Consider the following 136,703-nt stretch of genomic DNA (forward strand, 5'->3'; position numbering starts at 1 on the left):
TTTTAAAAAATTTTCTTTCTTGTGAATACCTGCATCCTAAATTTCCAAAATAGACATATACTGCTTCTGTAATGAGAAAAAGGTAAAATAAATACTATATGTGTGTGTTTGTATGACTTTTGTTTCGTGCTGCTTCTGTTAGAGTGCTTTCTGTTGTAATAGAAATGTCAGACTAGAGATTACGTGTTTTCATTTCATGTTACAGGAAGTCCAGAAGAAAGCATGCAGAGTTGGTTAGCTCAGAGCTTTGAATCATTTTCTCTACTTCCTCTAGGCTTTACTTTACTGATTAGAAGTTAGTTGTCACCTACTAGGAGTCTTAAAGGCATAAAGAAAGGGTGGCCTCTCACTGTTCTTCTCTCCTGGCCAGAACCCTCAGCACTCCCTCTTAAACTGGCTAGAATTGGAGCACATGACCACCCCTAAACTAATCACTAGCAAAGGAGAAAAGGACCACCCCAACACCTTAAGGATATGTTTTATCTTACAGAGAGCAGCACTCAGTTTCCCTGAACACTTAGTCACCTGATAATTTTTTTTTTAATTAGTTCTTTTTTTCCCTCTCTCTGTCTCTCTCTTTTTCTTTTTTCTTGTTTTGTGAGAACAAGAGGGGACTGTTTTGGGGATCAGAGGTCAGAAGCGCCAGCTATAATCACCAATTACCTTCTCAAAATCAGAACTAAGTATATCACAAAGTTTAAATAGCACACAATTTAAACAAAAAGAATAAAGGCTAAATATAGTAATTACATGATAGCAATTAAACAATAAATGTAGCCCTAAGTGAAAAGAACAGATTTTATTATTTTTCAAAATCAAAATCCAAGGGTGGTTCGAAGATGGCAGAGGAATAGGATGGGGAGACTACTTTCTCCCCCACAAATTCATCAAAAGATCGTTTGAATGCTGAGCAAATTCCACAAAACAATTTCTGAATGCCGGGGGAGGACACCAGGCACCCAGAAAGGCTTCTCTTCGGAAGGAGGTAGGGCAAAATATAAAAGATAAAAAGAGCGACAAAGGAGTTAGGGACAGAGACCCATCCTGGGGAGGGAGTCGTGAAGGAGAAGTTTCCAAATACTAGGAAACCCTCTCACTGGTAGGTCTGTGGAAGTTTTGGAATCTCGGAGGGCAACATAACTGAGAGGAAAAAAAAAAAAGAACCCACAGATTACGGGCCTAGCCATGACTCCCAGCAGAGAGGTAGCCCAGACCCTTGTCCACCAGCAGCAAGCCGGAGCTGAACAGGGAGGTGCGGGCTGCAGGCATAGGGTGGGGACCAGGCCTGAATGCCCTGAGGACAATCTGAGGGAGCTAACATGAGATAGCAATCTGAACTGCAGGATAAAAAATAAAAAAAGAAGTGAAGTCGCCCAGTCGTATCTGACTCTTTGTGACCTCATGGTGTATAGCCCTCAGGGTTCCTCTGTCCACAGGATTTCCCAGGCAAGAATACTAGAGTGGGTTGGCATTTCCTTCTCCAGGAGATCTTCCCCAACCCAGGGATTGAACCCAGGTCTCCTGCATTGTAGGCAGACACTTTACTGTCTGAGCCACCAGGGAACTGCAGGATAGCCAGAAGGAAAAAAAAGAGAGAGAGAGAACTTTCCCATGAAAAGCTCGGAGGCACAGCCTGGCCTGCTCACAAAACAAAGGATTGAGCAAATAGTAGAGGAGAGCTAGCCAGTCCCGGACCGGCCCCTCCCCCCACTGGAGCAGAGAGGCAGGAGGGAGATAGTCACAGCTGGAAGGCAAGGGGCAATGTTGGCCCCAGAGACCGCATCCTCTACCAACCTGTGAGCAAGCTCCCAGTTACTAACGAAGTCTTGCTGGGATCTTGGACGGTTGACATCTGCCATGAGGGTCGCAGTCAGAGATCAGCTCCCCAGAGGAGACACACGGCACACCCGAGGCAGCGCTCTCGCGGAGCACCCAGGAAGCCGAGGGGCTGGGACCGGGGAGGTGATAAGACACACCGCCCAGCTGGGAGAGTGCACTTGCCAAGCACCTGGTCGCCTGAGCTGTTCGGACCTGGGAAGGGCACAAAACGCAGGCCCAACTGAATCTGTGCCTTTGTGGAGTACCTGAGAACCTGAATCTGAGCGGCTTAGACCTGGGAAGTGCACGCAACCCAAAGATCGCTTTAGGCAGTTACCTTGCAGAGCAACCTGGAGCCTGAGCAGTGTAGACTGGGAAAGTACACACGCCGTGAGCGGCGGCAAACCCAGTGTGGCCCAGATACTGTGAGCACTCCCCACGCACGCCAGTGAGATTTGTTTGCAGAGTTCCTCCCTCCCTGCAGCACAACTGAACAAGTGAGACGAAATAAGTGACCACCTTCGCCCCCTTGTGTCAGGGCAGAAATTAGACACTGAAGAGACTTGCAAACAGAGGAAGCCAGAATAAACAAAGAGGGAACTGCTCTGGAAGTGACAGGTGCAACAGATTAAATCCCTATAGTTAGCATTGACTACATTGGAAGGGGACTATAGACTTTGAGAAGAAGTATAAGCTGGACCAAGGAATCATCTGAAATTGAACTGACCCAACACTGCCCTCAACAACTCCAGAGAAATTCCTAGATATTTTTCACTATTATCATTTTTAAAATTTTTTTAATTTTTTTAAATTTTAAGTTCTTTATTACTCCTTTAATTTTAATTTTTATAACCTACTAATACCTTGCCACCAAAAAATTGATGCTTTTGAACTGTGGTGTTGTACAAGATTCTTGAGAGTCCCTTGGACTGCAAGGAGATCCAACCAGTCCATCCTAAAGGAGATCAGTCCTGGGTGTTCATTGGAAGGACTGATGCTGAAGCTGAAACTCCAGTACTTTGGCCACCTCATGTGAAGAGTTGACTCATTGGAAAAGATCCTGATGCTGGGAGGGATTGGGGGCAGGAGGAGAAGAGAACAACAGAGGATGAGATGGTTGGATGGCATCACCAACTCGATGAACATGAGTTTGCATAAACTCCGGGAGTTTGTGATGGACAGGGAGGCATGGCATGCTGTGATTCACAGGGTCACAAAGAGTTGGATACAACTGAGCGACTGAACTGAACTGAACTGAATACCTTGCCAAAAAAAAAAAGACTCTCTTTTTAAAGCAAATTTCATATATATTTTTTATAATTTTTGTGATTTTGTTTAATTTTTTAAATATTGTATTTTCAAGAGTTTAACCTCTACTCCAGATTTTTAATCTTTGCTTCTTGGTTTTTGTTATCAATTTTGTACCTTTAAGAATCCAATCTTCAGTACCCATTTTTACTTAGGAGTGTGACTACTGGCTTGATTGCTCTCTCCCCTTTTTTACTTTCCTTTTTCTCCCCCAGGTCAACTCTATCTCCTCTCTTCCCCATCTCTTCTCTACCCAAATCTGTTAATCTTTTTGGGTGCTCTGGACTGTGGAGAACATTTAGGGAACTGATCACTGGCTAGATCTGTCTCTCGCCTTTTGATTCCCCCTCTTCTCCTCCAGGTCACCTCTATCTCCTTCCCCTTCTCTTCTCTATATAACTTCATGAACCTCTCTGAGTGTTCAAGACAGTGAAGAGCAAATAGGGAATTGATTACTGGCTAGATTTCTCTCTCCCCTTTTGATTCCCCCTCTTCTCCTCCTGGCCACCTCTATCTGCCTCCTCCCTCTTCTCTTCTCCATGTAACTCTGTGACCCTCTCTGGGTGTCCCTTACTGTGGACAATCTTTTCACCATTAACCTAGATGTTTTATCATTGGTGCTATATGGATGGAGAAGTCCTGAGGCTACTGTAAGAAGAAGACTGAAAGCCAGAGGCAAGAAGCTTAAATCCAAAACTTGAGAACACCAGAAAACTCCTGACTCCAGGGAACATTAATCGACAGGAGCTCATCCAAAAGCCTCCATACCGACACTGAAACCAAGCTCCACCCAAGAGCCAACAAGTTTCAGAGCAAGACATACCAAGCTAATTCTCCAACAATGCAGGAACATAACTCTGAGCATTAAAATACAGGCGGCCAAAAGTCACAGCAAACCCATGGACACCTCAAAACTCACTACTGGACACTTCATTGCACTCCAGAGAGAGGACACCCAGCTCTACCCACCAGAACACCAATGCAAGCTTCCCTGAACAGGAAACCTTGACAAGTCACTCGTCCAACTCCACCCACAGAGAGCAGGCTCCACAATAAAGAGGAGCCACAAACTTCCAGCATACAGAAAGGCCACCCCTAACACAGCAATCAAAACAAGATGAAAAGGCAGAGAAATATTTAGCAGGTAAAGGAACATGATAAATGCCCACCAAATCAAACAAAAGAGGAGGAGATAGAGTCTACCTGAAAAAGAATTCAGAATAATGATAGTAAAGATGATCTAAAATCTTGAAAACAAAATGGAGTTACAGATAAATAGTCTGGAGACAAGGATTGAGAAGATGCAAGAAATGTTTAACAAGGACCTAAAAGAAACAAAAAAAGAGTCAATCAATAATGAATAATGTAATAACTGAGATCAAAAACACTCTGGAGGGAACCAACAGTAGAATAATGGAGGCAGAAGATAGGATGAGTGAGATGGAAGATAGAATGGTGGAAATAAAATGAAGCAGAGAGGAAAAAAGAAAAAAGAATTAAAAGAAATGAAGACAACATCAGAGACCTCTGGAACAATGTCAAATGCCCCAATATTCGAATCACAGGAGTTGCAGAAGAAGACCAAAAGAAAGGCCAAGAGAACATACTTGAAGAGATAATAGTTGAAAACTTCCCTAAAATGGGGAAGGAAATAGCCATCCAAGTCCAAGAAACCCAAGGTGAAACACCCCAAGACACATATTAATCAAATTAACAAAGATCAAACACAAAGAACAAATATTAAAAGCAGCAAGGGAGAAACAACAAATAACACACAAGGGGATTCCCATAAGGATAACAGTTGATCTTTCAGTAGAAACTCTTCAGGCCAGAAGGGAATGACAGGACATACTTAAAGTGATGAAAGAGAAAAACCTACAACCCAGATTACTGTACCCAGCATGGATCTCATTCCAATATGAAGGAGAAATCAAAAGCTTTACAGACAAGCAAAAACTCAGAAAATTCAGCACCATCAAACCAGCTCTTCAACAAATACTAAAGGATCTTCTCTAGACAGGAAACACAGAAAGTTTGTATAAACATGAACCCAAAACAACAAAGTAAATGGCAAAGGGACCATACTTATCAATAATTACCTTAAATGTAAATGGGTTGAATGCCCCAACCAAAAGACAAAAACTGGCTGAATGGATACAAAAACAAGACCCCTATATAGGCTGCCTACAAGAGACCCACCTCAAAACAAGGGACACATACAGACAGTAAGTGAAGGGCTGGAAAAAAACATTTCACACAAATGGAGACCAAATAAAGCAGGAGTAGCAATACTCATATCAGATAAAATAGACTTTGAAATAAAGGCTGTGAAAAGAGACAAAGAAGGACACTACATCAAAGGATCAATCTAAGAAGAAGATTTAACAATTATAAATATATATGCACCCAACGTAGGCACACCACAATATGTAAAGCAAATGCTAACAAGTATGAGGGGAAATTAACAGTAACACAGTAATAGTGGGAGACTTTAATAACCCACTCACGCCTATGGTTAGATCAACTAAACAGAAAATTAGCAAGGAAACACAAACTTTAAATGATACAATGGACCAGTTAGACCTAATTGATATCTATAGGACATTTCACCCCAAAACAATCAATTTCACCTTTTTCTCAAGTGCACACGGAACCTTCTCCAGAATAGATCACATTCTGGGCCATAAATCTAGCCTTGGTAAATTCAAAAAAACTGAAATCATTCCAAGCCTCTTTTCTGATCACTCTGTGGTAAAATTAGATGTCAACTACAGGGAAAAAAAACTATTAAAAATACAAACGTATGGAGGCTAAACAATACGCTTCTGAATAACCACCAAATCACAGAAGAAATCAATAATGAAATCAAAATATGCATAGAAACGAATGAAAATGAAAACACAACAACCCAAAACCTATGGGATTCAGTAAAAGCAGTGGTAAGGGGAAGGTTCATAGCAATATAAGCTTACCTCAAGAAACAAGAGAAAAATCAAGTAAATAACCTAACTCTACACTTAAAGCAACTAGAAAAAGAAGAAATGAAGCACCCCAGGGTTAGTAGATGGAAAAAAATCATAAAAATTAGAGCAGAAATGAATGAAAAGAAACAAAGGAGACCATAGCAACAATCAACAAAGCTAAAAGCTGGTTCTTTGAGAAGATAAATAAAATAGACAAGCCATTAGCCAGACTCATCAAGGGAAAAACAGAGAAAAATCAAATCAACAAAATTAGAAATGAAAATGGAAAGATCACAACAGACAACACAGAAATACAAAGGATCATGAGAGACTACCATCAGCAACTATACGCCAATAAAATGGACAACTTGGAAGAAATGGACAAATTCTTAGAAAAGTATAACTAACTGAACCAAGAAGAAATAGAAGATCTTAACAGACCCATCACAAGCACGGAAATCTAAACTGCAATCAGAAATGTTCCAGCAAACAAAAACCCAGGACCAGATGCCTCCACAGCTGAATTCTACCAAAAATTTAGAGAAGAGCTAACACCGATCATACTCAAACTCTTCCAGAAAACTGTAGAGGAAGATAAACTTCCAAACTCATTCTATGAGGTCACCATCACCCTAATACCAAAACCAGACAAAGATGCCACAAAAAGAGAAAACTACAGGCCAATATCACTGATGAACATAGATGCAAAAATCCTTACCAAAATTCTAACAAACAGAATCCAACAACATATTAAAAAGATCATACATCACGATGAAGTGGGCTTTATCTCAGGGATGCAAGGATTCTTTAACAATCGCAAATCAATGTGATACATCACATTAACCATTGAAAGATAAAAACCATATGATTATCTCAATAGATGCAGAAAAAGCCTTTGACAAAATTCAAAATCCATTTATCATAAAAACCCTCCAGAAAGCAGGCATAGAAGGAACATATCTCAAAATAATAAAAGCCACATATGACAAACCCATAGCAAACATTACCCTCAATGGTGAAAAGTTGAAAGCATTTCCCGTAAAGTCAGGAACAAGATAAGGGTGCCCACTCTCATCACTACTACCCAACATAGTTTTGGAAGTTTTAGCCACAGCAATCAGAGAAGAAAAAGAAATAAAAGGAATCCAGATTGGAAAAGAAGTAAAACTCTCACTGTTTGCAGATGACATGATCCTCTGCATAGAAAACCCTAAATATTCCACCAGAAAATTACGAGAGCTAATCAATGAATATAGTAAAGTTTCAGGATATAAAATTAACACACAGAAATCCCTAGACACTAACAATGAGAGAACAGAAAGAGAAATTAAGGAAACAATTTCATTCACCTTTGCAATGAAAAGAATAAAATACTTAGGAATAAATCTCCCTAAAGGAACAAAAGACCTATACATAGAAAACTATAAAACACTGATGAAAGAAATCAAAGAGGACACAAATAGAGGGAGAAATATACCACGTTCATGGCTCAGAAGAATCAATACAGTGAAAATGAGTATACTACCCAAAGCAATCTATAGATTCAATGCAATCCCTATCAAGCTACCAATGGTATTTTCCAGAGAACTAGAACAAATAGTTTCACAATTTGTATGGAAATCAAAAAAAAAAAAAAAAAAAAACCTTGAATAGTCAAAGCAATCTTGAGAAAGAAGAATGGAACTGGAGGAATCAACCCGCCTGACTTCAGAATATACTACAAAGCTACAGTCATCAAGACAGTATGTATGGTACTTGCACAAAGACAGAAATATACATCAATGGAACAAAATAGAAAGCCTAGAGATAAATCCACACACCTATGGACACCTTATCTTTGACAAAGGAGGCAAGAATATACAATAGAGAAAAGACAATCTCTTTAATACTTGGTGCTGGGAAAACTGGTCAACCACTTGTGAAAGAATGAAACTAGAACACTTTCTAACACCATACATAAAAATAAACTCAAAATGAATTAAAGATCTAAATGTAAGGCCAGAAACTATAAAACTCCTAGAGGAAAACATGGGCAAAACACTCTCTGACATAAATCACAGCAGGATTCTCTATGACACACCTCCCAGAGTAATGGAAATAAAAGCAAAAATAAACAAATGGGACCTAATGAAACTTAAAAGCTTTTGCACAACGAAGAAAACTATAAGCAAGGTAAAAAGACAGCCTTCAGAATGGGAGAAAATAATAGCAAATGAAACAACTGACAAAGAATTAATCTCAAAAATGTACAAGCAGCTACTGCAGCTCAATTCCAGAAAAATAAATGACCCAATCAAAAAATGGGCCAAAGAACTAAACAGACATTTCTCCAGAGAAGACATACAGATGACTAACAAACACATGAAAAGGTGCATAACATCACTCATTATCAGAGAAATGCAAATCAAAACCACAATGAGGTACCATCTCACGCCAGTCTGAATGGCTGCTATCAAAAAGTCTATAAACAATAAACGCTGGAGAGGGTGTGGAGAAAAGGGAACCCTCTTACACTGTTGGTGGGAAAGCAAACTAGTACAAACACTATGGAGAACAGTGTGGAGATTCCTTAAAAAACTGGAAATAGAACTGCCATATGACCCAGCAATCCCACTGCTGGGCATACACACTGAGGAAACCAGAATTGAAGACACGTGTACCCCAATGTTCATCACAGCACTGTTTACAACAGCCAGGACATGGAAGCAACCTAGATGCCCATCAGTAGATGAACGGATAAGGAAGCTGTGGTGATACATGTACATAATGGAATATTACTCAGCTATTAAAAAGAATGCATTTGAATCAGTTCTAATGAGGTGGATGAAACTGGAGCCTATTATACAGAGTGAAGCAAGTCAGAAAGAAAAACACCAATATAGTATACTAACGCATATATATGGAATTTAGAGAGATGGTAACAATGACCCTATATGCGAGACAGCAAAAGAGACACAGATGTAAAGAACAGACTTTTGGACTCTGTGGGAGAAGGTGAGGGTGGGATGATTTGAGAGAAGCATTGAAACATGTATATTATCATATGTGAAACAGATCCCCAGTCCAGGTTCGATGCATGAGACAGGGTGCTCAGGACTCATGCACTGGGATGACCCTGAGGGATGAGATGGGGAGGGAGGTGGGAGGGTGGTTCAGGATGGGGAACACATGTACACCCATGGCCGATTCATGTCAGTGTATGGCAAAAACCACTACAATATTGTAAAGTAATTAGCCTCCAATTAAATAAAAACAAACAAACAAAATAAACACCAAAAAACAAAACAAAACATGAAAAAAAAATCCAAATCCAAATATCTAAACTCCAGTGGCTGGAATCTTCATCTGAAGCATAGAAGGTAGCTTCTACCTAATTATTGACTTTCTCTCATAACTAGTCCATTGAGTAAGAAATTCACATGAGTTTTTAAAATTCTAACAATCATTTCAGATTAAGAGAATAATTGCCAGGTAAATTGATAATTTAAAATGTGGCAACCTGAAGTGAATTTCCTAGGAAACTAATAAAACTTTACTTCAAATCTCCTCATTCAGCCCCCTCATGAGCCCTGGAAAAGAAGTCTTCCTATGGTTATATGCTTTTATAGAATCACAAAAATAAGGTATTATAATTGTATTGGTTAAGATCACCTCTTTTCACTTTTACTTCTCCTCTGTCACATTCCTTTATCAGATGACGTGGTGTTGGAATGACCATGGATAGCTTTGGGATCCAGCGAAGGGGAACCTGTTGTTCATTGCTAATTCTTGTCCCACTCTTATGCCAGGCTCCTCTGTCCTCCACTATCAAGGGGAGCTTGGTGGTAGGCAAAGCTATTTCTTGCTATCCCCTTCATCCAGAATTGCCCAACATTTGGAACTAAATATGAAATCTCACCAGCAGAGGGGTGAGGATTCATAGGAGTAATTTGTCATTGTTGTTGTTGCTACTTAATATTATCTTAATTGGTAATAAAGAATCTTTAGAGTATGTTTATCCTAAAATTGTCAAATTTCACTAATTATTAAAGATAGATATCTCTCTTGCTGTCTTATTGGAGATGATAACCTAGATTCAGTATGTATTGCCACACCTTTGCTTCCTATCTCTATCATTAAAGCATTAAATCATCTAGCATTAAAACATCCTTAACTGCACTGGTGAGGGTTATTGTACAGATTAGAAAGAGCTGCTGGGAGCTCTACTTGCTGGAATATAAAATCCAGCCTCCCATACAAAGCCCAGAGAAAAGAGGACTGTGAGAGATGACTCCTTCAATACCTTCTTCAGTTAGATTAGTGTTGTTAAGTATGTCCCCACATGAATGTTTCTAGACCTACAATGGATTGTAAATCATGAAGGTCTCTCTAGAATACCACCATGGGCAAAGAAGATGCTGCAAATACTTATGCCTCTAGGCACTACACCACTGAAAAGAAAATCAATGAGCCAGTGTTAGACAGGGTTCAGAAGCTAGCTGACCAAAGTGTAGGTTCAGGCTTTCTTGGACTTCCGCTGACTGTTTGTAAAGCCAGTTTCTATTCACATTTCTGCTGATAGTTGATTATAGGAACAGAGTTCATTTACCCAACTCAGTTTTTCTCAGCTGTCGCTAAAGTCATCAACTTCATCTACTATATAGCTTTATGACTGCACTTTTATATGAGCTAATGGAACTATTTACATTTGTGTTGAAACCCTGATTACAAGCAATCAATATGCAATAAGCTTTAACCATATTTCAACAGGATTCTATTCTCCATCAACATTTCCCTCAGATTTTATTATGCCATGCATATCTATATGACAGACTTCCAACCAACTTCTTCTCTGTTTCCATACCTACTTCCTCTGTCCACATATATTCCAGTTATCTTTGCTTTAAAAAAAGCCCAATCACAAACATTTTCTGTACGAGTCCTTGTTAGGAGTTAACCAACCCTGTGACCTTTATAATGGTAAACATAAGGCATGTCTAAGGAAAGGTAGGATCCAGAGTACAAAATGGCATCAGACCCAAGAGCAATGGAACTACAAATAAACCAAGCAATAGAAAGAAAAACAAAAGACTATTGCAGAGATAAGTACAGCCCAGAACTCAATAAGGAAAGCTGTACTGAAAAGAGGTTCAGAGGTACCCACAGAATGAGTTAGAGGAAGCGACTGAGAGCGATGCAAGGCACTTTCAAAACAAAGGCCTAGGTCTAGCAGAACAGATGGAGAAGGCAGCAACCCGCTCCGGTACTCTTGCCTGGAAAAATCCTGTGGATGGAGGAGCCTGGTAGGCTGCACTCCACCAGGTCTGGAAGAGTCGGACACGACTGAGTGACTTCACTTTCACTTTTCACTTTCATGCATTGGAGAGGGAAATGGCAACCCACTCCAGTGTTCTTGCCTGGAGAATCCCAGGGATGGGGGAGCCTGGTGTGCTGCCGTCTATGGAGTTGCACAGAGCTGGACACGAAGAGACTTAGTGACTTAGCGGCAGCAGCAGAAGCAGAACAGAGATCACCAGGGAACTTTTTAGAAATGCAAATGCTCAGCCCCCCAACCAAGCATAGTGAAGCAGAAATGCTACTGTGGGGTCCAACAATTTGCTTTAACCTGCTGGCCAGGAGATCCTGCTGTGTGCTGAAGGTTGACGCCCCCAGGCTACAGGTTTTGTTGTTGCTCAGTCACTAAGTCTGTCAGACTCTTTACAGCCTCATGGACTGCATCATGTCAGCCTCCTTTGTCCTTCACTATCTCCCGACCTTTGTTCAAATTAATGTTCACTGAGTTGGTGATGCTGTCTAACCACCTCATCCTCTGCCATACTTTTCCCCTCCTGCCCTCAATCTTTTCCAGCATTAGAGCCTTTTCCAATGAGTCTGCCACAGTATTGGAGCTTCAGTTTCAGCATCAGTCCTTCCAATGAATCCAGGGTTGATTTCCTTTAGGATTGACTGGTTTGATCTCATTGCAGTCCAAGGGACTCTCAAGAGTCCTCCCCAGAATCTCAATTTGAAGGCATCAGTTCTTCGCTGCTCACTCTTCTGAGCAACAGCACACATCTGTACAAAAGCTACTGGAAAAAAAACCATAGCTTTGGCTATACAGACCAGCTAGAGGTGCTGGTTGTCAAACTAAAGACTAGAAAACAAGCCATCCATGCAAAGGGAGATGATCTGAATATTGTTTCAGTCAAGACAAAGAGGTGAAATTCAGTAGTTTGTGTCTATGGTGAACAGTGACTGTGGCTGAATTTGGATCTCTGCAATAGGGCACTGAACAGCCTCCTTCATAAAGGGGTTGAAGTGCCTCTATCACAAATTAGGGCATAGTCTAATACATTTACATCATATTGCCTAGAAAGCCACAAAAATACTAAGTCCCACTTAGGGATTTTCAGATTTGTCATCTGTTTTCCACCAATATTAGAAGAAGGTTAAACTTTGGAGTATGATTTATTATATTTTACTTCTAGTCACTGAAAAAGTTGGTTTAAAACTCAACATCAGAAAATTAAGATTATGGCATCCGGGCTCATCACTTCATGGCAAGTAGATGGGGAATCAATGGAAACAGCAACAGACTTTATTTTGGGGGGCTCTAAAATCACTGCGGATGGTGACTGCAGCCATGAAAAGACTTAAAAGACGCTTGCTCCTTGGAAGAAAAGCTATGATCAACCTAGACAGCATATTAAAAAGCAGAGACATTACTTTGCCATCATAGGTCTGTCTAGTCAAAGCTATGGTTTTTCCAGTGGTCATGTATGGATATAAGAAGTGGACTATAAAGAAAGTTGAGTGCCGAAGAATTGATGCATTTGAACTGTGGCATTGGAGAAGACTCTTGAGATTCCCTTTGACTACAAGGAGATCCAATTAGATGATCCTTAAGGAAATCAGTCCTGAATATCCATTGGAAGGACTGATGCTGAAGCTGAAACGCCAATACTTTGGCCACCTGATGGGAAGAGCTGACTCACTGGAAAAGACCCTGATGGGTGGAAAAGATTGAAGTCAGGAGGAGAAGGGGACAACAAAGGATGAGATGGCTGAAGGGCATCACTGACTCAATGGACATGAGTTTGAGTAAGCTCCTGGAGTTGGTGGACAGGGAAGTCTAGGGTGCTGCAGTCCATAGGGTTGCAGAGTCAGACATGACTGAGCAACTGAACTGATCTCTAGTCATTGATGCATAAGTCGATAAATGAAATAATAAAGTATCTTGGAAAATTTTATTTCAATTGTTAATCTACAATGATTTGTCTTTGTACTGTTGTATGGGCAATTTTTAAAAAAATATTTCAGGAAAATGTGATATGCATATATCCCAATCCATAGACCACTTAAGAGGATAATTATTCACATTTTGCAAAGGTTTATTTCCTTCACAAAAGAATTCCGTCGAGTTCTCTCAAATGGCCAGCATGAAGACAGTTCAAATGTTACTGCAGCAGCTTTGGACAGTGAAGTCTGCTTCCAAACTCAGGAGGTAGGCTGCTTTCCAACCATGTTCATGAAGGCCTGACCTCAGAACTCAGTACTTCCTAGTCTTTATGACAGTCATGGAACAGGTGTTCCAATTTGGGGCATCTGGGTATAATATGTTAGAGAAATACACAACAAAGGATGAAACTAGTCATGGCTCTGTATCTACAATGATGTGAATTTATCCAAAACATTTAAGCTCTTCATCTTTTTGAGTCATCCGCTGTAAAGCAATGGCATTGTACATTTAGGTGACTGCTCAGTATTGTTTCCAAGCTAATAGTCAATAATTTAGGAGTATGAAGTGGAAAATACATGTAAATAGCCTCTATAATTATAAAAACACAATATAGATATTATATTTATAATTTGATATAAAATATTTTAGAAATCCAATTTGCACATAAAATTTCAAGAAGATATTCATTAAAATGCACACTTACATGATGATCAAGACAGGGAAATTCTAAATGTACTGTATCCTGGATTGGATGCATACCAAAAAAAGGACATTAGTGAAAAACTGGTGAAATCCAAATAAAGTATGTAGCTAGTTAATAGTATTTGTACCAATATCAATTTCTCAGTCTTAACAAATGGACCACAGTTATGTCAGATGTTGTCATTAGAAGAAATTGAGTGAAGTATATTCAGAAATTGTTTTACCTTTGCAAATTTTCTGTAAATCTAAAAATATCCCAAATAAAAGATTTTAAAACAAAATTATTGTTCTATGCCCTGAGGATGTAACTATTCAAACATACATACATAATACATATAAACACATGTGCAACACAGGCACAACAGAAGCAAAGGAAATTATAGAAATGAAGCCACCATACTTTTCAGCACTACACTAAAAAAAGAAAGGAGGAGCGTTCTAGTGTTAGAAAAGTTTTCCTGAAATCTGAGAAGAAAGAAACATGAGCCTGAACTAAGAAAAGTAAACATCTGCTTTGCCATTCATCAGGCATTAAGACAGATAAAGCCAGCTGTAAAGTTAACAGAAAATACTATTTCTCCTAAGAACATGCTGTAAAGCATCACCAAAAGAATCCACTTCCAGTAACTGCTACTTTTTTTACACACAAAGAACTCTTTTCTCTAAAATCATAGATTGTAAAAAAAAAATTGCTCTTTGAATTTTTCATTAAAATGGAAATATCCGATTGTTGGCTAGATGACCTAAGTTATGTGAAACAGCCTCTACTTCCAGAACTTCAGAAAAGGAGTTTGTGGACATATTCCCCGTCTACTTTTACTCTGTAGCTTCCAAAAAAAAATATTGGTTGAGAGGTTCTTAGACGTATATTTGGCAAGTACTTAGTTTGGCAAGTCACTTACATTGATTGTCAATTTGTCCCTCACTCACAAACTATAGGCAACCTGGATGATATACGTCATTCATCGTTCAAGAAAATCACATGATTCTACCAAATTTGTGATAGTGCTTGACATGTAATAGACGTCCAAAATTAGAAGTTACACGTATAACGTCTTAAAATGGAATTCCTGACTGGAAGTCCGGACCTACTTATTACTAGCCTTTCGGATTTTTCTATTTTTAATAAAATGAAGCGTTTCTTCTTGCCATAAGACTCTTAAGGATTTTGCTATGCAATCCCATTACTTCGCTGGCCACTGGAATCCTGTGTTTGCCTTGCTAAGAGTTTTGGTTCAGCTTAAGTCCGCCAGAACCAAGTCGCTAGCCACTTCAGGCTTCCCTGATGGGTCAGACGGTAAAGACTCTGACAGACACAGACACAGACACACACACTCCCCGTTTCCCACCCCCCCCCCCACCAACACACACACATACATGCACACACACGCACGCACGCACACACACGCACGCACACACACCCGCCGCCCCCAAACCGGCACGCTTCAACTACCTGCGGCAAAGCCCTCCCCCCGACCACACCCAAACCGGAAGCCAGGACGCCCCTGGGGTTGACGGGAAGGCGCTGCCTGGCTGCTCGCTTCTAAGGCCTGCCCCCTCGTGTGACGTCATTGACCGCCCCTTGACCTCGCGGTCCCGCCCTCTTCCCTGCTTCCCAGTAGCCAGCTGCGGCTACGTCTCTGGAGGCGATGGAGGGATCCCAGCCGGTGGCTGAGCGTCCGGGGGAAGAGGCATCTTGCTCCTCCTGGAGGACCAGCGGGTGAGAGAACAAGTGTGGGCGCGAAGTGGGGCGTGGCGGGCAGGACCAGGTGTCCGACTTTCTGCGTCTCCCACTCGGGCGGGCAGGGAGCGCGCGAGAGGCCGCGGGGCAGGGCAGAGCCGGCCTTGGGCGGCGAGGGGAGCGCGCGGGGTAGGTGTGGCGGCGTGGACTTCGGCCTCAGCGACTCCGGGCTTTGTTGAGGCGGAAATCCTCCACTTGTCGCTCCTTTCATCGCTTTCTCAGTTCTGGTTGGGGTCTGCCATCCTTCTTCCTTCCAGTCACCGGACGTAGGAGGGAGGGAGGGGCTCTCGGTGCAAGCTTCCGTGCCCCGGTGCCGGACACCTTCCCTCCTTTCGATAAAGTGAAAGCTGAGCTCCATGGTGCACGATCCTCCGCTGAGATTCTGCTTTGAAAACTGTTACCAGAGGGAACTCGGTAATAATGAATCATTGGTAGTCAGAACACCCTGAGGCCTGTTGATTGCCCTTTAAAACAAGAGAGAGAAAAAAGAAAGAAAGAAAAAGAAACGCAGGGGAAAAAACCACGAGTTACCCATTCTTATTTCGCAGTTGGTGTTGAGGTTCACGTCTTTTCCATTCCTGCAGAAATAGAGGGGAAATGTTCGTGTAGTTCCTGTTTGTCATTTCATAATTAATAAAGCGGATAGTTACGTTCTGCCCACCACCAGAATACAATGTGCCGAAGATAGAAGTGGTGGATATTTGATTTTGAGCTAATATGAATGTTCACAAGTCTATAGCTTTTTCACCAGCCTTAGACTGAAAGGATGCTTTGATACCATGGTATTGCCTGCTATTGCCACCACTGCCAGACTTAGGTGGGGGATATTATGTAATACAAATAAAACCTCCTCTTATTTAAAGCATTTTCATTTGCCATTTAAGACCTTATCAGAAGAATGATATTTGAAAGATTCCAGTAAGGCAGAACTTCTGAAAAGTGGGTGTCAGTCATAATCATTACGTGACAGAACTAGTTAGAATGTAGCTCTTCTCATTTTTACTTAAGAGCTTTACCATCTTAGACTGTTGCTCTCCATGCAAGGAAGACAGATATAGAAAGTGTACTAACAGTAAGACAGTTGTAACAAGACTTTTTCTTGAGTTTTGTATTTTGTTAGAGTGCCAGGGTATATTGTGTATGTGTTTTTATTAGTTAGCTGGAAGGTGATATCACTTGATTATCTACTCAATGATAAGAGAAATAATAACATTTTTGATCATATGTTTTCAAATTCTTTGCCTATATATCAATATACCAGGCCTAGAAAATTGGATTCTGAAACTGAATTTTGTGTTATCACGTTGTTTTTAGAATCCTGTAACTGATATATAGAGCTTCCCAAAACCTAGAATGAATTACACTTTTGCCAAGATGGTATTGATTTTAGCTCAGGCTCAAATTGTCCTGGTGGTTCCCTCTGCCCATGAACCATCTATGTTTCCCAATTATCATTTTTCTTTCTATGCCACACTGTGAAAAAATTGAAATGAGCTGCAGTAATTGATATATCACTCTGTATCTTGTCACACCACTATGTTTCAGTTCAGGTCAGTTGCTCAGTCGTGTTTGACTCTTTGCGACCGTATGGACTGCAGCATGCCAGGCTTTCCTGTCCATCACCAACTCCTGGAGCTTGCTCAAACTCATGTCCATCCAGTTGGTGATGCCATCCAACCATCTCATCCTCTTGTCCCTTTCTCCTCCTGCCTTCAATCTTTCCCAGCGTCAGGGTCTTTTCTAATGAGTTGGCTCTTCACATCAGGTGGCCAAAGTATTGGAACTTTAGCTTCAGCATCAGTCCTTCCAGTGAATATTCAGGGTTGATTTCCTTTTGGATTGACTGGTTTGATCTCTTTGCAGTCCAGGAGACTCACAAGAGACTTTTCCAACATCAGTTTTTTTAATTTTTAAAATTCCTTTAACAGGTATTTTTTTTTAGTGCTTTCTTCATGCCTACTGTGAGAGGTGTGTGTGTGTTCAATCTCCAACTGAACCCATGGACTATAGCCTGCCAGTCCGTGGGATTGTCCAGGCAAGAATACTGGAGCAGGTTGCCATTTCCTACTCCCAAGAAATCTTCCAGACCCAGGGATGGAACCTGTGTCTCCTTCATTGGCAGGTGGATTCTTTACCACTGAGCCGCCTTGGAAACTGTGAGAGGTAGTATACAGTATAGTGTGGTTGTAAGGAACTAGACTGATTAGTTTCAGGGCTTTCCATTTACCTGCTCCGTGACCTTGGGCAGGTTATTTGAATTATGTCAGTCTCAGGTTTTTTCCTTTGTTTAGTGGGTATAGTAATAGTGTCTATCTCATTAAGTTGTTGAAAGGGTTAACTGAGTTAGTAAACACTTAAAACATTGTGACACAATGTTTGTTCTTGTTATTAAATGCCAGGTACTATTTTAGGGATTTGAAAAATAGTAGTAAATTCCTAATGGAGCATACATTCTATAGGGGAAGGCAGATGATAAATAGTTAAGGATGTGTGATTTGAAAAAAATAACAGCAGGGAGCCACCTGAGCAGAAGGAGACCATTTAGTTGATTGTGTTACCAAACTTGGGTCCACTCACTGAATGTGCAGCAAAGCCAATCTACTGACACCAAGTTGTAGTGAAGAAAAGTACAGTTTATTGCAGGATTTAGGAAAGAAAACCGGCAGCTCATGCTCCAAAGACAAAAACTCCCCCATTGGCGTTCAGGGAAGGGTTTTTAAAGACAGTCTGAGGGAGAGGGTCATGGGGTATGTGATCCATGCTCAGTTCTCTGATTGCTTGATGGTGAGATAACAGGGTAATGTTTTGGAACCTCGGTCATCAATCTTCTGGTTCCAGCTGATCTGAGGTCTACCTGCTGCTGGTCAGTTAACTTCTTCGGCTTGGTGGGGATGTTAGCATCTGCAAGACAACTAAAGTCCTTGACTTTGTTTTATGGCTAAACTGTTATTAGTTTGCCTTGCTTGACTGCTCGAGTGGGTAGCTGTTCCCTTTTCCAGAGTATCTTCCCAACCAGGGATGGAACCCAGGTCTCCCTCATTGCAGGCAGATTCTTTACCGTCTGAGCCACTGGAGAAACCCAAGAATACTGGAGTGGGTAGCCTATCCCTTCCCCAGGGGGTGTTCCTGACCCAGGAATCAAGCTGGGGTCTCCTGCATTGCAGGTAGATTCTTTATCAGCTGAGCTACCAGGGAAGCCCTAGATATCATCATTATATGGTAAATTCTGGGTATGTATATTATAGAAGGTTTATGGGCCACTCAGTATTGCTAAAATATAAATCCATCAGAATATATATTATAGTAATGATATTTATAGCAATTACAGCAATGATAAAGTAATACCTGAGAATAAAACAACCGTGGGCTCTAATTTACACACAGAGCAAGCAGTGAGTGAATTTAATTTTGACCGATTTTTAAAATCTAAATAAAGTGGTAAATAATAAAACCTATGTCTGGTTTGTAAAATCTATTTTAGTAACTGGTGAATCTGATACCATGTATAGTTGAATTTTACATTATAAAATATGAATATTGAATACCTATACTTGACCTTATGTTTTCTTTTTTCAGTGCAAATACAAATTTCTCCATCATGCCAACAGAATCTGTGGAGATTGATGATGCATTATACAGGTAAGAACCTTATGGAAGCAAATGTTTTTCCCATTCGTTGTTCTCCAGTAATGGAGTATAGTCTATTCGAAGACACCATTAGGCCTTTGCAGAATTTTGTAAAATGTATTTTAAGAGTTCTGCTCAAGTAAAAATTAGGGTTTCTTTCTTTCTTTTACTGTAGGCTGAAAGCTTGTATAATATTTAAATCTTGGTTGCTTTAGGTTTAGTTGATGTGACTAAGAATGATTTTGCTATCCACTACCAAATATACCTCTTGTTTCTGGACAGGAATACATACTTAATTTCCTGACACTGCAGGAGTGAGTCTCATGAGAGATAATTCATTTCACTTTAGTTAGTGATACAGTAGCATCTAGAGAATGTGTTTACTTCAGTGTAAGCTCATTAACAGCATTGCATGTTTGCACTGCATAGACAGTGGAGAAGTGATTGAAGAACTGTGGTTTGAATGGAATTTAGTGGGACTTTTTTTACCATATTTTTTCATGAAATAAGGATACCTTTTTCAAAATTAAAGAGAACTTAAAAACACATAGGGCTTCCCTGGTGGCTCAGACAGTAAAGCATCTTGCCTGCAATGTGGGAGACCTGGGTTCGATACCTGAGCTGGGAAAATCCCCTGGAGAGGGAAATGGCAACCCACTCCAGTACTCTTGCCTGGAAAATTCCATGTATGGAGGAGCCTGGTAGGCTACAGTCCATGGGTTCACAAAGAGTTGGACACGACACAACTGAGCAACTTCACTTCACATAAATTGCTTCACATAAATTTAAAAACACATAAATTGCTGTCATTAGTAAATTTCTTAAATACTTTGAGATGTTTGCATGGAAGATAGTATAATCTCCATTTAAAAGTTTTTAGATTTTTCTCTATATGTAATCATGAAAAAATAGATTTTATGTAGGTAGAATTTGGAACAATAGGCTTCTTATGTATTTGGATTTCTTTTTATATTTTCTTATGTGGGATGCAGAGTCAATTTTGAGCAGCTTGGGAGGAGCTGATATGTTGATTTCAAGTCCTATTTAGTCCTATACCCTTGGAAGAAGAGATAAAGACTAATTTGATTTTACTTATGTGAAAACTGTTTTACCATATGATCTCCTGGCTATAATTATATTGGGTTGGCCAAAAGGTTTGTTTTTTTTTTTTTTTTTGGTAAGGTGGCTCTAGTAGTGCTTAGTTGTCTTTAAGTTCATTCAGAACAGTTTTATTAGGTGGTATTATGACAGCTGTCGTGACAGTGTGTGTTTTCAACATATTAAAAAAATCATACACCACGACCAAGTGGGCTTTATCCCAGGAATGCAAGAATTCTTCAATATCCGCAAATCAAAACTTGTCAAAATTGTTAAATTTTTGTATAGCCATTTCAATATTGAACCTGGAAGAAAGCATTTTTGGTGTATTATGCTTTATTAGTTCAAGAAAGGTAAAAATGCAACTGAAATGCAAAAAAAAAAAAAAAGATTTGGTACAGTGTATGCAGAAGGTGCTGTGACTGATTGAACATGTCAGAAGTGATTTGGGAAGCTTCATGCTGGAGATTTCTTGTTGGATGATGTTCCACAGTCTGGTAGACCGGATGAAGTTGCTGGCAATCAAATCAAGACATTAATTGAGAACAATCAACATTATATCACACAGGAGATAGGTGACATACTCAAAATATCCAAATCAAGTGTTAAAAATCATTTGTACCAGCTTAGTTATGTTAATTGCATTGATGTTTGGGTTCCACATGAGTTAAGCGGGAAAAAAAACCTTCTTGATTACATTTCTGCATGCAAATCTGTAATGAAAACTTTCTGTTTTTAAAACAAATTGTGGTGAGTGATGAAAAGTAGATACTGTACAGTAATGTGGGATGAAAGAGATTATGAGCCAAGTGAAATGAACTACCACCAACCACACCAAAGGCCATTCTTCATCCAGAGAAGGTGATGGTGTGTATGTGATAGTGTTGGAAAGTGAAAGTGCTAGTCACTCAGTTGTGTCTGATTCTGTGACCCCATGGACTGTAGCCCACCAGGCTCCTCTGTCCATGGGATTTCCCTGGCAAGAATACTGGAGTGGGTAGCCATGCCCTTCTCCAGGTGATCTTCCCAACACAGGGATCGAACCTGGGTCTCCTGCATTGTGGGCAGATTCTTCACTGTCTGAGCCACCAGGGAAGCCCTGGGGTTGGAAGGGAGTCCTCTATTATAAGGTCCTTCTGGAAAATGAAACAGCTCCAACAAGTACTGTTTGTTCAGTTCCCTGGAGACTGTAAAAGGCACCTGGAACAGTTCTTTGCTCAAAAAGATAAAAAGTTTTGGGAACATAGAATTATGAAGTTGCCTGAAAAATGGCAGAAGGTAGTGGAATAAAACGGTGAATACATTGTTCAATAAAGTTCCTTCAGTCTTTTAAGTGAAAATGAAAAGTGTATCTTTTATTTTTACTTAAAAATAGAAGGGGGAGGTGGGAGGGGGTTCAGGATGGGGAACATATGTAAATCCATGGCTGATTCATGTCAATGTATGGCAAAAACTACTACAATATTGTAAAGTAATTAGCCTCCAACTAATAAAAATAATTGGGGAAAAAAAATAATAAAAATTAACTGAAAGCAAAAATATAAGAATAAATTAAAAAAAAATAAAAGCCCATTTGCAATCACAGGAAAAAAAAAAATAGAAGGAACCTTTTGCCCAACCCAATATATATATTTAAGTAGAAAATATTTTTAGGGCAGTTTCAATACCTACTTTAACAAAGTGTCTTGCTAAATATATTTCACTTTTTTCTTATTACTCAATCTTAAATCACCTCATAGTTTCTCATCGACTAAACCTGCAATTATTCTCAGAATCTAAAGGTTTTTGGCGGGCTGGAGGAGCACTTCTGACAGCATTCTGAGCCACATCTCTATTTAGTTTTGTATCTTTATTACCAACACATTCTCAGATAAGTTAGACAGACTTGAGCCAGTTCTATAGATTTGCCCATTTCTTTTTCTCTGAAGATATGCCTGAGCCTGCTAATCCAGTGATTTATCTAAAGATAATGAATCCCAATTTAGTACTCAAACCTTGGTTTTCTAACTTTGCTTTTACCAAAGGATGCTCCATTGGAGGTATGTATGTTATTCACTCAGTAATTTCCTCCTCTGTGACACCATGGACTGTAGCCTGCCAGGCTCCTCTGTCTATGTTCTCCAGGCAAGAACACTGGATTAGGTTGCCATTCCCTTTTTCAGGGTGTCTTCCTGACCCAGGGCCAGGTCTTCCACATCGCAGGCAGATTCTTTACCATCCGAGACACCAGAGAACACCATTGGAGGAAATTAAAACTAATTCAGATCATGATAAAATTATTACTTTGCTGTACTTTGCCATCTCTCTCTCTCTTTTTTTAATGTTTCTTGCATATAGGTTCCTATCAAGAGATCACTATACGAAGAAGGGGTGAATATCAGAGCAGCATCAGGGCATTCTTAGGTTCTGGATTAGTACAATCATAGTAGTATCAATACTGTGCATATTCTAGTGGAATACTAGAGGAAGTTCCTCTGGCTTTCGAGATAACGGTCTTCTTGGATTTACTTGTATTCCTCAGATTTCTCAGACTACTCTTAGTCTGCTCTTGCTTTTATGTAAACCCAGGTTCCAACTTTAGGATTTTTCTCTCAGTTCATTCTTTGATTCTTGTCCATTTCCACGATTTTAGCTATTTCTCTAAGCTAGTGATGCTTGAGTCTCTTTCTTCAGCTTTCTTTTTCCAAGTTCAGTACCTTCTTTTTAAAATGCATACAAGATGCTTTAGATGTAAACCAGGCAGATGTTCAACAGATAGCTCCTTTAAAAAAAAAAAAAAATAGGACATATATTTGATTTACAGTGTTGTGTTAGAATATCTGCTTTTTGAGAAACACTGTGTAGAGAGACATGAACAAGGTCTTTGACTTTAGAAGAGAATGTTCACATCCAATCCTGACATTTATATGAACAAAAACTAGTTATTTAATCTTTCTACTTCTCATACTTCTCATGTGTAAATGAGAAGAATGATACCTCTTAAAAATAATATCTTAGCCTTAAAGATTTCATGAAGAAACTATTAATATAAAATAATTTTCAGTGTGAAATATCTCTTAACACTACTGTAACACTTTTCCTTCTCTCTTCCCATTCCCAAGCTTAGTTAAATGGTGTGTCAGACCTATTCAGTAACCTAAGCTAGAAACACTGGTGTCATCCTAGATCTTTCCTTATTTATCATCTTTCAAATTCAATTCTTTAAATCCTTTCAGTTCCTTTTAAGCAACTCTTAATTCCAATTTTTTTCATTTTCTCTCCCTGCTTTGGAATTTCTCAATTGAACTATTATAATTTTCTCATATGCAATCTCTTTAGAACTATTCTTGTTTCTAATCCATCTTTCATAAGTTGTTCAAAGTTGTATTTTTGGCACTTATCTCACAGTCCGCCTGCAATGTGGGAGACCTGGGTTCGATCCCTGGGTTGGGAAGATCCCCTGGAGAAGGGAATGGCTACTCACTCCAGTATTCTGGCCTGGAGAATTCCATAGACTGTATAGTCCATGGGGTCACAAAGAGTCAGACTTGGCTTAGCAACTTTCACTTTCACAATTTATTTAATCACTTAATAATTGTAACGGGCCTTTGAGTTGTTTCCAGGTTTTGGCTATTACAAATGAGGCTGTCAGAATTTATATACAATTTTGGGAATATTGATGTTTTAACTATTGAACTTTAAGAACCTTTAATATGGTATATCTGTCAATATTGCAATACCTTCTGTAGTAATGTTATATAGTTGTGTCAGACACAGTTCAGACTGAACAACAGCAGTCAGTCAGATTAGCAAGATTGTAAGATAAGAAGTAAATATGCAAAAATCAGTTGTGCTCCAATTTAAGAGTAATGAATACCTGGAAACTGAAACTTAAAAATTACCATTTACAATAATGTAAAAAATACAAAGAATTGACAAAAGTTATGCAAGATCTTTGCACTGGTAACCATATAACATTACTAAACAGAGTACAGCAATATTGCCAGATATACCATATTAAAGTGGTGTCCGACTCATTTGAACCCATGGACTGTAGCACAGCAGGCTCCCTTGTCCTTCACTATCTCCCAGAGTTTGCCCAAATTCATATCCATTGAGTCAGTGATGATATCTGTCTCATCCTCTGCCATCCCTTTCTCCTTTTGCCTTCAATCTTCCCAGCATCAGGGTCTTTCCCAAGGAGTCAGTTCTTCGCATCAGGTGGCCAGGTATTGGAACTTCAGCAACAGCCCTTCCAATGACTATTCAGGTCCTTTAAGATTGGCTACTTTAATCTCCTTGCAGTCCAAGGGACTCTCAAGAGTCTTCTCCAGCACCACAATTCTAAAACATCAATTCTTTGGTGCTCAGCCATCTTTATGGTCCAGCTCTCACATCCATGCATGACTCTTGGAAAAACCATGACTCTGTGGATCTTTCACTTATTAGTTCTAGTACAATTTTTTGTAAATTCCATAGAATTTTCTAGATAGTCATGTTGTTTGAAAATAAAGACATTTTCTTTCCTCCTTTTCAATCTGAGTGCCTTTTGTTTTTTTGTCTTACTTTATTACTGTGGCCAGAACCTCCAATACAGTATAGAGTTGAAGAGATACAGACAGGCAACCTCTCTTTCTTCCTGACAATCTTTGATGGAAAACATTCATCTCTCCATAGTGGAGTATGACGTTAGCTGTAGGTTTTTCATAGTTACCCTTTATTAGGTTGAGGAAGTGCCCTCTGTCACTAGTTTGCTTAGAGTTTTGTTGTTTTTTTAAATCAGAAATGGGATATTGTAATTGTCAAACACTTTTTCTGTATTCATGGAAGTGATTACTTTTCCACTGTAGTCTTAATGTTATGAGTTACAGTGCTGTCTTTTAGAGTATTATACCACCCTTGCATTCTGTTTCTGGGATTAAACTCACATGATGTATTTTTACAGAAATTTCTGTTAAGAATTTTTGCATCTATGTTACATGAGGGATATTGGTTTGAGTATTTTTTTAACTGAATGATTTTGCCGGTTTTGGTATCAGACTGATGCTGACCTCACAGAATAAGCGGAGAGTTGTTTTTTCTTCAGATTTCTAGAAAGTTTGTGTAGAGTCAATATTATTTATTCTCAGATTTTTGGTAGAATTCACAAGGAAGCTGTATTTGGAGTTTTCTTTGTGGGAAAGTTTTAAACTATTAATACATATTAAATAGCTAATAGATACTGGGATATTCAGATGATATGTTTCTTCTTGAGTGAGCTTTAATAGTTTGTGTCTTTCAAAGAGTATGTTCATTTGTCTCATTGGTTAAATTTAGTGGCATGAAGTTGTTTGTAATATTCCCTGAATATCCTTTTTTACTGTCTACAGAATCTGAACAATATTCCTTGCTCATCAGGATAATTATCAGATAATGGTAAGAGAAGATAATTCTGTCTTCTCTTTTAGTCCTGATCATTCTGACTAGAGATTTGTCAATTTTATTTTCTTCTCAAAGAGCCAGCAGTTAAATTGATTTTTTAAATATTTTTTATTTTGTATTTCAGTAGTTTCTGTGCTTTAAAGGGTTTTTTTTCCTGCTTATTTTTAATTTAATTTGATCTTTTTCTTATTTCTTAAAGTGGGAGTTGAGATCATTGATTTTTGAGACCTTAAGTGTCTTATTTAGTTTCCAGATATTAAGGAATTTGTTTTCAGAGATCTTTCTGTTGTCGATCTCTAATCATTCCAGTGTTATCAGGAAACATACTTTGTGTGACTTAAATTTCTTAAAGTTTTTTTAGTGGAGAATTTGGTCTATCTTGGTCAATGTTCTGTGTACATTTGGAAAGAATGTGTATTCTGTTATTTACTGGATTGTCCTATCAATGTCAATTAGATCAAATTGATTAATAGTGTTGTTCAACTGTTCTGAAACATTACTGATTTTCTGTGTATTCTTTATACCAATTGTTAGGAGATGGATGATGTCCATGATTTCCTGTTTGTGTATTTCATACTTCAGTTCTGCCAGTTTTTGCATCACATAGTTTGCAGCTGTGTTACTAGTGCATACACATTTAGAATTGTTACGTCCTCTTGATGTATTGACCCTTTTATCATTATGAAGTGGCCTCTTTATCCTGGTAGTTTTGTTTGCTCTGAAATCTATTTGTCTGATATTGAAATAGTCTGCTTTTCCCTTGATATTGGTATCATGATATCTTTTCCCACCCTTTTACTTTCCATTTTTGTGTATATTTAAGTGGGCCTCCTTGTAGATAGAATATAGTTGGGTTTTTCTCTTTATTCAGTGTGACACTCTTTTAGAGGCATGTTTGCGCCATGTATATTTAACATGTGACATGCGAGATCTTAGTTCCCCAACTCTTCCCCCACAGCAGAAGTGCAGAGTCTTAACCACTGGACCACCAAGGAAGTTCTGTTGTTACTATTTCTGCTATTTGTTTTCTAATTGCCTAATCTGTTACTGGTATTCCTTTTCTCTCTCTCTCTTTTTGTTGAATAATTGAGTATTAGTCCATGGGATCACAAAGAGTTGGACAACTGAGCGACTTTCACTAATATCCATGTCCTTGGATGTAAATATGGAGGGCTGACTATATATTTTTTGGAAAAAAGAAATCCATATATAAGTGGACCCACATAGTTCAAACCTATGTTTGAGAGTCAGCTGTACTTTCTTTTGCTTTGTTTGGTGATTCAGTTCAGTCTCTCAGCTGTGCCCGACTCTGTGACCCCATGGACTGCAGCACGCCAGGCCTCCCTGTCCATCAGCAATTCCCAGAGCCTGCTGAAACTCATGTACATTGAGTCAGTGATGCCGTCCAACCATCTCCTCCTCCCTTCAATCTTTCCCAGCATCAGGGTCTTTTCCAATGAGTCAACTGTTTGCATGAGGTGGCCAAAGTATTGGAGTTTCAGCTTCAGCATCAGTCCTTCCAGTGAATATTCAGGACTGATTTTCTTCAGGATTGACTGGTTTGATCTCCTTGCAGTTCAAGGGACTCTGAAGAGTCTTCTCCAACACCACAGTTCAAAAGCATCAATTCTTCGGTGCTCTAGCTTTCTTTATAGTCCATCCATACATGACTACTGGAAAAACCATAGCTTTGACTAGATGGAAAGTGATTACTTTATGGTTTATAGTGTAAATCTTTACAGTGTGTATTCAGATATAGCATCACTTCCTGTATGGTATAAGAAAGTTACAACAGTGTTCTTCTGTTTCTCTTTTTCCAGGATTTGAGTTATCAATGTCTTAAAATTTTACTTTTATATAATGTTATAAACTCACAATACATTATTGTTTTTGACTTAACCAGTCAATTATCTTTAAAAGAGATTTTAAAAATAAAGAAAAAAGGGTTTTGTCATTTCTGATGTTCTCTATTCCTTTGTGTAAATTAAGATTTCCATCTAATATCGTTTATTTCTGCCTGAGGATTTACTTTGACATTTCTTACAGTGAAAGTGCCACAATGAGTTCTTTCAGCTGTTATATGTCTGATGAAGTCTTTACTTCCTTTTTTTGAAATTGAGTATAGAAATTTAGGTTGACAGTGTCTTCCTTTCAATGTTTTAAAAATGTGCCATTGTCATCCAGTTTGTACTGCTTCCTGGGAGAAAGTCAGTTGTCATTCTTAACCTTTCCTCTGTAAATTGCATGATCTGTTTTCTCTGATTATTTTTAATATTTTCTCTTCATCCCTGGTTTTAAACAATTACGATATCCCTTAGTGTAGTTTTCTTTTTACGTTTTGTTCTTTATTTGCATCATGGTCTGTGAGTTTATTGTGCTCTTAGAAAATTTTTAACTGCTTAGTTCTTCAGGTATATTTTTCTCTCCCCTTTTCTCCAGTCTCTTTCAGGGACCTCAATTTCACATGGACCAAGTGAAGTTGTCCCACAACTCACTTAAGCTTTTTTGATTTGGGGGGATTTTTATACCCCAGTTTTTTTTTTTTCCCTGTTTTTCATTTTGTAAAGTCTGTTGCTGTGTCTTCAGGTTCGCTTCTGCAGTGTTGAATCTGTTGTTAATTCCACTCAAAGTGTTTTTCACCTTACTTTTTACAGTTTTCATCTCTGGAAGTTTTTGTGCTTCTTGAGCATATGAATTATATTTTTAACTGTTTTAGTCTTTGTCCACACATTCTATCATATGTCATTTCTAAGTCTCTTCTATTGATTTTTCTATCTAGAGTTGTATTTCTTGCTTTTTTGCATATTTAGTATTTTTTTTTTGCATATCTAGTTTTTTGTTTTTTTTTTTTTTTTAGTGTATGTTAGACATTATGAATTTTACCTTTTTTGGGTGCTGAATTATCTTGAATTCCTTTAAATATTCTTGAGCTTTTTCAGGGACACAGTTAAATTACTTGAAAACAAGTTTTTTTTTTCAAGGCTTACTTTTAAGCTCTGCTAGGTAAGACCAGAGGAGACTCAATTTTGAGGCTACTTCCCCCCCAGTACTGATGTAATACTCTTTTCTATTTTATCCAGCGCTGTCCGTGTTAAAAGATTTTCCATTTGGCTGAAGAGGAACACAGACTGTCTGGCCCTGTTTAAACAGCGATTGTTTCACTGGGACTTTTCTTCTGGTTCTTCCCCTTGAGGTGGTTTCCTCCCCCAACTTGGCTGAAGAAGTGAAAACAGCCTGTCTGGTGTCCTGTCTGTGCATCTGCTCACAAACTCTAGCCTTGAGTTCACACCCTGTTCTCTTCAGTCTGAGAAGACCACCAAGCTCTTTTCGAGTTTCCCTTCCTGCTCTACCATCTGAAAACTCTGGGCAGTGGCTATGACAGCGTAAAGCTCAACTCAGTTGTTTTTCTTCTCTGAGATTATTGTCCTGAGCTGCCTATTGTCCAGTGTCCCAATTGTTTCATTTATATTGTCCATTTTTCAGTTCTTTAAGACTCAATGGACATGGGTTTGGGTGGACTCTGGGAGTTGGTGATGGACAGGGAGGCCTGACGTGCTGCGGTTCATGGGGTCGCAAAGAGTCGGACACAACTGAGCGACTGAACTGAACTGAACTGAAGGCAGGAAGAGGATAAATCTGTTCCCCCTTATTTAACTAAGGCCAGAAGTGGAAGTTTTATGTATATACCATGTATCTCTTGTCTGTCATTCTTTTTCATGCTTTTCTTTTTCCTAGCATAGAATGCCTTTCCTTCTTAGATTAATTTTTAACTCAAGTCTTCATATTTCAACTTGGATAAACCTCATTTGTGAAACTTTCCATGGCCTCCACTGATAGAGATAATCACTTCCGATTCTTTCAGGTTCCCTTAGTTTCTGGTACTTGTGTATGTAGTACTTAATAGTGGATTATTTGATTATTCCTCTCTCCCAATAACATCACAGGCATCCTGCTAGGTATTTTATTTATCTTATTTAATTTAATCCTCACATTACCTCATGATGTTGTTGCTATTGTGTTACTGATATATGCATGTCCACTTAATACAGTCAACTCTAGTATAACAGTGGTGGACTTGAAGTTACACTTTCAGCTTTTTAAAACCCACCTCACAGGATTTAAGTGTCAACTGCAGAGTGAAGTGAAGTGAAAGTGAAGTCGCTCAGTCGTGTCCGACTCTTTGCGACCCCGTGGACTGTAGACCACCAGGCTTCTCCATCCATGAGATTCTCCAGGCAAGAATACTGGAGTGGGTTGCCAGTTTTAACTAACACACAGTAGGCATTTACTTAGTATCTTTCCCCTTGGTAGCCAAACATTGAGAAGGCAGGTAATTTAGTTACCTGTTGAGAATTTGAGATTTTATGATCCTTTGGACAACCTTAGCTCATATATTTTAATTCTTTTCCTTTGTCTGGATGTTCTGTGTCATTTGTAACCATGTTTATGTCTTGGCTTCATTATTTGCCTAAGTAATCTTAAAAATAATTGATGAAGACAAGTGTGAAAAACATATTTTTTTAATTCAGTTCTTGTGACTGTGAACACAAAAAAGGAATTCATGCCCTCTGCTTAGTAGAGCATAAAAGTGTTGTTCTTGCTGCCAGTTCATTTCTTTCATTAATTTAGCAAACAGGTTTTGTGTGTCTGTTATGTGCCAGGCCCTGTTAGTCACTGGGGATACAGTAGCAAATAAGGCAGGCTCTGTCTTAAGGAATCTACAATCTCCTAAGAAAAATAGGCAAATAAACAGTGAAAATACACGTGATAATTGTTATAATAAATTGAATGTGTAGTGTTATGATGCACAGAAAGATGATCCAACACTGTCTTAAGAAACTTAGGGGCATCAGGGGAAGCATCATGGGGAAAGTAACATGCAATTTGAGACCTGAGGACAAGGAGTTATTCAGGCATAAAATATTGGGGAAGAGGAATATTCCAGAAAAGTGTCTTAACAGCTGAAGAGAGTGTACCGTGTTTGGAGAACTGAAAGCCTTTAGTACACCTGGAACATGGAGTGTGATGGTAGAGTGACAAAAAATGAGACTGGAGAGCTGAGCAGAGACTAGATTATGAACAGCTTTGTGATTAGTGGAGTCTTGACTTTATCATAAGGGAAATAAAAAACAACCAGAGTTTTTAAAGCAGGAAAATGATTTGACTGGATTTTATTCAAAAATTGAAATGCATGCCATCTTTTTTAGTTGGAAGTAGATAGATAATACTTAAAACTGAAAAATCAAGAAATAAATCACAAACATGTTTGTTGAGAAATATAGCGGGTGAGTATTAGAAGAAATAACTGAAAGAATTGAGGATGGCTGTTCTTAGGGCTTGGGAATTGGGTTATGGAAGAGTTAGGCCAGGAACTGATTTTTTTTCCCTCCCTGTAAGACTTGTAGAATGATTTGCCTTTCTTAATCTACATTCAGTGTAGCATAGTGGTTAAGAATATGGATGCTAAGGCCAGACTGCCTGGGCTGAATCTTGCTTCCACTATTTATCAATTGCTTAATTTCTCTGTGCTTAGGTTTTCCGCTCTGTAAAAATGGGAATAGTAATAGAATTTTTGTAGTTTTGTGAGGATTAATGAGTTAATACAAATAAAACCGTGGTTCGTAATAATCGCTGAGTGTTAGCTGTTACTCTCACATGTTAGCGTGTTCAGGTACTGATCGTAAGGAAAACAGACAAATCTGCAATCAGATTGGGGCATTTTTTAAAAGTTACTTTTAGTAATCAAGAAAACAGGCAAACAAAGTCTGAACAAGTGTAGATTTCATCCACATGACTATTAAGATTACTTTAACGCACAAGTAAGGAATGTTGTATGTTAGCAACTGTAGGGTACACATTCCTTTCAAGAATGGAACGTTTGTAAAATTGACTAAAGAAATCCTCAGATATTAAAGTGTGAAATTATGTAGATTGTGATGTCTATTCACAAGGCATTTAAGCTAGAAGCCAACACAAAAAATAATTGTAAAATTCCTCATAAAATTAGAAATTTAAAAATACACTTCAGGTGAATCCATAAGTCAAAAAAGAATCATATGGATCAAAATTTGGGATGCTTTTTAAAATCATTTAAAGTTTTGCATGTGTATTTTAGAAAAGAATATCTAAAAGCTAACGGAGTTTTTATTTCAAGAAACTCAAGGGAAAAGAGACGTAGAATTATTAATATAGGAAACATTTCAAAAGCCAAGTTCACAGGCAGCAGCCAGGGGCTAGCCCCAAAAGCAAGCTAAAGATCAGGCCTGCTGTGTTAACTTTTTTCAACACACTCAGTTCAGTTCAGTAGCTCAGTAGTGTCCGACTCGTGACCCCATGGACTGCAGCATGCCAGGCTTCCCTGTCCATCACCAACTTCCGGAGCTTGCTGAGACTCATATACATCGAGTCAGTGATGCCATCCAGCCATCGCATCCTCTGTCCTCCTCTTTTCTTTGCCTCCTGCCCTCAGTCTTTCCCAGCATCAGGGTCTTTTCAAATGAGTCAGTTCTTTGCATCAGGTGGCCAAAGTATTGGAGTTTCTTTCAGCTTCAGCATCAGTCCTTCCAATGAATATTCAGGACTGATTTCCTTTAGGATGGACTGCTTGGATCTCCTTGCTATCCAAGAGACTCTTAAGAGTTTTCTCCAGCACCACAGTTCAAAAGCATCAATTCTTTGGCACTCAGCTTTCTTTATAGTCCAGCTCTCACATCCCTGCATGACTACTGGAAAAACCATAGCTTTGACTAGACGGACCTTTGTCGGCAAAGTAATGTCTCTGCTTTTCAATTTGCTGTCTGTGTTGGTCATAGTTTTCTCCCATGAAACTAACATCTTTTAATTTCATGGCTGCAATCACCATCTGCGGTGATTTTGCAGCCCAAAAAAGTAGTCTGTCATTGTTTCCATTGTTTTCTCATCTATTTGCCATGAAGTGATGGAACCAGATGCCATGATCTTAGTTTTCTGAATGTTGAGTTTTAAGCCAACTTTTCCACTCTCCTCTTTCACTTTCATCAAGAGGATCTAGTTCTTTGCTTTCTGCCATAAGGGTGGTGTCATCTGCATATCTGAGGTTACTGATATTTCTCCTGGCAATCTTTATTCCAGCTTGTGCTTCCTCCAGCCCAGCATTTCTTATGATGCACTCTGTATATAAGTTAAATAAGCAGGGTGACAACATACAGCCTTGATGTACTCCTTTCCCTATTTGGAACCAGTCTGTTCCTTGGCCAGTTCTAACTGTTGTTTCTTGACCTGCATACCGATTTCTCAGGAGGCAGGTCAGGTGGTTTGGTATTCCCATCTCTTGAAGAATTTTCCACAGTTTGTTGTAATCCTCATAGTCAAAGACTTTGACATAGTCAATAAAGCAGAAACAGATGTTTTTCTGGAACTCTCTTGCTTTTTTTATGATCCAGTGGATGTTGGCAATTTGATCTCTGGTTCCTCTGCCTTTTTTAATCTAGTTTGAACATCTGGAAGTCCACGGTTCTCGTACTGTTGAAGCCTGGCTTGGAGAATTTTGAGCATTACTTTGCTAGCGTGTGAGATGAGTGCAATTGTGCAGTAGTTTGAGCATTCTTTGGCATTGCCTGTTTTGGGATTGGAATGAAAACTGACCTCTTCCAGTCCTGTGGCCACTGCTGAGTTTTCCAAATTTGCTGGCATATTGAGTGCAGCACTTTCACATTGAGTTTCACAATGAATTTTCATATTGAGTTTCAGCACATTAAGGATGTGAAAATTTGGGGACTTTGATACACTGCCAAGCAGAATGTCAACTGATACATCCACTTTGGAAATTATGTTGGTATCATCTAATAGTTAACTTCGCATTTTCTTGGTCAATATATGCTATAGAAACTCCTACCTGTGTATCATGAGGCATATATAAGTGTACTTATAGTCTTACTGGTAACTGTCCAGAACTGTAGAATTGCTAAATTATGGTATATCACAATAGAATAGTGTAATACAATAGAATACAATATGAAGTGAAAACAAACAGCTACCTTGATATGAATAACTCTTATAAATATTCAAAATGACCCAGTTTATATAAAGTTCCAAAACAGACAAACCTTAAATATATTGTTTCAGTTCAGTTCAGTTCAGTCGCTCAGTTGCGTCTGACTCTTTGAAACCCCATGAATTGCAGCACACCAGGCCTCCCAGAGTTTACCCAAACTCATCTCCATTGAGTCGGTGATGCCATCCAGCCATCTCATCCTCTGTTGTCCCCTTCTCCTCCTGCTCCCAATCCCTCCCAGCATCAGGGTCTTTTCCAATGAGTCAACTCTTCGCATGAGGTGGCCAAAGTATTGGGAGTTTCAGCTTCATCATCAGTCCTTCCAATGAACACCCAGGACTGATCTCCTTTAGGTTGGACTGGTTGGGTTTCCTTGCAGTCCAAGGGACACTCGTTCTCTAAGACCACAGTTGAGAAGCATCAATTCTTCGGTGCTCAGCTTTCTTCACAGTCCAACAACTCTCACATCCATACATGACTGCTGGAAAAACCATAGAGTAGACGGACCTTTGTTAGCAAAGTAATGTCTCTGCTTTTTAATATGCTGTCTAGGTTTGTCATAACTTTCCTTCCAAGGAGTAAGCGTCTTTTCATTTCATGGCTGCAGTCACCTCTGCAGTGATTTGGAGCCCCCCAAAATAAAGTTTTACACTGTTGCCACTATTTCCCCATCTATTTCCCATTAAGTAATGCGACCAGATACCATGATCTTAGTTTTCTAAATGTTGAGCTTTAAGCCAACTTTTTCACTCTCTTCTTTCACTTTCATCAAGAGGCTTTTTAGTTCCTCTTGACTTTCTGCCATAAGGGTGGTGTCATCTGCATATCTGAAGTTATTGATATTTCTCCTGGCAATCTTGATTCCAGCTTGTGCTTCCTCCAGCCCAGCATTTCTCATGATGTACTCTGCATATAAGTTAAATAAGCAGGGTGACAATATACAGCCTTGACGTACTCCTTTTCGTATTTGGAACCAGTCTGTTGTCCCATGTCCAGTTCTAACTGTTGCTTCCTGACTGGGGTACAGAAATAAGGGTTGTAAGGCTTTATAATATACTTTTCCATATATACTATGTAGATGCTCAATAAATATTTCATAAATAAATAAATCAGTTTTATCTCTGAAGCAAAAATGGTGAATACCTTTTTAAAAAGTCTAATAGAGAACAGACTATGATTATCGTGGTGAAGGGATGGATTGGAAGTTTGGGATCAGCAGATGCAAACTATTGTATACAGAACGGTTAAACCACAGGTTCTTACTGTGGAGCACAGGGAACTATGTTCAGTGTCCTGTAATAAAGCATAATGGAAAAGAATATATAACTGAGTCACTTTGCTGTAGAGCAGAAACTAACATTGTAAATTAACTATACTTCAATAAAATCAATTTTTAAAAAGAAAAGTCTAGTAGATTTTATTATTTATTGTAGGGTTAAGGATAGAAATAATGATAATAGCTTGTGTTTATAAAGTTTCTTCTTAACTAGACAAGTGACCCCTTTTCAGGCATTTATATTGAATATCAATAGCTGAATATAGATAGTAAATGAACATACCTTAAGCCAACATGTGTGTATATGTGTGTGTGTGAATTCCAAAAGACATACTTCTAACCCAAGGGGTTCTGGAATTATTTATTTATACTGAACTCATCTTTCAGAATGATTCTGGTAAGAATCCATTGGCATGCTCCTATCTTCAGAAACTAGTATAACATAGTTTATCAATGTTCTTTGAAATAAACTCTTACTATTGACTTTATTACTATATCTGACTTTTTTTTAATTGCCAACGTGTATTTTTTGAAATTCCCATTTTGATACTAGGGGCTTCCCAGGTGGCTCAGTGGTATAAAGAATCTGCTTACTAATGCCAGAGAGATGGGTTCAGTTCCTGGGTCAGGAAGATCCCCTGGGAAAGGAAATGGCAACCCACTCCAGTATTCTTGCCAGAAAAATACCATGGACAGAGGAGCCTGGAGGGCTACAGTCCAAAGGGTCACAAAGAGTCAAACACAACTTAGTGACTAAATAGCAGCAACAGTAGCATTCTGTTATTAGCTTGTGACTATTAGGATGGCTGACTTAATAAAGTCCTTAATATAGTTTGTCAGCTTTTATATTTAAAATAATGTTTGAAAACTGCTCAACTTTATGTCATCTAAATTCCAAGAAGGGAAACAATTTTTTACCTGATAAATCCTTTTTGTGTGAAAGGCTTCAAGTGGAAGTGACAAACTCAAATGCTTGTAGTGGCCACAGAGGTGATAAATGAGAGAAGAAGGATGGGAACTTCGACAAGTCTAGAGCACATAGTCCTCCGTCACTGAACAGGGCAGCTGCTACTCAACTCTGTAGCCATGAGGGAATATGGATTATGGTGCCAAATCTAATTTTTCAAAATACGTCATGTATTTGGCAGTTAATTGAGGAATTTTAAGTACTGTGCAAGTGATCCAAAAGAAGTCTGTGGGCAGAATCTAGCCACCAGGGTATTAGTTTGCAAATAACTGTAATTACAGGATACACAATTTTGGTGAAATAATTTGTTTTTGTTATGTTTTACATGTAGTCGACAGAGGTATGTTCTTGGAGACACAGCAATGCAGAAGATGGCCAAGTCCCATGTTTTCTTAAGTGGTATGGGCGGTCTTGGTTTGGAAATTGGTAAGCAGTATTTTTATTCATAATTTTATATGATGCTTTTGAGCAACATAATTTAAAGAACTTAATTCCTTTCCTTTGTATTATTTTCTATAAAGGAAGTTAGATCCAAAATCTTGATCAGATTCAATTTTGATATTTATTTTTTTGGCAAGGTTATTTCACGTTCTTCCATGAGAAACCAGTTATGACTCTCTTGCTTCTCTTTTGGTGGTATTAATACCTGTTAATGATCTTGCTCTGTACCCATTAATTCATTATGGTAGAGAGCACACACACATTCATAACAGCATGTCTGGAAGTATACACTGAAATTTTAAGAGTGATTATATATCTCAGTGTGGTTTGATTATGGAAATCAAATTTTATTTTTATTCCTTTTTGTTCATCTGTATTTTCTAAGGAGCTGTAGTCAAGAAAAGTAGTCAAACAGTTAAAATTACTCAGAAATATGAACAGACTCCATGAAGACATATCTAATATACAATTCCTAATAAGCTATTCCTTTTTTCCTCCCTTTATAGCAAAGAATCTTGTCCTTGCAGGGATTAAGGTAAGTGGGTAAATGTCTTTCATAAGAAGAATTGCGTCTTATGAACTCTTCTTTTTTTTCCCTCATTGATAGTGATAATATTATTTACACTTTGGCTTAATTATTGCTTCTTCATTTAGTAGAAAAATTGTCTTAATTCTCTATTTTCCTTTTTTAATAATACTTTTTATTATAGAAAATTTCAAAATTATACTAAAAAAAAGAATAGTTTTAGCAAACCTCATGTACACATCATGTACGTGCAGTTATCAGCTCATAGAGAAATTTTGTTTCATGTATCTCATTCCCCACTGCCCCCTAACTGCCCAGTTATTTTGATATAAATCTCAGAAATCCTGTTATGTTGTTCTTAAATTATTTTAGTATATAGCTGTAAAATATAAGGGTGTTTTTTGAAAACAACCACAGTATAACTTTCACACTTAAAAATGTTAACAGTTTTTTAAATAGCATTATTATCTTCAAACAAAACTTAGCAATTTGAACTACAGCATTTATATCACTTTCTTTGGGTCAGAAATTGGATGTAACTTTGCTAATTCCTCTGGTTGAGCATCTCTCACAAAGCTCCAGTCAACATATTGGCAGGGCCTGCAGTCATCTTGAGGCTGGGGAAAGGGTCTGCTTCCCAAGCTCGCTCATGTAGTTATTGGCAGGATTCAGTGGCAAGGATGTGCCAGTTCACATTCCCACGTCAGTTCCTTGCTGGCTATTGATTGGAGGTCACCCACAGTTCCTTGCCATGTGGCCCTCGCCATAGGGCAGCTCACAGTATGGCAGCTTATTTCATCAGAGTAAGCAGGCAAAAGATAAGAAGGGAAATGTGCAGGGTCTTTTGTAACCTAATCTCAGAAGTGACATTCCATCACCTATGCTGTAGTCATTAAAAGCAAGTCACTTAGGAGACGGGATAGCACAAAGGCCTGAATATCAAGAGGTATGAATCATTGGGACTGTCACAGAAGACTGCCTACCATAACCATCAAGTATCTAGTTAAAGTTCATATTTTCCTTTCGTTTACTTGGTTTGTTCTGATCCAAATCCAGGTAAAGCCAATATACTGAACTTGGTTTCTTTTAATCAGTAGATCTCCCTTCCCTGATTTTGTTTTCTTCCTTGCAATTTACTGGTTAAAAAATCGGGTCATTTATCACATGCACCTCCATATTTTTATATTTGTGTCTCTTCTCTTATTATAACGATTTGAGTCTTAATGACATGAACCTGATTACTTATTTGCTTTACCCTATATTATATTCTGGGCTTCACTTGTGGCTCAGCTGGTAAAGAATCCTCCTGCAATGTGGCAGACCTGGGTTTGATCCCAGGGTTGGGAAAATCCCCTGGAGAAGGGAAAGGCTATCCACTCCAGTATTCTGGCCTAGAGAATTCCACGGATTGCATAGTCCATGGGGTTGCAAAGAGTCAGACACGACTGAGAGACTTTCACTTTCATATTACAGTCTACTTGTCTATGACATAGTTCTAGAAAAACAATTCCAGCATTATTAATATCCATGTGATTATTGAAAACAGTTTAAGGTGTTTTTTTTTTTTTTTTAATCCCTGATATCCCATCTGGATTTGACAGACAAATTAATTGCTTTCTTAAGTCATGTTAAATTTGTGTAGTTGTGCAGCAAATTCAAATAGATAGTTTTGCCCATTTATTCATCTTTCTTGGGATTTTTAGGAATTGCTTTTTTAGTTTGATTTAGTTTACTATTATATGAGAAATAATGCAAAGTCAAATTTATAAAGCAAAGTATGTTCAGGTAAGTCTATCTTCTCTCTACCCTAGTTTGTCTTTTGTGTATTAGGTCACCTTCTTCTTTTAATCTTTTTAAATATAAGCAAATGCATGCACATAAACATGCAAGTCTGTACATGTGTGTTTGTACATTTATCCTCACCTGCCTTTCTTAGATAAAGTGCCATACTTACTTCTACCTTGCTTTTTTACCACATATCAGCATATCCTGGTTTTACTCCATAGTGATTTAAAAAAATTTTTTTTAATAACTGTATAGATATACATTGTGTAGATGTATTATACATAATTATACACAGTTCTTCACTGGTAGACATTTTGATTATTTCCAGTCTTTTGCTATTACAAATAGTGCTACAGCTACTGCTCTTGTGTGTGTGTGTGTGTGTGTGTATACACACAGACACACTATATATATTGTGTATATATATATGTATCTTTGTATTTTTTTCCCGTGTGTCTTTGTGATAGATTCTTAAAAGTGGGATTGCTATATCAAAGGAGAAATGCTCTTGTCATTATGCTAAAGATTGCCAGATTTTTTTTCATTGAGGTTTTGTGCTACTTCACTTTCCCACCAATAATACCTGATTCACTTCACTCCCACCAATAGAGCATATTGTCAAATTTTTGGATTTATGTCATGCTGATGAATGAGAAAAGGTATTTCATTCTTGAGCAAGGTTGAACATGCTTAAATATTTTGAAGGCCCCTACATATTTCTATTTTAGTATATACCCTGTGTCCATATTTGTGACTTGTAGTATAAGTTAAAAATATATTTTTTCCAGTTAGTATCTTTCTTTCTTTAAACATGACCATTTGGAAAAGTTTGTTTATGTGAATTTTAAAAATTTTGTATGTATGTTGATTTATATGACATGCTACTTTCCTAAACTTAAATTCTCTTACTGTTTTTCAAAGTAGCTTTTCTCATAATATAAAGGTGCCATAATAATGTAAGTGTATGGTAATGTGCCTAATGTATTCATTTTTTAAAGTCAACTAGGGTTCAGTACTATCTGTAAAATACATACATACACACACACCCACAGCAAACATATAGTAAGTTTATATGGAATTACAATATGACCATCATGTTAATTATTATTGACTTAATTAATTGAGAATTGTTATTGATAAATGTCATAAGTGGAAAGTATTGTTAATTCTTACTGTCATTAGTATATAGCTGTTAATGGCTAGAGAATTTTGTTATATAAATGTCTTTGTAACTTGCAGTTACAATTTTACTATTTTAAGTAATCAAAACCCTGCTTTTAAGATTTATCTTAGCTCATTTCACAGTTGAATAATGAAGGTATATTCAAGTTAATATAGCATTGATCTCTGCCTAAAAATAATATACTGGCATTAAAAAACTATGTTGTATTTATAAAAGAAATAATAAAATAGTTTTTCCATGATCTTTTCTGGATTTACAGATGTCTATAGTCATATTATCTGCGAATGGATCTAACTGGATTTTAATTACTGTCTGTTGTCTAATTACACAGGCTAATAGTTCCAACCCATTGTAAATAGTATTGGAGATAGTGAGCATCCTTGATTTACTCCTGACTTTAACAGATATTTTTCTCCTTTTTGAAGGCACTTACAATTCATGATACAGAAAAATGCCAAGCATGGGATCTAGGAACCAACTTCTTTCTCTGTGAAGATGATGTTATTAATTTAAGAAACAGGTGAAGATAGATATTTTGATGTGTTATAATAGGATTTTTTTTAAATGTTGCAGTTACTTAGAACATTTTCTGAATCTAGAATACCAATTCAGTCTTAGCTATTTAACTCATCACCATAAATTCACTCTACCATAGACAAATAAGTACTGACGTGTAAATATTTATGTTTCACAAAATTTTAATATTGTCACATTGCCACTTAGGAATGAATTTCTTTGAGATTGTTAAAGTAGGTCTTTATTATTGCTCAATCATTAAGAGACTGAAGGAGTGTTGGCCTATAAGGGTATATACATTTTGGGATTGACTTATTCTGGAATATGACAGTGTGCTACATCTTAAGATTGTATAGTAAAAATAAGTCTTAGTTTCTTTTCTTCCTCTCTAGTTTAAAATTCCCATTGAAATTTTGTAACATTTAGGTTTCTCTAATGTCTTCAGAGTGTCCAAATTTGAAAAATTGAAAGTGTTTATTGAACACAAGAGTAGTAATAAAGTCTTTTTTCTCTTTTGTGTGTATATGTTTTGTATTTTTAGGGCTGAAGCTGTACTTCAACATATTGCAGAATTAAATCCGTATGTTCATGTCACATCATCATCTATTCCTTTAAATGAAACCACAGATCTCTCCTTCTTAAATACATACCAGGTTAGTACTCCATTTTATATTAGATATGATTGACAGATTCTAAGCTTAAAAGTTGGCTTAAAGCTCAACATTCAGAAAACTAAGATCATGGCATCCAGTCCCATCACTTCATGGCAAATAGATGGTGAACCAGTGGAAACAGAGATTTTAATTTTGGGGGCTCCAAAATCACTGCCGATGGTGACTGCAGCCATGAAATTAAAAGACACTTACTCCTTGGAAGGAAAGTTATGACCAACCTAGACAGCATATTAAAAAGCAGAGACATTACTTTGCCAACAAAGGTCCATCTAGTCAAGGCTTTGGTTTTTCCAGTAGTCAGGTATGCATGTGAGAACTGGACTGTAAAGAAACCTGAGGGCCAAAGAATTAATGCTTTTGAACTGTGGTGTTGGAGAAGACTCTTGAGAGTTCCTTGGACTGCAAGGAGATCCAACCAGTCCATCCTGAAGGAGATCACTCCTGGGTGTTCATTGGAAGGACTGATGTTGGAGCTGAAACTCCAATACTTTGGCCACCTAATGTTAAAAACTGACTCATTTGAAAAGACCCTGATGCTGGGAAAGATTGAAGTCAGGAGGAGAAGCGGATGACACAGGATGAGATGATTGGATGGCATCACCGACTCAATGGACATGAGTTTGGGTAAACTCTGGGAGTTGGTGATGGACAGGGAGGCCTGGCGTGCTGCAGTACATGGGGTCGCAAAGAGTCGGACACGACTGAGTGACTGAACTGGACTGAAGGAAAATCATTAAGTATTAATAAAGTACTGATGGAACTAATTTAATATAGTCTATTAAGTAGACCAAAAAACTCAGGTTAAAAGACTTAGAATAATACCTTTAAAGTGCTTTGTTTTAGGGCAAGGACCTAAGAATTACAAAGCAATTCTATCAGTCAGCTATTTTCACAGTAACCTGCATGAGAAACCGCAGATTCAGTGGTTTATAGCAACATGCATTTCTTTCTCATGCATCTGGATGTCAGTTGGAATTCACCTGTTCTAGCTAAACTTAAACTCCACAGTCTGAGTCTTGGTCCATGAACCTCTCTTCTGGGACCAGGAGGCTACCTGAGACGTGGTCTCTTACCAGTAGCAGAAATACAAAGGAGTAAGTGCCACGTTCCAAGCACATTTCAAACCTGTTTGTGTTACTTCCATTAATATTTCGTTGACCAGAGCAGGTCACATGGTCAAGTCCAAAGTAAAAGAGCAGGAAAACACACTCTGCTCTTCCTAAGGCCTTAGGCAAAGAGTGATATGTAACCCAGGTACATATAAGTAAACAATATGGACCAACAGTTCAGTCTACGTTAGGTAGCAAATAAAAACAAAAAGTCTCAGCACCTGGGATGTTCTGAAAGTGACTGCATTTCTTCCCTGTGATTATATTATGATACCCATTGTCTAGGAAAAAGCACTCCTGTGTTTCTTAAGATCTCAATACTTCTGACACTTATGTGACTATATGTTTATGCGTTTTCCCCACACACCAGGCAATTCTCCAACTCTGGACACCTAGCTTGGTGTCCTTCAGTTCAGTTCAGTTCAGTCCTGACACTCTGCCTGGAGAAGATAGTGTCAGATCCCACAGGTTAAGGACTCAGTCATATAAGAACCCACATCCTCCAGCCCTTTTCTGATGCCAGTTGCAAGTTCAGGTTGTTAACATGTGCTTCTCAGAGCTGGCTATGAATCAGGTTTGCACAACCCCCTCCTTAGGTTCAGTTAGTTTACTAGAGCGGCACACAAACTCAGAAAAACAGTTTACTTACTAGATTACGAGGTTATTGTATTATAATAGACTATGACTCAGGAATAGCCAGGTAGAAGAGATGCATAGGTCAGGGGATGGGGGATGGGTGCCAGGGTTACCATGTTTCCACAGCCTCTCCAGTATGCCACCTTCCCAGTACCTTCACAAGTTGAAGCCCCTGGTTCAGGGATTTTTATGGGAGCTTTATTATGTGAGCAAAAATGATTAATAGTATACATTGGCCATTAGTGATTAAGTCAGTTTCCAGCACAAGAGGTCTGGGAGAAGGACTGAAGGTCCTTACAGCCTAAGGTTGGTTCCCCTGACAACCAGCCCCCATCCTTAGGGGCTTTTCAAAAGTCATCTCATTAACATAAACTCAGGTGGGTCTGAAAGGGTTTGTTATGAAAAGCAAGACATTTACTTCACCTTTTTCACTGTGAAGATATTTCCCAAAGGACAAAACTAAATATTATGATGAAAGATGCCCCTGAGCTCTTATATAGGAAATCACGAGAGTAGTAGCAGCTATGTGCTAGGAACCTTGAATGAAGACAAAATATGTATTTCTTATTATAAGGACAGTATCACACCCACTTAAAGATCATTGTAGATGTCCATTCTTGACTGGATAACTTGAAATCCATCCTGCTACAGAAATATTTAATAGACTGTCTACAGTAGAATTACTTAATAGACTTCTTTTTCAGTGATTGCATGAGGTCAAAATAGTATAAGGGAAATGCTCTGAAACCAAAATTGAATAGGTAATTAAAAGGAAGCCAGTTAACTGTGGCTGTGTTCACTTTCTGGACACAGTTTGCTTGTCTCAGTTACCGCATTTCTTAGGAATTGGGAATGGTCACACAGAAACTGGATAAAAACTTGTCTGTATGAGATACAATATATAATTGAGGCCTACCACCTCTGTGTAACTCTCTGGAACCTCAGAAAGCTACATCCTTAATGAAAAGATGTATGAGAACAATCTTTGACCATCAAAATAGGAAATTTGTCTATTTTCTCTTGTTGATGTGGTTTAGTCATTAGGTCATGTCCAACCCTTTACAACCTCATGGACTGCAGCACGCTAGGTTCCTCTTGTCTTTCACTATGTCCCAGGGTTTGCTCAAATTCATGTTCATTAAGTCAGTGATGGTATCTAATCATCTCATCCTCTGCTGCCCCCTTCTTTTGCTTTCAATCTTTCGCAGCATCAGTGTCTTTCCCATTGAGTTGGCTCTTCGTGTAGCTTTCAGCTTCAGCATCATTCCTTCCAATGAATATTCAAGTTTGATTTCCTTTAGGATTGACTGGTTTGATCTTCTTGCCGTCCAAGGGACTCTCAAGACTCCTCTCCAGCACCACAGTTCGAAAGCAGAAGTTCTTTGGCACTCAGCCTTCTTTATGGTCCAGCTCTCACATCCATACATGACTACTAGAAAAACCATAGCTTTTGATTATAAGGATCTTTGTGATGTCTCTGCTTTTTAATATGCTGTCTGGGCTTGTCATAGCTTTCCTTCCAAGGAGTAAGTGTCTTAATTTCATGGCTGCAGTCACCATCTGCAGTGATTTTGGAGCCCAAGAAGAGAAAATCTGTCACTGCTTCTACTTTTTCCCCTTCTGTTTACCATGAAATGATGGGACCAGATGCCATGATCTTAGTTTTTTGAATGTTGAATTTCATGCCAGCTTTTTCACTCTGCTCTTTCACCCTTGTCGAGAAGCTTTTTAGTTACTGTACATTTCTGCCATTAGGACAGTATCATCTGCATATATGAGGTTGTTGATATTTCTCCTGGCAGTATTAATTCCGGCTTGTGATTCATCCAGCCCAGCATTTCACTTGATATACTCTACATATGGGTTTCCCAAGTGGTGTAGTGGTAAGGAATTCTCCTAGCAATGCAGAGGACACCAGAGATGCAGATTTGATCACTGGGTCAGGAAGATCCCCTTGGAGTAGGAAATGACAACCCACTCTAGTATTTTTGCCTGGAAAATTGCATGGACAGAGGAGCCTGACAGGCTACAGTCCATAAGGTCTTACTTAAAGAGTCAGACACAACTCGGCACATGAGCACAGCGCATACTCTGCATGTAAGTTAAATAAGTAAGGTGACAGCATACAGCCTTGTCATACACCTTTCACGGTTTGGAACCAGTCAGTTGTTCCATGTCCAATTCAAACTTGCTTCTTGACCCACATACAGGTTTCTCAGAAGACAGGGAAGGTGGTCTAAAGCTCCCATCTCTTTAAGAATTTCCATGGTTTGTTGTAATTCACACAGAGCTCTCTGGAGCTCTGGATTAAAAAAAAAAAAAAGATCTTCTTTGGGAGTTCTTACCCATAGGCATGCCCTCATATAAGTTTGATATGAACTTAAATTTCCCAAGCTGAGAACTTAACGTTAAAATCTACGTTAAAACCTACACTGGAATGCCACAAAGAAACAAAACTCAAAGATCTAGTGTCATATACCCTCAACCAGGCCACACTTTATTCTAATATGTAAAGCCCCTATGAGGCTATGTTCATAATACAAAATAATAAGACAGGAAGAAGTTCAGCATGATCAAGAGTCAGTGGATATAACAAACAATAGAGCTGAACCTCCAAGAATTTCAGGTAATAGAATTATTGGATGGGGACCATAAAATGTTCAAACTAAATCTTATAAGAAGGGATTAAAAATACAATATGAAAATAACATACCAGTGAATGCAGTTAGGCAGATATAACCAAATAGAACTTTTTGAAATGGAAAAAATAGTCCTAAAAGTTAAAACTTAATGAGTAGATTAAACAGTGCATATAAGAATTAATGGACTGAAAAAAAAAAAAGAATTAATGGACTGAAGGATAGAGCTGAGGATATTTTTGAGACTACAGCACACAGAAAGAATATATGAAAGAGAAATTTTAAAAAATGATAGCTTGAGTAAAAAGCTCTAATTCATGGGGTTGGACTTCTAGAAAAAGGGTTATTCAAATAAATGATGCTTAGGAATTTTCCAGCATTGGTGGAACACAGACCAGGCTCAGTACTGTTAGACTCAGTATGTACTGAGTCTAATAAGATTTGCTTTTACCTTATTTGCAAGCTAATAAGTTAGCCTGTTACAGTTTCATGGATGCTAGCAGAAAACATGAAGATTCCTGGGTCAGAAACTAAGGACTTAATTACTCCCGAGCTGGTAAGCGTGAGCATGGCACTTGCCTAGTTTCTTCCTGCCTTCCTCCAGGTCTCCCCTGTGCCGTGCAGAGGGCTCAGTGGATGCCTGCACATGTGGAGGGCTCCTGTAGAAGAAAGGAACATTGAGCTCGGGGAACCTGCCTTTTTATAGCAAGCAGTGAATAAGCTTGCTCTTTGTCCCAGAGGGAGACATTATCTCATTTCTCAAGTTTGCACCAGGCAAATGCAATCCTGAGAAACAACCCACGTAAAGAATGGTCAGAGCCTTGAATTCATGGCAATACTCGGTGGGAGAGCTATGGAAAATTACCTTTCTGTAGGAAGCTCATCGTGTTCTAAGCTAGATAAAACTAAATCCACACCCAGATAGATAGTGGTAGTGAAAGTGAGTTATTCATTTCCTGGAACCAGCATCAAGGAAAGCTCCAGACTGCGAGATTTGACCTGCTTTTGCCTTTTTTGATTGATGGTGGGCTGTAATAAAATACTTTGGCCTTTCATGAGTTTTTCAGTTATGATAAAATCTGATTATAAAACTTTCTTTGCTTATCTCACTGGATGATGATAAAAAAGTAAGCATTGAAAATGATAATTTGGTATCTTAAATAACAGAACTTTGTTGTTTCACTAGTAACACTGTCGTAAAACAAAAGTTGTGTTGTAAATCTGTTGAATCTCTGAATAAAAGAAAGCTAAGCCAACTAATACATCTTTTTAAAAATGTAGTTGTTATCCTTTTAAACTAGCATTTAATTTATACTCTGATGAGTAGCTTAGCAGCTCCATGGCAGTAACAGGTAAAGCAAAATCTACCATCATTTGGGATGCACATATACCATAGAGAATGTTAAGGTTTGCTTCTAACTGTGAAGTCTGTACTGGTAATTGAATTCAGCGTGGGCAGGTTTTTCCCTGTATGTACTATGCCATTTTATGTAAAGGACTTGAATGTCCACAGGTTTTGGTTCTGGAACCAATCCCCCTGCGGATACCTAAAGATGGCGGTGTGTATTACTTTCTCTTTTGCTGTTCTGTATCTCTGAAGGTGTTAACATTAAAATGGAATACAGTAGGTTAGTATTTTTTACAAAGAAAACAATGTATTTTTAGCGAAGTGCAAACTGGGATGCTTCTGAGTTAGAAGTTGTACACTACCAAAATAATTGTTTATTTTCTAATCTTTAATTTCTTGTATCCTTCTCAACAGTGTGTAGTATTGACGGAGATGAAACTTTCATTGCAGAAGAAGATCAATGACTTCTGCCGTTCTCAGAGCCCTCCAATTAAGGTGATAATATCACTTAATAATGACACGTAGTTTAGCAAAGGAAATGCACTTTCACTATTAGAATTTGTAGCTTTTCAGTGAATTGCATAAGAAACCTTTTACATGAGTAATATTTTTAATTTTGATTTTCAAAGTGTGGTCCAAGGACACTGAAGGTCTCTGAAACCCTTTCTCAGGGTCTGCAAAGTCAAACCATTTTTAAAATATTGAAATGTTATTTGTCTTTTTCACTTTGATTCTCTTATGGGTTATATTATATAGATAATATAATATCTATATTATAGATAGATAGATATTTTCTATCTAGCTATCATTTTAATGAGTAGAGTTTCCAGAGTCTACTTGATGGTGATATCATTGCTCTGACAGCTGGTGGAATGTGTGTTTATGTTGGCTTTTCTTTCTAACACAGTGATATCAGTAGATATAACCCACATAAACAAAAACTCATTGGGTTGTCAATAATTTTTAAGAACATGAAGGGATCATGAGACCAAAAAAAAAGAGAACTGTTGAATTGTAAAAGTAGAATATAGGTGGCCAGGCCTGTTAGGGGCTAATGCAGTAAGTAGTCCAGGTGAGAGATGCTGGTGCCTTTTTCAAAAGAGATGAAAATAGAGATTGTGAGAAGTTGTTGAATTTGAAGTATCTTTTGTAAAAAAGACTAATGGATTGAGCATGGATGAATGAGAGTTGTGAAGGAAAGAATGACCAAGAATGACTCTGAGATTTTTGTCCAAAATAATTAGATAAGTAGTGATGACACTCAGAAAACTGGAAAGAGGTCTAGATGGGACAAATCATAATTCATCCCCTGCAGTTGAATACATATTACTAACTGCACTTCCTTTGTTGGGGTCCTTTATTCCTTTGGAAAAAGGAAAATGCTATTTGTTCCTTTGAGATAGGCTCTGAACTATCATCATACTGTATCAGATAGATGTGCTGAAAATTTTTGGACTGGTATTTACATAGCATATTTATACCTTATAGAACATGTGTGCCATAGTTCATAAATTATTAAGATGAATAAGATATACAGTGGTCAGTAAACTTTGAACAGGACAGAGAAATTTTATAAAGTAATTATACTAATTTATAAACTAAAATCTTTGTGTGATTGATACATTTATTCATACTTTAAAGTTGTTTTGCAAAGAAGGAAATTGTTCTTGAGTTTGCAAACTTAAAAAAAAAAGTTTCTAACTTTCTTCTGTTTTATGTCTCATTAAGAATGCTGTAAATACCTATTTCAATAGTAAAGGCAGTGCATGATCAAGTAGAAGGTAATCTGTTAACCATTTTATGACTTCATTTGATAGGGAGTATAAAGTCATTTTAATGAGCTAGATTTTTAGATAGATAGATAGATACAGAGAATAAAAATCACTTTCAAGAACACATTTATGACTGTGTTTATGAATTTGATCTTTACCTTTCCTGACTTCGATGTGCTCTGTTCCTCAGTCCCTTTTCTGCTGACTCAGTCTTAGCTTTTAGCTCTCTTTTGTTTTCCTCTAACTCTACCACTTTTGGTGAATGGACACTCCATTCTGCTTTTCTAAAATGAAAAACAAGAATTCACTGCTAGACCATTAAACCAAGGTATCTCCTTCTTATATTCTGTGCTTGGTTTTTAGGATAAAGCAGGAGTTTTTGTTATTTAAAAATTACAGAATGTCCAATGCTGTGCTGATGTTGCTTCTAGTTTTGTGACACCAATATCCAGTCCTAAATACCTGACCTCTTGATTCTGAAACCAGTTTACAAATAATTTATCATATTTGTGGTCACTTTATATCTCAAAGAATATGCTTAATTATAAATAAAATTGTCACCAGGGGGTCCAAAGATAGTTGAGTTTTTTTTTTTCTTTATATAAATGTATTAATCTTGAACTTGTTTTTTCATTTCAGTTTATCAGTGCAGATGTACATGGCATTTGGTCACGGTTGTTTTGCGATTTTGGTGATGAATTTGAAGTTTTAGATACAACAGGAGAAGAACCAAAAGAAATTTTCATTTCAAATATAACGCAAGTATGATTATATATGTGTATTATTGTTTATGATTGATTTTTAAGTTGATGTTTTAAAAAGGTAATATTAGCAAAATATTGTAGTACACAGTCTTTTTTATTTGATTAAAATTGAAGTTGGGATATTAAGAAAGTATTCTGGTTTCCATCTAACATTTAATAATTGGTACATCAGCATTTGCTGATGTCATTAATTTTAATTTTGTTCTATGTCATGTTCCTATGGGACATTAATTGTAAGTCAGTGTTTACTGAACAGTTTATTATGTCAGGTCATAGATGAATTACGAGTGCCATAATTCTCTTGGCCCAACACTCTTGACTCCAGGAAGATGGACACTTAAGTCATCACAGACAAAAGCTTTTCTGATTTGACATATTTCTAAAACAGTATTTGGAGGAGGAAGAAACCTTAAGAGTTAACTAACCATCAAATCAAAAGGTCTGACTTTTTTTTCTAACTGTGTTCTCTTAATGTCATGCAAGCTTAATTTTTTTATTACCTAAAAGAATTGGAGAAAATGTTATGATCCACTTTTACTACTGTTTCCTTTTAGCCTAAATCACTAACTTTATTTGCACTCTTTATAAAATCAATTTACATTAAAGCTCAAAAGAAGCCAAGTACAAAGGAATGAAAATATACTTTGAATAGTATTTGTGCTTCTGTCTTTATACTTTATTTTTAAACCCAGTGTTAATGTTGGCGTTCTTACCACTTTTTAAGGCAAATTCATTAAAAAGTTATTTTTTGTATCCGTTTGTTTACAGAATGGTTTGTTGTTCAGCCTTTTACCTTCTCTAGTTATTGTTAGTTTGTCCCTGAGAATATTATAGAGTTAGAATAAGCTGCAAGGAATCTTGTATTGCACTGATATTTTCTTTTATTAAACAGTGCAGGAAATATGGAAGTTAGCCATAAAAAATCAGAAAAATATACCATAGTCCTCATTTAAATTATCTGCAAGTCATTTCTCCTTCTTAAGGTCCTTATGAATGCTATTATTCTTGAGATGTTATTAATAGTACACCCACATTACATTAATTTTTTCTGCATGTTTGTGGTCTTTTTTAGTTTTTATTTTTTAATGTTTGTGGTCTCAATTGTATTTCTCAAATCATTAAACAGTGAGAGAATTTTTAGAGTCTACACAATTATGAAAGAGACAATAATAATTCCATTAGGTTTTATGTAAATTAAATCATTATCACCTTATTTAAGCAATGGTTGGATTATATGCAGTTAGGAAATTTACAGTTGTCTGCTGTATCTCAGGCACCCTCTTAGATGAGATAAGCTAATTTCTTCTATTTTTACCTGATATGCAGGGCTATATACTATTTCTTTGATTTACAGTGTTGCAGCTTTATACTGTTAATACCACTTTCCTAGCGTTAAATTTCCATCCTTCATTCTTAATATTTCTTTGATTTTCAAAGTTAGACTCATCTTTTATGTTCACAGTCTTTCATGTTGTTGTTATTTTTGTTCAGTAAGTAAGTCATGTCTGACTCTTCATGACCCCATGGACTGCAGCACACCAGGCCTCCCTGTCCTTCAGTATTACCCAGAGTTTGCTGAAGTTCACATCCTTTGAAACAGTTATACTGTCCAACCATCTCATCCTCTGCTGCCCTCAATCTTTCCTAGCCTCAGGATCTTTTCCATTGAGTTGGCTTTTTGTATCAAGTAGCCAAAGTACCGGAGCTTCAGCTTCAGCATCAGTCCTTCTGATGAGTATTCAGGGTTGATTTCCTTTATGACTGACTGGTTTGATCTCCTCAGTGTCCAAGGAACTCTCAAGAGTCTTCTGTAGCACCACAATTTGAAAATATCAATTCTTTGGTGCTCAGCTTTCTCTGTGGTTCAGCTCTCACATCTGCACATGTGAGACCATAGTTTTGACTGTACAGCCCTTTGTTAGCAAAGTGATGTCTTTGATTTTGAATATACTGTCTAGGTTTGTCACTGCTTTCCTTCTAAGAAATCCGTGTCTTCTAATTTCATGGCTGCAGTCACCATTCACAGTGATTTTGGAGCCCAAGAAGAATCTGTCACTGCTTCTACTTTTCCCCCTTCTATTTGCCATGAAGTGATGAGTCTTTCATAAATGACTTTAGAACTTGAATTCAGTTACTTTGAGTATGTTTTGTAAATCACAGAAATCCTTGAGTTTGTGAGATATTTGAACTGCTTGAGATACCTATTTCTGCTCAACATAGAAATCGTAAACATTCATAATAAAATGATATGGTTGTCACTGTCTTGTGACAGTTCTTTAAATATTTGTGTTTACAATGGAAGGAGAAGAATGGCTTGCAATTTTGGTTGTTTTGAGAATTTTATGATAACTTGGTCCTTTTTATGTGAGATTTGGAATTTGTATAAAAAAGGACTTTGTGAACTTGTTTTTACTCTTATTTCTAGGCTAATCCTGGCATTGTCACTTGCCTTGAAAATCATCCTCACAAACTTGAAACGGGACAGTTCGTAACATTTCGAGAAATTAATGGAATGACAGGCTTAAATGGATCCACACAACAAATAACTGGTAAGTTTATGTTTATTAATTTGTTTATACTTATTCATTATTCATTGCATTTATAGTCCAGACACTGTACTTTTTGAGACTACACCATCAACTCAAAAGGGGTGATCCAGTTCTTCACCTCAAGACATTCAATCCAACTTGTTGTCAGTCGCTCAGTCGTGTCTGACTCTTTGCAACCCCGTGAACTGCAGCATGCTAGGCTTTCCTGTCCTTCATCATCTCCTTGAGCTTGCTTAAACTTATGTCCATTGAGTCGGTGATGCCATCCAACCATCTGGTCCTCTGTCGACCCCTTCTCCTCCTGCCTTCAATCTGTCCCAGCATCAGGGTCTTTTCTAAGGAGTCAGTGCTTCACATCAGGTGGCCAAGTACTGGAGCTTCAGCTTCAGCGTCAGTTCTTCCAATGAATATTCAAGGTTGATTTCCTTTTGGATTGACTGGTTTGATCTCCTTGCAGTCCAAGGGACTCTTCAGAGTCTTGTGCGACATGACAGTTCAGAAGCCTCAATTCTTTGGCATTCAGCTTTCTTTATAGTCCAGCTCTCACATGCACACATGACTATTGAAAAAAACCTAGCTTTGACTATATGGACCTTTGTCACAAAGTAATGTCTCTGCTTTTTAGCATGCTGTCTAGGTCTGTCATAACTTTTCTTCCAAGGAGCAAGCGTCTTTTAATTTCATGGCTGCAGTCACCATCTGCAGTGATTTTGGAGCCCCCCAAAATAAAGTCTCTCACTGTTTCCATTGTTTCACCATCTGTTTGCCATGAAGTAATGGGACTGGATGCCATGATCTTAGTTTTTTGAGTGTTGAGTTATTTTTCTTAAATTATTTGTTTTAATTGGAAGATAATTAGTTTACAATATTCTGATGATTTTGCCATACATCGACATGAATCAGCCACGGGTAGACATCCACAGGTGCACATGTATCCCCTCATCCCAAACCCCCCACCCCATCCCTCTGGGTTGTCCCAGAGCACCAGCTTAAAGTGCCCTGCTTCATGCATCAAACTTGCACTGGTCATCTATTTTACATATGGTAATATACATGTTCTCTCAAATCTTCCCACCCTGGCCTTCTCCCACAGAGTCCAAAAGTCTGTTCTTTATATTTGTGTCTCGTTTGCTGCCTTGTATATAGGATTGTTATTACTGTCTTTCTAAATTCCATGTATATGCATTAACATACAGTATTCGTGTTTCTCTTCCTGACTTACTTCACTCTGTATAATAGGCTCCAGTTTCATCCACCTCATTAGAACTGACTCAGATGCATTCCTTTTTATGGCTGTGTAGTATTTCATTGTGTATGTATACCACAACTTCGTTATCCATTCGTCTGCCGGTGGACATTTAGAGAATGTTGAGTTTTAAGCCAGCTTTTCTCCTTCCTCTTTCACCTTCATCAAGAGGCTCTTGAATTCCTCTTCGCTCTCTGCCATAAGGGTGGTGTCATCTGCATATCTGAGGTTATTGATATTTCTCCTGGCAATCTTGATTCCAGCTTGTGCTTCATCCAACCCAGCATTTCACACGATGTAGTCTGCATATAAGTTAAGTAAGCAGGGTGATGACATACAGCCTTGACGTACTCCTTTCCCAATTTGTAACCAGTCTGTTGTTCCATGTCCGGTTCTAACTATTGCTTCTTGACCTGCATACAGATTTCTCAGGAGGCAGGTTAGGTGGTCTTGTATTCCCATCTCTTTAAGAATTTTCCACAGTTTGTTGTGATCCACACAAAGTAAGGAGATAGCACCATTAGGCAGTGGCGTTACAGAGAAGAGGCATTCTGGGGACTCTAACCTTAGCAAGGATCCCTGCTCAGTTTTGGTGTAGCAGCAGTAGGGTTGGGGTGTCTGGGTTATAACTGGCTGCATTGGCTTGGGAAGATGGTGATAAGAGTATTCTGTGCAGAAGCAAACAATAAGAAACAAGACAGAATTCAAGGAACTTAAAGATAGAGCAGCTCTACAGTGGGAGTTGAGATAGCAACAGACATACTGTTATCTCATGGTAGATAAGTGAAGATTCTGACACCTTATTTATTCACACATTAGGGAGTACAAAAAGCAAATTCTGGAGGGAAGATGAGTACAGTCTAGGCTCTTTAGGTGAAGTGACAGTGAAGTATTCACATGAAGATACTTTTTTGTTCAGTGACTTGGAAAAAAGGGATGAATGAATGTTAACTGCAGGCAGATTTGTGGACTTATTGGCAGGAAACTGAAGGAGTCTGTTTTGTTAGTAGACTGAGGTGAAATCATGACCCAAAGGAGAGATAAGGTGCCAAGGCCAGAGATCTGAAGAGAGTAAACAGTTTTAAAAATTGAAAAGTTACCAGGTTTCATTTAAGGCCATTTGAAATGAAGAGAATACATTTATGGCATCATTAGTCTTCATAGTTTATGATTTTCCTCCAGCCATGTGTAAAAGAGTTAAAGACATTGCTTTACAATGTGTAACTCACAGGCAGCATGTTTACACCTATTCAGCTGAGAGTGACTCAGTTTTATCTTTAGGGCATCTGAACATGTAATTATGTGATTAGTATATAGACTAGTGGTAAACTGATTACCTTTTTTTTCTTTTAATGACTACAAAAATAGATCCTTAGGAGAGAAAAAAAATTAGTGCCTGTTAAGAGCTCTTTATAGCAAAACAATTTTGGATCTATTTTTAAGAAGCTTTGGTAATAAATCTGTTGTAATTTGTTTCCCAGACTGTATCTAAATATGTAAAATACAGATTCAGATCATTGATATTACAAACTTTGTGTCTATTTTTGCATAAATTGACTCATTTACTTAAGAGTATCCTTTTTTGTCTTGGGGTCCATTCAGTGGTGGACTCTGGTGATGAATCCAAATCTTGGGGCTATATTTATGAAAGGAGAAGCCACTGGATATCAAGAAATGAAAATAAAGAAAACCCACATTTTGCATGAACAATTCTTTGAGCAGAGAAAGAATATTTAAGTAGAGTAGCAATTGATAAGTCTTTTTGTCCCCTGATATTTATTAATTGATACTTTACTGCTTTAAAGTAATTTTCCTGTTACTTGAAAACCATTTTTAAATGACTAAAATAGTATATGCTTATTCTTGATATAAATTGCCAACATCTGCTGGATCGTCGAAAAAGCAAGAGAGTTACAGAAAAACAGCTACTTCTGCTTTATTGACTATGCCAAAGCCTTCGACTGTGTGGATCACAATAAACTGTGGAAAATTCTTCAAGAGATGGGAATGCCAGACCACCTGACCTGCCTCGTGAGAAACCTGTATGCAGGTCAGGAAGCAACAGTTAGAACTGGATGCGGAATAACAGACTGGTTCCAAATAGGAAAAGGAGTACATCAAGGCTGTATATTGTCACCCTGCATATATAACTTATATGCAATTATATGCATCATGCGAAACGCTGGGCTAGAGGAAGCACAAGCTGGAATCAAGACGGCAGGGAGAAATATCCATAACCTCAGATATGCAGATGATACCACCCTTATGGCAGAAAGTGAAGAACTAAAGAGCCTCTTGATGAAAGTGAAAGAAGAGAGTGGAAAAGTTGGCTTAAAGCTCAACATTCAGAAAACTAAGATCATGGAATTTGATCCCATCACTTCATGGCAAATAAATGAGAAAACAATGGAAACAGTGGCTGACTTATATTTTTATGGGCTCCAAAATCACTGCAGATGGTGACTGCAGCCATGAAATTAAAAGACGCTTACTCCTTGGAAGGAAAGTTATGACCAACCTAGACAGTATATTAAAAAACAGAGACATTGCTTTGCCAACAATGGTCTGTCTAGTCAAGGCTATGGTTTTTCCAGTAGTTGTGGATGGATGTGACAGTTGGACTATAAAGAAAGCTGAGCGTTGAAGAATTGATGCTTTTGAACTGTGATGTTGGAGAAGACTCTTGAGAGTCCTTTGGACTGCAAGCAGATCCAACCAGTCCGTCCTGAAGGAGATCAGTCCCGGGTGTTCACTGGAAGGACTGATGTTGAAGCTGAAACTCCAATACTTTGACCACCTGATGCAAAGAACTGACTCATTTGAAAAGACCCTGATGCTGGGAAAGATTGAGGGCAGGAGGAGAAGGGGACGACAGAGAATGAGATGGCTGGATGCTATCACTGACTCAGTGGACATGGATTTGGGTAAACTCTGGGAGATGGTGATGGACAGGGAGGCCTGGCGTGCTGCGGTTCATGGGGTCGCAAAGAGTTGGACACGACTGAGCGACTGAACTGAATTGATTCTTGATATATATGTATATATGTTTAAATAGAGTTAAAAATGAGTACTGTTTCAGACCTCTCCCCTCTACTCCAGAATTAATGGCAACTAAGTTGAGTGTTTACTCTTCTGGTCTTTTCTGTCTAGTTGATATATAAGGCTTGTTTATTTAATTGAATTTTTTGAATAAGCAAATCATTCAAAAAAAATAGAAGGCAAATGTTTACAATGAAAACTTTACTGCCCACCTTTGGCTACCTCTCATTCTTACCTGTTCATTCTACTTAGTTTATTGGATGTCCCTCCAGGCTTTTCTTAAGCGTTTTTACATGCAAGGTAGCATCTTATGAATAGAAACCCTTTGCGTTTCCATTAAACTAAACATCTCGATGGTCTTTTCACATCATTAATGTAGAATAGTCTCCTCCTCTCCCCTTGATGTCTCGTAGCATTTCATGGTCTCTTGAATATGGTATAGTATAATTCTGATTTGCATTTTATATATTATGAATGAGATTAAGTATCTTTTCTTAAGTTTTAGAGCTGTTTCATTTTCCTTTAATGTGAGTCATCTATCCTTTACCCGTTTTCTTAATGAGTATTATTGATCATTTTCCCCCAAACTCCTCATATATGGGGCATATTTGCTAAGGGTTTTTTTTTTTTTTAAATGAATCACAAAAATTTTTTTGTAATGTGGCATTTGACTTTGTTTGTGATGGCTTTTACTGTATATGATGTCAAAGTTTTCCATTTTTTCTTGGATGCTTTTGAGTCATAATTAGAAATGCCTTCCTTACTGCAAAGTTTTAAAGAAATTTTTATTCCATACTCATATCTAATAATTTTTTTGATATTTAAAACTTCTATCCATTTGGAGTACTTCCCCACCTGACTTTTTTCCTAAAAAAATTTTCGAGTGATCTTTTCTTTACTGATTTGTGATACCACCTTAATTGTGTCTTTTGCGAGTCTGTTACTGAATAATAAATCTGTCTGCCTTTCTACTCATGAGCCAGTATCACAATTGTATTATTATCAACTATGTATATAACACATACCAGTATATTAATTATTGAAGCTTCATGAAGTATTTTAATATCTAATAATAAGCACCTCTGATTCCCTTTTTTCCTTCCTTCCAAGTTTTCTTGGGTGTTTTTGTGTTTAAGTCCTTATGTTCGTATTGGAAAGATAATCTGTCTAGCTCCCCAACTTCCACCTACCCACCCACCCCCCAAAATAGAAAAAATTTACACTGAAATTTTCTTAATTTTGTAAATTAGAAAAAATTAACATCTTTTTTATCATAAACTTTCAAATTAAATAATCATATCAGTAGATAATGGTTTTCTTTTTTCCCTTCTTTTAGTGGTATCACCATTTTCTTTTAGCATTGGTGATACTACAGAACTGGAACCTTATTTACATGGAGGCATAGCTATTCAAGTTAAGACTACTAAAACATTCTCCTTTGTAAGTATTTTTTTTTTCTTAAATATATTTCTTTACAGAAGAGTGGCAGGAGAGAAAAAAACAATAAAATTACTCATTGAAGAGATTTTGTTTTTTAATTTGTACGCACACTGAGGAAAATGAAATCAATGGAAATAAACTGACTTTAACAAAAAAAATTTAGAGAGTTGATCATACTTCTTATAATTACTTCCTAAGACAGAAGATGTAACTAATATGTATTTGAAAAATTTAACAAGCATTGATTCAGTATGTGTTTTATTTTATTATTCAGTTACATTTTTAAAGCAAAAGGAATATTTCTTTATCATATTTGTTATTTCAGGGTTTTTTAGATTTTAAGTTTTTTGGATTTCAAGAAGTTGTATGTTAGATATGTTAAATAATTCCCATAAACTGGCATTGAAAGGAAATGTATGTATCTGTAGAGGCTACTTTTATCAGGGAATTAAGGAGCCTCTTGCTGCTTAAACCCTTAGACCATTTCTTATAAGTAGTCTAATATATCTTTTTTCTTGAAAGTTCTCAAGGTTTTGACTTGACTAACTTCTTTTCCAGAACAATTATTAACTGAAGTCCTCAACAAGGTTGTTTAGCCCAGAGTTAAAGCAAAACAACAGATTAAAATATTGCGTCTTGTCAAATCTGCTCCAGCATTGCTTCCTCTTGCTGTTGTCCCTAGTTTTTAATTATGCTTCAACTTATGCCTCAATAAATTTAAGATTGGGTTTGGTGGATTTTTTTTCAGAGGGGGTGATTTATTGTCTTGTTTGTTGAGTTTTTTGGCCTCCGTGTGTTCTTTGCTCCACACAAAAAATTTTAGCTGGGTATTTATTCAATTCTTGTCAGGTATAACAAGTCCTAAAACTTGGTATCAGAAAAAATACGGTAGCTCTTCGATTAAGATAATAGATTTTTTTGAGTACACACACACATGTTTAAGTTTCCCCAAATTTATTATGTGGAGCAGGTTGTCCAGTTGCATTTAACATTAAAAATATAAAGTGACATAATAAGAAAAGGAGTAACCAGGGAATGGTAGCTACTTTACATTTCAGTTAAAACGTGTTAGCCCAACCTTACTTATCTCAGATCTTTTAGAAGGAGTCATTGCTTTTAGTGCTCTGTGTCATTTATCAAGTAGTCACATGCTTGCTCTGAAGTAACAGTGGATTTTTTTCTATTGTTTGTTTTGTTTTTTCTATTAGGAATCATTAGAGATGCAACTAAAACATCCCAAGTACCTTATTGCGGATTTCAGCAAACCTGAGGTAAACAAACACTGTTTGTTTGAGAGAGGCAATGCAGTGGGGGTTGGGAATGATAAGCAATTATAAATTTAAAACAGACCAACTATATATATGTATATATAAATATATATAGTGCAACTATATAGTGTGAATGTATGTAGAGAGAGCAACTATATATATATTTGTAGTATCTGTGTGTATATGTCAGACCATTAGATTCTTTAAAAATAAAGGTTGTATTCATGTAGCAAGCTGACTCCTGGATTAAAAATGGGATTTTATGTAATGGAAATGTTTGAATAATAGGGAAAAGATTTTCTTTTATGATATGCCAGGTTTGATAGTTAAAAGGTGGTTTCATTAATTTATGTAAAGGTAATCATATTAAGAGATTTTCTGAACAATGTAGAGTTTTATGTAATACATATTTCTTCTCTAAAAATCTTGGAAGCATTTATTCTGCTTTTTGAAATCATTGGATCAATTTTGTACCAGTGAATGTATTTCTGATAAGTAAAGAATTATAATAACAGTTTCTGAATTTATAAATATTGGTAAGGAAAGAAAAAAGAATTCTCGTACCAACATTTTCTTTCCTTTGTTTAGTTGATTCTACTTTGTTTCATACGGATAACCTAATGAAAACTAGTCCTATAGCCTGGGATTAAAACTTGAATCTGTTACTTAAATATAGCTTGAAGTCAAGTCCTTTAATTTCTCAAGCCTCAGCTTCCTCATCTGTTAAATAAAGATAACAGTAATAAGCTAATTTGTTTATTGATTAAGTAATGTCTTAAAAGTGTTAGCACAGTGCCTGACACATATTATACACTCAATTTTAAATACTGACCAATTTTTAATGTTATCAATAGGCACCTTTAGAGATTCACTCAGCCATGCTTGCCTTGGACCAGTTTCAGGAGACCTATAGTCGCAAGCCAAATATTGGGTAATGTTTTTTCTTTGAAACAACGTTTTTTCTTATTGTAATACTACTAGATACACCAAATTGTGTAAACACTTCTGAACCAACCTGTTTTTCTCGTAGAAGTGGAAAGTTCAATTTATAAAAATGGAGTTATACTAAATAAAATTTTTCCTATTTTGAAGTCTTCAAAAGCTACAACTTAAAAATATCTGAGAACTATTAGATTACAAATCCATTACATAATTTTTTACCTTCTACGTATTGTTGCAAAAAGTTTTTGCTTTGTACATTTAAAACTAAATTCTTACTTATAAACTGTTCTTAAGTGAGCATGATTTTGAAGGAATGTATTTATAAACCAGCTGTCTTTAAAGTCAGTAAACACTTCGTGTTACATGGTTGGCAAAATTCCAGTTTTTTAACATATTTCTTAAATTTCAATTAGCTATTGAGAAAATTGACATTTTATTTTGAATTCTAGATGCCAACAAGATTCAGAAGAGTTGTTGAAACTAGCAACATCTATAAGTGAAACCTTGGAAGAGAAGGTGAATACTCAGTTTGGGTGTCAAAAATTGTATAACATAAAAATTTTCTATAAATGTTCTCTTAGCCTTCAAATTCCAGTTTTGCTGCTTATTGACTCTGTGACAGTAGGCAAGTTACTTGACATTATTCAACTTGAGTTTTTCAAACCTTTGCCTCTTTTTTAATTAGATTGTTTTCTTCTTACTGATTAAGTGAGTTCTTTATATATAGAAATCAGTTTTTTATCAGATACATGTTTTATAGATATTCTCTTTCAGTCTGTGGGTTGTCTTTTCATGTTATTACAGTGTCTTTCAGAGAGCAGAAGTTTTTTATTTTGATAAAGTTTAATTCATCAGTTTTTTCTTTTTTATGGTTTGTGCCTTTTTTAAGCCAAAATCACAAAGCTTTTCTCCTTTATTTTCTTCTAGATGATTTATTGTGTTGTGAGTTTATATTTATATACCTTGCACAGTGTAGATTATATACATCATTATACATTTTGAATTCATTGTGTACAGTTTTGTACATTTATGAATTAATCTTTTTCTACCTTGTCAAGCATAGAACTAAGTTAATTTTTTTGTATCAGAATATCCAGTAATTCTAGCCTATTTATTGAAAAGACAGTTTTCTTCTTCATTGTTTTTTTGGCTTCTTTGTCAGAAATTCATAGACCACATATGTGTATGGCTCTTTCTGAACTCAATATTGTCTTCCGTTGCTTATTTCTGTCTTTCTACTAGTACCATCCTTTCTTGATTGCGGTAGCTTTAAAATAAGACCTAAATCACATGTGCTCTCTGGTGCATTTCTCAGAAAGCAAGTGAAAGTGTTAGTCACTCTGTCATGTCCAGCTCTGCAACCCCGTGGAATGTAGCCTGTCTGATTTCTCTGTCCATGGATTCTCCAGGCAAGAATAATGGAGTGGGTAACCATTCACTTCTCCAGGGGATCTTCCCGACTCAGGGATCGAACCCAGGTCTCCTGCATCTGCAGATCTGAACCACCAGGGAAGCATTTCTCAGAAGGAGCTTAGAACTAACAGTTCAACTGTTCAGTTCAGTCGCTCAGGCGTGTCCAACTCTTTGTGACCCCATGAATCGCAGCACGCCAGGCCATCACCAACTCCCGGAGTTTACTCAAACTCATATCCATAGAGTTGGTGATGCCATCCAACCATCTCATCCTCTGTCGTCCTCTTCTCCTCCTGCCCCCTATCCCTCCCAGCATCAGGGTCTTTTCCAATGAGTCAACTCTTCGCATCAGGTGGCCAAAGTATTGGAGTTTCAGCTTCAGTGTCAGTCCTTCCAATGAACACTCAGGACTTCTCTCCTTTAGGATGGACTGGTTGGATCTCCTTGCAGTCCAAGGGACTCTCAAGAGTCTTCTCCAACACCACAGTTCAAAAGCATCAATTTTTTGGCACTCAGCTTTCTTCACAGTCCAACTGTCACATCCATACATGACCACTGGAAAAACCATAGCCTTGACCAGACGGACCTTTGTTGGCAAAGGAATGTCTCTGCTTTTTAATATGCTATCTAGGTTGGTCATAACTTTCCTTCCAAGGAGTAAGCGTCTTTTAATTTCATGGCTGCAGTCACCATCTGCAGTGATTTTGGAGTATTCCCCCCTAAATACACAAATACTGTTATTTCACATAGAATTTCAAGAGATTAATTGATAAGATTACAGTTACTGATATTGAAAAAGCAGGAAGAGAAAGAGTAGCCAGAGCTCATGAAGAGATCTTTGTGACAAATAAGAAATTGTGCTAAAATAATAGCTCCAAAATCCAGTTCTCCCTTTTTTCCTTAAAAATAATAATAAATTATATTTTAAAAAACATCATCTTTCAATATGATAATGAGAACTTTGTGGTGAGTGGCCCTTATATTAGTATGTAAAAGTGTTATTACTCTCTTGATGTTTTTTCTAAACTGCCTTTTCTTTTAAGATTTTTTTTTTTTTAGAATTCTCTTTATTTATTCATTTTTGACTGTGCTGGGTCTTCTTTGCTGTGTGGGTTTTTCTCTAGTTACAGCAAGCGGGGGCTACTGTGTGGTTGCAGTATGCAGGCTTCTCATCTTTGTGGCTTCGCTGGTTGCAGAGAAGACTGTCTAGGGCACACAGGCTTTAGTAGCTGTAACACGTGGGTTCAATAGTTGCAGCTCCCAGGCTCTCTAGAGTACAGGCTCAATAGTTGTGATACACGGGCTTAGTTGCTTATGTAAACCGCCTTTTCTAACAATACATTGCCTCATTTTTTTACTGTTTTACTTTTTATTTACCACTTAACACAAAATGATAGCTTCTTATCCTTGGATCATTTTATTTTTATTTATCTGGTTCAAGGTTTTACCATGATTTTCATTAAAATGTGTCTTTAAAAATTCTGGCTGATTAACATCACAGAACTGTTCTCTAACAAGAATTATAAATGGTTGATAATCTAGTTAATTCTACGTTGTTCCCTAGTGTAACAGGGAGAGTCAAAAAGCAAAAATGCATGGGTACTGGTCAAGAAAAATACCGCTTAAATTAACTGATATGCAGTTGGATCTTTTGTTATGAGATTGGGACTTTTTTTAGGATTTAAAAATTATTTGGGGAATTGAGTAGCTCTTTGAAGAGTTAAACTGTAGTTATTCTCACATCAAGTCATTGCAGTTTTGAGTACCGTACAAATTATAAAGATTATTTTCTTCTGTGGCTTGTGTTTCAGCCTGAAGTAAATTATGACATCGTGCATTGGCTTTCTTGGACTGCCCAAGGCTTTTTACCCCCACTTGCTGCAGCTGTAGGAGGTGTTGCCAGCCAAGAAGTACTGAAAGCTGTAACAGGAAAGTTTTCTCCTCTGTGCCAGTGGGTTAGTTCTCTGTTTTAATATCTTTCATACTTAAGGCTGAATTAGTTCCCCATATAATGAATGTCTAAGTTATAACATAGTATTGATCAATGTAAAAGCAAAAATGTATTTTTCACACATGAATTGGGTGTGATGTGCCACCAAAATTTAATTCTGTAATAGAAACTGACAAGATCATTTGTTGAAGATACTGGGATTTAACCCAGAGTTGCATTCTAGGATGTATTTCTCTCATTTGTGAGAGTGAGGAAATGAATTTTCTATCCTTATGTTTGGTTTCCACTACTGTTAGCTTAGCAGTCATGCACTTTCAGGACTCTTGAACTGTTCCATGGAGTTACATTGGCATCATGAATCTTCAGATTCCCTAGCATCTAAGTATAAATTTCTGAAGGTAGAAAGCATAGGAATGATAAAAGTTTGAGAACTGTATAGGGTAAAAACATCACAAGATGGAAAACCCTTGGTTTCTGTTACCAGAAAGAATAATTGGCAACAGTATATCAATGGAGATTCTTCAGGCCCTTTAGTTTTTTAAAAACTTTGAACATATTGTTTTTAAAAGTTTTAAATTTAGTTTTAATAATTAAAATTTGTAAATTTATAATTTAAATTTGACAAATGCTATTAAGTAATGCTATTTTGCTGGTGAATTATTTGGTTTAACACAGTACAAATTCAGTGGTAAGAGTGGTTTAGGTATAATTTTGTTAACAGCATAGGGAATGTAAATTGTGTTATTAATGTAGTCAATCTTTAAATAAATAATCATTTATTTGTGTTCATGATCACTTTCAAATTTAGCCATATAAGTTACTTAAAATGAAAATTGGAGTGAGGTTGAGTGATTTTTTTCATTAACTTAAACTAATTCTGTTTGATGTTATTTTAGATGCTGAGATTGTGGCTCCATAGACCACTTCCTCTTAGTATGTGTAGTAATTAAAAGCGAATACAATATACCCGAGTTCGAAAATAATACAGGATAGGTACTTTCCTATCAAAGTAATCAAATTATTTATTCAAATGTAGTTGAAACTGAATGATGCTTCCTGAGTTTTTAGGTAGTTATAGAAAATAGATTTGGAGGTGAAATTTCCTTTTGTTTAAGATTAAGATATATCATCTGTAAGATGGCTAAAATGACCTGAATCAAATATTATCTTTTTATAATTCCTCCAGATTTAACCATACTACAGAAGAGAATTACTTTTTCTAGCAGTTTAGTTTTCTACATAGTAAGCTGTGTTTTTATATTCTACTTTAAGTTATACATTGAAGCAGCAGATCTTGTCGAATCCCTCAGCAAACCTGAACGAGAAGAATTTCTCCCACGGTAATACTGACATTTTTTTGCTTTTTCCTTAGTTGTATATTTATAAGCAGCACCAAAATTAAAGAATTTTTGTATAAACATGGATTTGTTTTAGGTGTATTTTCTCCTAATTCACTCACTTCTGCAGTCTTTTCTCCTCTGCATGTATAAATTGTGTCATAATAATGCAGTATCTCTTAGACATTTTATTAATATTGAATATGAAGTTTTAAATTGTGTATCATGAGAGTGGTTAAGTTTCAAAACACCATTCTGATTTTAGATGAAAACAGTTGATACCTGCATCTTTTATTTATGTCAGTCAGTCTTCACTTATTTGGGTCACAGATCTCTTTGAGAATCTGATCAAAGCTTATAAATTCTTTCTCCAAAAAATACATGTATCTGAAAGTTCTGCTTTCAATTTAAGTGGGTTAACAACTTCAAAGCCCATTCATAGTCTTCTCTATGAACCTTTGTAAAATCCCTGCCTTAAAAATGTTTTTCTAGATAAACTAAAGTCACCTTCATTCAAGTCATTTGGATTTATGTTAGTCAAATGGAAAAAAGAAAAACCTGTTTCTTTATGAGGTTTTTTCCTTTTTCAAATAAAATTAATTATCTGTTAGTTTGGAAGAAGAGTATTCTACTTAAAGTAAAACATTAAATTGGTACCAGCAGTAATGAAACTAATCTTAATTTTTTTATGCCTTTCTATTTTCTTGGTTTGTGTTGTTTTCTCCAGAGGAGATAGATATGATGCCTTACGAGCCTGCATTGGAGACACTTTATGTCAGAAGCTACAAAATTTGAATATCTTTTTAGTAAGTGGGAATAATGATGAAAATAAATAGTACAGTCAAACTGCTATAGTGCTTCAAATTAATTTGTTAAAGGAGTACCATTTCTAAATAATACAGAAGATATTCAGGAAATGTTTAAAACAGGAATTTATAAACTGTGGCTTACAGGCCAAATCCATCCTACTGCCTGTTTTTATAAAGTCTCATGAGAACACAGCTAAGTCCATGTATTCATATGTTGCCTATGGCTTCTTTATAGTTTAATAGTGGCAGTTCTGTCATTGTAACAAAGACCATATGGCCTACAAAGCTGAAAACACTCACCGTCTGGCCCTTTATAGAAAGAGTTTGCCAACCCATCACCGAAAGAATTAATACATGTAAAATTAAAGTATAATAGTTTTGAACATGAAATGATTTTCTAGAAATACATTACAAATTGTGGGGGGTTGGAGGTTCTCTGTTTTTTCTTGTCAAATATAAAAGTATGTAGGTAGATCTTTCTTAAGTGTCTTAGTGCATTGGGCAGGGAAGCTCTTCAGTAGCATAAAACTTCTCCTGCCGTAACTATTATAATCGGTCCTGAAAATACTGCTGATTTTTAATATTCCTTTTTTAAGTAACATTTTGAAAATCAGTTATTGCTGAGCTTTTACTTACATGTAGAACTATTGTTAGTTTTTATTTAAAAGTCTTAGAATAGTTATATTCATCAAATGAATTTAGAAAATTCTCTGCAAACAAGTAATCTTTTTAATTAGAATGTTACACTCTTTCATGCTGGCTATTTCCATCTTATATAAAAAAATGAGTTCAATCTTTGGCTTTTGTTTGGAATATTAAAATGTCTTCTGTTTAAAAGAATTATAAATACTATGCTTTTCCTTCTATGATTTATACATTTTTTTCCTTAGCTGAGACATTCATGATACCATGAACCATTAAATAGTTTAAAATAAAATAATTTAAAAATTATTTTTAATATTCACATTATTTTTAAAAGTATGTTATCATAACAGCATTTGAGGAAAATTAAGATGAAATTGCTCTTTAGTAAGTAGAAGTTTTAATATTATTTAATCTGATAAATTTTTTCTTCTCCACAGGTAGGATGTGGAGCCATAGGCTGTGAAATGTTAAAAAATTTTGCTTTGCTTGGTGTTGGCACAGGCAAAGAGAAGGGAATGGTAAGATATAAATCCTTGAGACTTAAAAGGTTATATTTCTCTGGCTGCCCATTTTTGAATCATATTTGACTGCCTGGATCCAAAGCATTGATTTTTGAGGGTAGGGCATTAGGCTACAAATTGGATGAGTCTACCCTGACCATTTTTCACAATTCATGTAACTTTGTGGCAAATTACTTGAGTTTTCTGCTCCTCACTTTCTTTCTTGATTTACTGTGAAACTGTTATTGTACTACTTGCCTCATAATTATGAAGATCAAATATGAATGGGCTTTTCAAATAAAAAAGCACATTAATATTGTTATTTCATTAGATACTACTTCTTATTAAATAAATATTTAAGATGAGACAAGTTAACATTAGAAAGTGGCAGAGTACTCAGATATTGTTTCAATTGGTGATCAAAAGAAGAATGAGTAATATAAACATTGGTATACAACATAAATTAAGATGATAAATGTGAGTTAATTGGAAAACCATGTCATATATTTAAAAAAAAATATATTTCATTGATACTGCTTGCCTTTAAGATGTAGTAGTACTTGCAGTAGTGATGTCATAGATTTACCATGATGCTTAATAGTAATTAAATGACTAAAATTTGTGGAATAGTTCATGTTTTATAGTTTACTAAGCTTGCTATTACACTCATAGGCAGATCTCCTACAGTTATATTTTCTTGCTAGTTCAGTTCAGTCGCTCAGTCATGTCCGAATCTTTGCAACCCCATGGACTACAGCCTGCCAGGCTTCTCTGTCCATCACCAACTCCCAGAGCTGACTCAAACTCATGCCCATCAAGTCGGTGATGCCATCCAAGCATCTCATCCTCTGTCATCCCTTTCTCCTCCCACCTTCAAACTTTCCCAGCATCAGGGTCTTTACAAATGAGTCAGTTCTTTGCATCAGGTGGCCAAAGTATTGGGAGTTTCAGCTCCAGCATCAGTCATTCCAGTGAATATTCCAATGAATAATGATTTCCTTTAGAATAGACTGGTTGGATCTCCTTGCAGTCCAAAGGAGTCTCAAGAGTCTTCCTCAGCTCCATAGTTCAAAAGCATCAATTCTTCTGCACTCAGCTTTCCTTATAGTCCATCCATACATGACTACAGGAAAAACCATAGCCTTGAATAGACGGACCTTTGTTGACAAAGAATGTCTCTGTTTTTTAATATGCTGTCTAGGTTGGTCATAATTTTCCTTCCAAGGAGCAAGCGTCTTTTAATTTCATGGCTGTAGTCACCATCTGCAGTGATTTTGGAACCCAAAACAATTAAGTCTGTCACTGTTTCCATTGTTTCCCCGTCTATTTGCCATGAAGTGATGGAACCGGATCCCATGATCTTAGTTTTCTGAATGTTGAGCTTTAAGCCAACTTTTTCACTCTCCTCTTTCACTTTCATCAAGAGGCTGTTTAGTTTTTCCCTTTCTGCCATGAGGGTGGTGTCATCTGCGTATCTGAGGTTACTGATATTTCTCCCGGCAATCTTGATTCCAGCTTATATCTCATCCAGCCCAGCATTTCTCATGATATACTCTGCATATAAGTTAAACAAGCAGGTGACAGTATACAGTCTTGACATACTACTTTCTTGATTTGTAACCAGCCTGTTGTTCCATGTCCAGTTCTAACTGTTGCTTCTTGACCTGCATACAAATTTCTCAGGAGGCAGGTCAGGTGGTCTGGTATTCCCATCTCTTTAAGATTTTTCCACAGTTGGTTGTGATCCACACAGCATTCTTGCTGAACATTTCCTAAATTGCTTTCCACAAACCACTATTAGTTCTGCTGACTTTTAAAATATTTCTAAAAAACAAAAAAAAATTCTTTGTTTGCATAAGTTTGAATAACACCTACTTTACTCCTTAGAGATTCATAACACATATCAGCATTTAAGTCAGGAAAAGAGCTGTAGTAAATAAACCAACTTACTTCAAGTAACAAAACAAGTTTTAAAGGGGCAGTCTTGAACCTACTGCAAATACTATATAAATTATTCTTACTATATAAATTATTCTTTTACAAAATATTTACATGTGTATCCAAACTTAACTAGGAGGAAGTAAAGAGAAATCCTGTGGTTCCAGGAACCAAGAGGGAAATTAGTCACTGAACTAAAAGCTGTGGTAATTCAAAAGTGTTCTAGTACATTAACTATTAATAGAAAGGGAAGTCATTTGTGAGAAATTGCAACTCAGCATGCACCATGCTGGTGTATGGGTCCAAAATTTTATCATATAAAAATTTCAAGCAGATAAAAGAATATAACAAATTTGGGGCTGTTGAAACCTCTAGATTAAACAAGGGCAAAACTGCATTATGGTGATAGACACGCTGAGCGTACATAGGACTATACAGCAAAATCAACATCCATTCAAGACAATCCACAATGGAAAATGACAAATCTGTAGATTCTGAAAAGTGAAAGTCACTCAGTCATGTCCTCCTCTGTGACCCGTGGAGTATGTAGTCCATGGAATTCTCCAGGGCAGAATACTGAGTGGGTGGCCTTCCCTTCTCCAGGGGATCTTCCCAACCCAGGGATCAAAGTCAGGTCTCCTGCATTGCAGGCGGATTCTTTACCAGCTGAGCCACTAGGGAAGCCCTCCACCTGAAAGAATCAGCCAGTGAAAATGGAAGAATTTGCTCTCCAAGAAATACAGATAATAGAAGTGCTACAGATAGTATAACAGACAGACTGTAAAGTTAAAAATGACCAAAGACATAGAAGGAGTAATGAAAACATGAGGGCGGGGAAGGCAGTTTTTACCAAAAGCCAAGGAAGAATTTCTGTATAGTCAGTGAACTTAAAATTCAAATGTAGCTGAAGTGAGAACTGATGACTAAGAGATAAATACCTAGAATGTAGTGTAGAGAGAGTCTTCTTCCTTTTTAATGAAAGAGGATACATTTGCATAGTCTAACATAAATGTAAAATTTCCAGAGAGAGTAAAGATAAGGAAAAAGTAAGGATAATGACAGAAGTTTCCAGAATTGAAGAGACAAGTGTGTTCTGATTAAAAAGCTAAATTAATCCCAAACAAATCAAATGCAGAAATGGAAAAGATTACAAAAAATGATTACTTGGTAGACTTCTTAACCAGCAATGAGTACACACCTGAAGATAGGGAAGCATATCTTCATAGTACAAGTGATTATCAACCTGGATTTCTATACCCAACTAAATTATCTTTTGATAGAAATAAAGTTAACTGACAAGTAAAATGATGAAAGATTATTGCTAGCTAGTTCTCAGTGAATGAGCTAACTATGGGATTAATTCAGGCAGTGTGTGAAGCAAGGGTAAGTAGAGGCATTTGACAACAGTCTTAGGTTTAGATAAGCATTGATTTTTTAAAACCTTTAATTAAAATGTTGACATTTTGGAATGAGATGATTAAAAATAAGTAAAATGTTCCTTGATATCACAGAAAATAGAGGGGAGAGTTCAGATATCCTCCATTGTTCTAGAGGAAATGGAGAGTTTCATTTTAGATCTTAAGTTACATGTACACGTTAAAATTTTTAATATCATTGCATAAAAACAGAGATTTAACTTCCATACCAGTTTGTGAGGGGTTAAAGTAGGGTTCAGGTCAAGAATACTTGATCAATTCAGTAGAAAACAAACAAACAGAAAAACTGAGGGTGGATTAAAAAGTGGGGTTGGGGGAAATGGCAGAAAAAGCCTTTTAATCAGTAATCACAATAATTAGAATTATTATATATATAATTATTAATTATGGTTAAGCTTTCTGTTAAAAGACATTTTCTGTGCTTTTTTTCCTCCTATTTCAAGGAAACACCTAACACATAATAACATAGAACTATTGAAAGCAAAAATCTGTGTATATCAGGGAAATAGCAGCTAAAAGAAAATGTGTTTGTGAATACCAGTAAACATCTAACAGCTGGAACACACTCTGAGAAGTACTGCCTCTAGTGAAATCTACAAATACTAGCTTAAGTGACAAATGCATTATGACTACTTTTTAAATTGTCTTCGCTCTGTTTACTTTCATCTTGCATCCTTTCAAATGGAGGTATGCAAATTTTTTCTTAACCAGACTGTAACTGTTCCAGGTTTGTGGATGTTAAGTCTGTCATAGCTACTGAGCTCTGCCACTGCAGTATAAATACAGCCATAACCAATACTTAAACAAATGGTGTGACAGTGTTCCAGTAAAAATTACTTACAAAAACAGCCGCCTGCACTGTAGTTTGGATACCTCTGCTTTAGCAAGAGTTCCTTTCAAATTGAAACATGTAAGTGTTCTTTTCAATCAAGATTGAGAATAAACATGTATAGAAAAAAGAGCTGACTCTTCTATAACTAACCCATTACGTATTTCTAAAATGTGATAGTGATATTTAGCCTCTATTTTGTTATGAAGGAAAAAGTAGTTTTGATCCGGATCTGTGATTGGTTTCAGCTATTTTGTTTGACATATTCTTATGCTAAATATCATCTTTAAATGTAAGTATAAAAACAGTAGTATTGGTAACCAGTTTTGAGTATTTTTTATTATAACTTTCACCAGCCAAAATGATTTATAACTTGTGGGTGTTAGTCATTCACAGGAAAGCGAAGTCAATTTAAACTTATCTCTTATGTAATTTCAGGCATTTTTTTTCTTTGATATTAGGTTACAGTAACAGATCCTGACTTGATAGAAAAATCCAACTTGAATAGACAGTTCCTATTTCGTCCTCATCACATACAGGTGTGTTGTTATACTGATTCAAATTTAAATCCTCTATTGTGTTAAATAGAAAAATAGAAAATGGTGCTTGAACAAGCATAGTATCTTTATTTTATTAGAATCTCTCAAATTATCAAATAATGGGAATGACATAGGGAAAATACATAATTTTATTTTAATATAAAAATTATTTTTGTGTTGATTCTGGTTGTTAAAATCTGAGTTGTGAATCATGGGCAATATTTTTGTCATTTTATAATCAAGATGTATCATGTATTTAACTTTAGAAACATCTAAAGATATAAAAACAGGTTGCCTAATTTGAAGTTTTTTATAGGTGACAGATTTGACACTGTCTTTTTTTTTTTTAATTTTATCATAAAACAGATAAACTTTGAGAATTTTTTGCTCTTTTGATCTTGTTTGATTATTTAACAATCCATTTTGATTATAAACCAATGCTTATTTTCTGTCTTTTTTATAGAGGTCAAAATATTTGTTAGGAAAAGAAACAGTCAAGTAACTTTGCTCTGACTTTAGAAATGTTTTTTCACTTTATTGTTTTACAACTCCTTGAGAATCTTAGTAAATAAGCTTAGAAATATCATAAACAAAAAGGTAAAGCATACTTTCATATAGTTGTATAAGTGGCATAGTTAACTAAATGGCGCACCTATCCAAATATAAAGAACTAAGTAACAGGGTCTTTAATGAACTAAAATTTATGTCATGATATTCACTCACTGAACTTTGTGCATTTTACTTATAGAAGAACTATTAAGGCCTCTTTGCTTTAAGCTTCTAATGTTTACAGTTTGTATGTAACACTTGAAATGACACCAGAGATTTTAAAAATGATCATTAAATCTTTAAGAAAAGAATGTGTAATCTTTTTATAAAACTGAAACAAATAATTTCTTAAATATATCCATCCAGAAATGGTAAATTTTTTTGAAAGATTTTAGTACCAAAATGTTGAATTACCATACCTCTGAGCTCATTTTCTGCAGAACTTACGTTTCTGATATTTTGCTGAATGTGTTCTCAACTTTTTGTAGGCTCTTAACCAATTCATACCTCATTAATGGAGAAAAATGTTCGTTTAATTGGACTTGTAACTAATATTTTAAGAATTCTAAAGCACATAACTATAAAATATAGGTTGTTTATATTTTTTATAATAATGTGTGAATTATTAATTCTAATATGCAATATTAAATGTAGCATGACCACAACAAATATAATTTTCACAAACTAAAAATGACAGTCAATCTCATTACATTATTCTTCATATGTAAATTGTATATGTTCAGTCATGGTCTATTTTTCCTGTTAACATTTATTTCCTCTGTTTTTATATGTTGTTTAGAAGCCTAAAAGCTATACTGCTGCTGATGCAACCCTGAAAATAAATCCTCAGTTAAAGATAGATGCACATTTGAACAAAGTATGTTCAGCCACTGAGGCAATTTACAATGATGAGTTCTATACTAAGCAGGATATAATTATTACAGCATTAGATAATGTGGAAGCCAGGAGATATGTAGACAGGTATGTTCTTAAAATTCAGGTTCATAGAAATTGTCTTTGTTTTGTTTTTACTTCATTTTTTATACCTATTTATTGAACAATTACTGAATTTTCTGATTATTCTTTACATTCCTATTATAGTTCTTGAACCCAAAACTGATGATGATTTCCACTATAGATAGGGTAAAATTTTAAGTCTTTAAAATAACCTAAATTTTTTTCATAGAGTATCTGCCACCTGCCCATGACTCCAGCTTAATTTGCTATTTTTCCCTGACTTTCCTTATTCTAGCTACACTTTCTTTCTTTCAATTCTTACAGGGGAACATCTAACACATTTCACCTCAGGGGCTTGCAGACACTGTCCTTCAGTCTCAAGAAATTGTGTTTATATTCTAAAACTCAACCCCAAATCTACCTACTTGCTCTTCACTTCCTTTAGTTTTTTTCCCCTCATCCTTTTAGTTTCAGCCTGAGTGTCTTTATTGAAACAGACTTTCTTTAACTCCTAAATTCTAAATTAGATCCTTCTCTGATAATCTTTCACAGTACTGTTTTCTTCCTTCATAGCACTTATTTTTATTGATGTGCATATTTATTTAATGTTTGTTTCCTCACTAAATCATTTATTCAGTTATTTATTTTCCCATCACACTATCTTCAGTGCCCAATACATGATGTCATTCAGTAAATATTTATTAAATAAGTAGATGAATAAATGACTGTGATATACACACCTTATATAATCTTTTCTTACATGCTTATATGATTCTTTAATGTTAGAGTGCTAGAGCAGATTTATTAGCAGGAATATTTACCAGTTGAGAGTATAGTGGAAAGTTTGTAATCTTGACCAGCAAAAAACAAAAAGAAACTTTAAGAAATGCACGTATACAGAATATAGGTATTGTAACTCTTTAGAAAGAAGGTTTGGGATAAAGAAAATGTTGAAAAGATATAGTAAGGTGCCTTTGTGCTCAGTCGCTTCACTTGTGTCCCAACTCTTTGCAACGCTACGGACTGTAGCCTGCCAGGCTCCTCTGTCTGGGATTTTCCAGGCAAGAGTACTGGAGTGGGTTACCATGCCCTTCTCTAGGGGATCTTCCTGACCCAGGAATAGAACCTTTGGCTCCTGCATTGCAGGCAGATTCTTTACCACTGAGCCACCAGGGAAGCCCATAGTAAGGTAGATATATAGAGAGAGTTTTATATATATATATATAGTTATAGAGAGAGAGTCAAAAAATACAGAAAGTAACCAAAGAAGAAATAGAAAGCAAGAGAAGAAAGAGTAATACATTAATTAAGAGTTAACCCAGAAGAAAAAAAATAAGAGCACAATTTTGTAGGCATTTTAGAACAAGATAAATACAATATATCTTCTTCTTAAACTACTAAATTTTGGTAATAGAAGGTAGAGGCAAAAATTGCTACACTGAGCAACAAAGTTTATGGGAGGAAGTGGATGGAAATAATAAATGGGTTTTTGGTGGTAATGTATCTGTTTGCTAAAATATTATATCCGAGAAGTGATCCGCATGTATAATGGTCAGTAAACATTGGTAGAATGTCCACTGCTTAACTAACTTCTGTGTTTGTTACCTACCTTCTTTTCATGTAGCCGATGCTTAGCGAATCTGCGGCCCCTCTTAGATTCTGGGACGATGGGCACCAAGGGACACACTGAAGTCATTGTACCTCATTTAACCGAATCCTACAATAGTCATGTAAGCGAACCAGTTTTTCTAAGTAAATGTCTCTTTATGTCTCATCACTTTTCTATCTCATAATTTCTCTTTATCAGTCAGCACATTTGGTTAAGCATCCCTAATCTAGTCTGATTTTGATCTGCCAATGATGTTTGTGCATATATGCGTAGACATTTTAAAAAATGTAGTTAAACTTACTTTCTTGTTGTTATTTTATTTGCTAAGTCATGTCTGACTCTATTACTTACCCCATAGACTGTAGCCCACCAGGCTCCTCTGTCCATGGGATTTCCCAGGCAAGAATACTGGAGTGAGTTGCCATTTCCTACTGCAGGTGATCTTCCTGGCCCAAGGATTGAACCTGTGTCTCCTGCATTGGGAGGCGGGTTCTTTACCACTGAGCCACCTGGAAGCCCTAAATGTATTTTTTTTAATAATCAGAATTTTGTTTCTGGTCTTTCTGGAATATTATTATTATGAGTTTACTGTTTCTTTTTGCTGCTTGATTAGTTTCTAACAACCTTAGTGACCCACCCAGAATCTTACTGAAGACTCAGTTTCTCCATATGAGGAACCAAGTCATTATGCTGTATATTTTATATAAATGATATAGATGTAACTTTTTTTTTAACCTCTACAAGTGATATTGAGATACTACTAAATTTAAAAATCACTAGTCTAGGAAATAATTGTGGGCTTTAAAAAGAATTTTAAAAAGGTCAGCCCTATTTGTAAAATTGAAAGAATATTATTTTATAAGCATCAACATTCCCTTTATTTAATGGATACAATATGGTTTATTAAAATTTTTAAATGTTAATAAAATTTGTTTTCCCCTCTCATAAAATCAGAAGTTTATATGGTAAAGACATGAATAGAGACAAAGTTGATAAGTTTGATTTGAAGTAAATTAGATGGAGAAAATCATGATATGCCAGGGTCATTCTGGAAGAGTTTCAAAATAGGGGATGTTGCAAATTTCTGAAAGTCCTGATTCTCTCATACTACCACATCTTTCCCAAACCTTCTCCTATATTTATAGACTGTGCCTTCATATTCAGGAAAACTAGAATTAAATGTTCCTTCTGACTTTCCTCTTGACTTATAAAATATTTCGTGGTATTTTATAGATCAACAAAGTAAAATACAAATCTCTAAGTAAGGACTTCCCTGGTGGTCCAGTGGTTAACAGCCCATCTGCCAGGGCAGGGAACATGGGTTTGATCTCTGGTCTGGGAAGATTCCACATGCCATGGGGCATTAGAGCCTGTGTGCCACAACTACTGAGCCCGTTCTCTAGAGCCCACGAGCCCGCTACTGAACCTGTACTCCACTACTGCTGAAGCCCGTGTGCCCTAGAGCCTGTGCTGCGCAACAAGAGAGGCCTCCTCAGTGAGAAGCCTGCACAGAGCAACTAGAGAGGGGCCCCCTCCTGCTACAAGTAGAAAAAGCCTGCATGCTGGACCCAGCACAGCCATGAAATAAAAAATTAAAGAAAAAATAATCAGCACAGATCTTTACAATTAAAAAAAAATTCTCTAAGTAAAAAGAGACAAAGTGAGTTGTTTTAGATTGAGTAAGCCAATAAGACTAAACATACAAAAGTACCCTGTAATAAATGTGGATTTCTTCATTTTCACAAGACACAACAAAGACATCTGTCATTTATTTAATACATGCTTTCTGTAAGAGACCATGCCAAGCATCAAGAGTACATGATTCCTGTTTGAAAATATTGGTTCTCCTTGGAGAAAGAAACTCATGGTATGCTGAGCACTGTATTAGGAATTCTCTAATTACTTTTCAAAATAAATAATGTTATAAATTTTTAAATGTCACCTCGATGCTTTGAGAAAAATAAAATAATTATATTTGGTAGTCTGTTATGGTACTACATGATACCAGAGGAGTTTATTGTTACCTTGCCATATAAACAAGTCTGTTGAGTGTCAGAAGAATCAGCATTTCCCCTTAATGCCTAGGAAAAAGATTTTTTAAACGTTGGATTTATTTCATTTTTGAATTTTATTTCTTAATGGTCTTAAAACACTGAAGTAAATTTAATCCATTAAAAATTGTCATTGCTGCTAACTGTTGTCTTATTTTATAAATTAGCGGGATCCCCCAGAAGAAGAAATACCATTTTGTACCCTAAAATCCTTTCCAGCTGCTATTGAACACACTATACAATGGGCAAGAGATAAGGTAATAAAGATACTGTATAAGAAATTTTTCTCTGAAATAGAAAAGATGGTATTTCTAACTTTTAAACAGACTCCTATTTATAATATTTTTTTCCTCTTTTCTGTTATAGTTTGAAAGTTCCTTTTCCTACAAGCCTTCATTGTTTAACAAATTTTGGCAAACGTATCCATCTGCAGAAGAAGTCTTACAGGTAAAAATCAATACACTTTATTTTGAAGTATAGTTAATTTACAGTATAGTGTTAATTTCTGCAGTATAGTAAGATGCTTCAATTTTATATATATACAAATAAACACACACACACATTCCTTTTCATATTCTTTTCCATTATGGTTTATCACAGGGTATTGAATGTAGTTCCCTGTTTTGTACAGTAGGACCTTGTTGTTTATACATTCTGTATATAATAGTTTGTATCTGCTAACCCCCACATTTTGTCATTGTAATCTTTCTCTTTTTTTTGTAATCTTACTTTCAAGTTGCCTATAAATAATTTATTTTACATTCTTAAACAGAGATTATGCATTATTATTTACATAGTAAGGAAGTATTTGAGGAATCCTGAAGTTAGCAGGTCACAAATAACCCTTCTTTTTTTAGTTTGGTCAAACTATATGGAATTGCCAATATTTTACCATGTTTGACTCACAGAACAGGAGTTCATATGGTTCAGCCTAACAGGGTGTGATGATAATGATGAGACAGCTACAAATAATAAAACAAGATTGTTAAGCTCTTTGGAAAAAACTGAGGTAAGTTCTAGTGAAAATTTCAGAAATAGGCTGAGGTTTCAGATTTTATTAGTCTCATGGTGAGGACAGCTTCAAAACTGCTTTCTTACTTTCCTTCAATTCTGCACTAAAAAGACCAACTTTTTAGTGTAAAATATTATTCATAGCCCTTCTTATAATAAGTACATTTATAATATTGACTTACAGCTAACAAGACATGAGGATGACTTGTGAGATAAGAAACAATTAGAGAGTTAAAATTTTACATGCGGTCTTTTCCCATTCCCCATCCAAAAAAGAAAAGAAAGAGGGAAAGGAGAAAGACAGAGACAGGGAGCTTAATATGAAAATAATGAATTAAGGCACATGAGCTAGCACTTCAAAAGTTGGCTAACAATTCCTGGGAAATGCATGTGTATATTTGTGTGATTAATTGGACATGTGTTTGTTTTGTTTTTTCCTCATTCTAGAAGATACAAACTGGACACAGTTTAGAAGGCTGTTTTCAAGTGATTAAGTTACTTAGCAGAAGACCTAGAAATTGGTCCCAGTGTGTAGAATTAGCAAGATTAAAGTTTGAAAAATATTTTAACCATAAGGTATGTGTATACTGTAAAACATTTAGAAAAAGTCTAAACTTGGCTCATTTAATTGCTATGACATTCATTTAATTGACCTGAAACGTCTACTCTTTGTTTTGGGAACCTTTTCAGAAATGAATAAGGTTTTCTTTTTTCCCCAATTATTTTTATTAGTTGGAGTCTAATTCCTTTACAATATTGTAGTGGTTTTTGCCATACATTGACATGAGTCAGCCATGGATTTACATGTGTTCCCCATCCTGAACCCCCCTCCCACCTCCCAGAAATGAATAGGTTAACTGAGAACAAATGATGGACACACAACCGATTTCTTGCTGAATGTCACTGATTCAAGTGTGAGAGTGTTAATCGCTAAGTCGTTCCAGCTCTTTGTAATTCCATGGACTGTAGCTACCAGACTCCTCTGTCCATGGAATTCTCCAGGCAGGAATGCTGGAGTGGGTACCATTCCCTTCTCCAGGAGACCTTCCCAGCCCAAGGACCAAACCCTGGTCTCCTGCATTGCAGGCAGATTGTTTACCATCTGAGTCACTAGGTAGAATGTGTTTAAACTCTCCTCGTTGGCTTGTCAGTTGTGCATTTAAGTAATTCTTGGCTTTCTGTGTACAAAATGGGTTTTAAAATACAGATTTCCTTCTAGAGAAGGAATACATTTAATCAGTCTTAAAAGAAGTTTTTTGTTCAAATTAAAACAAGAGACCAAGAGAATAAAGATTACATCAGAAATTTTGCCTTCTCCATCTAAATCTAATAATCACATTTTATCTGTTTCCTCATTGCAAAATGGGGGTAATAAATTGGTACCTGACTCATAGTGTAGTGGTGAGGATTAAGTGAGTTAATACATGCAAAGTATTTAGCATAGAACCTGGCCCATAAATAAATGCCCATAAATATTTAGTGAAATGTTAGATGTTATTCTTTCTCCAGTTACATACAGTTCCTGAAATGTGTCCATCACTGTCTTTCATCTCTCCCTCTTTTTAGGCTCTTACCTGTTGAAATGTAAAATAAGTTCATCTGTTTTAAAACTTTTTAAATTATACTTAACCCTGCTTTCACTTCCTTTTTTTGCTCTGCTTATTGGAAAAGTGGTCTATACTCACTTGCCATACCTCTATCCAATATGTGTCTTCTTTCCCCACATCCATTGAAATTACTCTTACCATGACTGTCAGTGACCTCATGTTTCAGAATCTAAAGAACTCTTTTTTTTTTTCATCCTTATCGTCTGTAGGTTTTTTTAAGTTTTTCTATTATGGAAAAATTCAGCCACAGAAATAATAGAGAAAGTAGCTTGTAATGAATCTCCCATGTACTCCTCATATATTTGTCATCCAGGTTTAACAATTACCAACTCATAGAACCCCAGGTGGCTCAGTGGTAGAGAATCTGCCTACCAATGCAGGAGACTCAGGAGATGTGAGTTCTATCCCTGGGTTGGGAAGATCCCCTGGAGGAAGAAATGGCAACCCACTCTAGTATTCTCGCCTGGAAAATCCCATGAACAAAGGAGCTTGGCAGGCTACAGTCCATGGGGTCATAAAGAGTCAGACATGACTGGGCATGCATGCACAGAATCACAGAACTCATAGAAATCCTGTTTCATGTATATCCCACCTAGTATACCCTCTCCCTGGATGGTTTTGAAGCAAATCTCAAACATATCATTTCAAAATAAAAAATGCAATGTATTTTTACTGGATTTTTTTGTTTGTTTGTTTAAGAATTAGCTCTTCAAAAGGAGCAGTTTGCTGTTTAGGTGCTCAGTCATGTCTGACTCCTATGGACTGTAGCCCAGCAGGCTCCTCTGTCCATGGGATTCTTCAGGCAAGAATACTGGAGTGGATTCGCATTTCCTTCTCCAAAAGGGACAGAATGAGATCTAAAGTATGCCACCATCTGTTTAAAAGGGATAAAATAATCTTTATTCATGTTTGCCATAGATACAAAAAAAATATATGTAAGTGATGATAAAAAAAAATAGAGGTTATTCCAAGTGATGGTCGGGGTCAGTGACAGGAGAATGGACAGATAATGTACAGGGTGATTGGGAGACTTTCGCTGTATATCTTTTTATGTTTTTTGTTTGTTTTTTTTTTTTACTTCAGTTAATAATGAGTAGTGATTGTTTTTAATTCAGTTTTTTTCTTTAGGCTCTTCAGCTGCTTCACTGTTTCCCTCTGGACACACAATTAAAAGATGGCAGTAAGTATTGAGAAGAAATTTAATGCAGTTTATTATTGACTGCTGAAATTGAAAATAATGTATTCTTTTATTTTGTTAGGTTTGTTTTGGCAGTCACCAAAGAGACCCCCCTCTCCATTAAAATTTGATCTAAATGAACCTTTGTAAGTATATATATCCAGTTTTATATACATCCTTCATTGTAAACTTCTTAACTGTTTAGGTTTACATTGCAGGGTAAAAACTTCAAACATTTTAAAAATGTGTTAAAATATTGCATCCATCTTAATCTAAGAATTAACATAGCATTTTGACCAAGAAAGCCAGCCACAGTTCTTCTCTCCCCATATAGATGAATCTGTTTGTTTACATGGTAAATAACCTCATTAGTTTTATCTATCCTAAAGTGCAACCAAAGTGTCATCTCTTTGACTTTATTCATAAAAAATGTAAAATGAAAACAAATGTTCTCCTATTTAATGAACTCAGTATATAAGAAACTTTGGTTATATGGGGGAGAATGATTACTACTAAATAACTCCCTAAATATTCTCAGATTAATTTTCAAAGGAGTTGATCTTTGAGTAAATACCTGTATATCCTATCTGTATTATAAACACACACATTCACTTATGTGCACGTTTTAATCGAGCACTTAGCTTAATTAAGCACTTTCAACAAGGAACTCTGTGCTTTGTTTTTATCCTCTGGTGCTTATTCTAGTCACCTTACCCTGACTGCTGCTTCTGTAAAACTTGCCTTTTTTGTTTTTAAACACACTCATTTGCTTAGTTTGTTCTTATTATACACCTTTTAAAGCCAAATTTGCAATATTTTCTTATGAATTAAAATGAATTTTCTTTCAATACTTTAATTTTCTACTTCTGGCCACTTCTCTCCCCAGAGTAGTCTTGATCACTACCTGAATAATAGTGCTTATGAAAAGAAACATCTGATGTTTTCTTTTTTATAGCTTTGGCAATGCCTTGGTCTAGACCAGAATTTCATTGCTTAATTAAAAAAAAAAAACATAATCCTGAACATTACATATCTTCAACATTTTAAAGGTTATAGTTTCTGATGAATTAAACATCTTTGAAATTGTACACTCACACTTTATTTTTTTAATTTCAAAAGGCACTTCAGTTTTCTTCTAAATGCTGCAAAATTATATGCTGCAATCTATTGCATTCCATTTACAGAAGAGGTAAGATATTCTTCAAACCCTAATAAGTGATAGAAATAATTAGAATTAGAAGACCTAGCTTAATTGCATCATCAGAACGTGTTTTATAAGAATCATTCTTTAATATAAACTTTTAATTTTGTTGTAGTGTTGCCCTTTCTAATATAGCAGAAGCTAAACACCTCATTGCAGCATTACTAAGTGGGAGAAAGTTTAATTTTTCTTTTTGAATTTAAGTAGTGAAACAAATATTTGTGAAAGAATTCTTTACTATTTTTAAAATGTTTGTGACTGACAAACTATTATAATTACTTTGAAAACCCAAAGTGGCCTATATCATAACAAATTTTAAATATTCCTTAGTGGTTCTTTTTATTAACATTTGTTTGGCTTATTTTGTGAAATTAACCTATGTGCATCTCAGGAGATCTGAAAATGCTCTCCCATATCTCCCATAACATTTCTTAACTTTTATCATTTATACATTTTTTCTTAGACATTGACTAATATATAAAGGATCTAATGCAGTTTTATTTGAAAGGGAGGCCTGCATTAGTGAATCTTCATCCTCAAATGCGTAATAGAGCTAAATAAATTGTTATACTTTTAGGTATTAGGCTGAATGGGAGAACATCAGCCAGTTTCATAACTAGCACTGGCTCTTTTGAATCTACATAAAAATGTAGATTAATCCCTTTTGGGGTTAAAACACAGTAAAATATACCATAAATGTCTGGTAAAGATAATGGTATCCAGTTAGTTATTCTTCTTGTGAAAAAAGTGAATTTGTGATAAGAGTTGTAGGTGACCTCAAAAGCACTATGTCTCAGTTATTCCTAAGCAGATTCTTAATAATGAAAACATATATAGCTTTAAATTCATCTAAGTTTATCTTGAACCATGTAAATATTTTCCAGCTTCTGAAGATATGAATTCCATTTATTTATTTATTCATTTACTATTGAGTCAGTGTATATTGAGTAAAACTTTCTGCAGGGAACTTTTTAAAACATTGAAGAGATAGTTCCTGATCTCAGGGCACTCTGTGTGATACTCAAAAGCAGTCCTAAAACTAACTTCTTAAGAATTTGTGGAAAGACTTAAGATTTCGGTCAACTAATATGTTGACTATTAAGTACTTTTTCACATGCACCACCCCACCTCCCAGCCTTTATGGATGATATTTCTATAGAAATAAAAGTAAATGTCACAAGCAAACAGATGTGGTCTAAACAGTTATAAATTACTCAAATATTTTAGCATGTTAAAGTACCATTTTTGGTTGTTTTTAGCTTTAGAATTCAGAATTTTAAGAATATGCTGATAAAAATTACTGTTTTAAAATCAGGACTTATCAGCAGATACCCTGTTGAATATTCTTTCTGAAGTAAAGATTCAGGAATTCAAACCGTCCGACAAGGTATGTGTACAAGTTCATTCATTCAGCAAATAATCATTGAACTACTTCTTGCGTCAAGTTTCATTCTAAACCTGGAAAAGCCCATAATGAACAAAATTCTTGTTCTTGTAGGAGTTATATTCTAAGGGACCAAAGACAGACTATTTTTTTTTAAAGTGCCAATAATTATGTAATATTGCATTATGGGCAGAAGAGGTAGTAAGAAAAGGCAAAGCAGGGAAACAAAGGTGATGGAGCTGGTGTCATTTTATGTGAGCTAAAAGAAGACAGCTTCTCTGATATGGTTATGTCTGAACAGAAGCCTGAAGGAAATGAGGAGTGAGCCGTGCTATTATCTGGTGGAAAAGCAGTGCAAACAGCAGAGCAAGAAAAGGAGAGAAAGGCCTTCAAAGACTTTGAAGGCTGGAATTTTTCTCGAGGAGACTATGCAAGAGAAGAGTGGTAGACAGTGAGATTGGAGAGATAGTGAGGGTTATGATAAGTACTTTATGTTTTATTATGCAATAAGCCAATTGAACATTTAAAACACAGAGTACAATCTGACATATTTAAAAGGAGGACCTTGGCAGTTGTGTTAAGAAGGATTATATGGGACATGAGAGAGGAAGCAAAATAAGCTATTAGGATATTATAGGCAAGAGATGACAGTGATTTGAATGAAGTAAGGGAAGTTTTAAGAGGTTGAATTCTGTGTATATTTTGCTGTAGCCCTGATAGGATTTATAAGGAATTGCTTTGAGTATGAGAGGGGGGAAAAAAAGATTGTTGTTTTCTTAGTTGAAGAAAAGAAACAAGATTAATAGCTCTGAGTGATGGGGAAAAGATAGAGGATGTTTGAGCAGAGCAAAAAAAGAAAGATATGAATAATTGCCATGGGCTAAGTGAGAAATTAGAAAATGTATAATTTTGAGACAATGCTTAGGATCCACTTAATGTTAATTCCAATAATGTATTCCACCAAATGAGTCTGGAGAAAAGGCAGTTTAGCTGCTTGGATGCTCTTGTAAAATACCTGGGAATAGGATTTTAACAAGGGTTGGAATTTTGCCAGGCAAATATGTTGGAAGGAGAGAGAGATAGGGAGTATTAATAAAGGTGGAACATGAAATTTATGCAGGGTAAATAGGAAAGTTTCAAATACTAAATGTTTTTTTCAGTTCATCATATCCCTTTTTGTATGCACTCTAAAAATAAATAAATAAACCACAAAACCCTCAACAGTAACAATAAACAGTAAACCCTTAACAATAAACAGAACCCTTGTGTTCCCCTTATCCTTTAACTATACTGGAAAGTGTGGAGTAATGATGCCTCCATGCAGAATTCAAGTAGGAAATGGTTTTGCAGTCTTCCACTCTGCATTTTTATTTTAGAGAAAAGGAAACTTGTAGGTAGTTCATTTTGTACAAGTAAATGGACTTTCTGAATGAAATATTCGTGACTTGTAGTCACAAAGTACAGAAAGGATAAACAAAATTCCTTTATAAAAATTCCTAGCCCATGTTTCTAATGGACAAAACTGCTAGACAGCCGCCAAGGAAATAGGCATCAATAACTTTGCAGGTCTTTACTGCTCTCTTCAGTGTTTTCTAGCTTGAATTGCTTCTTTCTGTATTGAAGTTTAGGGGTAATATATCATCCTGAGCAATGAAGTCACAATTTTAACAGGACTTACTAGCTTAAAACTCCTTGAAGCAGCTTCCCCAAAGCTTCAGGGTCTGGCACTCCTAGTTAACAGATGCCACAGCCAAAAATATCAACTGCACATTCTAGCAAATAAAAATTACTGCTTCCTTGACTCCTTAATATTTCTCAAATACTTATAATATTTAATATGGAAAATGTGGGATGTGTCTTTTTAAAAAAGAAGTAGTATTTCAGTAATGATGTAGCTAGTTTCTTGGTTTGAGAATATCAAATTACCAATATCTGCTAGATCATCAAAAAAGCAAGAGAGTTCCAGAAAAACATCTACTTTTGTTTTATTGACTACGCCAAAGCCTTTGACTGTGTGGATCACAACAAACTGTGGAAAAATCTTAGAGAGATGGGAATACCAGACCACCTGACCTGCCTCCTGAGAAATCTGTATGCAGGTCAAGAAGCAACAGTTAGAACTAGACATGGAACAACAGACTGGTTCCAAATCGGGAAAGGAGTACATCAAGGCTGTATATTGTCACCCTGCTTATTTAACTTATATGCAGAGTACATCATGGGAAATACTGGGCTGGAAAAGCACAAGCTGGAATCAAGATTGCCGGGAGAAATATCATAACCTCAGACATGCAGATGATACCACCCTTATGGCAGAAAGTGAAGAACTAAAGAGCCACTTGATGAAAGAGAAGAGTGAAAAAAGTTGGTTTAAAGCTCAATATTCAGAAATCTGAGATCATGGCACCTGGTCCCATCACTTCATGGCAAGTAGATGGGGAAACAATGGAAATAGTGACAGACTTTATTTTGGGGGGCTCCAAAATCACTCCAGATGGTGACTACAGCCATGAAATTAAAAGACACTTGCTTCTTGGAAGAAAAGTTATGGCCAACCTAGACAGCATATTAAAAAGCAGAGACATTACTTTGCCAGCAGAGGTCTGTCTAATCAAGCTATGGTTTTTCCAGTGCTCATGTATGAATGTGAGAGTTGGACTGTAAAGAAAGCTGAGTGCCAAAGACTTGAAGCTTTTGAACTTCGGTGTTGGAGAAAACTATTGAGAGCCCTTTGGACTGCAGGGAGATCCAACCAGTCAATCCTAAAGGAAATCAGTCCCAAATATTCATTGGAAGGACTGATGCTGAGGCTGAAACTCCAATACTTCGGCCACCTGATGCGGAGAACTGACTCATTAGAAAAGACCCTGCTGCTGGGAAAGATTGAAGGCAGGAGGAGAAGGGGACGACAGAGGATGAGATGGTTGGGTGGCATCATGAACTTGATGGACATGGGTTTAAGTAGGCTCTGGGAGCTGGTGATGGACAGGGAGGCCTGGTGTGCTGCAGTCTGTGGGATCATAAAGAGTCGGACATGACTGAGCGACTGAACTGAACTGATCTAAACTTCTCTGACCTTGTTTTTAATAAGTAATTTCTTAAAGATAGATTACTTTTATGTGCTGTCCTAAGCATGCAGCTAGAAGGAACACATATTCTTTGGGATAGAACTTCTTGTCAGCATTCAATAAATATTTTTTGTGCCCATATTATATGGTTTGTGGATTTCTTCAATTTCTTTGAGACACAAAAGAACTTTGCACTCGTTAGAGATACATAATTTGGTTTGAAGTTGATTTTTCAGAATTGCAAGCTATTGATTAATATTAACTTTATTTTAGTGTAGAATTTTAAAAGAAATTTGTATGAACTCAGATCTTATAAAGTATTCAGTAAGAATCTTTAACTTAGGCAGGTTTATTTTAGATATATTGAGATTCTCTCAGATAAAAACTCCTGTTCTCATAGAGTTTATGTGTCAGTGTGAGGCAGTAGATAATAAATATGTAAATAATATAATATTATTTACCAATATAAGGTATAAAATACTTTGGACCATAGTGGTTAATCATCTAATTAAACTAGATAGAATGTTTCCTCTTTATGACTTCTTTGATAAAAGCAGATATGTTAATTAAGCTTCTGTGTAAGAGGTGCTATCATTAATGAATACATATACATATATTCAAAGGTTGTTCAAACAGATGAAACTGCGAGGAAACCAGACCATGTTCCTGTGAGCAGTGAAGATGAGAGGAATGCTGTTTTCCAACTAGAAAAGGCTATTTCATCTAATGAAGCTACCACAAGTAAGGGGAAATCCTTATAAAAATATTTTGAGCTAAAAATATTTTATTTTCACTAAACTCTACACTCAGAAGGTTGTGAAATTAAATAATAACAGTAATAATAATGATATTACTTGATTTCATGATCATATGAAAGTCACTATTCATCTTGAACTAGAACTGAATTCGCCAGTTTTCTCCACCATTTCCTTACCTTTCAAGGCTGATATGTAAGTCTGCTTTGTTTTTATTGTTCTGATTCTTTTAATCCTTGAGATTCTGTTACGTCCTTGCTTTATAACTTAGCGCTAGCAGAATGAATGAAAAATGGAGTCCTTGTGGAGACTAACCCTGCGTGTGTGCGTGCATGCTTAGTTGCTCAGTCATGTCCAACTCTTTGCATCTCCATGGACTGCAGCCCGCTATGCTCCTCTGTCCATGGGGATTCTCCAGGCAAGAATACTGGAGTGGGTTGCCATGCCCTCCTGCAGGGGATGTCCTAACCCAGGTATCGGACCCAGCTCTCCTGCATTGCAGGCAGATGCTTTACCAGCTGAGATACCAGAGAAGCCAGACTAAACCTGAGACCCAGTTAAATCACTTTAGGATAAAAAGATTATAGACAGATTTCTTCTTGGCCTCCATAATTATACACAGATAGTATAAATCTGACCTTTGTACACCCTTGCTAAATGATCTTAAATATAGGAAACTGAACTTTTAATTACTGAAAAACAGATCTGTACTAGGTTATGTTTTGAGACCTCCTCAGCATCCTTTAACTACATAAATCAGCAGTTTCCAAACTTTGGGGATTTTACATAAAGACCAGTAAAATTCAAGAAAAAAGCCTAGATTAGCCAACTATTTAGGGCATCCCTGGTGGGCTCAGACAGTAAAAGAATCTCCCTGCAATGCGGGAGACCCAGGTTCAATCCCTGTGTTGGGAAATTACCCTGGAGAAGAGAATGGCAACCCACTCCAGTGTTCTTGCCTGAAGAATCCCATGGACAGAGTCTGCGAGCTACAGTTCATGGGGTTGCAAAGAGTCGGACACAACTGTGTGATTTATAGCCAACTATTTATTTTGCAAGTAAACAGTTGATATGCTAAGTTAATAGAATTCTAGAAAAAACTTATTACCATTTCTTACTTTTTCATTTCATCACAGATCAAGCTACACCTGTCTGCAGAATGACTTGGGGAACCACAAATTAATCTAAAAAACTTCCTCCAAAATACTTATTTTTATTTGACCGGTTGACTCTATTCTTAGTTATCAGAGGTAAAATATTTCAGAGTAGTACTTAGGGAATTAATTTTTGAACAGTACCCAGTGTTGACTTTTTTATTGTAAACTGTTTAATAGTAAATGTACATGACTTTGTTTTTATATTTTTAGAAAAGTTTTTTAATATCAAAATTTCTCTAATTTAGTGGTTATTAAAGCCATCATTTTCATGTCCTTCAATAACTTCAGTTCTCTGACTTTTCTTTCTTTCTTTTTTTTTTTATTTTGGTATTTTTCAGTTACTTCCAAAGCTAAACAAAACACAGAAAGGATTCTTCAACAGTAGTGAGCCCATATGGCTTTTACTTAGTAAAGCCTTTATTACTTACTAGCAAACTTTGTTTTTTTGGTTGTTATCATCAGGTGACCTTCAGATGGCAGTGCTTTCATTTGAAAAAGATGATGATCATAATGGACACGTAGATTTCATCACAGCTGCATCAAATCTTCGTGCCAAAATGTATAGTATTGAACCCGCTGACCGTTTGAAAACAAAGCGCATAGCAGGTAGAATTATACCTGCTATAGCAACATCTACTGCTGCAGTTTCTGGCTTGGTGAGATTATTATTCTGTGAAAATGTTGCTATATCATTGTTTCTTTCCTGTCTTCCCTATTATACCACCCCTAAACCATTCACTCAGAGATCTTAGAGAAGGAAGGATACTTATTGACCTTATAATTTAAAATTGTAAGGTATTTCTGAAAATACAGTAGTCCTGTATTTTGAACTTTTACAGATAATGCAAACATTTTTAAATAAGCTCCATTGAGTTAGAGTATAATTTTTCTTACAAGCAATAATCCTCTTAATCACCTTTATATCTGCCATATAATCCATGTGCTTTATTTTTCTTGAATAAAATGAACTAGCCTAGACTTTGCACTTTGATAATATTAGATTTTAGTTCTTTGCCTTAAAAAAGTGCTATTCTCAATAGTGATTTGGATTTCTTTCGATTTAGTGTTTCCTTAACAACTCCTGAACAATTTAGAGTCTTTAGGGCCGCGCTAATTGTTACACCATCCTGTACTGTTACTCGTGGAAGCTGTGTAGTTACTGTTCTGTTATTAAATGATTTCAGACAGCTGGATTTCTTGAGTGTTGGTGTCTGCTTTTGAAGTAGGAAGATTACATGGTCAGATTAATTAGACTTACAGAAATCTTTATTACTCTAGTCTAATAACTACTTTTATTCTCTACACAGAAATGCTTGAGAAAAATTCAGGAAAATTATATAAGTGCAATTAAAGTTATAGTTAGTTTTAGGCTATTTATATAATCAGATCACCTTCTTTTACCTAGGTTGCATTGGAGATGATCAAAGTAGCTGGCGACTATCCATTTGAAGCTTACAAAAATTGTTTTCTTAACTTAGCCATTCCAATCATAGTGTTTTCAGAGACATCTGAAGTAAGAAAAACTGAGATCAGGTATGCATGAAGGTCTGCTTCTCTTGTATAATGAGAATGAAATAGTTTTTTTTGCTTTTTAAAAGGGAAAAACAATAGCTTTATCTCTCCTTTTCCTCTCTACACATACATATCTTTTCTATCACTTCAAGACAAGGTCATAACCCCATCTTCATGTAGCATTTTTTTCCTTTTTCTTTTTAATTATATAATTGACATGCAATATTAATTTAGCTTCAGGTGTACAACATAAAGATTCGACACCTGTGTATGTTGTGAAATGATTACCACAATAAGTTCAGTCACCATCCGTTATCAAACATAGTTACAGAATTTTTTTTCTGATGAGAACATTCAGGATTTACTCACTCAGCAGTTTTCAGATATGCAGTGCAGTATTATTTACTGACTGTCGTCACTGTGCTGCACGTTTTGTACCCATGGCTTAGCTCACGACCAGGAGTTTGTACCTCTTGATTCCCTTTAACCATTTCGTTCACCCTCACCGCCTGCTTCTGTTTCTGTCAGCTTGTGGATTTTTTGGTTTTTGTCTAGTTAGTTGATTGAGTTTTCTGGGGAAGAGAGATGGTTTGTTTGTTTTAAATTCCACATATACATAAGGTGATAAGGTATCTGTCTTTCTCTGTCAGACTTATTTAGTATAATGTCTTCAAGGTCCATCTCTGTTGTTGCAAATGGCAGGATTTCATTGTTTTTATGGCTGAATAATACTTCATTGTATATGGCACCACACTTTTTTTTTCCATTCCTCCAAAATGGACACTTAGATTGATTCCATGTCTTGCCTATTATATAAACAATGCTTCGGTGAACATGGGAGTACAGATACCTTTTCAAGTTAGTGTTGGCATCTTCTTTGGATAAATACCCAGAAGTGAATTTCCTAGATCACATGGTAGTTCTGTTTTTATTTTATTTGAAGAACCTAAATCTGCATTCCATAGTGGCTGTATCATTTTACATTCCCACTAGAAATGTACAAGAGGTTGAATTGCTTCACATCCTTGCCAGCATTTGTTACCTTTTTTTTTTTTTTTTTTTGATGATAACCATCCTAACAGGTGTCTGATGATACCTCAGCATGGCTTTGATTTGTATTTCTCTGATAGTAATAATGAGCATCCTTTTATCTACCTATTGGTCATCTGTATGTTTGCTCTGGAAAATTGTTCAGGTCATTTGCCCATTTTGTTATTGGATTGTATGCATTTTTTGCTGTTGAGTTGTCTGAGTTTGTTATATATTTTGTGTATTAAATCCTTATCAGATATATGATTTGCAAATATCTTCTCCCATTTAGTAGGTTGCATTTTCATTTTGTTGATTTTTTCCCCCTGTGCGGATTTTGAGTTTGATACAGTCCCACTTGTTTATTTTTTATTTTATTGCCTTTACTTTTGCTGTCAAATCTAAAAAATCATCACCAAAACCTAGTGTCAAGGAGCTTACCACCTAAGGTTTCTTCTAGGAATTTTATGGTTTTAGGTCTTAATTCAGGTGTTCAATTCATTCTGATAATCGAGATAATTTTTGTGTATGGTGAAGATAGGAGTCCAGTTTCATTCTTATGCATCTGGCGTGAAGCACTGCCGACTAAACTAGCCATAGTGTAGTCAGCACACTGTTAATCTGCCACACTGTTCAGCATTCTACTTTCTTACCGTTTCCTCTATGTCTGTCTAACTCAGATGAATTAGAAGCCACCCCTAGTGTCTGACTAATGGATAATAAGAATAAGCATCTAGTTCCGAAAGCTGTATGACAAAGCAGAACAATTCCCTGGGACTTTCATTTTTTACAGTTTAAACTGGTAACAGCAAAAAATTTGAAAATTGCCATCTTGGCAAGAGTGTGAGAAAGCTTTACTCTCGTACATTATTGGTGAGAATATAAAATAATATATTGGTGAGAATATAAAATAATATAACCCATATTAAAACATATACAGCACTATGGTTCAAACTTGCATAAACGGTTTCACTCATCTCAAATGATATATGTATAGGATGTTCATTCTGGCATTGTTTATCATAGCCAAAGATTAGAACAACCCAAGTGTCCGATGATAGGAGACTGAAACATCCACACAGTGAAATGAAACTCATGCAGCTATTGAGAAACCAAACTCTCTTGCTAAGACATACTGGTTTATAATGAGACATTGGAAAGATAATAAGGTTCTGATAAAAATGGTTACCTGTGTAGTGTACTGGGGAAGTAAAATTTTGGAATATTTTAAGTTATATTTTCCTTTTTTATACTCCCACATTAATATCTAGTTAAATTACAAATAGTGGATTTCTGGGGGGTTTTTATTATTACTCAAGGGAAGAAAATGTAAATGTTTTTGTTCTAAATATTTTTCTACAACAGAAATGGAATATCATTTACAATTTGGGACAGATGGACTATACATGGAAAAGAAGATTTCACCCTCTTGGATTTCATAAATGCAGTTAAAGTGAGACAATTATTCATTAGTTGCTTTGAGTCTGTTAGTTTTTATACATGATCTCATTAATGTTCAGTCATGTCTCTTAGAGCTTTTTGTAAATATTATTTATCAGAAATTTGCTCTCTCTCTTTTTATTTATTTATTTATTTATTTTTTTAATTTGCCCTCTTACTACTGGTTGTAAAACATTGTCACATACCATTTCTATTTCGATGGAGCTTTGATTGTACTCTTTTCGGTATTCATTTTTAGGAGAAGTATGGAATTGAGCCAACAATGGTGGTACAAGGAGTCAAAATGCTCTATGTTCCTATAGTGCCTGGTCATGCAAAAAGATTGAAGTTAACGTAAGTATAAAACATTGTATGCAAGAGATTCTCAGAAATTGAAATGTAAGTTGGATGTACACTAGAAAATTAAGTATAGAGATTATTGTAGTTCAGATTAAAATATATGATTTATTCTTATCTAATGACAGAAATAAAGACAGTGAATATACTAAGTTCCATAGGCTACCTTCCAAGTAAGATTTATAGGATTACAATATTCTTGTGAGTTTATTGTAGTTCTGAGTCAGCTTTGAAACTAATGAGCTTAGAAACCTGATTTGATCAATATACTAAGTAAAAGCAGATCCACCTCTTATATGCAAGCAGTGAGGATTAGGCTGGTGAGACTGAAGTATTAAAAAAAAATGCCAATTGTTATTGTCATTCATTTATTCAACACATTTTTTCAAAGAGTACCTGCTATATCCCAGGTACTTTTGTGAGCATTAGGGATACAGCCAGTGAAGCAAAGTCCCTACCCTTCTTGAGGAATTTGCATAACTATTAGACATGAATATCAGATGGTGGTAAGTGCTATGGAAAAATAAAGCAGAATAAAGGTGTGTTAAATTGATACAGTATATTGGTATGTTGGATAATCTTGGTAATCTCTCTGCCTGTCATATTTTGATTTGATAAGCTGACATTTAAGCAGAGACAAAAAGGAAGAGAGGGAGCAAAATCAGCCAGTCTTTTCAGTGGTCTGCACGGCCCTAAAGTATCTGGTTCCCACTTACTCCTCTGAGTTCCTTTCATACTTCTCTGTCCTTGCTCACAATATTCCAGTTACAGTTAACTCCTTACTTTTCCTTGAACATTCCATTCTCCAGCATGGGACCTTTGCTCTGGTATTTCCCTTTGCTTACAACTCTTTCTGAGATGGCCATTTGACTAACTCTCACCTCTGGTCTTTGCACTTCCTAAAGAGGCCCCTCTGAACCCCATCTAATACTATATCCTGTCCACTCTCCCAGCCTAGCACTCCTAATCCCCTTTATTCTGCTCGACTTGTTCCCTTTCTCATAACATTTGTCACTAATAGTCACTATATTATCATCTCCCCCCACTAATAATATAAGCTTCATTCACAAGAACAGGAATCTATACTTCCCATCTATATATTCATTTTTTAAAAGCATTGCTTACATTGTGGGGTTTTTTGGTATGAGGTTTTTTGGGGGGGGGTATTTTTTAATATATGGTCTGTATTCTTTATCATTACCAACAGAGGTAAAAATTGTTAGGTAAATCATTCATTTCCTTAATTATACGAAAGGAGATGAATTGCTACATTTAAAAGTAAATTTAAACAAGATCAGATTCTTTGGACAACATAATCTTTGAATCGCTCTTTCATTTTACAGACTTTACCAAATTATTTCTTCTTGCTTATTTTCCTTAGAATGCATAAACTTGTGAAGCCTTCTGCTGAAAAGAAATATGTGGATCTTACTGTGTCATTTGCTCCAGATACTGATGGAGACGAAGATTTACCTGGACCTCCAGTAAGATACTACTTTAGCCATGACACTGATGAGCAGAAGTTGTCTTAAATTTAAGACTACTTGATTTTGGAAAGAATGCACTCAATTCAGAAACTAAAAAAGTCAGCTCAAAATGCTATGGATTTCTCTTTGATAAAGCCTTAATTTAAGGGAACCATCAGTAAAAAAAGAAAGTACAGTGAAGAATTGTAAAGCATTTTGAAGCACAGTATATACACTCGTGTAGTGCTTCATATGTGGATGTGATCACAAGCAACTTTGAACTGGAATGCCATTTTATAATGCTTACCAAAAAACTGTGTATTAACTTCTTTGGATGAAACGAAGGAAAAATTACATATCCAAGACTAGAAGAGATAAAACATCAAGAAATTGAAAGTTACAAATGTAATTATCCAAAACATTTAATCTCATTTTATGAATTGTTGTGGTTGTTTAGTATTTGAGGCCCATTTTTCTTTCAAATAGTATTTGGCTCCCTGCCCCTCTCAAGATGAGGCTTTGAATTTAACATCAGTGGAGTGGGGGATAGTAGCAGTGGATAAAGAGTAGACATTTAGAACTGTACAAATGTTACCTCGCTCATTTTACCAGAGTTTGCTATATCACTGTCTCTCCAAAATCAGGATCTTTGTTGACGACATCAGTGTCGCAAGTCATGATGACAGGTGTTAACCGGAACTAACTGTTAACAATACTGTGTGAACTCTTGACAGCCCTCTTAGAGAATCCACGAATGTGAGCAGATAAATACGGTTGGTCATTTGATTCATCAATATGCCTTCTAATGTGGCTATTTTATTTATTTGGAACTCTAAACCTAACTGTCATAGTATATAAGACTAAAAGGTTTTGTAAATGGAGTGTCCTTAGAAGTAGGTGAAGAGTAGAAATTAAAAAATTATCACTAGTTGAGTCTTGATTTTTTTTTTTCTTCCAGCGAACAAATGGACAGAAAAAAATTTTTTTATTTTAAAGGGAAATGTATTATTTAATTACACACTCCCAGAAAGGGAGTTGACAAAGATAAAAATTTATTTTTTTAGATCTTTATTGATAGAAACTTTCTGTTTTCTGCTAGGAGCTATTGCAGGTATTCATAGAAATGCTTTCATTAAAATAACAAAGTATACTCAACACTGTAAACTCAGTGAAAACAGCAAGTGTTTCTTTTACTTCCAATGCTATCATGCGTCCTAAAGCAATTGGCATTTCATAACCACAGAATGTCATTTCTTTCTAGCTGCTTTTCCTCTGTTTTTCTGTTCAGACCATTAATAAGTACTTTGATAAATTAAAAACTAGATTCACATCAGTATTAATCCAATTTGATATCTTTTTCTATTCCCTCCTTAACTTTCCTTTTATTCCACCTGTATATAGTTTAGTCAACCAGGTGTATTGTTTCATTCTTTTGTAAAAGCATCATCCAATTGGGAAAATATATTTGGGAATGGAGGTTGAGTTTGTATGATTAAAGGGTAATCTGCATTGGAGGCAAAGATAAGTGGACAGGATGAGTCTAAAGGAACTGACTACCTTTGAAATAAGCAATTAATTTTGGTTCATCATATCCTTCCCTCTCACTTCATGTATATTGCAAACACAGTGCTTAAAATTAATATTATTTAAAATTGAATTCAGGAATATCAAAGCTCTGTGGCTTGGAACATTAGAGGCTAGCAGTAATAAAAGAACTTTCCTATAAGAAGTCTGTTCCACTTTTTTGTTTTGTACTCTATGACAGCAACTGATACTTTCTTGGTAGCCATTCAATAATTCTCAACTATGATCTTATATCTTACTTATATTCTATATAAATCTCTACATCTCTTCAGAAGTAAATTTAGAACAGAACCAGGCTATCAATTCTTATTTCTGGAGATCAGTGCTTTAGCAGATATAAACAGAATCAACAAAGATTAAGTTCATTTTATGATTAAATGTGAAACCATGTTGTCATTGCTTTTTTTTTTCCCCTATGGGTAAAAGGATTGCCATTTATTTCTTCTATTTAGTTCTGCTAAACTGGAAAGCCAGCATGAATTTTATTTCTGTTTTATTTCTGTACCATGAGATCACTGTGCTGGTGATTGAAATACCAGGTGCAAAAATTAATGATTTGATTTTGTACAGTACCACTGAGTGATTTTTTACTTATTAAAAATAAATCAAGAAATTTGACATTATCTTTGTAAATCCTGTTCTGAAGTTGACTCTGGAGATTCCAGTTTTACTATTCATTTTGTGAGTAGTATTGCTTTGGTGTTTCCTAGTTTTCAAGGTGTGCAGTCATGGAGATATAGCACTCACTGGATGTGGATGGACATTACTTCCAAGTGCTTTTGGCTCCTGGAAATTCTCTTAAAACAATTGAGGGGGAAGATCTGGTAAATCCCAGACTGTTGGTTGGGGATTTCTAAAGCCCATTCATTACTTTTTAGAGTTCAGAGCAGTAGGTTACTAATTTATAGTGAAAGTGAAGTCGCTCAGTCGTGTCCAACTCTTTGCGACCCGGTGAACTGTAGCCTACCATAGCTTGATTAGACGGACCTTTGTTGGCAAAGTAATGTCTCTGCTTTTTAATATGCTGTCTAGGTTGATCATAACTTTCCTCCCAAGGAGTAAGCGTCTTTTAATTTCAAGGCTGCAGTCACCATATGCAGTGATTTTGGAGCCCAGAAAAATAAAGTCAGCCACTGTTTCCACTGTTTCCCATCTATTTGCCATGAAGTGATGGCAGATAGATACAGTCATTAGGTAGTGCTTTAACTATTTTACTTCTAACAAATTCAAAACATAAATCAGGAAGTTGCAGTCTTGGGTGTCCCCGTAAGAAACCAGTCAATAATTTGTTTCTCTTGCCATGTCTTAGCTTTCTTTATTTAAGAAATATATATGTATTCGTGTATATACACATTTATGTGTATATACATATTCAAAAGAGTACATAAAATACAAAAACACAATTTTGGGAATAATTTTAAAGTAACTAGTTGTATAACAAGCTCTCAAATCAATACAACATGGACAGCAGCCCAGAAACTCCCCTGATAGTCCCTTCCCAGTCACAGCCAGCTTCCCCACACAGTACCCTCTAGCAATTAGCACTGTTCCACCTTTTGTGATAACTGTGTCTTTGTTTTTATTTGCAATGTTAACTCCTATGTTTGTACCTAAACAATACTGTTTACTTTTGATGGTTTTTAAATTTTATGTAAATAGAATTATACTATATTTTCCTTCAAGATGGGATTCTTCTTTCATCCAACATAGGATTCATCCATTTTGTTGCTTGTAACAACTTTGTTCATCATCATTGATGTATAATTTACCTTTGCATTAATGTAACACTTTATTCATTCTGTTGACTGTGGACAGTGGGTTTTGGGGGAAGGAGGATCATAGTTGCACAGTGAACATTATTTTATGTGTGAAAGTCTCTCGGTGATGTCCAACTCTTTGCGACCCCATGGACTGTAGCCCGCCAGGCTCCTCTGTCCATGGAATTACCCAGGCAAGAATACTGGAGTGGATAGCCATTCCCTTCTCTAGGGTATCTTCCCAGCCCAGGGTTCGAACCCAGATCTCCTGCCTTGTGGGCAGATTCTTTATCATCTGAGCCACTAGGGAAGCCCAAGAATATTGGAGTGGATAGCCTATCCCTTCACCTAGTGCAACAGCTATATATGCCTAGGAATGGTCCTTGATCATTGGATATTTGCATCTTAAATTTTATGAGATTAAAACAAAGTTTTCCCTGAGCAACAGAGATGTCGTGCTTTTCCACTTTGCTCAACTCTGGTGTTAACAGGTTTTTTTTTGTTTTTTTTTTTTTTTTTTAATTTTGCCAATCTTTTGGATGTGCAGTTATATCTCATTGAAGTTTTACTCTGCATTTCCCTAGTTACTCATGAAATTAAGTACATTTTTATATGTTTGCTGGCCAATCTTTCTTTTTTATGAAGTGACTTTTAAATTCTTTTGCCCATTTTTTTGCTTGTGTTGGCAGATTTTTTCTTCTTTGATTTATTAAAGAGCATTATAAATCCTGTTCTTAGTTGGCTTAGTTCACTTCAGTCACTCAGTTGTGTCCGACTCTTGGCAACCCCACGGACTGCAGCATGCCAGGCCTCCCTGTCCATCACCAACTCCCAGAGATTACCAAAACTCATGTCCCATTGAGTGATTGATGCCATCCAGCCATCTCATCCTCTGTCATCCCCTTCTCCCGCCTTCAATTTTTCCCAGCATCAAGGTCTTTTCCAGTGAATCAGTTCTTCACGTCAGGTGGCCAGAGTGTTGGCGTTTCAGCTTCAACATCAGTCCTTCCAATGAACACTCAGGACTGATCTCATTTAGGATGGACTGGTTGGATCTCCTTGCAGTTCAAGAGACTCAGAAGTCTTCTCCAACACCACAGTTCAAAAGCATCAATTCAGTGCTCAGCTTTCTTGATAGTCCAACTCTCACATCCATACATGACCACTGGAAAAACCATAGCCTTGACTAGATGGACCGTTGTTGGCAAAGTAATGTCTCTGCTTTTTAATATGCTGTCTAGGTTGGCCATATTTTTTTCCAAGGAGGAAGCATCTTTTAATTTCATGGCTGCAGGCACCATCTGCAGTGATTTTTGGAGCCCCCAAAAATAAAGTCTGCCTGTTTCCCCATCTATTTGCCATGAAGTGATGGGACAAGATACCATGATCTTAGTTTTCTGAATGTTGAGCTTTAAGCCAACTTTTTCACTCTCCTCTTTCACCTTCATCAGGAGGCTCTTTAGTTCTTCACTTTCTGCCATAAGGGTGGTGTCATCTGCATATCTGAGATTATTGATATTTCTCCCAGCAATCTTGATTCCAGCTTGTGCTTCATCCAGCCCAGTGTTTCTTATGATGTAGTCTGCATGTAAGTTAAATAAGCAGGGTGACAATATACAGCCTTGATGTACTTCTTTCCCTATTTGGAACCAATCTGTTGTTCCATGTCCAGCTCTAACTGTTGCTTCCTGCACACAGATTTCTCGAAAGGCAGGTCAGGTGGTCTGGAATTCCCATCTCTTAGTTGGCTATATAACTGCAAATATCTTTTCCCACTCTGGCTTGCCTTTCCCTCTATGATGTTCTTTGATACAAAGAATTTTTTAATGGTTATTTACTGAAAAGTATCAAATTTTTTGTTTAAGGCTAGTTTTTTGTGAATTTTTAAAAACTGTTCTCTGAAGCCACAAAGTCAAAAGATACTCCTTTATATTATCTTCTAAAGCTTTCATTTTGACTTCCATACTTTAAATTTTTAATGCACGAGGAATTACTTTTCTATATCCTAGGAAGTACCTCATCACCATTTACTGAAGTCTGTTCTTTTCTGCAGTGCCAGCAAAGTCATGTGTCATATCCGTATATGTATACATATCTTACTGTATTTTTTATTCATTTTCTATCCCTGTGCTGGTATACTGTTTTCATCACTATAGCTATTACTTTTGATACTTGGCGGAACAAATCTTCCTGACTTACGTTTTGTAATGCATATTGCTTATTTTTAGCCCTTTGTATTTTTAGTTCTCAAATTTCTAATTTCAAATATGCAAACCTAGCACATCACAGTTTCTAATTGTCCTGCTGAAATTTTATATCTTTCATCTAACTGGACATGAAAAGCATTATTATTTAATAGTCTGTGTTTAATAATTCCCAAGTCTGAAGCTCTCCTGGGTGCTCTATGTTTGTTTCTGCTAATTCTCATTATCTTGTGTTCTTGTATGTGTGGTTATCTTTACCTTTATGCCAATATTATATTTGAAGACCTGCTTGTAGACAAACTTGAACAACACAATTTTGAACTGAATGGGCCCACTTACATGCAGATTTTTTCACTAAATATATCTTGTTCAGTTGCTAAGTCATGTCTTGGTGCTGCATAGACTGCAGCATGGGCTTCTCCAGTGGCTTAGATGGTAAAGAATCCGCCTACAATGCAGGAAACCCAGGTTCAATCCCTGGGTCGGGAAGATCCCCTGGAGAAGGGCATGGCAACCCACTCCATTATTCTTGCTTGAAGAATCCCATGGACAGAGGAGTCTGGTGGGCTGAGTCCATAGTGTTGCACAGAGTTGGACACAACTGAAGCAACTCAGCATGCAGACTGCCGCATACCAGGCTTCCCTGTCCTTCACCGACTCCCGGAGTTTGCTCAAACTTGGATCCATTGAGTCGGTGATGCCTTCCAACTAACTCATCCTCTGTTGCCCCAGCTCCGCCTGCCCTCAATCTTTCCCAGCATCAGAGTCTTTTCCAGTGAGTCAGCTCATCACATCAGGTGGCCAAAGTGTTGAAGCTTCAGCATCAGTCCTTCCAATGAATACTTAGGGTTGATTTCCTTTAGGATTGACTGATTTGATCTCCTTGCTGTCCAAAGGGCTCTCAAGAGTCTTATCCAGCACCACAATTCGAAAGCATCAATTCTTCAGCACTCAGCCTTCTTTATGGTCCCCCTCTCACATCCATACATGACTACTGGAAAAGCCATATCTTTGACTATACGGATCTTTATTGGCAAGGTGATGTCTCTGCCTTTTTTTTTTTTTTTTTTTTGTCTCTGCCTTTTAATACACTGTCTAGGTTTTTCATAGCTTTTCTTCCAAGGAGCAAACTTCTTTTAATTTCATGACTGCAGTCACTGTCCGCAGTGATTTTGGTCCCAAGAAAATAAAATTTTTCACCATTTCCACTTTTTCCCCATCTATTTGCCATGAAGTGATGGAACTGGGTGCTATGATCTTAGTTTTTTGAATGTTGACTTTTAAGCCAGCTTTTTCACTTTCCTCTTTCACCCCCATCAAGAGACTGTTTAGTGCCTCCACTAAATACATACTGCAGTATCTTACGATCCATGGAAATGGAACCTCAGTTACAGAGGACAGACTCTAAACTCATAGGCAGATTTTCAACTGTGCAGTGGGTTGGTGCCTAACTCCCATGTTGTTCAAAGATCAACTGCAGTTTGATTCCTAACATGATATGTTCATCTTCCTTAAGACTTTTCATATGCTCTGGTAAGCACTTTTTTAGGCACCAGTAATTCAGGATCTTTTTGACACAATTTCAGAAACTGGGATTTTTCTTTTTTTTTTTTTTTTTCTATTTTTTTTTTTTTTATTAGTTAGAGGCTAATTACTTCACAACATTTCAGTGGGTTTTGTCATACATTGACATGAATCAGCCATGGAGTTACATGTAATCCCCATCCTGATCCCCTTTCCCACCTCCCTGTCCACCCGATTCCTCTGGGTCTTCCCAGTGCACCAGGCCCGAGCACTTGTCTCATGCATCCCACCTGGGCTGGTGATCTGAGAAACTGGGATTTTTCTGAGTCATCCATGTGACTCAGAGCTGAGCTGAGTGTACTAGCACCCTTACTTCCTGTTAATCCTTAGTTCAGAAACTCTTCAGACTTGCTATTGTGGGCTGGGGTTACCAGAGCCAGAGCCGCCACCTCTTTGCCGGTACTACATTCTACCTTTGAATCCTTTGGATGTTTTAGCTTTGCTCGGCTTCTCAGTGACCTTTTAAAAATCTACAAAAGCTCCCAGGGTACAAGTGCTCACAGATGAAGAATTCATTTCCTTTATGAATTTCTGTTTTCTCCCAGATAATTATTCACTAACTTGGCTTTCTGATATCCAAAACTTTTTCAAATACATTTTGTCCAACTTTCCTAAATATTCTCAAGTGAGAATGTTAATCCAAATTACTCAGCCCACTTTATTTCAAAATTTTCATTAGGGATTGTTCCTCTTCAACTCTTAGGTTTTTTTAGGAGTGTGTTTATTTCCAGTATAAAGTGTGGGTAATCCAACTTGATGTTCTTCGTATTTAAAGTGGAACACTAAGGGCTACTTATGTTTAATATAATGACTAATTTATTTCTGACATTTTATTTTGGGGGGATTTATTTTTTGTCTAGCTTGTTCTATGGTTTTTCTCTATTGCTGTTTAAAATTTGTTTGCTTTTTAAATTTTTGTGTATGCCAGGTATTATTAAACGGTTTCTCTCAATTCTAGGTATGCTTTTGTATTCTGGAACTTTGCAAACCCTATTTGTCCTTCATCATCTTGCTTCGCTTAGGTTCCACAAATAGGGGGCACTGGAAGGAGACTGGAAAGCTGGAGAAAGGGAGAAGAGACTTTGACTTATTGCCATTTGGTTCCTGGTCATCAGTTTATCACCTCAGTAATGGCTTTTCTGCCAGTAGTTGTGGTTGGTACCCAGGCTCCACCTTTTTTCTTCCTCTCTTCAGGGTATCTCTTCTAGATTTCCAGGTTCTAATAATCCTGTCCTCTTCCCCTTAGTTGTGTCCATTGCTGACATTTTTAATTCTCACAAAATCTATTTAATCAATTTCTTCCCTTAAATTCTTTCTTAATATAAATAATATGGTTTTTCTTTTCGTGAACTATACATATTTTTTTCTTTACTAATTTAGTAACTTTTATCTTTTAATGATTAAGTCTGTATTGCAACATGCATATTCAGATTAAGTCAGACTAAAGTTAATCATCATGTTTACATTTTGGAAGATTATAATTTCCAAAGATGGCCACAGTGATACTTGCACACTCACATGCTTTTCTCTTAGAACCTTGCAACCAACCATCAAGAGACAGAATATTTTCAGTTACTTTGAAACAAGAATTTATGACTGCCTCAAGTAATACAACAGAAGGCAACATATGTAACTGTGCAACTTCCAAGGTTAGTTGGAAGGAAAACAGTCTGTAATTTTGATCTAGGCAAAAATGTGTCAGGTATAACACAAAAAAGTGCAATCCACAGAAGCAAATTTGGGCTTCTGCTCTGCAAAAGATGGTTTTAAAGGAATGAAAAACAAAATGAAATATTTGCATATCATTTATCTGACAAAGGGCTTGTATTCAGAATATGAACAGAGTTCTCAAAACAAGCAAACAACCGAATAAAAATATGGTCAAAATAATTAAGTGTGTATGTTGCCAAGTTAGATTACATGAATGGTAAATAGCACATGAAAAAATACTCAACATCATTAATCATTAGGAAAATGCATATTAGAACCACAGAGATACCACTGCAAACTTACTAGAATAACTTTTTTAAAGATAAGATGAAGTGCTGGCAAGGATGCAACCAGAGCTCTCAGACATTATAGAGGTGTATAAAGGTAAGACCACCTGTGAAAAGAGTTTTACAGTTTCTTATAAAGTTAGACATACATGTATCATTTGACCTAGTAATTTCATTCCTAGATATTTTTCCAAAGTGAAATAAAGACTTAAGTTCACACAAAAATCTGTGTACAAATATTTATGTAGCTTAATAATTGCCCAGAACTGGAAATGACCCTCATATGTTTAAGTTGGTTAATGGATAAACAAACTGGTACCTCCCTACAGTGAAATTTTCCCCAGTATTTATATACTATTCTATATAAATGATAGTATATAAATAAAGCAGAGTGAACTATAATACACAACACTTGGTTGAATCTAGACATTATAATGAGTGAAAGAAATAAGTCCTAGAAGATTGTGGACTGTGGTACCATTTATATGACATTCTGGAAAAATGCTGAACTGTAGGAATGAAAAACAGATGGGTAGTTGCCAGGGACTGTGTCTGAGAAGAAGAATTGACTAAAAAGAAAGAACATAGGGCATTTTTTGAGGTGATGGAACTTTCTATATCTTGATTGTGGTGATGGTAGTCAGAATTCACAGAACTGTACACCAAAAATTTAATTTTATTGTATGCAAATTAAATAAATTTTTTTAAAGGAAGAAAAATAATCCCTTGTATATAAGATATATCACACTCAGAATTATTTATTCAATTCACAATTTCTCCTATAATGAGCACTCCAAGAGAGCCATACTTAATTCTCATCACTAAGAATTCCTAGCCCAAGGACATGCAGCTATCCTTCTCTCTTTAAATGCTCTGAGTTCTCACATGAGAGAACGTGAGCTAACCTTCTTCAGGATTAGAGACCACATGAAGAGAATGGTTCAGCCAGGCCCAGCGGACCACCAGCACCAGATGTGTGAATGAAGCCAACTTAGACCATCCAGCTCCAGTCTAGCCACCAGCTGGTTATATTCCTACAAATGACATCAAGATACTAGCAGAAGAACTGCCCAACTGAATTGAATCCAAGTTGCTGATGTGCAGAATCGTGAGTAAGTAAAGTGGTCGTTGATATAACCACCATGTTTTAGGGGTGGTTTGTTACATAGCATTAGATAACTGACACAATATCATCCATGGAGGAAAAAAAAAAATGTTGGGATTTCCCCACCCTCCCCCGCCTTTTAAAAAATCATTTTAAAGATGTCACAGGAAATCCTTTCGTCTCTGGAGGGAAAAAAAGAAAAGAAAAACACATTAATAGCACATTCCCAGAGATTCCTGCTAGGTGGTATTTTCTTATACAGAGTCCAGGTAATGTATTAGGCCATCATACCTATAATAATCTGTTCATCATTTGTGGTTATATTGCAAGGTAGAGAAGGTCAAAGATAAGGGGAGAGAGCTAATGGGACCAATAATTTATAGAGGACAGAGGGTTACTGGGACATGGTGGTAGTCTTTAAATATTTGATGGGCTTTTTAAAACCATGTGTCATTTTAAAGTCAAAAGTCGGATTAATATGTATAAGTTAAAGGGAGAATGTTTCACACTTAATAGGCAGAAAAAATGCTCTAAAATGAGAGCTAACCAAAAGTGAACTATGCTGCCTCAAAAATCAGGCAGCTGTCATTAGGAATTTGCAAACAAGTTGAGTGGTCACATCTTAGAAATGTTTTTTGTATTGATTCCTATATAGAATGAGACACTACTGGATAATTTTCTAAAGTTCCTTCAGACTCTGAGTTTGTTAAAGCTATTTGCTATCACAAGAGTCATACCCATGTTTTAAAACTTGGACTTTTAAATTTGGCTGTCTTTTTAATTAGTAGACTTTCCAGATATGCCCTGATGCAGGTAACCAAAACAAGTTGTTTTGCCTAATAATCTGTAGGAACAGGAGTTTGTTTTGATAACTGAATCCATATGAGCTGGAGATATATTTTCTCTGCTGCTTAAAGCTTGTCAAGTGATCATGTGTACCAGGAATTGTTTAAAAAGATGGAAAGAAACTGTCATATCCAGCCTGCCCTGCTTTGCCAAAACCTGGACTACAAACAGGGCCAGCTTTGTGGTCATGTGAACTGTGCACTGGCATTGGGTCCCATGCTTGGTTTAACAGTCTGCTACCACTGTTTTGAAATTGTTAACAACTTATGAACAAGTGGCCCACAAATTCTGTAGCCAATCCTAACTACAGTCTTTATCTGTAGTTCCTCGCCACCCACTCAATCCTTGTTATCTTGCACTCTGCCTTCTGCCTTTACAGTGGAATAAGGCTTCTCTCTCAAGTCATCTATGTCTAATGACCAATCCCAAGTTTCCCCTTAATCTTCATTCATTTTCATCTGTCTCAAGCATCTGACACTGTTGACAGACCATACCTTTAAATTCCGTTTGGTTTCCATGACTCTGTATGGTTTTCTTCTTATCAAACTTATTTGATAAAGCTGAGTAGAACGATGGAGTGAAGCTAGTAGTTACAGTACATGCCTCAGGTTTTTTCCCTCCAGGGTGGGCCTATACTCTATCCACCAGGATATAACAGACCATAGACTATAATCCTATAGTATTATAGGATTAATACTATATTATTACTACTATACTATAGTAGGCTATAATCCTACCTGGTGGCTATTATAAATCATATATAGGTTTTTTGTTACTTTGTTTTCCTTTTTTTTTTAATACAACAGTGAAGTGAAGAACATACCAAGGGCTTCATCAGTTGAATATATAAATGGTCGTAAATTTCCTCGTGTCTCCTTCACAAAATAATCAATGACACTGAAAAGATTTGGGAGTGTTACCTGTATAAAGAAAGGAAAAGAAGTCTCAATGTTGCCTGTGTTAATGATAGAGTAAGAGAAAGCTCAAATGAAATTTAGTGGAGATTACTATGTATTTCCTATCCTCTAGGAAATCATGTCAGTTCCTCACTTCCGTAGCTTACTGAATGTTCAAGATTTTACCTATTCATGAATTTCATTTCTCCTATGCAAACATATCTTCTTCCTTTTTGGGAAGTTACCCCTTTCCTGTTGTATACAATTCGGTGGCCAATAATTGGATATTCTGATCCTTCCCAGTTGTTGCATGAGAGTGTGACTCAAGTTAGGCCCAAAAAGCTCCTCTCCTGAAATTTGAACTTTAGAAGAACAAGAACGCAGATTCCTAATCAGATGATGGTTAATACAAGTAACTGCTTCCTAGTCCCTGAAGGTTTCCTAGCCTTCTGGTCATGCTATGAGTTTTCTATATTCTTAATTTTTTTTTTTTTTTGCTTAAGTTAGCCTTAAGAAAATTGGTTTCTTCTCCTTGAAACTAAAGACCCCTTTGAAGTCAGAAAACTTAGTATTTTAATATCTCATTGTAACAGGGTGATTCCCACCACTGCATCCTAACATCAGAGATACTCTGTTTCCCCAGCATCCTAGACTGCAGGCCACATTACTTCATTCTTCTGGGCTGAAACCAGCGTAAATATCAGTTTTCCCACCTGTACAGCAGGTGCCGACTTGGAGTAGTGATCAAACTTAAATTAGGTGATATGTGTAGAGTATTTGGTTCTGTGCCTAACATAGTATTGAATGGTGATAATATTATATGTCAGTTGGGGTAGAAGAGGGGTTGAAGACAAGAACCATCCATTCTTCACTACTTGTTACGTTTAAAAGGGGAATTTCTGAACTTTCTGCATGGTAGGTATTAAAGGACCAGACACTGAAAGATTTTTTTTCCCATTAGAAATAAGCATATTGGAATAGTATATACTTCTAATTGGAGAATGTAAAATAGGTGGTAAAAGAATATTTTTCTCTCCTTGAGACAACTGTATCGAAAAAGATTTTTAGAGAAAGAAAGAAGTGGCAAGAATTGATAGAAGATGGTCTTCTACACTGCCTCTTCCGCCGCCTCCTGCATCTGGGTTCTCATCCTGGATGTGGGCCACCTTTAGGGCCTCCTAACATGGCTGTGTTTTGCAGCACTTTGTTCCTAGGCAGAGTCTGCTTTTCCACCTTACTTTGAATTTTATAAGTTAGGTGTTTGGGAGGGAGCAGAAGAAAATTAATCAACAACAAGGAAATAGCTACTTACAGGCTTTTCCAATTCAATAGTGTAGTTTTCCCCTACACTCGTGATTTTGTAGTGCTTGATTCTTGGCAGGCTGAAAAACCAAAAGAAGTTCATCTCCATTTGAGTACACAACAGGGTCAGATCAAACTAAAGTGAGAATAAAGTATCACCTGTACAGTAGAAAACTGTGTTCCCATGATTCTAGTTTGGCCAAAAAGGGGTGGGGGGCTTTATTCACCATTTCCTGTGTCTTTTTTAGGGGGTTATACACTAGTGTTCTGTGTGCTAAGCCGATTCAGTCATGTCCGACTGCAACCCCATGGACTGTAGCCCACCAAGCTCCTCTATCCATGGGATTCTCCAGGCAAGAATACTGGAGTGGGTTGCCATGCCCTCTTCCAGGAGATCTTCTCCACCTAGGGATTGAACCCACATCTTTTATGTCTCCTACATTGGCAGCCGAGTTCTTACCACTAGCGCCACCTGGGAAGCCCATTTATACACTTGGGATAAAGGAAACCTGGGTCATTGAGTGGATTAATGAGGAAGAATAACAGATGAAAAAAGGAATCAAGAGCTGAAAATCAGGCTGAAACTATTTTTTTTAATGCTAGTAATTTAAAGTAGAAAACATAAAATCCTATGTAGGCATACACATATAAAATACATATTCTCTATATTAAAAGGGATAGTCAATTTTTGTACTCTAGCATTAGGCACAGAATAAATATTTATAAAACTGAATTTTAAAGTATTAGTAACACATATAACAGTGCTGTTTGCTAGAACTAATTTCCACTGAAAGCAGAAGTCAGTATGTTTCTCTTGATTCATATGGCAGTAGTGTCAGAACCAAGACTTCTCTAATGTTAAAAAGTTAATAGCATTTATTATGCCTCCATTTGCTTGAAAGACAGACTAATTCAACATCTGTCCAGTTTACAGAAGCTGCCCAAGCAAAATTATCTCTCAGATTGTCTACAGAGCCTCCCATGTTCTTTTACATCACTCCTCTCTCCATTTCCAGATCACATTCCTCTAGAACTAATCTATAATTCTGTCTAAGAAACTATCCCCTCATCTATTGTAATATCCAGATCTTCTCTTAATTGAGTATCACATTGGAAAACAGCTAACAGTTGTTTCCAATGGCTTATTCTAAAGCTTTGTTCTAAAAACATACGATAAAACCTAACCCTCTTCCCTCCTAAGGGGGGAAAAATGTATCCCCTAGTGCTGAACCTTCAAGAGGAATCAGTCACAGGCTGGTGAAGGAAGCTTCTCAACAGAGGAGATCCTACAACTACCATCTTCTGGGGTGTCTGACTCTGGCTTTCCTTTATTCCTACATGAAAGACCTTTTTAATCATACTTTTGAAAACTCTCACCAATTCCAGCTGGAATTCCTTTATTCATATGAAATAAGTGATTATTATTTCATGGAAGGCTGATAGAAAGCTTGAAGGGCATGGCCTTTATAAACAGAAAGATCTAGATTCAAATTCTGGTTCAGTTGTGTGAACTCTTCTGAGCCTCATTTCTTCCATCTATATAGTGGAAATGATAATGCCTTTCTTCACAGTGCTGTTCTGAATTAATGTTTGAAAAATCCTTAATACAGTGTCTGTCACATGTAAACAGTAAATTATAGCTTTTTTTTTTTTTACTACTTTTTTAAATGCATTGTTTTAACTTAGTTTCTGTCAGTCTCAGCTTCTTCACTGATAAAACATGGAAAATACTGTTTTTAGTGTGCTTGAAGGAAGTTTTTGTCAAACACTCAACAGAACACCCACAAATGTACCCCATAAGTTGGGATAGTGATTGTTGTTGCTAATAATAACCATCATAGCATCATCACCATCATCATTATCATCCCTGGCAAAGTTGTGGGAGGAAAAGCAGCAAAAGTTAAGAGCCTCTTGGAACTTTTAACTAGTAAGACCAAGTTCTAAGGCCAAAAATAAGATATGAAAAAAATTCCACCAAAGTCACTTGAGTTTTTACTCACTTCAGACCTGTGCTTTGCTTTGATATTTTGTTTTTCCAAAGGAATAAAGGGAGAGGAAGGAAAAAAACTAGAGTGTTAAATTTGCTCTCCTGAGGTGTCCTGATTTTAACCTCATAAAAGAAGTAACTGTCTTTAAAAAAAAAAATGTGTGGCCTTAAGTGTGGCTATAAAATCTTAGCTTCTGACCCCAATTTTCGCAGAGGAATTTGGGGTAAATGTTTTCTATTGCTTTCTTGCTAATGGCTTCCAAAAGAGTTTATACTTCTAACTTGCCATGTACTCATAACAATTCTGAGAAAACAAAACCAAATTGTGAAGCTTGTTGTAAGAATAGCTTTGTGTCTTATGAATTCACACATCACTGGGCTGAGTGAAGGTGGATGATATCTTATGTCAAGAGAGGAGTCACCTGATAAGTTGCCACTGACTGACTTTTGTTTCTTCTTGAGAACTATAATCTTTCCCCCCACAGTTGATTTATTAACAGATGGAGATAATTTTACTTTCAAGTATGGCTTTGTAAACCAACTTGTCCTTTTCAGCTAGCGTTTTACCAGACACAGGGGTCTAAACTTGCATGGCTGAAAGAACATTTCTCCTACAACCTGCAAGAGAGTGAATTGGTTTTGTGGGTAACACAGGTGCTTCCTAATGGTCTAGATTTCTGCCAAAGTCTTTGCATTGGATGCTATAATCTAACAGGCTTAACTTATACTGCTCTCTTTAATTGCTATCCTTTAAAATTAGATGACCTGTTAAGAAAGATATTAAATCCAGGCATCCTAAAAGGCCTATTTTGAGACATTAGAGAACACATATAATAATCCTTTACATCATGGATATATCTGGCTGTTAAGGAATACTTGTGCAAAAACAGTTAAAATTTTTCCTAGGCACGTTCATCAAGTATAAACTATTCCCAAAGCCAAAATAACCACATACTGACTCTTGTGTTAAAATACTCTGCTTTGACCATTCTGCCTTACTCCTTGCTTTCTAGATAGCAACTTTTCTTGAGAGTGGAGAGAAAATCAGTTTTATGAAATGTTGAAGTTCTTATGACCATCAGCTATACAAGCATGACTTTCTGTATGAATTTAAACTAGAAGTATGTTTACTAAAATTAAACTTAGGTAGTTTTGATATGAACTCCTTTGCCAGACTCTTTCTAATGAGGTTAAATGTAACTTAAATATAATATGAATGAAAACTGACATTAAACCCCATATCCTAAGAATAGAAACTCATTGCATTTGGTCACAACCCATATTTACAGCAGAAAACTCTGTTCTTTCTCATAGCTCACTCATATGGAAAATGCAAATTTGAAAGTTGAACTAATTTAGACCACACTAAAAGAGATCTTGCTACTATTGTACAGGAAATATACAGTCTTTGAAGAGCCATTAGATCTCAGGATTTTGTTCCTTTCATGCAGAATGGCAGCACAGGGTTCACATGTAAGTGAATCAAACACTCAATCTAACCAAGAGTATGAAAGAAAAAAATCAATCACTTATGTGATCTAATTTAACTTTCAAATAGTTAGATTATATTTCTCTTTTAAAAAATCTGTGAGATAAAGTTTTTTGCTAATTAAGAATTATTCAAATTTTTAAAATTTCATTTAGAAAATCTTAAGATGACTCAGAATAAAATCCAACAAAATATATACAGTACCCTATTAAAAATGTATAAAATATTATTGAAGAGCATTAAAGAAGAGTTAAATATTGACCTACAAGAGGACAAGATCTCCAAGTAACAATATGGACTAATCCAAAAGCATGTCCTCAGGGTAAACATGAAGCTGTAGGTTGGTGGGTATTATACATCATTTCCATAAAACTTAAAAACAGAAAACAATGCTGTGTAATAATTGAGGGACAAATACAAGGAGAAGGAGAGAGTAACTCAGAGTGTGTACCTTCCAAGGACTGGTTGGGGGTGGGGAGTGCATTTGGAGAGAGGTGACAGATACGGAGTGTTTGACTTGTCACAGCTAGGATTTGAAATGTTTCAGTCTCAGCTTCAGATTCGATGCTAACAATTCTAAGCTCTATGCCAAGTTCATGAACTGCTGGAGAAGGGCCAGGACCTCGGGGTACCTGCCTCTGCTTTCTCCCACACCCCCAACCTGAGGGTCTGCTCCTAGCTAAGAGTGGCTCCATCCAGTCACTGCCTTGATCAGATACTACACAGGTAAGAGACAGGCTCAGGAGCCACCACGCCATAGAACTGGGTTCAGCTTTGTGACTTAGGGCATCCCGTAAACCAAGGATTTTGTTCACTGCTGTATCCTCAGTATCTAGAGTATCACTTGGCTTATAGTTGCTCAATAAATATTTGTTGAAATGAGTGAGCGAATGAATAACAGAACTATATCCAGGACCAAAGTAATTTGTTCACTGTGCTTCCCTACTACAAATACTAGTTTTGACTAGCATTGTTTATATAACATTCCCTCCCTATTGTGTTCACATGTTTATCCCCAATGAAACACGTAGCAGGTGCAGATCTGAACTTGTATGACTGCTTTCTAAAGTGATAATCATGTTTTTAACAATTCCATACATTGTAAAATTAAACATACTCTATCTCCTGCCGGATGGTGATGGAGTAATTTCTGCTGTCACTGCCAGGCCTCAGGATCATATTTCCCATGGAAGGGTTCTTCTCAAGCATCTCAGTTGCTTCTTTCCGGGACACCGAGTAAAAACATCTACAGAGGTGAGATAAAAAAATTTTTTTTTAACTGATGAAGATCATTACTTGAAAAGAGGCTACTAAAAGAACTCTAAGAGCTATGGTTACTAACTTTTATTACCATTTCCAGCTTTATTATTACAGTTAATGTGATATAATTACTATTTATACAAGCCTGTGCCACTGGGAGTATGCGGATATAATACTTAGGCCCTGCTTCCTTCATTCCTCCAAAGCCTTTATTTTTAAACAATGAAGACCTGAAGAGTTATCTACTGATCAGTATATATTTACCATTACCACTTGAAAGTCTAAGATAACAATATATTTCCAGTTTCAGTTCATAATAGGTTGTTAGATAAATAATAATTCTTGGTGATTTCTTCTCAGGGATACAGAACATAGATATATATAGGAAGTCTGCTATACTGCTATATCTGCTGAGGACAGCCTGGATGGGAGGGGAGTCTGAGGGAAAATGGATACGTGTATATGTATGGCTGAGTCTCTCTGCTATCCACCTGAAACTATCACAACACTGTTAATCAGCTGTACTCCAATACAAAATTCAGAGTTATAAAAAGAAAAATATATATATACATACAGTTTGTTGTATGATCTCTTTTAGATAACATACTTAAGCGTTTGTCTGAATTCACTCCTTTGGTATAATATGGCTTTTTAATGGCATTGGTAGTATTTTTATGTGTAAGATTTTGTAGAAAGCACTTCTTTTTTTTTTTTAGAAAGCAATTCTTATTCTTTTGCACTTATAGTAAATATTGTAGTCACTGAAAAGTCTGGTTTTTCAACAGAAAAAAAATTTAACTCATAAGCAATACACCAAGATATTGAAAAAGTATTTCTGAGAGGTGGGACAAGGAGTGAGTTTAATCTTCTTTTTATTTGTCTCTAATAAACATGTATTATTTGAGCAAAAAAAGAAAAAGAAGCAGTCTATGTGACTTTTAACCTATTAATCCTGGTTTCAGCTAAGAGAATGGCTAGCAGTTTTCAGTGGTTGTAGTACAGATGGAATACATGTCAGAACCTGATGTCAAAGATGGTACCAGGACAAGTTTCATTGACAAGAAAACCTAGACTCCAGAGTTCACCGTCTTAGTCACACTTTTAACAATATAAGAAGTTAAAAAACTAATGTAGACTGTTGCTGATGTTAGGATGTTCTGTGCCTTTTCATCTCCAATAACACTTTGCCCATTTCACATGGTGTCTTCTTCAAAGTACAAGCTCAAGACTAGTCACTGATTGACCCATTGAGGAAAACTTTTCATTCAGGTATCTTGAGTCTTTGGTCCAATTTCCTGATAGAAACTCAGTCAATCATAGAATTTCATGGTGAGAAAACATCTTTTCCTTCCTTCTACATAGAATTTTTATTTAGGTTTGTTCTTTGGAAAAAAGTATCTATTTGGTCTAAAGGTGTGGGTGGAAGGGGATTTCCCCTGTGGTAAGAAACTTAGTTCAAGTCTCCGTTTTGCATTTTGTTGATACAACATAGAAGAGGAAATGTGGCTTGAACTCAAGAGCTCAGAGATATACTGTATATCCACAAGACAGTTATTGTTCCTGGTTTAATGAGTCCAATGACTAGCTCTCCTTGATAACTAGAAAGCTTTTACCAACCTAATAAGTAAACTCGAGTTCATGGTGCACTTACGCTGGCATAGGGTTCAGTACATCCTCATAATCTTCAAATGGTTGCTTCCCTTTTTCTGGAGATGAGCTCGGTGTCCGCTCTGTCTCAATCCTCCTCTTCTTTTCTTTCTCTAGGACTTCATGCAGTCTAATTACTTGCCCAGGAAGGAGTGACACGTGTAGGGGAACTGACAGCTGAAACCAATTAAAGCAGTAGGCAAACAAGAAAGGCAGCCAAGTAACTAACTGGTTTTAGCAAAGATGTGCCTGTTCTGGTCCTAAGAAGCTTCAGTTACCTAACAGAGATGGAAGGAGAGGATCATGAATGAAGGATCTTAGTGTCTTAGAACTGCCTCTGAACCAACTAGTTTCTTCTTCCAAGAAACATTCTTTTTGGTCTGGTCCAAAACAAAGTGTACCTGGCACTACACGCTGATTCAAGTAACAACAAAACTCTCATTTTTTAATTCTGAGCTCACTGGATCTCACTGCCAGGGAAGTCCCAGAGCACCTACAAGGTGCCCAGCTGTAACCTGGAATAAGTTCCCCCAGCCATATGGCTAAAGGAATTGAGAGAAATATTTGTTAAATGAGAATCAGCAATCAGAGATCTGTATTTTTGATGTATTTGTGTTTATATTTTGAATTTTCACTCACATTAGAATTATGATACTGCTCTACCTACTAAGGTTTTTTAATAACTTGTTTCTAATAGCTTTTCTAGAAATGTGTTTGGATTGAGTCATCTATATTCACCTTAGCTGTATTCATACCCCTGATTTAGACTTCATTATGTCCAGCTATGTACTCTTGGAAGTTATAATCTAAATGGAAGAATATTTTGTTTTGTTTTGTTTTAGAATATTTTTCTTTATGTGAAACTACGTAGCCTAAATAATCAGCTGTGTCTGATTATCATTTTGAGCTCCAGAGTAGGGTACACACTTTCCAGGTGGTGTATAAGAAAGTTCTTTGGAATGTGGGAAGAAAACACTAGAACTTCATTTTCTATTTACATATTATATAATGAATCTTAAGAGTATTCTTCTGAATAATAATCAATAAGGCATTCCCTTATATATCAATCCAGAAAAAAAAATAAAATGAGGAAAAACTGATGAAAGGGCTGTCCCTTATTAATTGCCTGTTATGTCCCAAGCATCATGCTATTGCAAATCCTCACAGCAATGCTACAAGACAGACATTGCTATTCCTATTTTACAAATTAAAGGGAAAAAAAAAAAAGGCTCAGAAAGATTAAATAACTAGTCCAGGGTCACATAGCTAGAAAATTGAGGAGCCAGGATTCAAACTCCAGTTTAATTAATTCAAAAGCAATATCTCTGCACTTTCAACTATAGACTATGTTCCTGAAACTTTACTAAAGTTGCCCTAACGACAGTATTGTTCTTAGTGGATTTATTTAAAATAATGGTATTTTCTTGCTGCAATAGCTGACTATAACTGTTCGTAGGTAGATCTTACTGTTTGTCTCAGATAAGATGCCACAGAGTTGAACAGATAAGCTTCCCTTTGTCTTAAGACTAAAAAATTGTTGAAAGGTCACTTTTCATTTTGTTAGTCTGTCCCTGTCATATTGCCTATGTTATTCATAAAATCTGGGGCTTCCCAGTGGTAAAGAATCTGCCTGACAATGCAGGAGACAACAGAGACACGGGTTCCATCTCTAGATTGGGAAGATCCCCAGGAGTAGGAAATGGCACCCCACTCTAGTATTCTTGCCTGGAAAATTCCACGGACAAAGGAGCCTAGTGGGCTACAGTCCACGGGGCTGCAAAAAGTCAGATGTGGCTGAGTGACTGAGCACAGCACATGCATAAAATCCATCTTTGCATTTTATAAGTATGTATTAAATGAATAAAAACGAGCTGGAAGTATTTTAGAAGATGCCATGTAGCTCTGAATCTGAGAGTACACAAAGGATTGTCCAGAGGATAAGACCGAAAAGTAGATCTCCCTGACCACCTGTTATTCACCAGCTAGAATCATGGCCCTGTTGATTTTCTTCATAATGGTTATCACAATTTTAAATTTTCTTGTTTGTTTTCTTGCTTATTTTCTCCTTTTCATTCACCCATTAAAAATAAAAATTTCATGAGTAAGTGTAAAGGTTTATATCTGTACTTTTCAATTACTACAACATCAATCCCTTCAGCCATCATGGCTCATAGTAAGTGTTCAGTCAGTAAATATTTGTCGAATGAGTGAATCAATCAAAAGTAATGTCCTTCCTACCTCTGTTACTGTAAGAATGAAGCCTCTCCATTCTTCCCCACTTTCTGTATTCTCTGTCTAAAGATGAAGACAAAAACAGGTAAGGACGAAGAGGAAAAGACATGAATAACTATGAACATTAATACTTTTATTAACTTAGAATAACTTTAGAATTTCATAAGACTGTTTTATAAGACCCCAAATATGTAAGCCCTCAAAACCCAGCAAGATTGACAAAATGCATAGTCTTCTATTGAAGCACAAAGTTTTAAAAAGTCGAGTATTTTTTAAACCACTTAAAATCAGTTAAGCAATAATTCAATTTCCTTTTTGCTTAGAACCATTATTGTGTATTTGTTATGAAATATTTCCATACCATTTTCTTTTGTCAGAAGACAGAAGTAATAGCTTTAATCTGTTTGCTTATTAAACAAGTAAAATTGCACATATTTATTTAATTTAAAAAAATGTCAGTGTTAGCACACTTATTTCTGCAGTTGTCAGTTCACAGTTACTCCCCCTACTGATATTTAACACTGACTGGCTTTAAGTTTGAGGCAACCAAGTAGTAAGTTACCTTAAAAGCTTCCAATTCTTAGCTCTAAATATTACTGATACAGCCAACATTTATTAAGTGCTTATTATTAAGTGGCAGCTACTGTTCTAAGCATTTCACCTATATTAACTGATTTAATCATGGCAATTGTGCAAAAAAATGACTTTTTAAAAAAATTTCATTTTACAGATTTATTCATTTAATAGATACTCATTGAATGTTTTTAAGTGCTAGGCACTTTTATATACTAGTTTACACCTAAGAATAAAGCAAAACTCCTTATTCTCTTAGAGTTTAGGGTCCGGTAAGGAATAAATAATAAACATAATTGTGAGTAAATGTTTTAACTTCAAGTGGAAATAAATAAGAAAATAAAAAGTAGAGCAAGATTAAGAGAGATTGGGAACACCATTAGTGGTGAGGGGAGAGGGAAAACAGCAGCAATTTTAATAAAGTGGTCCAGGTAGGCCTCAGTAAGAGAGTTACATCTGAGTCAAGACTTAATTCTAGATGAAGAAACCAAGGCAATAAAGAGGTTAAGTAAATTGCCTATAATTATACACTAACAAATAAAACAACCAGAGTTCAAATCTGGGCATCTGACTCCAAGGTTATACTCTAAATGCCACATCAGAATTATCCAGGGAGCTTGCTTAAAACACAGATTCAGAGGCCCAGGCTTGGGAATGGGACCTCACATTTCCTGAGTACAAGTGATTTCTGGTACACTGAAGCTAAAGGACCAACGCTGTCAAGATTAAATCCAACTACATCTTATTCAATTACAAGTTAATTCTCTATGTTGTAGTTGTTGGCTGACTTTCACTGGCTCACTTTCAATGTCAATTCAAGAATAAAACCTTTTCCTACATAGGTACTGGTATACAGTGGTAAATTTAACAAACAGATCTCTGCCTGTGTAGAGTTTAGAGTTTTACAAGATTAAGTCCATATTTCACAAATTGAGTATATGTAACAATTCTCATTCAATTTTCTAATGGTTCTTTGTAGCTTGTGTTTTCTGATCCAGTATCCAGGCCAGTATCACACTTTGCATTTAGTTGTCTTGACTTCATAGTCTCCATAAACATGAACAGGTGTCCAGTATTTCTTTGGCTTTTCTTACACTGGTATTCTTGATTAACATAGGCCATTTTCCTAGCAGAATGTTTCTCAATTTGTGAAATAGGAGTTTGTCTACTTCAGTAGTTCCAAACATACATTATGTTGGACATGTCTCAGAATCATCTGGGAACTCAGTGAATGCCGAGTTCCTAGATGCCAATTCAAGAACAACTTTCTAAAAACACCAGGTGGGATGGATTTCTGACTTTGCCAGAGGACAGAAGTATATGGTTTCAATGTGCTTGTATACTAAACAGGGAATGTGCCCTTTCAAATTCTTATTTAGAAAACTATGGTTCTTGGCAAAAGACAAGAAATGTTAACAAAATACAGGACTTGGTGCGCCTCACATAATTCCTCTTTAATTCCTTTTAAGATTTTGAAGAGGTGAATGCTATTTATAAATATGACTTGTTTTAGATTAGTTTCTTCTCACTCACCTTCAATTGTACGTCCTCTTTTGGCAAAACAAGGGTGAATTTTACACAGTTCTTTTCAGTTGAATTCTGATCAGTAAGGCATGTAAGGTCTATTATATCTAACTTGTCAACATACTGCAAAGATAAAGGGAAATCTCATTAAATTACTTCATGAGTAATATATATTGATATTAATTTTAGCAGGAAGGAAAATAAATAATAACTTCATTTCAACTTATTTGTACTTGGCATGGTATCCTGGCTTTCAGCTGTGTGTGGCACCCCTTCCCAACCCGGAAGGCGTTGGAAAAGTTATTATGTGGTGGTGGACTCAACTGGCTCATACTTTGCAAAAGCCAGTTGAGAAATTTTCAGGAATTTTGCAAGCCAATTGTCAAGCATAGCCATTATTAAAAATTAAATTATATAAACAAAATTAAATCATATTAGCAACAAAGGTAATTAAAATTCATAACTCCTGTTTTCCTAGTTATATTACTATCTTGTTGGCCAAAATGTTTGTTCAGGTTTTTCATGGTTACAGAAAAATGTGAAAGAACTTTTTGGCCAACCCTAGTATATAGCATTCTCTGTGCTCTTGTATTTATTTATATCTTCATTTCTGTGTAGTGAGAATGCTATAAATGTACTCTGATGGTGTGCTGCTAAACCTTTCTTTCCAACCCCATGTACAGTGAAATAACATCGATAGGGTGAAATTAGTCATGGTGGGAGGTTTTACACCATGAAAATTGGCAAACCTTACTGGTGGCTCAGCAGTAAAAAATCTGCCGGCAGTGCCGGAGCCTCAGGTTCAATCCTGGGTCTGGAAGATCCCCTGGAGAAGGAAGTGGCAACCCACTATAGTATTCTTGCCTAGAAAATCCCATGGACAGAGGAGACTGGTGGGCTACAGTCCACGGGGTTTCAAAAGAGTCAGACACAACTGAGCGACTAAACAACAACAACAACAAATTAAAGTTTGATTTAGGTTTTGTTTTGTTAATTGTCCAAGGGGCCCACAAACTTTTTCTACAAAGGCTAGATAGGATATGTTTTAGGCTTTGTGGTCCATATACAGTTTTTGTTGCAAATGCTTATTTGTTTTTTTAAACGACAGTTTTAAAATGTGAAAAATAAAAAGAAAATTTAAAAAAATGTGAAAAATATTCTTAGCTCATAGACTATACAAAAACAGGTCATAGGCTAAATTTGGCTCAAAGATCACAGTTTGCTGATCTAAACCAGAAAGTGAAGGGGAAAATGTCAGTATTGCAGATGAAATTTTAAAGTTTGCTGTCTCTCAAGCTTTTTCATTGTAAACAGAACAAAAAGTGACAAAATATTCTTCCATAATTCAAAAATCATTATCTCACTCAACAAAGATGTTGCTCATGTCATTAATAAATGGGTGACATTCTTATATACATAAGTATTGCTTTGCTTGCCTCTTACTCATTAATGTAAACAAAAACATTGGCCAACATTCATGTCAAATATAATATTTAATGACAATAAAAATATTAGGGAAACAGCAGATTAGAAAACAACTCCATCTGTCAAATCATAATTGAATAATAAATTGACTACAGATACAGGTTCAGAAAAATCAATGAAAGTATTCTGTGAGAATTAATTGCCTGTATGGAAGTTAGTAAAGAGTATGTATTTTACTGTGTACTACACATTCTCTGTATCAGTAATACCTATAATAAATATATATGTTCATATATAATTCTTCCTGGGAAGCCATTGTTCAGCATTTACCAAATGCTTCTGGTTCAGTTCAGTTTAGTCGCTCAGTTGTGTTACACTTTTTGCAACCCCATGGACTACAGCATGCCAGGCTTCCCTGTCCTTCACTATCTTCCAGAGTTTTCTCAAACTTGTGTCCACTGAGTCAGTAATGCCACTGAACCATCTCATCCTTTGTCACACCCTTCTCTCCCTGCCCTCAGTCTTTCCCAGCATCAGGATCTTTTCCGAGTTGCTCTTTGCATCAGGTGGCCAAAGTGTTGGAGCTTCAGCTTCAGCGTCAGTCTTCAAATGAATATTCAGGACTGACATACTGCTGGTTATAAGGATCCCATTAAGACATTTCTATCTTATTCTAGTATAATAAAAACATTCCTTCTAAGCAGTTGGTCTATGTGGACTGGTCTGTATGCGGCTGACCAGACGTGCTCTGCAATATCTGAAAGATTAGGACCGTCTCTAATCTTATTAGGTATTATTATATTAGGTATAATTTTTTGCTAAATCCCCCTCATCCTTGACTTCTTTTTATCTGCTTTTACTTTCCTCTCTGTCATGCCCAATATAACTTATTTTATTATATTCTTGTTTATACTTATTCTAGTTTTCTGACTAAGGTAAGGCATAAAATTAAGGAAATGAATTTTTTTCCAGAGCTATTCCTGTATTGATATGGTTAAGGGTAAGTCTGGGTTGGTCTATTTATCTTCAGTGAACAAAGAATAATTAAAAATAGAAGCGGAGGTATAAGGGAAGGGGCACAAAATTTTTAAATTACACAGAATCTTTTTCTGATAAATTATCTAAAGCTAAAGGAGGAAGCAACAGAGGAAGAAATGGTGGAGTTAGATAAAGTATCATAAGCTCAACTACAGATTAGAAGAAAGGAGTCTATCTTTTGTTTTTAATTGTAGTATTGTAAGAGCCTTAGTGGTCATCTGTCTAATCTAGCTGCCCTCTGATGCTTGAGTCTCCCCCAGGGTATTCCTCCATGCAGTCATCCAGCCTGTGTTGGAACATCTTGAACAACATGAAACTTACATCCTCCACAGCTCTGCCTGTGGCAAGGTTTTTCTTGTATTAAGCCACAGTTTTTCCCTAGACAGTTTCCATCCATGGGAACTAGTCCCTCTCCCCTGGAATAACACTAAACAGATTCAGTGACTCTTTCACATGACCCCTGACAGTCTTTCAAATATTTAAAGGCAGCTTTAAATTCTTCCCTTCTTGTTGTTCAGTCATTCAGTTGTGTCTGACTCTCTGACCCCATGGACAAGCCAGGCCTCCCTGTCCTTCACCATCTCCTGAAGTTTGCTCAAACTCATGTCCATTGAGTCGATGATGCCATCCAACTGTCTCATCCTCTGTCACCCCCTTCTCCTCCTGCCTTTAACCTTTCCCAGCATCAGGGTGTTTTCTACTGAGTCAGCTCTTTGCATCAGGTGGCCGAAGTATTGGAGCTTCAGCTTCAGCATCAGTCCTTCCAATGAATATTCAGGACTGATTTCCTTTAGGATTGACTGGTTTATCTCCTTGCTGTCCAAAGGACTCTCCAGAGTCTTCTCCAACATCACAGTTTGAAGGCATCAGTTATTCGGCACTCAGCCTTTTTTATTGTCCAACTCTCACATCCGTACATGACTACTGGAAAAACCATAGTGTTCATTATATGGACCTTTGTCGGCAAAGTAATGTCTCTGCTTTTTAATATGCTATCTAGGTTTGTCATTGCTATTATTCCCTTCTTACAGGCTACGTATCTACAGATCTCATTTGTTCTATCTCTGTGCTTTCTCCTAAACTATCACTGAAAAAATTCCCCAAAAGTCTGCATCCTCTTTTAACAAAACTGGTAGATGGGCGATTCCACAGAATTTCATTATTCCACAGTCTCTTCATGGGTCATGGTTAAGAGTGCTGGCTCAAGAACAAGATCTGGGTTATACCCCCTGCATTAGCTTTCTGATCATGTACAAGTTTTTTAGTCTTAAATTTCACAGTTCTCATCTAGAAAGTTGGGATTAAAATAGTACCCACTCTGCAGGGTGGTTGTGAAAATTGAGATAATATAGGTAAAATGCTTAAATGCTTACTATATGCCAGCTACTCTCTTACGTCTTTATTATTTCTAAGTCTTTAGACTCTCTTTAGTCCTTTTACTTACTATTGCATTTAATTTGGGCGCGGGAGGGGGGACTTTATGAGATGGGCTACTGTTTCCATCCTACTTTTGATTTGAATCTGATTATGTTGGAGATCTTTCATTTGCTCCTCTAGAGTCACTTTTATTCCTTCACCATCTAACACTGTGCGCCAGGAGCAAGAACTCTCTGGACAAGATGAAGGGCTTCCTTCACCTCTGACTTCTGTTGGGCTGGAACACTGGTGAACACTGGCAGGAGATCAAAAGAACAAGGAGGGTGAGGTCGGATGTTTATTACTCTGTACAATTGCTTCCTCTGTCAAAGATCACATTCTTTTCAAGGCAGTCTTCTGCTCTCTCGGGACTCTCCTTCTCTTTCCTCTCCTCGTAGGTGTGGTAATGGGCCCTGTTACAGAGCCTCAGGTTCTGTACTAGCCTTTGTGGTTTTCTTACTTCCTGTCCACTGCTTTGAATATAGTATCTTCACTAAACTATCTTTGAATTACCTAATTTGAGAGGTCATCTGTTTCCTACCAGTACCCTATCTGATACACTGAACACAGAGGGGTTAGCTAAATAGCCCAAGATCCCAAAATGGCACCTTGAACAGGGGCAGGACTGGGACAAAAACCTGGTAGTCTACCTAAAGACCATGCTCCCAATCACTAAGTTGTACCTCTCTTGCCACGGAGTAAGTAAATAGCAACTATTAACTCTCTCACATACATGTATTGTACAAGGTTTAGGCCAAGGTCTTTTTTATTTTCACTGACATCAGTGGGAATTTGGAGACAAGACAGAGAAATTAATTTTGCTAAAATTTATCTTATGGTATTTGAAAACACCTTTATATAAATCTTATCTCTATCCAGAAATCTGGTGAAAGATGACCATTTTAAGTTTGTTTTCTGTTTGTGTTTTTAAATGACTTCTGGTTAGCTTACCATTAATGGTGCTGAAATGCTTGCAGGTAAGATATATCACATAGACTCTTTTTCTGTATCTTTCATTCAATCTAGTCATGTGATAACCATGTTCTAGAAGTGTGGGCTACTGCATCCATGGTCTAAAATATTTACATTAAGTTATTGAATTATAAAACCTCATAAGCATAGCATTCCAAGGTAGGCATGCATTTGCTACTAAATGCTACATTTTATTTATGGAAAAAATGAAATGCACCATTTTCAATTTTTTTGTGGGTAAATTGAAATATAAACCAATTATTTAGAATTAATACAAATAAATAATCTCAGAATTTCTTTACTGTTATCCTCATGATTGAGCTCTACAAAGTCCTGTCTCATGGGGTTTGTTTGTGTCTTTCTAGAAAATTTAAATTGTGACATACTCTATGTTACCAGGCTTTGGGATCATCTAGTTCCCTTCAGATTATAAATACATGCTATAGCAAGACTAAAAGTAGGGGAAATTAAAGCCATCACTTGGTAGTAGGCAATTTGTATCCAGATGTTTAGCTAAAATTTTCACTTCTCAACTAAGTTTTTGTTATCAGGCTCAGAAAGAAAAGAATGCAAAGTTAAAAATATGAGTTAATACCTTCTTCTGAGTTGCCCAGGAAATTTTACCATGGATCACAGATATAAATGTTCTTTTTTCAATTGGTTATACTAGCACATCTTTACTTTCAGAAGGCAGAAAATGAATAACAGACTATATGACAAGTATTTATTGGAAAAAAATTGAATCAGCTGAACATGTCTACTTACTGTTGTACTTTTTTTGTCAGTGTAAAAGAAAAGTGTAGTTCCTCTCAACTCTGTCCAGTAATGCTTATACTCCTGCAGGAAAGAAATTGTAAGCATTATTTCATTATGTATACTCAACTATTTTCCTGTTGATATTTCCCTTTGTAACTTTCTTAATTTCTGTGTGATATATGGTTCTTCTTTATCCTGAGATAAATAACCTTTTTTATGGCTTAATTTTACTTTTATTTCCTCCATTAAATCCTTCACAAATTTTAGTATGTGGCATGTAGTGGGGATGTAATTTGATTTTTATTTAAACACATTATTTTCCAAAACTTTCCTCATTGATTCAAGACTCAACTTCCTGTGCAGTTTCAATGAAAGCTTTCACTTATAATCAAGGGATCAGGTTAGAACAAAGCATTTAATGTCTACCTTCCAAGACAGTTGAAAGGATTGAACGAATTAAAAGACATAGATCACTTAGCATAGTACATGGCTCATAGTTTAGGTTCAATAAATAGAATATATAGATCAAGGAAATATGAGCAATTGATAATGATAAAAATACATAATCAAAGCTGAAATTTTAATCCAAATTTCATTCATGTGCTGAACATTTCATAATTAACATATTTGCTTTATTATGAGTTCTATAGGAAAGCAAATTTTTTTAAGTTTAAAATATTTAAGTAATCTAGTAAGGCTCTTGACCAAGTGAAAGGCTATTAGATAAGAACTTAACATCTATGAAGAGTGGCCGTATTACAAAAGATTGGCAAGGGTGGTAGTTGTGGGGGCGGGGGGAGTGGTTAAAGAATTAAAAAAAATAAAAATCCTTCCACATCTAAACACTTACCTTTATACCCAGCTCTTTGCATGTTTTGAAAAATTCCAGTTAGTTTTATGAACATGTTGATCTTTCCTTCCTTTAGGGTTTACTAAGCTGGGTTTTCAGATGTTAGATTATCTTGACTTATATGGAGGACCAATGTAAGAAAATCAAATCAGGAATTTTTTTCTTTTGCTTATAAATGTGAAGACACTCTTACGTGTTATGGTATTTTGTATCTCGTTAATAATGACTTAGCATTTGCCTTTTTCTGATCAGCAAACTGTTGGTCACCTCTTCAGAATTTATATACTTATTTTCTCAAATAATGGGAACACTATAACCTATCTTGCTTTAATTTTCCTTGGCTCTCAAAAAGCTCAAGATTAAATTGATTCTGAATTACAGCAACCACCTTTCTCACGGTCTTAATAGAACCTATTTTCTCACTTTGTCTTCATGGCTGATAAGGTGCTATATTACTTTTTCCTCTATAACAAGCCACCCTAAAACTTAGTGGACTAAAACAGTGAGAATTTTCTATTTCTCCTCATCCTGCGGCTGACTGATGATACTCTGGATCCGGGTATACTTGGCTATGACTTAATGGTCTAGGGTGTCCTCATTCACTTGCTTGGGGTCTTGGCTGGGACTGTAAAATGACTGTGTGTTAGTATAAGAAATATTTTTAGTCTTTGTTCCCGAGTTCCTGGTATAGAGATTCTAAACCACTTGGAATTTCCTAAAGAAGTGTTTTTGTTACTCCTAGTGAACCCCTTTACATCGCATCAGAATTTTTACTAATGAGGTAATTTAGGGTGGGACCTCTAGATAGCTTCAGGATGGGTCTAGTCACCAAAAGAACAAATAATTAGAGGGTTGGAGCTTTCAGCCCCACCTACCAACCTCCAAGAAGGAAGAGGTTAAGCTTTATAAAAACTCTTGAACAACGAGATTTAATAAGCTTCCACGTGCCAGAGGGGTGGTATACCTCATCTCCACAGAGACAGTAACAAGTGTGCTTAGGATACTTCCAGACCTCGACCTCTTCATATAGATGTTCATTTGTTTCCCTTTTCAGTAAATGTAAGCAGTGTTTTCCTGAATTCTGTGAGCCATTCTAGTAAATTGTCAAATCTTGGGAAAGCGTCCTGGGAACCCTGATTTATAGCCAGTCAGTGAGAAGGACAGGAGATCTGGGACCTGTGGCTAGTGGTTGAAGTAGGAGATAGTTTCGTGGGACTCAGCTCTTAATTAAGCTGTGGGGTCTTCACTAAATTTGAGTAGGTAATTAGTATCAGAATTGAACTGAATTGTTGAACACCCAGTTGATGTCCAAGAGAATCAGAGAATTGGTTTTTGGTGCTAGAAACCACCCCACTCAAACAACTGAATCACACTCCATGCAGTCTCATCTTCCAATCAGCAGCCTAGACTTGTTCACGTGCTGGCAGAAGGAATGCCCAGGGACAAGAGCGGGCAAAACCCAAAGTGCAAGTCCTGCCTGACTCTCGGCTTTTGTCACATTTATCAGAGCATGACCCAATCTAGATTCAAGGGGCAGAAAAATAGACTCAGTCTCTTTATGGAAGGACCAGAAAAGTCACATTTCCAAGGGGAGTGTATACAGTGAGGATTGAACAAACTGATGGTAGTCCTGCAGCAACCTACATCAGGGGCACAGATGGAACTTGGAGCACAGTTTCTCCGTCCAAGTCTTGTGCTCTTTCTTCTTCATCCTACCTCTCAATGCAGAGTGGGCTATAATATAATGTAATGAACCTGCTGGTGCTTTCTGAACCAATAACTGACGACTAAAGAACAATTCCAAAGGGCATAGGATTGACGTTATCAGTCAATAGATGGTTCCCAAAGGAGCAATTATAAAACTGGGCAAAGAGATTCTTCCTTTTGTCTGAAATCCAGATGCCAATATATACCTGACACATCTTGGAGTCAAGCAGTTTAATAAGGCAACAGAATAAACCTTAATTTCAGTCCCTATTAGAAGTCTTTTATTGCCTTATTTTCACATAGGATTAAAAAAAAAAAAAAAGTTAAAGGCATTGAAATAACCCTTTGCCCGGTGTCTCTGCTGCTTTCATTCGTCCTCCAGTCTCTCCTGCATGGTACTGCTAGAATTACCTCCTCTGCAGAGAGTAGGACTGAGTATCTAAGAGGTAACTTTGGGAGACAGGATCCTCAACTCGGTCCCTTGCCGTCATCTCTTAGCTCAGCCTACCACACAGAGAGGATGTTCTGCTCGGTTCCTGCCATGTGACAGAGGGTCTCCAAGAGGGATAGGCAGAGGTCCGTTCCGTGCTGGGGGAACTAAGAGCTCATATGCAGCAACTAAGAGTTTGTACGCTTCAACTAAAAAAAAAATCCCGTATGCCGAAGGAAGATTGAAGATCCCACGTGCTGCAACTAAGCCCCAAGACAGTCAAATCAATAAAAAAAAAAAAAATCATAAAGACTACTTAAATCTGGGGTAAAGTGTCAACACAGTTTTAGCCTTGAGTCTAAACCACATATTGATAGAATTTATTAATAAGAGTAACATTCTTTCCACATGGTAATTTGCATGGGTGTGTGACAGTGGTAGCATCTAAAAATCTCTAAAATAGATCTCTTTCAATGGGATTCTGTACAAGAAGATATTTTGTAAACTCGAATAATGAAATTCATTGTCATTCCTATATGAAATCATGCTTTCATATGGTCTTAAGTAAAGAGATAGAAAACTGCATTGAGAAATTTGGTTTGAAAAGTTGCTAACCTATACTGTCTCTATGATCAGCCCAGTGTTCTGTAAACACTGTGAAACTATATTGTCTCTCTGTTGAAAAAGTACTTGAATTTTCTCAGAATTGACTTGAGATTAAATAATAAAACAATTCAGTTTTATCGTGGAGTTTAAAAAAAACAAACCATATCTCTCTTTTTAAGGCTTTTACATTCTGCTCTAATAGGAAGTCTCTCAATGCAAGGAGCAAGTCAAGGATACATGACATTTTGGAACTAGGATGGAGGTGAGGAAGTGGGGAGGAGTTTGGAATATAGGCATATTGGTTAGAGAATTGAATCACAGGTTGTGTAGTTTTACTGAAGTATGGCATCTAAGATCAAGTCCAAACCCGAGATTTTATGATTCCTGGAGGAAAAGAAAACAAGAGAAAAGCCTGTAGTCAAAGTCTACCACTGTGTTAATCTTCTTAATTAGCCTCATCAGTATTAACCTACCATAAGATAGAAAAACTAAAATCGCTAATAGCAGCCAAAGTTTATTTCATTCCTTCTATATACACATGCTTACATGCATCTATGCTTCTGAGAAAAATTATAGAGGTGCTCAGTCATGAGAGAATGGTATGAATTGCACAGAGTTAATGAGGGAAACATGGGAGCATTACTGATAAATACACATAGATTTTTAGAAAGGATAAAGGAGGGCTTATTAAATGAGGGAAAAAGCAAGAACAAAAGACACTGAGTTGAGAAGAAGGCAGCCAGGAGGAAAAGGAAGATTATAAATATCAGTGGGCCCTGTGAACACCAACCACAGCCACAAACCTAAGAATACTTCTAATTTACATTCAGTAGGCAGAGACCTGCAGGTCATAGTCTGGGTTTGGTTTCTGAGAAGTGCTCCTGAAAACTAGTATAATTTAAGTCATCTATAAATATCAATTGTAATGACCAGCATCTAGGTATATATTTATATCTACAGCAATAATGTAAATATTTTAAAAATTAAATTTGAAGGACCTGTTTTTGAATTAAATACATTTAATACAAGATGTCTTATTTTTAAGCAGTCACTTGTGTTCAGTGGCTGAAGTAAGAAAAGATACTGAAATAGGCCTTTTGAATTTATCACTAGCTCCATTATCATTAGATGACCTTGTATTTAGGGTTTAAGGTGACTATTATTTTCATTCATTAAGCAATTGTTTTTGAAAGTCTACTGAGCTTACTGTTGAGCTCAGTGTGATGAAGAATCTAGTGATTAGACATCCCCAACCTTGAGAAACCCAATAAATGGAATTAGAACTTTAGTTTGAAAGGCAGAATGATGTCAAATGCTTTGCAATAAAATCCCAGCTGGGTTCTTTATGGTGAGGCACTTTGAACATAAACTCTGTGAGCAGCAATTCACTCATCTTGAAGTGGATAAAATAATTTCTACCCAGAAGAATTACTGTAAGGACCAGAGAGACAGGACATTAAGAGCCTAACATATCTCCCATGTTCACACCTCAAGAAAATATGCTCATATATTCCATTTGATCATCACAGCAACCCATTCAGTTATACAAGAGAGTAACTGTCCGTTTTACAAAACAGGAAACAGATGAAAAGATATGAGGGATTGCCCAAGTTCCACAGGAGGACCGATACATCTCCTGGCACCCAGGACTCTTTTCTCATTGATGTAACTAGTAAAAATGGGTGACAGTGCAAATCCAGTAAAGCTCCTCTCTATCCCCTGTCCCCAATAAAAAGTTCCTTCCTTTTTCCCTCTTGTGGGTGAATAAACGTTCTTTGGTTAAGGAAGGATGTTGTATAGTAGTCTACAAAGTGTGGCACTAAACCCTGGAAGCATGTAAGATGATCTCACTGGGGAAGAAATTTTTAGAATATCTATTCATATTTCATTTATTTCATCTTTCTTCTTTCCTTGCATATAGTCAGTCATTTTTTGGACTTAGTACAGGAGCACACCATAATTTCTAAACAAATTAATATTCTTACGTTAGAGATCTATGTTCAAAATATTTTCTTGAAAGGAGTGTGTCATTTTAAAAACTTGGAAAGCACTAGCATAGAGAACTTTTTGAGAGCACAGCAAAGCCCTAAACTTTTTCTAAATGAATTAGTGGCAGCTGGAGGACTAGTCAGAGAAATGTTACTTTGATGCTATTTTAATGGTCATATTCTATGTTCAGGCTAATAAGAAGACATATTACATACAGTGTTTTTAATTTGAACATATCACAGTTTGAAGAAACTGAGATGTTACCCAAACTCTCTCTTATTTTCAAATAGTTCCCAAAAAATGAGAATTTTGCACATTTCTAAAAGCTGTGATGCAATGGGTATCTCATTGTATCACCTAATGGCTTTTATTATCTAATAAATCTAATCATCCAGAAATTCTAGTGTTGTGGGCTAAGTAAATTTTCCCACATTTTCACCGTAAAAATTATGTACTTTTATGGGTTCTCGACCTCGAGAGTCCTTTGGCTCCTCTTTTTATGTTTTTTTCCTCCCCCTGGGCCTGCCCTATGCAAATTGGGCTCAGCCAGGAGTGCTGTTCTACCTGAAGTCCTCACTCCGGTCCTCGGACCTTTTTTTGACCTTCCTTTGTTCTATTTTTGCTGGCTTTTCCCTTCCTTGCCTTTTAGACACTGCCATTTTGGACTCCTTCTCCCTATTCTGACTACCTAACAGATCCATGGACCTCGGAATTGCGGTTAAAATGGTATATGTTAGCACATTTTCTTAAGGGCAAATCTTGATTCTTAAAAGTGCCCCTGTCAAAGAAGACCTTCTATACACCTTTGGTTCACCTCCCTTTCAAAAATTTCTTGGCACTTTGCTGCCACTTGCCTAGAAATCCCAGTAGTCTCCTTAACTTTCTCTCATTGCTTCTGTTTTCAAGCACTCTAATTATCACCATGGCCCTCCTTTGAGCCGGATTAAAAGCTGATTTTAGTATGTTAATAAGAATGTGATAGATAATAAAATAGAAGGGGAATGAATCTAATCTCTAGTATGAGGCAGGTGTTTTATATTTGTTATCCCTTTAATCCTTGAAACCACCTTGTTAGTAGACATTACTGTTGTTCGTTTGCTCTCTTCTCTCTGATGTATAAGTAAAAGATACTTTGCTATGAATTCAAGTGGAAGCACAAGTTAATTTCCTCCAAAACATTTACACCTATAGTTTGTTCTTTCCATTTCAAAGTATGCTTTCTAAGAAAAGTTAGACTGGCATTCGGGTAAGTGAGTCATCACTCCTGACTAACCGAACCCTCACGAAGTTAGGGGTTTTGTATTTTATTCATATTCTCTGAAGCTGAGTGTGATGTTTGGTGCATAGGAAACACAAAATAAACACTGCTTAAATGAATGAATTGATTAAGCACTGGCTGTATCCCAGGCATTATACCTTGAGAGGTAAGTCATATTCTCTCCATTTTATAGTTGAGGAAATTTAGTCTCAAGGAAATTGAGTAACTTGTATAAAATCACAGAATATAAGTGGCAAAACCATTAGGTAAAAACATGTTTTACTGACACTCTAAAATCCTTGTTTTTTCTACTATCCAGACCAATGGAATGCTCTTTTTAAACACTATTGGGGACCCAGTACCAGAAATAGTCATTACAAAGTCTTTGGAAAAATTTCAATAAATAGACAAGTTTAAATTACAATCTAAAAATTTCTTTTTCCCAACTCCCCTTTCCTGGCATGTAACTGACAGATATTACTAATTCATGTTTAACACCATAACAGAATACAAATTACCATGTCTTTCCTCTCCAATATTAAATGATCTGATTATATATACAAGAAATATGAGTGTGCTGCTACAGATATTTTTACACACACAAATTTTCTGTAAGCATTAATAAATCCTCTGAAAATATATTTTTATTATTAAACATTTCTTAAGGCATTTCTCAAAAACCTAATTTTTTTCTAGCTTCAGTTAATGTTAACACTTCATAAAATTTGACCTAAGTTATTTCTTTTTTCTTTAGTCACAGACACTTCCGTGTTTATGTCCTATTCATTTCAAATTATGCACAATTAGTATTTCAAAAGCACTAATTTTAATTAATTATGTTTTCACTTTTATGTTTAAAAAAATACAGAGTGCTTTGTGAATTTTCTTAGAGTGAATGTATTTATGTAGCTTAGTGTACACCTACCCATAAAGCACCCTAAGTATCATCTTTTTTTTTTCTAAGTATCATCTTTTAAAATCATTATCTTGAAAAGTGTCTTAGAACATATAACTAACTATACAGAATCTTAAACATTGTCAAGTTTATCATTGTCCCAATTTTTTCAAAAGTTTATCATGAAAAATAATTTGATCATTATTTGAAAACTTCAATCAAACCCAAGAGGAGCAGAAGTTTTAATTTCAGGAATAGTATAATTCTATCTTAATAGTACATGTCATCGTGGAAGCATAGTAGTACATTGCAGAGAAAATATATACCAAACATTTTATGTTCTAAGCTAAACTCTTCTGTGATATTTAAATACATTTTTTGGAAATTCAGGAATTTTTTTTACATTAGTGACTTAACATTAGAACCTTATATATTATTATACATAATACTCATATATACACACATATGAGTTCAAGCCATATGTTGTATTTAAATTATGTAAATTGGGATCATATTTCTTACCTTGGGAAAGAAGGTTCAATTCTAGCAGAAACAAGAAGGCCCTTGTTTCGTCATGTCACCATAAAATAAATTTTATATTAAGACAGCAGCTTCTAGTTTAATATGATCATCTATGGACTTACCTGGTATTCTGACCGCTTAACTAATAAAAAACCTTCAAAGTACAAGGGTAGAGCAGTAATCTTTGACCTTTCTTGGAAGATCCTGCGAGGGGCTGGTTTCGGGGGCTTCTTAGCCATCATACCCTCTCGTTGGTGTGCGGTTTGTTTCAACTTTATCCAGTTTCAGACAAAATGAGATCTCTTTTGTGTGAGAGGAAAGGGCAACTGTTCAAAGAGGAAGTCCCAGCTAAGAGTTTAAACCACCAATAGGACACACACGCACACTTTTTTTTCTTTACTTTTTGTGAGGTAAGAAAGAACAGGCGTAGACCAACTTTGAGAGGGTAATCTCTCAGGAAACTACATGTGTTTAGAATTACAATAGCAAAATAAACAGAAAAGTAATATCACCAGAGGATGAAAGGAACAGATGTGGAGATTACAGACTTTCAGGGAGACATCAAGGTCATATTTGTTTTCTCCCAACTTTTTTGTTTGTTGCTGCCCATTTTTATCCCGAGAAGACATGACTTGAATTAATTCCACTTAATTAAAAATTACTTCATAGATAACTGTATTAATACTATTTCTGTTTTAGGTACAGCTGGTCTTCTATCCAGATTCTACATGGATTCAATTGACTATACATAGAAAATTTTAGAAAAAAAATTCAGAAACTTCCAAAAGGCCAAACTTGAATTTCTCATGTTCTGAAAACTATTTTCATACATTGTATTAAGTATAATAAATAACTGAAATGATTTAAAGTATACAAGAGGATTTTGTAAGTTATATGCAAATGTTCTGCTATTTTATATAAGAAACTTGAGCATTCAAGGATTTTGGTATCTGGAGGGGTTCTGGAGCTGATCACCTACTGATAGCAAGGGAGGACCGCATTTCAGAACTGAACTTTGTTTAAATTTTTAGAAAAATGGTGCTATTTATCCCATGCCCATTTTGAAGGCTTACTTAATGTAAACTGCAGTTATGGGAATGTGATATTTTTTACTTTTTTGTCAATCAATATTTTGAGTTGGTCGTTTACTGGTGGATATCTGGCAAAATATGTCTGGCAGAGAAAGCTGTAAATTTTCAAACTTATATTTTGTTCTTTTTTGCTTTCTAAGCAGAGGATCACTGATGCTATGATGCATAGATGGCGTATGGCTACCTAGTAAGATTTATAGAGCTACACTGAGGCCCAAATGCATTCAGTATTTGCTTGTGGAAAATGGCCCTTGAGAGACTGGATTTGGTACAGCACTGTGCAAAAAATGATGGGAGAGAACACAGGAAGGAAATCTGGTTTGTTTTGCAAGGGTCTTGAGAGGTTCCACCATTTGCTATTTCACCCTTAAATATTACAGAGTTGCTTGAGGTCTAGGATGCAGCCCTGAGCATTCTTCCCTGTTAGACTAGCCTGTTCTCATCAGTCAAAGCAATACAGGAATCTCCAATCTGAGCCGCCTTTCCTAATGGAAAGACCATGTGGTTTTCCCCACCAGTATGGTTCTATTGGATCTTCAGCTATAGGTGTAAGGAATCAGATTGTCTACAAAATGAGGTGTGATGAAATAAAATTCCTGTTTTATAGCCAGACAAGAAAAATTTAAACATAAAAATTTTCTCTGCCCATTTGGGCCTCTTTCTTCTCTCCCATTCAGTGTGTTCAGTATTGTGTATCTGCATTAATCAGGCCTCCCCGGGAGATAACCTTCCTTCTCAATCTAGTAAGGAGGTGTGATGACCCACCACTTGCTTTGTACCAGCATGTGTAAACTGTCATTATGTTTTTGACCTAAAACTCTTTGCCTCAAAAACTTATATAATGGTGTTTTGATCTCTAAAAAGCAGAACAGTCCTTAGAACTTTCTGAAAGGTTGTTCCCGAGGTTATAATCCTCAGGTTGGCTTGAATAAAGTTTTACATTTCTTTCTTAGATGTACTATTGATTAACTTTTTCATTCACATGCATGGCGTAGTTGGCAAGATACAAGTGAGAGGGTAACAGGCAGGAAGGCCAGGGGTCTCCAAACAGAGGAAATAGGCTGCCAGTGACAGACATTTTTCTCTCTTAAGTGGCAGGAGGAAACAAACTAGCAATAGTTTTTTCCTTCTCTATACAAATTTAAAAGAAGGTTTCTCTTAAAATACTGTGTTGCCATGACACCTGGTTTCACCTGAAGCTAACTATTCTCAAACCCTGAGTTAACCATTACATTTTTCTTATGGAAATTTGTCTTAAGCTATGTTAATGTGCCATGCATTTACCCCAGACTCTGTCCTCAAGTCGTTCTGCCTAATGGCTCAGAACCTACTTGACAAACCAGTATGTTATACTCAGATATTGTTCCACTAATCTATGTAAATGAAACTATTTGTACGGTAATCTGCCCTTCTACAAGATTCAAGTCAATTGTTTTATGGCCTGGGATGAATCATCTGGTGCCAAGATTATCCCAAAATGTATCTTATGGATGAGGGGCCTGGTGCCATTCTGAGTTTTAAGACATTCCTTTCTTTTCATTAACAGACTGCTAGTGACTATCTGACAACCAGCTGAAGACTAGCAGGGGGGTACTCTTTCTGCTCCCTTCTGATGCCTATGTCAGAAGCTTTCTCTATCTCCTTTATACTTTAATAAAACTTTATTACACAAAAGCTCTGAGCGATCCAGCTCGTGTCTGGCCCCGGATTGAATTCGTCTCCTCCGGAGGCCAAGAATCCTGGCATCTTATTGTTCAGCAACAACCTTTCACAAGCAATAACCCACCAGAAGATAGCTGGAATCTTCCCTGACTGGCTTCTTAGTACTCCTCAGAACAGTGAGTTCTCCTGTTATCTGGATCTCATTGCTTTTAAGTGATAAGCCTGAAAATTTTATTTGATCTGTATTTATTCAAGACTTGGAGTCTTAGGGGCACTAGTGCATTTCCTAGGTCAAGATCTAGGGGAATCTGGGCAGGAGGCCCAAGGAAATATGAGTGGTTGGATTTCCGTTAAATTTGACTCAAGTTTAAAAAAAAGTTGATATATAGTCTGAATAAAATTTTGCTAGTGAAATGAGAAACTGAATTACTCAGCTTCAAAGAACAAGGGACATTTGCTCCTTTGGGCCACAAAGTGTTCTCAGGTGACTGAGCACCTAGAGGAAATGTCCGAGGCTTAATTGTGACAGGAGTTCTATAGAGAAACTCATTGCAATTGCATAGAATTACAAGTAAGTTCTTCTCAGGTAGAGCAATACAGACTGATTATCAGTAAACTAAAGAGTGTTCAGATACATTATGAAAATGAAAACAGCTTGAAACTGAAACTGGGAGATGGAGATTCAGAGTTACTGCTTTGCCTTTATATTGAGACCTGTTTCTTGCTACCCCAAACTTTAAATGATAATATAAGTCCAGGTAAACTTTTTGAGACAAAGCCATAATTAATTTTTAGTTTCAGTATACTAAGGAAGTGATTTGAGTGGCAAAGGAAAACCTAATTTGACAAATGACCTAATCTATCTTCTTGGCAGCTGGTAGCTATAATACAGAGGGGAAGTGAAAGGAGGGATGACTCAACTGAGAAATGAAGAGTGTCAGGAGACAGGATGTTGGTAATCATCAGTGGTTGGAATAGAAGAAAAGTAGTCACTGGCCTTATGGCCAGAGAGTTTCATGGGAGAAAGACTATCTCTAGAAAAATGTAAAGATAAGAATATTTTTGAGAAATAATCATCTAGTTAATTATGTCTTTCTTAACTTAAAAAATAAACTAAAGAAAAACCAGTTCAACGGCTTCTGCCAACTTGCAAGTAAAATTGATCCTTAATATAACAATGCTCAAATTATATCCCCCTAAAACTGACCAAATGCAAAAATCCTGCTGAAATATTATTATCCAGTTGGACCTGTCCACGACTTTCAACATCATTATACCACTGCACCATTACAATAGAAATCCTCTTACAGATATTGCAAGTTTTAAGTGGTGAATAATAAATTTGTAGGTAAGAAAAAGTGTTGGGGCAGAGGGAGAGAAGCCAGTTTTGCTGCTAACCAGCTCCAGACCTCGGACAAACCAGTTCACTTCTCTGCGATAACAGCTTCCTCATTTCTTGCCTTAAGAGCTGCAACAGGCGGCTTTCTGCAAGCATGCCAAGTTGCTTCAGTTGTGTCCGACTCTGTGCGACCCCATAGACGGCAGCCCACCAGGCTCCCCTGTCCCTGGGATTCTCCAGGCAAAAACACTGGAGTGGGTTGCCATTTCCTTCTCCAAAGCAGGAAAGTGAAAAGTGAAAGTGAAGTCACTCAGTCGTGTCCGACTCTTAGCGACCCCATGGACTGCAGCCTACCAGGCTCCTCCGTCCATGGGATTTCCCAGGCAAGAGTACTGGTGTGGGTTGCCATTGTCTTCTCCAAGTCCCTGCTTTACCACTAGCGCCACCTGGGAAGCCCCGGCTTCTTTCTAGCAGCCTCCTATTTTCCACTCTTTGCCTCTCTGATCCATTTAAAATTCAGTATAAGCCAGTCATTTCCCTGCTTCAAACATTTTATGAATTCTCAGTCCTTCCAGATTCATTCTTTTATCTTTTTCATCGGCACTAAATATTAATTGAGCACAAACAAAATGCTCAAACATCACAAGGTCATCCCTAACCCTTTAAAATCAGCTCCTTAAAAATACTCTCTCTTCTAGTAACTTTGCTTACTCCCAGTTGTCTTAATACTCATGGTCTTTCCCAACTCCTCATACCCTTCCAATCACTGTACACTTTGCTTTGGTGCCCTTCTGCCCTCTTGTTAATACAACTCCCTGCTTGCCCTTGAAGAGCCAGATTGAGTATATCTTTGTTGTGAAGATTTTCTGAATCCTTCCCCATCCTCAAGAGGAACATTTGTCTCTCTCATCCTGCATTCCCACAGCATTTTATGAATTTTTTATTATAGTATTTGTTCCATTGTATTTTAGTTACTCACATAGCCTCTGCATCAACAGGAAACAG

The 136,703-nt window shown here is 36.5% G+C and overlaps 2 protein-coding genes across 4 annotated transcripts; one reads left to right on the forward strand and one right to left on the reverse strand.

Annotated features, from left to right (window-relative positions):
- The first annotated feature begins 15,573 nt into the window (after positions 1-15,573).
- On the forward strand, positions 15,574-95,484 carry UBA6 (ubiquitin like modifier activating enzyme 6). The gene is made up of 33 exons (XM_043906629.1): positions 15,574-15,730; positions 19,328-19,390; positions 36,483-36,577; positions 37,099-37,127; positions 40,512-40,606; positions 41,144-41,255; positions 47,423-47,503; positions 49,420-49,542; positions 51,970-52,093; positions 57,715-57,818; positions 59,027-59,089; positions 59,941-60,017; positions 60,478-60,544; positions 63,253-63,396; positions 64,665-64,732; positions 65,457-65,535; positions 66,621-66,701; positions 71,348-71,425; positions 72,774-72,955; positions 74,556-74,661; positions 76,759-76,848; positions 76,958-77,038; positions 78,050-78,178; positions 80,338-80,389; positions 80,469-80,532; positions 81,506-81,575; positions 82,903-82,974; positions 86,663-86,780; positions 88,414-88,607; positions 89,357-89,484; positions 91,858-91,945; positions 92,192-92,286; positions 93,671-95,484. The coding sequence occupies exons 1-33, from the start codon at positions 15,660-15,662 to the stop codon at positions 93,819-93,821; spliced, it is 3,174 nt and encodes a 1,057-aa protein (XP_043762564.1). The 5' UTR covers positions 15,574-15,659; the 3' UTR covers positions 93,822-95,484.
- A 7,278-nt stretch (positions 95,485-102,762) lies between these two features.
- Positions 102,763-131,936, reverse strand: STAP1 (signal transducing adaptor family member 1). 3 transcript variants are annotated; one of them, XM_043906630.1, is made up of 9 exons: positions 131,729-131,936; positions 123,359-123,430; positions 117,752-117,865; positions 115,652-115,708; positions 113,418-113,590; positions 111,624-111,752; positions 107,041-107,110; positions 105,656-105,752; positions 102,763-104,168 (listed from the first exon to the last, which is right to left on the reverse strand). In XM_043906630.1, exons 1-9 carry the CDS (start codon positions 131,846-131,848, stop codon positions 104,134-104,136), a joined length of 867 nt encoding a protein of 288 aa, XP_043762565.1. In that variant the 5' UTR covers positions 131,849-131,936; the 3' UTR covers positions 102,763-104,133. The 3 variants fall into 3 exon arrangements, with proteins under 3 accessions (XP_043762565.1, XP_043762566.1, XP_043762567.1); XM_043906631.1 differs by lacking the exon at positions 115,652-115,708 and having other exon boundaries at positions 104,119-104,168; XM_043906632.1 differs by lacking the exons at positions 115,652-115,708; positions 117,752-117,865 and having other exon boundaries at positions 104,119-104,168.
- Between the last annotated feature and the right edge of the window lie 4,767 nt (positions 131,937-136,703).

Source organism: Cervus elaphus, chromosome 6 (genome assembly GCF_910594005.1).
Source record: "Cervus elaphus chromosome 6, mCerEla1.1, whole genome shotgun sequence".
NCBI classification, from domain to species: domain Eukaryota; kingdom Metazoa; phylum Chordata; class Mammalia; order Artiodactyla; family Cervidae; genus Cervus; species Cervus elaphus.

Excerpts from the sequence above, each read along its gene's own strand:
- UBA6 (XM_043906629.1), top strand. The coding sequence starts at position 15,660 with ATGGAGGGATCCCAGCCGGTGGCTGAGCGTCCGGGGGAAGAGGCATCT. Across the intron at positions 47,504-49,419 it reads CTCAGAGCCCTCCAATTAAG|TTTATCAGTGCAGATGTACA; the intron begins GTGATAATATCA and ends TTTTCATTTCAG. Across the intron at positions 66,702-71,347 it reads CAGGCAAAGAGAAGGGAATG|GTTACAGTAACAGATCCTGA; the intron begins GTAAGATATAAA and ends CTTTGATATTAG.
- STAP1 (XM_043906630.1), bottom strand. The coding sequence starts at position 131,848 with ATGATGGCTAAGAAGCCCCCGAAACCAGCCCCTCGCAGGATCTTCCAA. Across the intron at positions 111,753-113,417 it reads GTACTGAACCCTATGCCAGC|ATGTTTTTACTCGGTGTCCC; the intron begins GTAAGTGCACCA and ends TCACCTCTGTAG. Across the intron at positions 104,169-105,655 it reads TTCAACTGATGAAGCCCTTG|AGACGAAAGGATTTCCTGTG; the intron begins GTATGTTCTTCA and ends TTTTCCCTCCAG.